Source organism: Polypterus senegalus, chromosome 2 (assembly GCF_016835505.1).
Source record: "Polypterus senegalus isolate Bchr_013 chromosome 2, ASM1683550v1, whole genome shotgun sequence".
NCBI classification, from domain to species: Eukaryota; Metazoa; Chordata; class Cladistia; order Polypteriformes; family Polypteridae; genus Polypterus; species Polypterus senegalus.
The window spans coordinates 43,134,868-43,256,763 of record NC_053155.1 but is presented as its reverse complement, the minus strand read 5'-3'; the positions used below and the strand labels follow the sequence as shown (position 1 = coordinate 43,256,763).

General features: G+C 40.3%; 2 protein-coding genes across 6 annotated transcripts; one reads left to right on the top strand and one right to left on the bottom strand.

The window, feature by feature from the left end:
- Window positions 1–4,523: 4,523 nt before the first annotated feature.
- LOC120522863 (ankyrin repeat and SOCS box protein 9-like) lies at window positions 4,524–53,053 on the bottom strand. 3 transcript variants are annotated; one of them, XM_039743587.1, is made up of 7 exons: window positions 52,764–53,053; window positions 46,200–46,279; window positions 43,902–44,009; window positions 38,280–38,430; window positions 32,588–32,722; window positions 21,059–21,250; window positions 4,524–9,065 (listed from the first exon to the last, which is right to left on the bottom strand). In XM_039743587.1, the coding sequence occupies exons 1-7, from the start codon at window positions 52,810–52,812 to the stop codon at window positions 8,941–8,943; spliced, it is 840 nt and encodes a 279-aa protein (XP_039599521.1). In that variant the 5' UTR covers window positions 52,813–53,053; the 3' UTR covers window positions 4,524–8,940. The 3 variants fall into 3 exon arrangements, with proteins under 3 accessions (XP_039599521.1, XP_039599524.1, XP_039599523.1); XM_039743589.1 differs by having other exon boundaries at window positions 8,977–9,065; window positions 20,999–21,250; XM_039743590.1 differs by lacking the exon at window positions 43,902–44,009.
- Window positions 53,054–67,794: 14,741 nt separating this feature from the next.
- Window positions 67,795–105,797, top strand: gpr143 (G protein-coupled receptor 143). 3 transcript variants are annotated; one of them, XM_039743585.1, is made up of 9 exons: window positions 67,795–69,106; window positions 82,538–82,647; window positions 84,383–84,477; window positions 85,899–85,991; window positions 86,226–86,335; window positions 86,638–86,746; window positions 88,652–88,769; window positions 90,049–90,304; window positions 92,874–93,990. In XM_039743585.1, exons 1-9 carry the CDS (start codon window positions 68,851–68,853, stop codon window positions 92,945–92,947), a joined length of 1,221 nt encoding a protein of 406 aa, XP_039599519.1. In that variant the 5' UTR covers window positions 67,795–68,850; the 3' UTR covers window positions 92,948–93,990. The 3 variants fall into 3 exon arrangements, with proteins under 3 accessions (XP_039599519.1, XP_039599518.1, XP_039599520.1); XM_039743584.1 differs by lacking the exon at window positions 92,874–93,990 and adding an exon at window positions 104,412–105,797 and having other exon boundaries at window positions 67,796–69,106; XM_039743586.1 differs by lacking the exon at window positions 92,874–93,990 and adding an exon at window positions 98,227–98,443 and having other exon boundaries at window positions 67,799–69,106.
- The last annotated feature ends 16,099 nt before the right edge of the window (window positions 105,798–121,896 follow it).

Below are 121,896 nucleotides of genomic sequence, written 5' to 3'. Positions count from 1 at the left end.
AATCATCACCTCATTTCTTAACCTAGCTTCCACTACTCTTTCCCATAACATCATGCTGTGGCTCATCAATTTTATTCCCATGAAGTTACTGCAGTCCTGCACATCCCCCTTATTCTTATTCTCCCTTCATGTCACTGCTACATGCTTAATGTTACATAGTTCAGAGGGTCAGAGGCAGAGCTCTAGCCAAATCATAGCAGTGCGACTCTCTGCTGAATTCTAATATTCAAGGCTGAAGCCCCACTTCTTCACCATTCTTTATAATTGGCTTGAGTGTGCGACGGCTTCTTTAGATTCTAAATGACTCCACTGTCCCCATCGTACAATGGCTTCAATTCTTGATATCAAGTGCTTTTCAATGGTGTCTGTCAATAGGACAGTGTTATTGTTGATTTCCACAGCTGCTTTAATTCTTATTCTTCTATACTGTAATGTTATTTGCTCTTTATACAACCTTGAGGTTATGCATGATGTTTATAGTTCAATATAAAATAAATATTGCTTGACTGAGCAAATTATTAGGAATACCTGTTGTAAATGAGTGGACGCTAGGGATCGCTGTTGCCCCGTTAACCCCAACAGACAGGCGCACTGGACACAGGGTAAAAGCACCAAGAACTTATTGTACCTTTTTCTTTGAGTAGTGCCCTTCAAGCACCACAGCCACCAATAAACAGGCAAGAGAACACTAATAACAATAGTCACTCCTCCACACCTCTCAGCAAGCTCTGTCACACTCCTCCCTACTCCAGCTCACTTGCTGGGTCTCCAGCAGTCCTTTATAGAGTCCTTGACCCGAATCAGATGGAGAATTCCAGTTCTTTAATCAGCCCAGACGTACTTCAGGGCTTTCGTCCTGATGACTTCCTTGTACTTCCAGGCTGCAAGGAAAGCATGACTGCCCAGGTCCTTTCACAACTCCCCCTGGCGGCACTCATGGTACCTAACAGGGCTGAGCAACCGAACTCCAAGCCCCAGGATGCCCTGTGGGAATCTGGGGTACCACTGCACTGCCATCTAGCATTTTGGGGGAGGCAGTGTCCACATGAAGCTTCGTTCCCCCATCCTTCCATTTCAGGGGCGTCCTGGCCATCTCTCACACTGTACACCTGCTTACACATACAATGATCTAATCAGCCAGTCATGTGGCAGAAATATAATGCATACAATCATGCAGATACAGGTCAGGAGTTTCTGTTAATGTTCAATCAAACATCAGAATGGGGAAAGAAATGTGATTTCACCTGTGGCATGATTGGTGGTGCCAGGCAGTCTGGTTTCAGTATTTCTGTAACTGTTTGTCTCCTGGGATTTTCACACTCAGCATTCTCTAGAGTTTACTAAGAATGGATTGAAAAAAAAAACATCCAGTGAGCGTTATTTCTATGAGCAGAAATGCCTTGTTGATAAGAGAGTTCAGAAAAGAATGATCCAACTGGTTTAAACTGCCAGAAAAGTTATGATAACTCAGCTAACCACTCTGTACAACTGTGGTTAGCAGAAAATAATCTCAGAATACACAGCATGTGCAAAACTCGAACCAGATGGGCTGCAACAGCAGGAGACCACGTCAGATTCCACTTCTATCAATCAAGAAGAGCAAGCTGAGGTTGCAGTGGAAACAGTCTCACCACAACTGGACAGCTGAAGATTGGAACAATGGGGCCTGGTCAGATGAATCTGATTTTCTGCTGAGAAACACAGATGATAGGGTCAAAATTTGGTGCCAACAAGTACCAAATTCAAGTACCCAACCTGCCTTGTGTCAACTGTTGGCACACTTTGGTCTCGTTAATACCAATCGATCATCATCTAAATGACACCGCCTATTTGTGTATTGTCGGTGACCATGTGCATCCCTTCATGGCCACAACTTACCCATCTTCTAATGGCTACTTCCAGCATGATGATGCACCATATCACAAAGCAAAAGTCATCTCAAACTGGTTTCATGAACATGACAATGAGTTCAGTGCTCTTCAGTGGCTTACGCAGTTACTTGAACTGAATCCAATAGAAGACGTTTGGGATGTGGTAGACAAATCTGCAGATACTGCATGATGCAGTCTTGTCAACATGGAGCAGAATCTCAAAGGAATGTTTACAACATCTTGTGGAAAAACCTGCAACAAAGAACTGAGGCTGTTTTGAGAGGAGGCCCTACCCAGCATCAGTATGGTGGTCCTAAGAACTTTCCCAGTAAGTGTACAGTATATTGATGTTGTAATCCTCACGTTACTGCCTGGTCAAAGTCCCAGGAATCACCTTGGAGCTCAGCGAAATGTGACAGAGGTAAGGCGTGTGGTAAGAGGTGCCAAGCAAATAATCATTTAATCATGATGATCTGTGCGTTCAGTTGTTTTATAGACTTTCTCTATATGCTCTTTTGCTGTATTTATGATGTGGTCCTAGGGCTAAGACATTTACAAGCAAGAAAGTGGAACAAGGCACAGATCGGGGAGAGAAGGAGAAATGTGTACTGGTCTAAAACTGCAAGTTTGTTAAAACACCCGAATACCCCAAAGGGCCACAAAAAGTGAGGCATTCATCAGGACACTCGGGAGCAGCTTGCGCGGCAGGCACTAAAGGTAAACGTTATTAAGACAGGCCATGGGAGACCTTTAATTAGGCAACACAAGGCTCAAAGGCAGAGGATGACTTTTTAACAATACCATACATATAGATTTAGCAATGAGTGAAAGTATTCAACCATAAATTGAATTAGCACTGAATCTCAGTGTTTTGCTTTGGGAAAAAAATGTGTTTCACTTCCAGTGAAATTCATGCCATTGACACAAGAGAAAGGTATTTAGTCCAGTCTGGGAGATTTTACGTGCATTACCTCTAATATACTAGATCTCCTCTAAGAAAAAATCACCAGACTCATTTCCTTTTACATTCAGATATTTGGTTGAACTGTTGAGCAAGCAGTGTGGTGCAGTGGTGAAGGCTCTGCACTTCAAACCCTGAGGCTGTGGGTTCAGATCTCACTACTGACACTGTGTAACCTGAGTGAGTTACTTGAGCTGCCTGTGTTCCAACTGGAAAATTTATGGAAAATAAATATTGTAGATTGCCTTGGATAAAGGAGTAAGCTCAGTTAGTAAATGTAAGCTGCCAGTTGTGTTCTGGCAGTACGATACCCGCTTTGCCAGTTATGATGACAGTCTTGGCAATCGCAATTCTAAAGATGTATCAGGGACAGAAAAGAGGCCTGCGGCTCCATGGCTTAGTGTATGCAATGTCTGCAGTAGGCATCCTGAAATAGGAAAGAGCAGTTGATAAATGATGGTGAGCTGAGGGGCATCTTCCAGTGTAGTAGGATTTTCTGTGGAGAAAACACAGTAGAGTGCACAATGACATGTCTTCATGTGGGAATTATGATGCAAGTCACATTAAAAATGCTCTGTGCTCGAGTGTGGTGATGTAATTGAGAGACATACTGTATATAGAACTGATTATGTTTCAGATTACCTTCAGCTGCAGGAAATAACACAGATGTCTGACCAAGGCTGTAGGAAGCAGTATTCCTTGTTTTACACCCCAAAAAAACCATTAGAACTGCCAAAAACTTTTTAAGTAGGTTTTGTGTTCTACTAATGAAAATTTAGTGTCATTTTCACAAAACTATATGCAAGTCAAACCTTAATGTGTTTTGCGTGTCACTATATAGATTATTTTTTAGTAGGCACCATACCTCATCCAGAGCAGACTGCTTGCTACACTGTCACATGTAGTTGTGCGTTGCCCTTTTCATAATGCATACTCCATATGTGACTAGTAATTGTTACTGCTTTTCTTGTTGTTTTACTGAGAATTAAAAAGGAGAGCGGAGTCTTTAAAAATTATCCTTCAAAGACATTTCTTTATAAGTCTGTTTTTTTTTTTTTTGCTGTTGTAGCTATAACTGGTTTCTGTTAATTAGGTCCGAGTATCCTGGAGCTCTGCGGTGGGTTGGCACCCTGCCCAGGATTGGTTCCTGCCTTGTGCCCTGTGTTGGCTGGGATTGGCTCCAGCAGACCCCCGTGACCCTGTATTCGGATTCAGCGGGTTAGAAAATGGATGGATGGATGGATGGATATCCTGGAGCTATAAGTGTGTTACCAAATATGAACTTATCATTCTGTCATTACAGACTTTAGCAAGTAAAGGATTGGTTTTGGCTTACAGCTTTGTGATGTTTCACACACATATTCAGTGTATACTATGGCTATGAAGACTGACAGCACTCCACCCACACGAGAACTGCAGTTTTTGTTTGCTCTATTTCATTTTGTTAATTAAACCTCTTTGTGTCTCCTGCTAATCAGAGGGTGATGCACATTTCTTCACAGCTCATCATGTGTCTGAAGAGCTGGAAAGAAGGTGAATTTGAGTGCACACAAGAGAAATGCAACTGAGAAGTCTGTCAGCATTCTGATGAAGCGCTCAGACACTTTAGGACTCCAGTAGCTCCAGTAGAACTCCAGTAGCTCAAAGTTTACTGCTCTACAATACAAACCTCCAATAATTACAAAATCGAATAGAAAAATAGTTAAGGCTTTTATTAATTTATGTGCTTAGACAGGCTTATAGACTCCAACACTGTTCATTATTCAAACATATTAAACTTGCAGAAATAACAAACACTAGGAATTTATCACGTTGTGCGTTATTTTTAGAGAAAAGAAAGCTTTAAGAAATAGCAGCGTAACAGTGATGTTCTCTTCTTTATATAACTGGTAGACGTCTAGACGGTTACCATAGCTACAAGCTGAGATACATATGCTTTGTTACTAAATCCTCACATCGAGATGATAACCCCTTTGCTTTTCATTATGTTTATTCATTCCGATTGTTTGGCTGGGCAGCCCAATGTGGCAGCCGAAAAAAATGTGTTGAAAATGTACATTTTCCAAGTATATTCTTCAATGTTATCCTTTAACTCTTTAAATAGCTTTATATTCAGGAAGAGAAAGTACAAAAGCAGCTTCTCACATTTCTTAAAAACACATTTTGCACTTAAAATATTTTTAACCTGTTTCGGAAATAACACCATTTCAACAAAGAGCAGCGCTTGTTGCAATGAAACCCCTGAGCTGTTTAAAATTCTCCCTCCCAAGACCCAGCAGATGTAACGCCACATGTGGCTGTTGAATCACAAAGTGAAAAATAAAAAGATTTGGGTCACAAGAAGATTCAACAAAACTAATGATTGTGTCAAAGCTTATTTATATGGACATAGCTCCGCCAACCTTGGAAGGCACAGGGGTTGATTGAAATTGAAAGTTGGTCTACTTTATCTTTGAATTTCAGTCGTTTTTATTACTGTGATTACTGTGAAACAGGTGGAAGCATTCTGAATTTCTATTTATTGATTAAACTTTCTATTTGTCTTTCATTCGGGAAACATTTAAGGAGATAACAAAAATAAATCTGTTATATTTGGCTGATCAAGCAGTTGTGCTAATGTCCAGTGTGCAGCCACACTTGAGTAAAAGTGAAGATATTTACCCCTGAGAAAATTGGTAGATTAGAATGATATTCTATTAACTTTGGACATGGGCTCTTCTGCAATCTTAGTTTCATTGGATCTTAGTGCGGCGTTTGACATGGTGGACCTTGGGGTTCTGTTTAAATGGCTTGAGTATGAACTGAACGTTTAAGGCTGTACATTGAAATGGTTTGAGTCCTCCCTAAAAGGTAGATCTATGTCTGTTATCGTAGATGGGAACTCCTCTCACACAAGGCGACCCACAAGGATCTCTTCTGGCTCTTCTTCTACTTTCCCTTTATCTGCTCCCTCTGAGGACCATCATCATTTTCACAAACACAATGTTGTGTATCATTGTTATGCTGATGATATGCAGTTACATCTCAAAGTCAGTCCTGACATCACGTCATCTGTAAAAAAGCTGTTGAAACTTTTTGAGGATATTAAATATCGGATGACACAAACTTTCTTACAATTAGATGAAAATAAAACAGAGGTCATTATTTTTGGTCCTACCACATCAGCAGATGAAATCAGCACTCAGTTAGGCTCCTTGGCAGCAATGATTCATAATAGTGTCAGAAACCTAGGTATCATCTTCAAGTCGTCGAAAAACAAATCTCAACATAGTAAAGTCTACTTTTTACCAACTGAGGCAGATTTCTAAACTTAAATCCTTGGACTTGGAAACAGTTATTCATGCCTTTATTACACCTCGGCTAGATTATTGTAATTCGCATTGTAATATGTCTGCTCTGCTCCGTCTCGCCTTCAGCTGGTTCAAAATGCAGGAGATAGCAGTTGGATTTTTTACTGGGTCTACAAAAAAGGATCATATCTCCCCCACTCTCTCCACTGGCTACCAGTGAGGTGTCGCATTGATTTTACAATCTTGTTGTTTGTGTGTAAAGTCTTGCATGGTCTCACTCCAAAGTACATCTGTGACCTCCTTCACCCTATGCGGCACCTGGATAGCTGTTCCTCGTAGCTGCAAGATCTCTGCTGAAGTTGAGTCGAGGGGAGACCGAGCTTTCTCAGTTGTTGCTCCTAGGCTTTGGAATGACTTGTCTTTCTGCATCAGGTCTTCATCCTCTTTCGAGGTTTTTAAAAGTCGCCTTAAGACCAACTTGTTTTCTTCTGCCTTTTACTGTGTATAATGGGATTGTGGGGGATGTTATAGTTGGTTGTGTTTTTAATCCACTCCAGCATGATTGTTTGTATTGTGTTTACCTTAATGCTTCTTTGTACCACACTTTAACGCAACTTCCGTTGTTTTAAATGTGCTTTTGTAAATAAATAATCTAATCTAATCTAAAGTGTCTGAAATCAAGTGTACTTAAGTATCAAAAGTGCAAGTAAATGTAGGGTCCCTCCCTGATTTTTATATATGCTGTATAAGCAAAAAAAGCTCTTACAAACTTCAAACAATTCAGACTAAGTTCTTGTTTGCATGTGAGTCATGTTACAATCAGTAAAGTAGAAGCGTGTAAATGTCTTCATTTAGTAGTGTAGGCCCCAGCAGGACAGGTGTGCAGGCTTCCCCTACTGTAAGCCATTACTGAAGACCCTTTCATAAATGGAATTTTAGCAATGCAAACATCTAACTACAATTAAATTACATGGAAAAAATTTCTAAGAGTTTGCTGGCCCCAAAATGGCCCATTTTTTGGTCACTGAATTACAAGAAAACTGAGAAAATAAGTTTATGATAAAATTACACATAAAAAAACATAATAGAGCATTTCCCTTTATTAAATAAAGTCTATTATACTACGTTACCTAGACTTTATCACTTCTTGTTTCACATTCAAGGGAATGGTCTTTTGATTTTTCTTGAATATTTCCAACTAGTGCACACTCTGTTTTGGAGTCGTTGTGCCCAGGATGATGTGAGAAGTCATGTGAGCATCACACATGACATGGTGAGTGAACTACAACACATGAACACCTCGTTGCAGCCTGCAAATCAGCTACGCAACTTATCATGAGGGCAGCGTCTGAATGCAATGCATAACCAAGACTGGGCCTGCGCATCACCAACATCCAGCCCCGCCCCAATCACTCAGCCCCACCCCGTTCTGCAGGCAGCAGCAAATTTTACTTGTAATGACTATGTAGATGACTCGATGTCAATGTTAAGTGGTGAGCATTTGAAAGTTTGAAAATCTGAAAATTTTAACATGTTGTGCTCATTTGCATACCTCTTTAATTTTATGGTTTAATATTGCTGTGATGAATATGTCCAGTAAAAAAATATTGGAGTAAAAGTAGCTATTTGTTTTGAAAAATGTAGTGAAATAACAGTGAAAGTAAACCAAACATTTTATACACAAGTAAAGGAAGAATATTCTCAAAATATACTAGTATTTCTACTTCATTACTAAACAACATTGTCACAATGTTACAAAACAAATTATGGAAAAGCTTGGAGAACATACATCAGCAATGTGAAAGAAATATTTGAGTTGTTGAATGTGACGGGCCTGGACACAGGCAGAACTGTGCAGAGAACGGTTAGCTAGTTAGTGCCATGGAGCTAACCTGAGGATACTTCACTGACCAACTTCATAATTAACAAAATACATTCTTCCTGGACACAGCTGGAGGAGATGGATGTTTACATCTGTAGGAGAAAACTGTTTTAGGAATCGCTCTAGTGGAATGTAATGGGTCAGCATTTTTATTGATTTATTTTCTAGAAACAGCAATTATTGTTCTAAGTGCTGACTGCATCTCCTGGTGTCATTTGGACATCAAGTGAATAAAGAGCCAGCTATAAAAACAAATTCACTGTTTCATATTTAATAAGAATGTCGCGGTAAGAAGCTACAGTGTATGAACAATTAGGCATGGTTGAGCTCCTATGAAGATATGGAAAATATTTAAATTTCACATGAACGTCAGAGCTGTTACAGCTCTAAGACCTACAGTATTTATAAATACAGTATTCGTACAGTATGAGAAGCACCATCAGAGAAGTGGATTTAAATTCCATGTTGTGTTTTTGTTTCACCACATCTTCAGATTCTGTGCTGACCTTCTCGTCAAGGACCTTCATTCATCGGGGGCCCCCTGCCTTACCCAGAACCAGCCATGTCTGCAATTGGGCCGATCTAAGTACCCAGAACCGCAAAGTTCATTTTCTGGTTGGAAGAGATGAGGAGCCTTCTCAATAAGAGGTGAAATATGTCATTCATATTAAGAGTTACTAAAATAAAAGACAATACCCTCGTGAATGGAGATGATAACAATTCATTTGTGAGCTGATATAGCTGTGCCAGCAGCTCTTAATCGTTGCAGCTCTGTCATTTTAGAGGGACCACCTTTGTCAGGATCTTTCTTCAGACAGGAAAATAAAACATTGTTTCTTTTTTCTCTTTTTTAATTGTTCATTTTACAATAACATGATGGCTCCCAGCTGTTGCTCTTTGGTTCTTAACTGCCCAGTCTAGAAATCCTTTTGAATGTCATCTGTACATGAGGAAGCACTTAAGCTCAGATGGGATGTCAAGTTGGAATATTTCCTTCAATCTGCTTCGCCCCAAATATTTTCTAATTGATAGGCGGCACAACTTCATCAAAGTCGGAGGTCCTAAAGAAAGATGCCATAAATTTTAAGTAGGTATCCAGTGTTTATTTTTAACATTATCATTAATAGTAAATATTATTATTCTGTGCAACATACATAAAAAGACGCACGAGAATATGTTCAGAGTGATCACACATTCACTACATGCAGTAGGATTGTGCTGTATTGGCACAGGAGAGCCATTTAGTGTTCATCTTGCCAAACCAGTTAATCTCCTTTTTGTTGATTCATTCTCCCGTAGTTTAATGAAGTTCACTGCACTTAAACAAAGCTTTGCAGTGTTGTATTCCATATTACCTGGTTATGAAATATTAATCTATTTAATGTAATACATTAGAATAATTTACTGATTTATTATATTAAATAGATTGGTATAATATAATATAATATAATATTTTTATATATAATTTACTGATTTAACCCAGCCACAGGGAATGCACAAACCAGTGTGTTTCTTCGTGCCAGTCCCAAGCCCGGATAAATGGGGAGGGTTACGTCAGGGAGGTCATCCAGTGTAAAATTTTTCCAAATCAATATGCGGACAACAATATAAATTTCCATACTGGATCGGTCGAGCCCCGGGTTAACAATGACCGCCACCAGTACTGTTAGCCAACAGGGTGCTGACGGAAATTGGCCTACTGTTGGCTGAAGAAGAAGCAAGAGAAGAAGAGAGAGGAGACGTGTCCTGAGGCAGGAGGAGAGGAGGAAAGAAAAGAGGGTGGAACTGAGGGTAGGAACTTTGAATGTTGGCAGTATGACTGGTAAGGGGAGAGAGTTAGCAGATATGATGGAGAGAAGAAAAGTTGATATATTGTGCGTGCAAAAGACTAAATGGAAGGGGAGTAAGGCCAGGTGGATCGGAGGTGGATTCAAATTGTTCTACTGTATCATGGTGTGAATGGGAGGAGAAATGGAGTAAGAGTTATTCTGAAGGAACAGCATGTCAAGAGTGTTTTGAAGGTGAAAAGAGTGCCAGACAGAGTAATAAATATGAAGCTGAAAATTGGAGATGTGATGATGAATGTTGTTAGTGCATATGCCCTGCAAGTTGGGTGTGCAATGGGTGAGAAAGAAGATTTTTGGAGTGAGTTGGATGAAGTGATGAACAGTGCAGCCAAAGGACAGAAAGTGGTGATTTGAGCTGATTTTAATGGGCATGTTGGTGAAGGGAACAGTGGAGACGAGGAGGGGATGGGTAGGTATGGTGTCAAGAGAGGAATGAAGAAGGTCAGAGGATAATGGATTTTGCCAAACGGATGGACATGGCTGTGGTGAATATGTATTTTAAGAAGAGAGAGGAACATAGGGTTATGTACAAGAGTGGAGGAAGATGCACACAGGTAGATTACATCCTATGCAGAAGAGTTGATCTGAAGCAGATTGAAGACTGCAAAGTGGTGGCAGGGGAAAGTGTAGTTAAGCAGCATAGAACAGTGGTCTGTAGGATGATGCTGGAGATCAAGAAGAGGAAGAGAGTGAGGACAGAGCCAAGGATCAAATGGTGGAAGTTGAAAAGGAAGACTGCAAGGTTGAGTTTAGGGAGGAGGTGAGACAGGCACTGGGTGACAGTGAAGAGTTACCAGACAGCTGGGAAACTACAGCAGATGTGGCAAGGGTAACAGCAAGAAGGGTGCTTGGCGTGACATCTGGAAAGAGGAAGGAGAAAAAGGAAACCTGGTGGTGGAATGGGAAATACAGGAGAGTATACAGAGGAAGAGGATGGCAAAGAAGAAGTGGGATAGTCAGAGAGATGCAGAAAGTAGACAAGAGTACAAGGAGATAAGGCAAGGTGAAGAGAGAGGTGGCAAAGGCTAAAGGAAAGGCATATGATGAGTTGTATGAGAGGTTGGACGCTAAGGAGGGAGAAAAGGACCTGTACCGATTGGATAGACAGAGGGACCGAGCTGGGAAAGATGTGCAGCAGGTTAGGGTAATAAAGGATAAAGATGGAAATGTACTCACAAGCGAGGAGAGTGTGTTGAGTAGATGGAAAGAGTACTTTGGGAGGCTGATGAATGAAGAGAACGAGAGAGAGAAGAGGTTGGATGATGTGGAGATAGTGAATCAGGAAGTGCAACGGATTAGCAAGGAGGAAGTAAGGACAGCTATGAAGAGGATGAAAAATGGAAAGGCCATTGGTCCAGATGACATACCTATGGAAGCATGGAGGTGTTTAGGAGAGATGGCAGTGGAGGTTTTAACCAGATTGTTTAATCGAATCTTGGAAAGTGAGAGGATGCCTGAGGAGTGGAGAAGAAGTGTACTGGTGCCGATATTTAAGAATAAGGAGGATGTGCAGGACTGCAGTAACAACAGGGAATAAAATTGGTGAGCCACAACATGAAGTTATGGGAAAGAGTAGTGGAAGCTAGGTTAAGAAGTGAGGTGATGATTAGTGAGCAGCAGTATGGATTCTTGCCAAGAAAGAGCACCATCCAGCTCTGAGGATGTTGATGGAGAAGTTTAAAGAAGGCCAGGAGGAGTTGCATTGCATCTTTGTGGTCATGGAGAAAGCATATGACAGGGTGCCTCGAGAGGAGCTGTGGTATTGTATGAGGAAGTCGGGAGTGGCAGAGAAGTATGTAACAGTTGTACAGGATATGTATGAGGGAAGTGTGACAGTGGTGAGGTCTGCGGTAGGAGCGATGGATGCATTCAACATGGAGGTGGGATTACATCAGGGATCGGCTCTGAGCCCTTTCTTATTTGCAATGGTGATGGACAGGTTGACAGATAAGATTAGACAGGAGTCCCTGTGGACTATGATGTTTGCTGATGACATTGTGATCTGTAGCGATAGTAGAGAGCAGGTTGAGGAGACCCTGGAGAGGTGGAGATATGCTCTAGAGGGGAGAGGAATGAAGGTCAGTAGGAACAAGACATAATACATGTGTGTAAATGAGAGGGAGGTCAGTGGAATGGTAAGGATGCAGGGTGTAGAGTTGGCGAAGGTGGATGAGTTTAAATACTTGGTATCAACAGTACAGAGTAATCGGGATTGTGGAAGAGAGGTGAAAAAGAGAGTGCAGGCAGGGTGGAATGGGTGGAGAAAAGTGTCAGGAGTGATTTGTGACAGACGGGTATCAGCAAGAGTGAAAGGGAAGGTCTACAGCTATGTTATATGGGTTGGAGACGGTGGCACTGACCAGCAAGCAGGAGACAGAGCATGAGGTGGCAGAGTTAAAGATGCTAAGATTTGCATTGGGTGTGACGAGGATGGATAAGATTAGAAATGAGTACATTAGACGGTCAGCTCAAGTTCAACGGTTGGGAGACAAAGTCAGAGAGGTGAGATTGTGTTGGTTTAGACATGTGCAGAGGATAGATAGATAGATAGATAGATAGATAGATAGATAGATAGATAGATAGATAGATAGATAGATAGATAGATAGATAGATAGATAGATAGATAGATAGATATGAAAGGCATTATATGATAGATAGATAGATAGATAGATAGATAGATAGATAGATAGATAGATAGATAGATAGATAGATACTTTATTAATCCCAGGGGAAATTCACATAATCCAGCAGCAGTATACTGATACAAACGAAGCAATATTAAATTAAAGAGTAATAAAAATCCATCTAAAAACAGACAATAACTTTGAATAATGTTAGCGTTTACCCCCCTGGGTAAATACCCGGGTAGATGCTGAGTATAGTTCGTTGGGAGAAGGATGCTAAGGATAGAGCTGCCAGGGAAGAGGAAAACAGGAAGGCCTAAGCGAAGGTTTATGGATGTGGTGAGAGAGGACATGCAGGTGATGGGTGTAACAGAACAAGATGCAGAGGACAGAAAGATATGGAAGAAGATGAGCAGCTGTGGCGACCCCTAACGGGAGTAGCTGAAAAAAGAAGAAGAATTTACTGATTTGGCTGACACCTTTAGCCAAGGTCACTTACAACATTTTTGATACAATTGGTTACGTTCCTTTTGGTTTTCCAATTGGAGCACAGGCAGGTCCACATGACTTGCTCAGGGTCACACAGTGTCATTAACGGGATCTGAACCTACCACCTCAGGGTCTGAAGTCCAAAGCCATAACCACTGTACCACACCGCCTGGTAACGTAAGCCACTTTCTGTGTACCCGGCAGCTGCACCACAATTAAAGGGAGTTTACTGCCCGGTGAAAGCAGTTTTGCTGAAATTCAAGCATATTTAAGCTATCAATGATATCGAATATAACTAAGGATGCGTAATAAATCGCTAAAGGAAGAGATAGGGAGCTTGAGAAACTGGATCATCTGAAGAAGGAAAGGCAAGACTAGGAAGAGAAACTTCAGTAAAGTGTACAAGAAGAACAAATGGAAGCGATGAATAAGTGTGTAGAAGACGTGAAAATGAACCGCAGCACAAAAATCACAACATGCAAATGATGATTACATCTAGATACCCAGGACTGACTGGTCACAAACTCCTACAGACTCACCTTTCAGATTAAGCTTTTGACAGCGTTCAATTAAACCTGCTTTTTCAATGACTATTAACAAGTCAAAGGCAAAGGCAGACTATAGATAAGATGGGTGTTTTATTATAAGCCCTCGTGTCTGTGGCATGGGAAACCAAATGTAGCTTTCTCACGAGTCAAAAGAACATCTGACATGAAAATCAAAATTATGGCTAATTCTCAGCTAGGAAGATTACTTCTGAACCACGAGAAGGTGTTTATTCAAAACTTATTTGAAATCTGACTGTAACAAATTTCAAATATTTAATGCAGGCTGTTCATTTTTTTAAACGAAATAACAATGGGTTTCAAAAATGCCCTTCCAGTGCTTTCCAAAGAGAGCCTGTTAGGCACCATGCAGAAGAGGGTCCACGTCCCCTGCTGTGAGTAACTTACTTGAACTAGCTAATGTTTCTGAACTTAGATTTAAACACTATATCTGATATCAATAATGTATCATGGACATGCCATTTCTGTGGATTCAGAAGGTACACAGGCTCCTTCATTGTTTCACATTTTGTTATTATGCAGCCTTGAGCTAAACTTGTTTAAATTCCATTTTTTACCACTTCAAGCAACACTGAATAATTTCTAAGTTCACTTCTTCTTCTTCTTCTTCTTCTTCTTCTTCTTCTTTTTGTTTCGACTTCTCCCGTTAGGGGATGCCACAGTGGATCATCTTCTTCCATATCTTTCTGTCCTCTGCATCTTGTTCTGTTACACCCATCACCTGCATGTCCTCTCTCACCACATCCATAAACCTTCTCTTAGGCTGCCCTCTTTTTCTCTTGCCTGGCAGCTCTATCCTTAGTATCCTTCTCCCAATATACTCAGCATCTCTACCTTAAATCGTGTATTTAAGTTGCTCACAGCAGGGACAGAGCCTTGCTCATTTCTGTTTTTAGGATCATAGAAAACGCAGCCAAAAAACAAAGTGACGGTAGATGCTTACAGCCCAGTCGCTCTCATCTAACTCCCTTCTTTGTACTGTCTGTGTCCTGAACAGATGTGCTCTGTCACTATGCTACGTAGATAGATAGATAGATAGATAGATAGATAGATAGATAGATAGATAGATAGATAGGGCACTATATAACAGAGATAGATAGATAGATAGATAGATAGATAGATAGATAGATAGATAGATAGATAGATAGATAGATAGATAGATAAGGCACTATGTAACAGAGAGAGATAGATAGATAGATAGATAGATAGATAGATAGATAGATAGATAGATAGATAGATAGATAGATAGATAGATAGATAGATAGATAGATAGAGTCCTACATAACAATAAACTGAATTGAACTGAATTAAAGTAATGGCCCCATGGTGTTTTCAAGAGTATAACAAGATGATTAAACTCAATAAACAATGTGTCTGCTCCCAAATCATTAGCCGTTCAAATCATTCGGCTAAGCACATCAATGGACTTTAAACCACAAGGTTTTCAGCTCAGTCCTCACCTCTGAATCACTCTGAGACGCTGAGCAAGTCTGTTAGCCACCCGGGCTCCAACTGAAGCAATAAATGTATACACCAGTATTATGGTCTGTGCTTTCCACCTATAAATAAAATGCCTGATTACTACTTCATCTGACTAGTTTTATTAAATAATATAACAAGCTGTGCTGAAGGGTTTTAGACACTACAGATTTAAAATTAACAGCTGGGTCGGTTGGCAAATAAATGGCTGAAACAGACGTTAGTTATCCCGTAGACAAAGTGTAGCATATGATTTTTTGGTGACTTCTGTAATTTTTACCATTTATGAAGATTTAACTGTTGAAATTTCACAGTAGCATATTGCCTGTAAAGTTAGAATTTCCCTGTATGATTTACATTTTTTGTACATCCAGTTTTCATTATATTACCCACATAGCATACCGTGAACACTTACTGTAGTTACATGTGTAAAGAAATGCATGACACACTCCTCAGATAAACTCCTTTTACTACACTAAGAACTCCGTGGTCTGTGTTTTCTTCCTAGTTTTTCTTATACGGTGCATTCTAAAAGTACACACACTCCTTCACTTTCTACACACTTCACTGAGCTGTAGATTTAATTTTCAATGGATATATTAGCCATTTTGTCTCATCATTCTACACTCAATCACTCTTAATGACAAACTGAAAGCAAGTTTTCAGAAAGGTTTGCAAATTTATTAGAATTAAAAAACATAAAAGTTCCTATTTATGTATGTTTTCTGACCATTAATTCAGTACTTTTCAGAAGCTCCTTTGGCAGAAGTTACAACTTGGTAGCACGTCTCTACAAGATTTGTACACCTGGACTGGGCAGACCCTCTCAAGCTCCATTGGACTGGATGGGAAGGGTCTGTAAACTGCCATCTTCAGGTCTCTCCACAGACGTTCTGTTTAGCTCTGGGCTTTGGCTGAGCCACTCAGGCCATTCTGGTGTTGTCTTGGCTGTATGCTTAGGTCATTGTCATACTGACAGGTGAACCATCACTTCACTTTGAAGTCATGTGCTCTCTTTCTTCAGGCACCTCTCTGCATTTGTCTGCATTCATCCTTCCTTCAATTTGACCAGTCTCTCCTTGTCCCTGTCACTAAGAAGCACCACCCCCATAGCGTGATGCTGCCACCATTATTCTTCACCATAGGGATGCTATTAGGCAGGCCTGATCTTCATCAAACACAGTGCTTGGAGTTCTGCCCAAAGAGTTCAATTTGTGCCTCAGCAGAACATTGAATTTCTTTATTCTGATGCTCTCAGAGTCTGCTTGGCAAACTCCAAGATGGAGTTAGCTCCTCTACCATAAACACCTGATTGGTTGTGTGCTGCTGAGATGGCAGTCCTACCAACAGCTTTTCCCATCTCAACAGAGGACTACTGAAGCTCTGTTAGAGTGGGCACTGGGTTCTTGGTCTCCTCCTAATGACGAAGCTTGGCCAGAATCCAGGTGTTTCCAAACTTCTTCCATTTCACAATTTTTGAGACCACTTTGCTCCTGGGACCTTATACAGTATATACAGGTGGGGCCTTTCTAAATGATGACCACTCAATTCATTTTCCCACAGCTGGGCTCCACATCTTACCTAAAGCAAGCAGAATGAATGCACTTGACCACAGTTTGGAGGGGCTCAGCAAAAGATCTGAATGCTTATATAAATTAGAGATTTAATTCTTTAGGTTTTTAATACATTTGCCAACCTTTCTGAAAGCATGTGTTCATTTTGTTCCTATGGGTTATTAAGTGTAAACTGATGGAGAAAAATAGGAAATTCTTCCCTGATTTAAAATTAAGTCTACAACACTGTAGGCAAAGATTTTTAGTGTACCACTGTGATCTGTAACGGTTATTAATGCACATAATTTTATTTACAATGAGAATCTAAATGACAGCGAGACGGAATGAGTCAAGTGTTACCTAGCGCTTAATTGCTGATGTGCCCTGTTTGGTCATGAACGATACTATGGCTGGGGTCGTCAGGGTTGACAGCTACAGTATTTCAAGGTTCCCCAAGCAAGCAACCTCTGCAGTAATCATGCTTGTCAGCAATCCAACTGTACCTGTGTATGGAGGTTGCATGTTCAAAGAGAAGGTATAAAAATCAAACAACTGCATGGAACTCCAGAGCTTACCTACGGGTGGTAGGAAGACATCGCTCCTGCCCGTGCCTGGGACAACGCTTCCCACACTCTGTCAAAGACTGAACAAGCCGATCGCAGGAAACCCCGACTGCATCAGACATTACTGAAGTACAGCTCTCCTTTGACTGTTATATCATTGTGAGTGAAGCAAGTAAAATCTTCCATTAGTGTTACTGATTCTTTCGATCTCCACCCTACCACTAGGGAATAATAGGTACAGTTATGCTTGAAAGTTTGTGAACCCTTTAGAATTTTCTATATTTCTGCATAAATATGACCTAAAACATTATCAGATTTTCACTCAAGTCCTAAAAGTAGATAAAGAGAAACCAGTTAAACAAATGAGACAAAATATTATACTTGGTCATTTATTTATTGAGGAAAATGATCGAATATTACATATTTGTGAGTGGTAAAAGTATGTGAACCTCTAGGATTAGCAGTTTGTTTGAAGGTGAAATTCGAGTCAGGTGTTTTCAATCAATGGGATGACAATCAGGTGTGAGTGTGCACCCTGTGTTATTTAAAGAACAGGGATCTATCAAAGTCTGCTCTTCACAACACGTTTGTGGAAGTGTATCATGGCACGAACAAAGGAGATTTCTGAGGACCTCAGAAAAAGAGCTGTTGATGTTTATCAGGCTGGAAAAGGTTACAAAACCATCTCTAGAGTTTGGACTCCACCAATCCACAGTCAGACAGATTGTATACAATTGGAGGAAATTCAAGACCATTGTTACCCTCCCCAGGAGTGGTCGACCAACAAAGATCACTCCAAGAGCAAGGCGTGTAATAGTCGACGAGGTCACAAAGGACCCCAGGGTAACTTCTAAGCAACTAAAGGCCTCTCTCACATTGGCTAATGTTCATGTTCATGAGTCCACCATCAGGAGAACACTGAACAACAATGGTGTGCATGGCAGGGTTGCAAGGAGAAAGTCACTGCTCTCCAAAAAAAACATTGCTGCTCGTCTGCAGTTTGTTAAAGATCACGTGGACAAACCAGGAGGCTATTGAAAGAATGGTTTGTGGACGGATGAGACCAAAATAGAACTTTTTGGTTTAAATGAAAAGCGTTATGTTTGGAGAAAGGAAAACACTGCATTCCAGCATAAGAACCTTATCCCATCTGTGAAACATGGTGGTGGTAGTATCATGGTTTGGGCCTGTTTTGCTGCATCTGGGCCAGGACGGCTTGTCTTCATTGATGGAACAATGAATTCTGAATTATTTCAGAGAATTCTAAAGGAAAATGTCAGGTCATCTGTCCATGAACTGAATCTCAATAGAAGGTGGGTCATGCCACAAGACAATGACCCTAAGCACACAAGTCGTTCTACCAAAAAATGGTTAAAGAAGAATAAAGTTAATGTTTTGGAATGGCCAAGTCAAAGTCCTGACCTTAATCCAATCAAAATGTTGTGGAAGGACCTGAAGCGAGCAGTTAATGTGAGGAAACCCACCAACATCCCAGAGTTGAAGCTGTTCTGTATGGAGGAATGGGCTAAAATTCCTGCAAGCCGGTGTGCAGGAAAGATCAAAAGTTACCGGAAACATTTAGTTGCAGTTATTGCTGCAAAGGGGGGTCACACCAGATACTGAAAGCAAAGGTTCACATACTTTTGCCACTCACAAATATGTAATATTCGATCATTTTCCTTAATAAATAAATGACCAAGTATAATATTTTTGTCTCATTTGTTTAATTGGTTTCTCTTTATCTACTTTTAGGACTTGAGTGAAAATTTGATGATTTTTTAGGTCATGTTTATGCAGAAATATAGAAAATTCTAAAGGGTTCACAAACTTTCAAGCACCACTGTATATGTACGTATCTACTCTCTCTATATAAAATCCTAAGCCTAAAAGTGCAACGATTTTGTGCAACGATTTTATGTGACGTTTTTATGTCACTTTTTTGTCACGCTTTCAATCGGGCTTATTTTAAAACCTACATATATATGTTTGGTATCATTCTTTTCAGAATTTTTTGGTTTAATGTGATGTTGTTAGATTGTCAGATTCTTATTCTGTTCTTATATTATAAACTAAAAAATATCAAGAACTCACCACATCCTGCGAGATGAGACTGTGCCAAAAGATTTAACCATGCCCGGGGTCAGAAATAAAAGACAAAGAGTAAGACAACTGCTGTACAGGCTTTTAAACGTTTGAAGTGCTAAACGAGATGCAGATCACGTGACACGGCAGCAGCAGCAAGCTGTCTGAGCAAACAGGAGGTTAAAAAAAACTGTATTTGTTTCCCATTGTATCATCGTTTAAGAGGTGGTTTTCGGAGGAGACTCTATATATACTGTATATAGATTTAGTAAAGGCTGCAATCTCTAATGAACCACTTCTCATGGAGTATGTGCCACCTGCTGGATGCAAATATCATAAAATGTGTGGAAAGTGGACTGAATACTTTTCAAATTTACTTTTTGATTTTTAATAAATATGTAAAGTTTTCTGAAAACAGGTTGACACTTTGTCCTTATGGCAAATGTATCCATTCCATTTAAAATGACATCTCCAGCTCTAGAAAGTAAGCTGAAAGTGAAGGGATCTGAAAACTTTCTGAATCCACTGATATTTTAATTACATATCCATTCATTTTCGGTCCTGCTTTATCCACTTCGGGGTCACATGGTCAGAAAAAGAGCACCAAGCACAAGGCAGGGGCCAACCGTCACAAGGCACCTGCTTAGTTTAGGGATGGCAGTTGACCTGACTTGCATATCTTTGTGTTGTAAGACGGGAGGGCATTAAATTCTACACAGCGAGCAACAGTGCTAGAATTTGAAACCAGGACTCTGATGCTGTGGGACAAGAGTGCTAACCACTGCCCCACCATGGATTTAGACCAGTGGTGCCCAATGCGTCAATCGCGATCGACCGGTAGATCGCAAAGGTAGCGCAGGTAGATCGTGTTGCGTTAAAAAAAAAAAAATGTTTTAAACGTTAGTCTATCATATATCCTCCTTATGCCATTTGCCACTTGATTGACATACAGGGCGGCCAGTCTGAGATCTCTCTTCTTCTCACACACTGGTCATCCCGCACGCACGATCAAACGCGCAAGCTACTGCAATACTCCGGATGTGATCTAGTTAGCCTTCCAATTTATATCGACTAAAGAAGGGATTTAAAAAAAAATGTTTAGTAAGGGTATGGGATGGATGTGAAATTGGAAGAGGATTTTTTTTTTCTCACAATGTCCCAATTGAAGTGTGTTTGTCTGACATCCGAGGTTCTATCGCCAATGAGGGGTGCGGTGGAGAGTGTATGCCTGATGAGCCCAAAATAGGGCGAAACACGTGAAGCGTACTCTTTGCTTTATTTGACAGTTAACTATGTAACATTCGGTGATCTGCTTCTCGCAACTTAGAGGGCACCCGTGGCGGATGTCTGCCGACTTGCAGACCAACCACACGTGTTACCTGGTAGGTAACCACCCATATAATCAGATTGTGATTATGTAATATATAATTATATAATATATATAATTCTTTTATGTAGGTAGACCATTTCGACCTGGTCATTTTAAAAGTAGGTCGCAAGCCGAAAAAGTGTGGGCACCCCTGATTTAGACAAATGTCTTTTAGTGATGGAATTGATACAGCTTTAAACCAAGTGAATTAAACAATAAACAGCAGGCTACCATTAAGCATATACATTTCTGTATTTTCCAAATCTGTAACTTACAGCAAGTCAAATGGGGCTTCTGGTCACACTCCACCAGCTAAGTAAATTGTACTGGGAAAAAAATGCTTTGAATGTATTTGAGCCACATATATTGTTATAAATTTATTATGTATTATTATTTTAAATTATTATAAATAGATACATTACGCAGTAGGCATTTTTTTTTCCATTTGTCATGTCCGTGTCATTTCGGGATGCTGAATCTACCTTCTCGCTGCAGTAGAAGTCTCCTCACATCACTGCCTGGTGCTGCCAGCTCCAAAGGGCACTTGCCCTCTGCATTCCTTGCTCTGACATTGGCACCATGATCAAGAAGAAGCTGGACCAAGTCAGAGTTGAAGCTTCTAGCAGCAGCATGGAGAGGGGTATCCTGTTCTTTACCAGTGTTCACATTTGCACCTTCAAAATAAAGAAATATTAAAATTTTAGCTCAACTGATTAATCATGCAATAATTCCCAATTTTATAGCAGTGGAGCAGTGATGTTAATAAATCAGCTCATATATTTGTCTATTTTTTCCAAGTCAGTATTACTGGGGAGTCATTTAAATCCCGGCTCAGTCGCTGTGTGAATTGTGTCCCTTGTCCATAACATTTTTCCAAGTACTGCCATTTTCCTTTCATATCCCAAAACAGAACATGTGCGAGAAACTTGGTGAATGAGCCTGGTCTGTGCCTTACACCTAATGCAGAGTGACAGATGAAAGAAGGAGCACATTACATTCAAAACATGACCAATTACCAGGCTCTACACAAGTGGGAATGAACTGCTAATACATCGGAGTAGACTGACGGTCTAAGCTGATTGCACAGAAGAATTGGGATCAGCACAGATAGCAAGAAGAATGACCAATTTGTGAGTAAAATGCAGAAGAATAATATAAAATTTTAAGTTTGATTTGAAAGGCTGTCATGAACAGACCTGAGGACAAGGTTTGAGAAAATGAGACCCAGAAAACTACTTGAGCTTTCACTGAGAATGGCATAACCTGTCAATGGAGTAACAAAAAGGCTGGCATCAGAGCCACTAGGGAGTTCTGTAGGTTGATGTTTTTCCTTTTTAACATTGTCAACTGGGCATATTTTCATAACATAACATTCTCAAAGCTGCTTAAAGAAAGTTTCATATTTTTTAGGTCAAAGTTATAACTTCACAATCATGGTGTATGTTCATTTGCCACATGAAACTGCATTCTAAAGCAAAGCATTTGACATATACACTCACCTAAAGGATTATTAGGAACACCATACTAATACGGTGTTTGACCCCCTTTCGCCTTCAGAACTGCCTTAATTCTACGTGGCATTGATTCAACAACGTGATGAAAGCATTCTTTAGAAATGTTGGCCCATATTTACAGGACAGCATCTTGCAGTTGATGGAGATTTGTGGGATGCACATCCAGGGCACGAAGCTCCCGTTCCACCACATCCCAAAGATGCTCTATTGGGTTGAGATCTGGTGACTGTGGGGGCCATTTTAGTACAGTGAACTCATTGTCATGTTCAAGAAACCAATTTGAAATGAATCGAGCTTGGTGACATGGTGCATTATCCTGCTGGAAGTAGCCATCAGAGGATGGGTACATGGTGGTCATGAAGGGATGGACATGGTCCGAAACAATGCTCAGGTAGCCCGTGGCATTCAAATGATGCCCAATTGGCACTAAGGGACATAAAGTGTGCCAAGAAAACATCCCCCACACCATTACACCACCACCACCAGCCTGCACAGTGGTAACAAGGCATGATGGATCCATGTTCTCATTCTGTTTACGCCAAATTCTGACTCTACCATTTGAATGTCTCAACAGAAATCGAGACTCATCAGACCAGGCAACATTTTTTCAGTCTTCAACTGTCCAATTTTGGTGAGCTCGTGCAAATTGTAGCTTCTTTTACCTATTTGTCGTGGAGATGAGTGGTACCCGGTGGGGTCTTCTGCTGTTGTAGCCCATCCGCCTCAAGGTTGTGCGTGTTGTGGCTTCATAAATGCTTTGCTGCATACCTCGGTTGTAACGAGTGGTTATTTCAGTCAAAGTTGCTCTTCTATCAGCTTGAATCAGTCGGCCCATTCTCCTCTGACCTCTAGCATCAACAAGGCATTTTCGCCCACAGGACTGCCGCATACTGAATGTTTTTTCCTTTTCACACCATTCTTTGTAAACCTTAGAAATGGTTGTGTGTGAAAATCCCAGTAACTGAGCAGATTGTGAAATACTCAGACAGGCCCGTCTGCCACCAACAACCATGCCACGCTCAAAATTGCTTAAATCACCTTTCTTTCCCATTCTGACATTCAGTTTGGAGTTCAGGAGATTGTCTTGACCAGGACCACACCCCTAAATGCATTGAAGCAACTGCCATGTGATTGGTTGATTAGATAATTGCATTAATGAGAAATTGAACAGGTGTTCCTAATAATCCTTGAGGTGAGTGTATAAGCGAAAGATCTGTGTGTGTATGGAGCAGTCCTCTCTGCTCACACTCAACCACAGCCACTAGGTGGCGCATGCATACATTTTTACATTTTTTCTGCTTCAGTAGGCACCACACTTCTCACTACGAAAGGCCTGTGTGCAGCAAACGTTGCCACACTACAATGACGTCTTGCTAATGACACAGATGAAGAGACAGTACATTGAAACAAAATAAATGCCGCGACTCAACAATGTGCAAGTGAAACATCTCATCAATGGAACTTGAACTTTTCTCGAGACAAAGATTAATAGGATTCATTTGCCAGCAATATGGCTAAGATATGATATCACCAGTGTCTTCTTATGAAAGCCAGTGGGGCAGCAAGCACAGGTTGGGTCCATGTCCTCTGCACTGGGTCATTCTTAAGAGTTAGCTGAACTCTCTCTAAGTTCATGAATAGTGTAAAACTGCTAGGGAGTCTTTAGGTTGTTTTATGTCCTGAAGATCACACGCAGCTAGTATTTTATAAACTTGAAAAAATAATTACCCTGCTCTTGCATTTTATAATTAAGCTATTAGGTACTAAAATCCCAGGCTGAAACAAACATCTTAAAATTTACCAGATACAGTATGTCAGCTATGAAGTAGCAAAGGTTTTGATCTAAGAAACCATACGTTCACGTTTCTGAGGCATGCATGTGACAAAAAAAGCAAACTGGAAATAATACAGATTATCACAGATTCTTGGTACTGTTTCCTTGCAGTAGGGCTTGCTCGCTTGTTTGCTCATAGTGGGTGATGTGGATGATGTTGTGACAACCCCTCACTTCACCAAGATCTGATCTGTTTATTATCCTACTTTTGCTTCTGCAGTTTCTGTTCCACTGTGGCTTGTAATAACAGACAGATGCACGCTCAAATCATACGATTATTATTATTTTTTTAAACAGCACCTTTTCGCCTGTTACATTCTGTGTTCTTATTTTACATAGCCCACAGTGTAAGATTCGCACTGAGTGGGTGGCAGTGTTGTTGTGAGCAGCTCACATAACAGCTCTATTATACTTTACACACATAGCAAAAAATCTGAAATGAACTGGATTTTTTAATGAAAGCCTTAGATTTTTGAAAGAGCCAAATCACCTACCCATCACACTTTCTTTGGCATGTTTTGCACACATGCAATTAAAAAACTACACAAAAAAAGAAAAAGGCAGAGTGTGTGATAGAGCCCAACCACAATGAAACAGAATTAGGCACTACAAACCAATTATTATTAATGCCTGCTGAGTCAGTCTTGCTGACTACATGGTAATAAAAGAACTGAGGATATTTTGAGGGAGTAAATCCACTTACAGTCACTGACAGCAATCAGTCCATAAAAACACACAGAGAACATGCAGACTCCTTGTAGACCCTGGTGCTTTGAGGCAGGAATGACAGCTCTGAGCTACCACTTTATCACTACTATATGTACTAAGTTTTAACCTGAGTACGCTAAATGTATACCTACTACCTCATTTCGCTCGACAACCCCCCTCCCAAGCATTAAACGCTAGCCACTACGCATCTCTGCCGCACGCGTCAAGGAGATGCTGTCACTCCTCTGAAACCCCCTCTTAAATTTTGATACAATGGGAAACAAATACATTTTTTTTTTACCTCCTCTTTGCTCAATCAGCTGTTGGCTTGCTGCTGCTGCCGTGCCGCATGATCTGCATCTTGCATGGCGCACTTTTGTCATATCACCTATGTCCATATATTCAATCTCTTTTCGCTTTTACCTTTTCATCAATATCGCATTGAATTTTGATTCCGTGTTTGGAATTATATCGTGACAACGCAATGTATAAATGCCCGTGAGTAAATATTGTTTCTTTCAAACAAATGAGAAATTATTTCTCTTGCGGGATTTCACTTTCACCAAACAACAAATCTTTCAATTCTCGCGGATACGCCTCTTCATTGGGAAGAAGCACTACTTTTTTTTTTCCCTGATGGCAACACGAATTATACAATCTACAAGTCTCCAACTTAAAGTTTAAATTTGAACAATATATTCGATCTCTTTTCGCTGTTCCGTTATGTCACCAAGTAATATTTTCCATTTGTTTGCGCTAATGCAATTTTTACTATCCTTTTTTTGACACTTTCAAATTTTCGTACTTCCATTATCTCTAACCTGCTCTGCATTTGTACCGCGCCAATGTTTTTTAAATTTTTTACGACGTTCTACATTGTCATATACTCTTTGTTTTATTTCCGGCCCCGGTGTGGTTAAATCTCTTCTCTCTGAGAAAATCACGTCTTGTCTCCTTCCAACCTTCCAAGATTTTTTTATATAATAGGGGGATAATGTCTATTCAGGTCTTGTCACTTGATTGCAATCTTTCTCTCGCTAGATTACCAAAGCATAAGTGCATTATCACTTTAGAAGCATCAGGCAATATTATTGTGAAATCAGCTTCTGCACAGTGAAAGAATGCAACTTTTTTGGTTATCATTGTTTAGATGTCTACAGAACCTAGATAACAATTCACATCTGGGCATCAACATTCAATAATAACAGTAATGGCACTTGGCAAAGACTTTCTGAAGTGAATTCACACCCCCTGTTCCTAAAAGATTAGCAGCAAAGAAAAGTGCATAACCAGTCTCCTTTTAAATTGTCTGATTGTCACAAGCATGTTTTACTTTTTTTAGATGGATACATTGTTTCACAATATGAGTGCAGTCTCAAAATGCATCATATTAATACTCAGTAACATTTTTGGCTTGAAAAATGTATGTTTTATGTTAGATGGAGAGTGCAAAGAAACACATGGGCTTCTAAGGCTGCACTCTGCATGGTGCCATGATTCAAGGACTTTCATTCAAGGGGAGACTTTTAGTCAAGTTGCTGGTTTCTTTAAATTTTGATAGAGTTATTGTTGATAAAAAAATTGTTGCTTTTTAATACATTTCTTTACATTTTTTATGACTTTTAATAGAGTGCATTATTTATCATATATGCATAGACCTACACGCCCTGCCTGGGGTTTGTTTCCTGCCTTGCAACCTGTGTTGGCTGGGATTGGCTCAGCAGACCCCCGTGACCCTATAGTTAGGATATAGGGGGTTGGATAATGGATGAATGGATACACCTATACTTCAGCATCCTGGAAGTAAATGGCCCAGCAGCCAATGTATTAACTGGGAACTGCAAAGTGACCTGCTGTGAGCGACTAGGAATGAACTGGCACCCCAACCAGGCTGCTAACTGCTTTGTGCCTCATGCTTCCTTATAATATATTAGGACTTGAACGACTTAAAAAACTGCAACCTATAAAATATACAGATGCTTTTATGAATTTGTTGTTTATGTTTATATAGATTTGTCGGTTTTGCATGGATTAAAATGTGTGTTTTTGTGTTAGTATTTATATTTGTACATCTATGAAGGTGTCTTGAGCCTGTTTTCTGTGAAATGCTTTATTGATTTTGGACTTTTTGAAATGTAATACTACAAAGCTAAGGACAAATTACATGATGTGGCTATGTTTAAAACGTTTTGGTAACACTTTAGTTTAGGTACTGCAAAAATGTGTCTATTACTCATTTACTATCATGCAACAAGACCTTAACAAACACTTCTTTGGGTGTTCCTGACACTTATCAAAGCATCAATAAAGTGTTTATTCATCTCCGCAATGTGACTTACTAACAAAACTTCCCTTTGGAGAGATGGTGGCTTAACTGAGACACATTTCTTTTGATATTACTAAGGGGCTCTGCCCCCTGCTCGCTTTGCTTGCCCACCCCTGGGTTTGGTTTACCGGATATACAATTTAAAGAGACTGTTATTTTCATGGGAATTGTTACATATGCATTATTTTCAGTTTTACTTTAAAACTTTAGAAAAACAATACTGTACTTGTCCTTTATTTCCGTCCCCGGACGTGGTTAAATCTCTTTCTCGAAGGACGTATAACCGTTGTGCGGGAGACTGAATGCACGCTAAGGAGATGCCGTCAGATCATCTGCTGTCTTTCTGCTCCTGCTGCTGGCGAGCTGCGTGTTGTGCTTCTCGCTTGTTGATTTTTTAAGAGCTGGGAACACATGAAGTGTGTCAGCCAAAAGCATTCCAACAACTGCTAGGTTAGATGTCTGTGAACTTGTTTTAAATGTTGCCTCACTGCCTTGTCTCACGTGATGTTAAAGTGTCTCTCATGGAACAACAATTGTCTTCTGAGAAGATCATGTCTTGTCTCCCTAGTCTCCCTCCCAATATTTTTTTTTTTATAATAGACATATTTAGCGTAAGACCTGTGTATCGTTCATTTTAATAATTGTTATTACCATTATGTCAATATGCCCCCCAGCACACTTTACTGATGCATTATAAGGGTAATAAAGACCAAAAGAAGCCTTTGTTAAGGTCTTGTTACATAAGAGTAAATGAGTAATAGATACGTTTTTGCAGTACCAAAACTGAAGTGTTACCAGAACTTGTTAGTATGTGGGAGTCTTGTTCTCAAGTGTAATATATTTTGTTAAAAAAGAGGAGGTTGGGTAATTCTGAACTTGTAACTTCTAATATATAAACAAAGATTTTTTGAAAAGTGACCCAAATTAATTTATAATTGTAGCTAGTGTGGTATAATTGTGATGGTTGTTTCTTAATCAATAAATAGCATCCATGAGTAGACATTGTGTGCCTCTCAAGTTCTGAAACAATAATGTGGCATCAGCTACTGATTTGATCATTTGATGAGCTTACTCAAAGGAAGCCCTGAATAGTGAAATTAAATTACCAGCCTTCCCAAGTCATTCATAGCCACAAAATGAAGGGCCGCTGAGTGCTGTCATGTTACTTTGATTTTCTTGGCAGTGGCGCTAATGTTTAAGAATGCAGGAGTCAGCTGATGTCCAATGCAGAGTGCAAAAGACCCGAGGCAGCTGCTTTGTGGGTTTTTACTGTGTTGAAACCCCCTTGGTTCTCAGTGTTTGGAGCTTCAAAGTATTTATGGAATTTATGTAGTGAGATGTGAGAGGCATTTCTCTTGAAGTTCTACCATTCACCAAAATGGTTGCCCTGAAACTATATCCCTAGATTGTTCTTGTATTCTCATTTTCTCTGTGTTTCATTCCTGGATTACATATCTGGCATCTGAGTAATATGCAGCAGTATATTTTTAAAATGAAAATGGCATTATGACTTAGATCTATACTAATAAAAGGCAAAGCCCTCACTCACTGACTCATCACTAATTCTCCAACTTCCCGTGTGGGTGGAAGGCTGAAATTTGGCAGGTTCATTCCTTACAGCTTCCTTACAAAAGTTGGGCAGGTTTTATATCGAAATTCTACGCGTAATGGTCATAACTGGAAGCAGTTTTTCTCCATTTACTGTAATGGAGATGAGCTTCAACGCCGTGGGGGCGGAGTTTTGTGTGACATCATCACGCCTCCCACGTAATCACGCAGTACATAGAAAACCAGGAAGACCTCAAAAAAGCGCTGAAGAAAACATGCATTATATAATTGAGAAGGCAGCGAAACAATAAGAAGCGAGCGAGTGACATATACAACCATATTCATGAGTTCTGCTACTTCGGAAAAAAAGCACGATGTAAACCTACACTTTAAATTAAGTTCATAGACAGGCTGCGCTGGCGTTTGTAATTTAGTGCCTGCCCATATAAGGCCGTCCGTCAGCGGCAATCCAATAGCAAACTGCCACGGGTAAATATTCACGGGTGAAGGACTGTGCTTATGGAGAGGAAGATGAGATGGTCAGGGTGGTGTTTGACACAAACTCAGCAAAACTGCGAGACAAAGTTTTAAGTGCCAGGACTAAGGTAACATTAAATAAAGCTATGGACATAGCACGAGATGGCACCAGCACAGCTGGGAACCTTCAATGCATGTACACCGAGCGGCTCACGTGAACTGGCGCAGTGCACAGATAAAAGCAACAGTTCCAAAGAGCGCTGAACAAAACCGAATTACACAATTGAAAAGGCAGCAAAAAATATGAAGCGTCTGATACATACAAGCATATTCATAAATCCAGCTACTGCGGAAGCAAAGCACACGTTGGAAAAAGTCAATGTCGCTAAAGGAAGACAGTGTAAAAAACCCGTGCATGCAGTGTGTCAGGTCTCAGATAAAGAAGAAGACGAGCTGTTTATTGATGCAGTAAGAAATGAATCGATGAATGAAACCTGTCATCTTTACAACGATTGACAAACACGGAATGTAACTTGAACACAACACATCCTACAAATACGAACCTGATTGAAAGAAATAATGATAATCAAATCCTTGATGACAGCAACACTCAGTAACACTCACAAAACAAATACTGTATATTGACAGTCATGTTACGTTATTTTTAAAATGTTCCCTTTTCTTTTTCTACCTTTTTTAACACACTACTTCTCCGCTGCGATACGCGGGTATATATATATATATATATATCCCGATCTACATACTCGAATAATGGATACTTTATTCGCCATCGATGATTGTTTTGGTAAAGCCATACTCAGTGTATTCATTAGATGAACGGTAAAAAAAGAAAGAGCGAGGGAGGATGACTCATTGAGGCATGCAGGCTGTAGTCGCGTCAACTCTATCTGAATTGCGATCACATTTGAAAAAATATATCTTTTCAAGTTCTATTTAGTCCATATGTGTCAAACTCAAGGGCATGGGCCACATCCGGCCCGGTGTGTAATTATATCCGGCCCGCGAGATCATTTTATATACTGTATTATTGTTATTAAAACCCGAGTATATGAAGCGCTGGTAACACAATAAACTACAGATCCCATAATGCAGCGCTTCAGCTGCCTTGCCGTAACACTTACCACGTTAATCAAGTCTACCTTTGATGCTGCAAGTTATTGCGAAGCTAGAGTTATTGCGCACTGAGTTTGCACGGCGCTTTGGTGACTTTGAAGAACAAAAAAAGTCCGTCTACATGCGGCTCGAACCTTGTGCATGTTTGGTAGCACATATCTGTGTGAGAAGCTCTTCTCAGTGATAAAGACTAACAAAACAGCACACAGGAGTCGCCTCACTGATGAGCACCTGCAATCCATCCTGAGAATCTCCACAACACAGAACCTCACACCAAACAGAAACGAACTTGTGGCCAAAAAGATGCCAGGCGTCCAGCTCTAAAATGACATATGAGCAAAGACAACTGAATGATTTGATTTGTTATTGCACGTAAGAGCGGAGTCAACCGTTTTAACAAACAGCGTATTGCACTGATCTGAAATAGCTGTGTGTGTATATATGTAGATATGTATGTATATGTATATATATGTTTATATATGTGTGTGTATGTATGTATATATATATATATGTATTTGTGTGTATATATGTGTGTGTGTATGTATGTATATATATATATATATGTATTTGTGTGTATATATGTGTGTGTATATATGTAGATATATATATGTATGTATATATGTGTATATGTATAGATATGTATATATATATATATGTTTATGTGTGTGTGTGTAAATATATATATATATATATATATATATATATATATATATATATATATATGACAACAACACTCAACACTCACAACAGTGACAAAACAATTACATTGACAATCAGGTTACGTTATTTTCAAAATGTTTCCTTTTCTTTTCATTGCTTCTTTAACACACTACTTCTCACTGCTGAATTTTACTATACTATATAAAAGAAAAGGCAACTTTCCTTTCTTTACACCTTTTTTCCTTTTATCCCAAACCAAAGCCTTTCTCTCTTAACACTGCAGAGGACACAAAACTAATTTTCTTTAATTGCCGGTAAGGCACATTACCAGAGGCACAAATTTGAATGTTCACATAGAAAATGTAATTTCAATGTACCTGTACTTCTTAAAACGTTAATGTTTTACTGTTTAATAACTTATAGACTATAATTTATTATTTTTCCCTTGCACTCAGTGACCAAACCTATACACACACATATAGACACATACAAACATACACACAAGTATATGTATGTGTATATATATACACACACACACACACACACACACATACATACATACATACATACATACACACATGTATATAATTTGTGTGTGTGTATGTATGTATGTGTGTGTATATATGATGTAGATAGGTATGTATGTGCGAGTGTGTGTATATGTAGATATGTATATAGATATGTAGATATGAAGATATACATATATATATGTATGTATGTATGTATGTATGTGTGTGTGTGTGTGTGTGTGAGTGTGTGTGTGTGTGTGTGTATATATATGACAGCAGCAATCCAAGCTGTGAGAAAACAGTAAAAAGGAGGCGTGTCAGACGTCGTAGTACATTTTCTGATGCAGCTAGACGAAAACAACTTCGTGACGCTGCCAAATACACAAAACAATTACTTTGACAATCATGTTACATTATTTTTAAAATGTTTCCTTTTCTTTCTCTTTCCTTCTTTAACACACTACTTCTCCGCTGCCAAGCGCGGGTATATATATATATAGATAGATAGAGAAATATATATATAGATAGATATGAGAACAACACTCATATCAATGACAAAACAATTACATTAACAACCATGTTACGTTAGTTTTAAAATTTTTCCTTTTCTTTTTCGTACCTTCTTTAACACACTACTTCTCCTCAAGGCTTGGTATTCTGCTATATATATATAGATAGATAGAGATATATATATAGATAGATAGATAGATAGATAGATAGAGATATATATACATAGATAGATAGAGGTATATATATATAGATAGATATATATATATATAGATAGATATGAGAACAACACTCATATCAATGACAAAACAATTACATTAACAATCATGTTACGTTATTTTTGAAATTTTTCCTTTTCTTTTTCGTACCTTCTTTAAAACACTACTTCTCCGCTGCGAAGCGCGGGTATTCTGCTAGTTTTTGATATAACAGATATAGCAGTTATACACCTACGGTACCTCATTGAACTGCCATGGCAGGAGTACTTGGCTTGAGCAGCTTATTTGCAAAAGCAGAGTTTTTTATGTCTTGTTGGGACCTGATCTTTTACCATCTTTATTCAGACCTGTTAATTCACAAGTACACATTGGGTATGCTAGTGGTGGTACACTTCAGTTCTTCTCCTTAGAACCACGAAACCTTCTCATTTGGAGAACAAATTTCTACAAATCTGGCTTTGATCGCTGTTGGAGTTGTGTGTAAGTTTCACTCAATCAGTATGAGAAATGACATAGAAATGAACAACATGAGTGGCTGATGACATGTACAGGAATAACAAGTCATAAACAATTTACCCAATTCTAGCAGTTTTCGAGTCGTCTCCAAATGTTGCTTTGCGGAAGCAGCATAGAGGGGTGTCCCCAAATGTTTAATATTGTAGTCAATGTCTGCGCCGTGCTGTGTTAATGGCTCAATGCATGCTGTGTGACCTTGAAGGAAATAAAAGACATTAAAATCATCATTTAATGATATATACTTACATACTGTACATGCATTTTCTACACTTGCTTATTATTAATATATGTTTAGAACCGGCTGAAGCCATTGCAGCATCATCAATAGCAATGTAATTCCGAGTCCTACTTAGCAACGGACACACAGACGTACATATTTACACACACTGGGCCATTTTGAATTTATCAGTCCACCTAACCTGCATGTTTTTTGGGGTAGCTGGAAAAAAAATCCATGCAAATATCAAGAAAACATACAGAGTCTACCAAAATAAACTCCAATAGTCACAGATAACTGGATACATTATAGTTAACAATGAACCTGACACACAGGTCTTTTAAATGAAGGAAGAGGAACAGCTGGAGGAAACTCACATGGACACATAAGGAACGCAGTAGCTACACAGGCAGCCCTTGGAGCACAGCACACATAAATAGTAAAGTACTGTGCCAAGTATCAGGTCCAGGCTTAAACACAGGCTTACCAATCACAAATGTAAGAACACACTTACCAGTTGTGGTTATGCCACTGTCTTACCAGCTTCACAATACTCTACATACACAATTCTGGCTTGATATACTGTACGTGTAGCTGATGTGACCATTTCTAGATAGACTCGTAGATAGTCAGGTAGGTACAGTATTGAAGAGAAAGTGCTACTGACAAGTGCTAGGTATTTCCGGCGCCACATCCGAGTGCCAGCCTTTCCAGCAGCTCCGTATATGACTTTATCTTTTTACCTTTTTATCTCTATTTTTCTCTATTTCACTGATCACTTCTACCACTTTCTTTTTATGTGGAATTGCTCCCTGGACACTTTTACACATTTTTACTATTTTACTATTTGACATGGATTGTTACACTCCGAGAATCGCCTATTCAAGTAGTCAGCTTAAAGCACTGAGAAGAAATGCTTATGCCGGTGTGGTTCCTTATTTACCTGACGAGGTAAGAAGACGATATCGGGCAGCCGAGCGCGCAAAGATAAAAATAAGATTAAATTGAGACAACTTGAGAGAAAATGGCGTTATAAACCGTCGGTGCCTTCTGTGATCCTGGGAAATGTAAACTCACTACCAAATAAGATCGACGAACTGGCTGTGCTGGTGAAAAATGTCAGAACCTACAGAGAATGCAGCTTGCTGTGTTTTAGTGAAACGTGGCTAACGTCTATCATCCCAGATGCTAACGTGGAGCTACCCGGGTTTAGCACAGTTAGAGCGGACAGAGACGCAAGTACCTGTGGAAAGAAGAAAGGAGGAGGACTCGCTCTCTATGTCAATACAAAGTGGTGCAACTCAGGACATGTAAACGTTAAAATCTCCACTTGCTGCAGGGACATCGAACTGTTGGCCGTAAGTCTGCGCCCCTATTACTTGCCCAGAGAGTTTGGACACGTGATTGCTGTTATTGTTTACATCCCCCCTCAAGCGAACGCGAGATGGCGTGACATCATCCATTCGCAGTTGCTAAGTTACAAACGCAGCACCCTGAGGCACTTGTGCTAATCGCTGGAGACTTTAACCATGTAACGCTGGACAAAACATTACCTGCCTTCTCCCAGTATGTGGATTGTAACACTCGGGGAAACAGGACTATCGACCTACTGTATGCAAACGTTAAAGACGCATACAGCGCCACCCCACTGCCTGCGCTTGGGAAAGCAGATCATAACCTGGTTCTGCTTCAGCCTCAATACAAACCAAGAGTGAGGTCGCTACCTACAACCACACGCTCATTCAGGAAGTGGTCCCCTGAGGCAGAGCAGGCTCTGAGAGACTGCTTTGGAACTACAGACTGGGATATATTGCTGGGTCACATAGTGAGAACATTGAAGAGGCTGTTGAATGCACAACTGATTACATCAACTTCTGTATGGACATTGTAGTTCCAGTAAGAACAGTATGCTGCTATGCTAACAACAAGCCATGGATTACAAGTGACATCAAGGGCCTTTTGAACCAGAAGAAAAGGGCTTTTAAAGGTGGTGATCAGCATGAGCTGAAGTGCGTGCAGAAGGAACTCGAGTCCAGCTCAGGGCGTGAAAGAGCAGTACAGGAGAAAGCTGGAGCAGAAGTTGCAGAACAACAGCATGAAGGAAGTGTGGGATGGGATGAAGATTATCACTGGCTGCAGCTCGAAGCGGGTGCCACCATCGAGACAGACGTGGAGAGAGCAAACCAAATGAACAACTTCTTTAATAGGTTTGATCACAGTAACCCACTCTCACCTCGGAGTACTGCATCCTCCAACCATCCTTCTGCTGATACCAGCATAGGTGAGACATCCCCACCCACAATTACAGCAGCCCAGGTGAGCAGAGAGCTGAAAAGACTTTGTGCCAGCAAAGCAGCGGGTCCAGATGGTGTATCGCCACGATTGCTGAAGGCCTGTGCGTTGGAACTGGGGAGTCCTCTACAGCGCATCTTCAACCTGAGCCTGGAACAGGGAGAGTCCCAAGGCTTTGGAAAACATCTTGTATCACTCCTGTCCCAAAGGTATCACGTCCTAGTGAGCTGAATGACTTCCGGCCTGTTGCTCTGACGTCACATCTGATGAAGACCATGGAGCGGCTGCTGCTTCACCACCTGAGGCCACAGGTCCGTCACGCCCTCGACCCTCTGCAGTTCGCATACCAGGAGAAGGTGGGAGCGGAGGATGCCATCATCTATATGCTTCATCGATCCCTCTCCCACCTGGACAGAGGCAGTGGTGCTGTAAGAATTATGTTTTGGACTTCTCTAGCGCCTTCAACACCATCCAACCTCTGCTCCTTAGGGATAAGCTGACTGAGATGGGAGTAGATTCACACCTGTGGCATGGATTGTGGACTATCTTACAGACAGACCTCAATATGTGCGTCTTGGGAACTGCAGGTCTGACATTGTGTGCAGCAATACAGGGGCACCGCAGGGGACTGTACTTTCTCTGTCCTGTTCAATCTATATACATCAGACTTCCAATATGACTCGAGTCCTGCCACGTGCAAAAGTTCGCTGATGACACTGCTATTGTGGGCTGCATCAGGAGTGGGCAGGAGGAGTACAGAAAGTTAATCAAAGACTTTGTTAAATGGTGCGACTCAAACCACTTACACCTTAACACCAGCAAGACCAAGGAGCTGGTGGTGGATTTTAGGAGGCCCAGGCCCCTCATGGACCCTGTGATCATCAGAGGTGACTGTGTGCAGAGGGTGCAGACCTATAAATATCTGGGAGTGCAGCTGGATGACAAATTGGACTGGACTGCCAATACTGATGCTCTATGTAAGAAAGGTCAGAGCAGACTATACTTTCTGAGAAGGTTGGCATCCTTCAACATCTGCAGTAAGATGCTGCAGATGTTCTACCAGACGGTTGTGGCGAGTGCCCTCTTCTACGCGGTGGTGTGCTGGGGTGGCAGCATAAAGATGAAAGACGCCTCACGCCTGGACAAACTTGTTAAGAAGGCAGGCTCCATTGTAGGATTAAAGTTGGACAGTTTAACATCTGTGGCAGAGCGACGGGCACTAAGCAAACTCCTGTCAATCATGAAGAATCCACTGCATCCACTTAACAGTGTCATCTCCAGACAGAGGAGTAGCTTCAGTGACAGACTTTTGTCACTGTCCTGCTCCACTGACAGACTGAGGAGATCGTTCCTCCCCCACACTATGCGACTCTTCAATTCCACCCGGGGGAGTAAATGCAAACATTAATTTTATTTTAATTCTTTTCATTTTTATTACTATTTAATTTAATATTGTTTCTTTGTATCAGTACACTGCTGCTGGATTATGTGAATTTCCCCTTGGGATTAATAAAGTATCTATCTATCTATCTATCTATCTATCTATCTATCTATCTATCTATCTATCTATCTATCTATCTATCTACACCGCAAGAGGTGCCATGAGGTGAATGCAGCTGTGCACCCAGAGTCACAAATGTGGCAAAGTCTGATGGTGTTTAGATTTCTGCTTCTGCTACATATTTTAATAATTAGGGTTCAATGTAAAATGCCAGGACTGGCTATTTATTTCTTTAAATCTATGGAAAATTTTGTGTACCAAATGCATACATACTGGGTTTATGAAGAAAAATGTAGGAAAGACGGAGCACGGAGAAAAAAAAAGAAAGAGACAAATATATGGGACATTGGGTATAAATTTATGGTACCTGTAAAAGTTAGGTTTTTTCAGTTTTATTCTTTCAATGACAATCATGCTCTAACACCAAAACCCGCCCCCCCCCACCACCACTCCTGAACTGACTCTATGTAACAGCGCCACTGTAAATGCACACCTGATCTGATGCTGTTCATTTTCAAATAATATTACATTAGTGCGATGATGTTTTCTGATTGGTACTATTCATGTCATAAAATGATTTCTTCAAAATATCATATATACCTACGTCTGTGTTTTTTTTTGACATCATGCACCATAAGGTGCATACTAATTCTACGTGAGCAGGAACACTCAATAAAACTGAATAAAGAAAAATAAAGTGACGGTGAGATACGAAGAAGGCAGATTCACCAGTGTTTGTGTGTCAGCTTTTATCCCAACAGATCAGAGAATGTCCAGTTCCATTGCCTCAAAACACTACTCACATCTACAGTTATTCCTAGTTTCAAATAAAAACTAATAGCGTCAGATCCCTAGGGCAGTAGTATGTATCATGATCGTGATTGAGAGATTAAAAATGAAAAAAAAAAGGTAACTTTTACAAGTACAGTACTATAAATGTACACGGTCTGTTACAGATGCAAACCAAATGTATGTGTGTACTGTATAATATTAACAATAAGAGCAGCTAACTACTAAAAACGGCAAATATAGGAGGCAGTGGGGATTGAACCAGTGGCCTCTTGATTACAAGTCAGCAAATCTTACCACTATGCCATAGAAGCTGTTGTATCATTTTTGAACCTTTTGTGAAGGTGTTTATTTGATCTTTGGACTTCAGGCTTCACACATTCTATAGTTTATGCCTACATTTTGTAACATTTATTGCTAAAATATGAAAAAGTTTCTGTTTTAACAATGTGTTTACACAGATTACTGTAGAAATGGAACACACATGAATGTGTTCCAAATAACGATCTATTATTTCCACTCTAAAACTCCAGCAGTTCACTCCCAGATAATCAAACAAGGCATGAGCTGGGAGAATGTGCACATTCTGTGGCGGTGGGGGGATGGAATAGCAGGCTGCTTGCTGCTGTCTTAATCGGTACATTTACAGGACAAAAGACGCTGACGGAGAGGTGCGAACGGATTTAAGGTGGGCCAGATTTACGAGTTTTCTCGTAGGCTCAGGTAATTCTAGTGTTAAGTGGCTGCTCAAATATGCCTAGAAATGACTTATGGATGACATCTTTCAATTTAATGGGTAAATCTCATCAGGTTGGGTGGTTTAACTAGACTTCATAGTGTTGAGGTCTTGAAGCACATCAGACTCTACTGTTTTATTCTACATCTTAAAACTTGTCTCTAAATGAATGGCTAGGCTGTGCACACACAAGTTAAAGAGGAAACAGACATTGTACCTTTCTGCGCCACTGCATGGAGAGGAGACGCTAATTCGCTTTCTGCCTGAGCAGTGGCACCATTTTCTAAGAGCACATCGATGCAAGTAGTGCTGCCGCTGACACAAGCATTGTACAGAGGAGTGTTCCAGTCAATGGACGTTGTGTTCACCTGGACATAAAAAAGCAGACATTTCATTAGAAACAGTGATAAAAAGTAAAATGCAAAACACAAATGATGACTTTATTGTTTAGTTATTGATTATATTTTTTTCATATGCACAAGATTTCTGATGTTTTTTTCCACAGATACTGTATTTAGTTTAGCTTGTTAAATGGCAAAGTAAAATGTACCCGATTAGGTTAAAGGGTTTTACTATTTTTTCTTATACCATAGCCATTATTATATTTCTGTTTTTCGTTAGCACTAACATTTACAAGTAAACGGTGTCTCCAATGTATTTATTATAAAGAATGCATGAAGAGGAAAAATTACTGCTGGATTTAAAGCAAAACCAGAATGCTTAAAGAAGAGCATATTGTCATAAGAAACAATGCTCAGAAAATTGTGCTTAATTTTCCTTTTCTAATGCTTGATACAAAACATAACATTTTCAAAACTGTTTAATCCAATTTAGGTTTGCAGGGCATCATAGCCTACCCTGGCAGCACTGGGCACAAAAGTAAGCCACTGTTAAAAACACACATGTCATGTCAACTTGAGTTTGCCAGAAGACCCATGGAAGACGCAGAATTCAGCTGGAAGTAAGTTCTACCATTGAATGAGACCAAAATGGAACTTTTTGGCAATCAGACTAAACACCATGTTTGAACACTGATGCCATCCCCACCTTAAAGCTTGACAGTGGCAGCATTATGCTGTGGGGATTCTTCACTACCACATGAATGCAGCAAAATACCAATAAATCCTGCAGGAAAATCTGAAGAAGTTTGCAAGCAACCTGTGCTTTGGGGGAAGACTTGTTTTCCAGCAAGACATAAAGCAAAAGCTGCAGAAGAATAGTTTATTAACAACAATGTTAATGTCCTGGAGTGGCCGAGTTCGAGTCCAGATCTCAGTCCAACAGAATTTGTGGCTGGATGTGGAGAAGGCTCTTCACTTATGATCTCTATGATACCTGAAACAGCTTGAGAAGTTTTACAAAGAAGAATGGGGGAAAAAATCACGATGCAAAGTTGATAGGGAGAGAGACCTGTGCACAGGGACTCGAGACTGTCATGGCCGCCAAAGGTACATTTACTAAATACTGACTTGCAGGGGGTAAATACTTATACATTCAATTATTTGGTGTTTTATATTTGTAACTATATTTGCAACTATTTGCAGGGATCTGTTTTCACTTTGACATTAAAGAGACTCTTTCTCCTGACCAATGTCAAAAAATCCAAATGAAATCCTCTGTGATTCAGTCAGTCAGTCAGTCATTTTCCAACCCGCTATATCCTAACACAGGGTCACGGGGTTCAATGTTTTATAATAATAAAATGTGAAAACTTAGTTGCTCTTCTCTGCACCACTTCAAGTGCTGCTATGTCTTTCTTGCGGTGTGCTAATCAGAATTGCACATAATGCTCCAGATGCGGTCGCAATAGTGTGTTATGAAGTCTGAACATAATATCCCTCAAATTAAATTCAACAGTTTTTACAATATGACCTAACATTTTACCCTTTTAATAGCTTCTGAACATTGCCTGGATAATGAGAATTATGTGTCAGCATAAACTGTTAAATCCTTTTCAGAGGTCACTTCCTATAGGACAGTGTTTTCATCATGCATTAAAAACTGATGGTCCATTTGCCCACGTGTAGCACTTCATTACATTAAAGTGCATTTTCTAAGTGTTTGCCCAGTTCTGAAGCTTGTTCAGGTCTTTCTAAAATGGTTTTAAACTTTCCTCAATGTCTACTATTACTCCAGTTATGAAGCCATCTGCAAATTTCACAATTTTGCTAACTAGACCAGAATCAATGTCATTAATATAAATCAGAAAAATGGACCAAGCACAGACCCCTGAGAGACTCCACTGATGACCTCACTCCAAGTGGAGCATCCATCCATCCATCCATCCATCCATCATTCAACCCGCTACATCCTAACTACAGGGTCACGGGGGTCTGCTGGAGCCAATCCCAGCCAACACAGGGCACAAGGCAGGAAACAAACCCCGGGCAGGGCGCCAACCCACTGCAGCAAGTGGAGCATTCTCCTCTTATCTGATCTAATCTGATCTTATCTGGTCAATGTCAAAAAAGCAAAAATGAATCCACGGTGATTCAATGTTTTATAATAATAAAATTTGAAAACTTCCAAGGTGGTGCATACTTTTTATTGGTACTCTATGAATGTCAGGTCATGGACATTTTACACAATAAGAGAGGCCATTTTTCAAGGCTAACAGTTGTATGTAACTTGTGTTCACAAGTTAAGTGATCATCAAATTGAGCAGAGAATCAGTACAGTGGTGGAAAGCTTGCAAATGTTTTAACACCATGGTGGTGAAATGGATAAAGATTTTGATTTACCACTCAGATTACGTTTCCATTGCAATCTGTGGTCACAAGATTTGGGTAGCAACTGAAAGGATGAGATTGAGAGTGCAGTGTGGTGTGGTTGATAAGGAAATCAGTGGTAAATCAGAGCTAGATGAGGTCTCACCTATGATCTACACCAGTGTTTCCCAGCCTCGGCCCTGGGAGCACACTGGGGCTGCAGGTTTTCACTCCAACCAGCTTCTGGTTTTCATTGGACTCCTAGGCTAATTAAGTGATGTGTTATTTCCCAAGTTCTGTGTTTTGGGAACAATATAGAAGTTAAAAAAGTAAGTTTGGTAAAAAATATATATATATTCCCACACTTGCATTACAAACTAAATGACTGAACTGCAGGTGTTACCAGGATCTGCCTGGACTTCATCTGACAACCAAGGTGAAAATCAGAAGTTGAGGTCTCCCTGCAGACTTTTTCAGCCAAAGGACGCAAAATGGACTCAAGCAAGAACAAAGAACTGTAAATCAATGAATGACAACTTTGATGTACAGAGTAACTCTCTTGTGAGGAGACAATGATTTTGACATTGAAAGTGACTTTAATCCAATCAGGAGAAGTTATACATTCCCTAAAACTCCATGCAGAAGATATGAGGGACATGCTCTGGTTTTCATATGTGGCTCTATCAAGGGTACTACGAGGGAACTCGAGCTCTGCTCTCATTCTCCAAAATGACTGAAAACTAAAACCTGTTCTTTGAAAGTACAAATCTAAGAAACACTCTTTCTTGGGCAGTCGACCACAGCAAACTCTTATCTTTGTCAGCCTGAGAGATGAGATCCAGTTTGCCAAGCTAAACAGTGAGCTAGACTGAAGGCTGCGAAGTAGCCATCACTTCAAAAAGGGAACTTCAGCATCTAAGATCTTGTACCAGAAAGAGGAGTGCTTTCCACCATAAAGTTGCAGACAACACAGCTAAGGTCCTAACTGAGGAATGCACTGCACACCACAGGCAAAGGATCAGGTAGCAAAGAGAAAGAGTGTGCTCCAATACAAGATGAATCCTCCAGTTGAACACAAAGCAACAACTCCACACAACATCACATATTGCCTTTGAAGAACTGGTATCGAATAACTGTTTATCTGTCCCAAGATAAATTAGAATTATAAACAGCGATACTATAACCAGCCAGCCTCTGCTATGTTATATTTTGTCTGTCTAGTCTGTCTGTCTCCCGTCTTGTATGTCAATATATACAGTGCATATATACAGTATATGTACTATGTGTCTATATTTATATACAGTATATATATACAATTATCATATTTCTATAATCCTTGTGTTATTCTATTTCTTAAAACAAGTTTGCTTCAGTTACCTTGATATTAAGTCTAAAGGCTAGAGGCAGAGAAAGGTAAAGTAAATAAAGCAGGAGCCTTATTGAATTATTTGACTAATTACCGGTATTGCCAAAGGCCAAACTGATAATTAATTAACCAAGTTAAAAATTCATTCTTCCATTCCTACATTTATTGTCATCCCTCTGAGTGGGCATAATAAATCACACACGCTCATATAGCGCTATATAAACTGCCAGAATCAGGCTCTTTAATAGGGTGCATGATGGGCTGAGGAATTTAGCAATATCAGGAGTCAGTTGTGGTTATCTTCTGGGTTCCTTCATATATTGTCTGCTTTGTTATGTTTTTTCACTTTTGACTTTTTGTTATACTTACAATATCATTTTTTGTATTTGGTATATTTGAAGTGTCAGTATTTCTACATTTGATGCATTGTTTTATTCATCATTTTCTTAACTCAGGTGTACATCTTTGATGATTGTTTATGGAAATACTTGATGCAGTACCTATGGCTCAGAGAATGTGTGGTTATATTGCATCTATTTTCTTTTAGCTTTCATTTATTTGTTAATTTGGTTTAATACAAGGTCATGAGGTGCCTGAGCCCAGGCCGGTCATATCAGGAATAAGGCAGGGGTCAGCACCCCATGGACTTCAGTCCACTGCGACGCACTCTCACTTACACATATTTTTACATATACAATCTCATGTTGCCAGACTAATTAACTATCTGTACACTTTGGACGGGTGCAAGGAAATTGCAGTCCCTGAGGAAAACTCATATGGACACAGGAGAAATTGAAAACTCCATTCAGACAGTACCTGAGCCCGAATTTCAACTTAGCAAACTGCAGTAAAGTGTGCAGTCACTAATCACACACACCACAATTCATTCAACAAGGATTTAGAAATGGATTAAGTTGGAAAGAACTGAATAACAGCACAATGGGGAGCAGAGGGTCTTACACCAAATAATTTTAACAATGCAGTTATCCCCTGATGTATTTAGACTGGAGTACTTTCATTCTTTTATTCAGCTTTGCTCACTTTTCAAATATAAAACCACAATGGCTTTGGAATTAAATAACAGGACCACATTTGGAGTACTTTGTAAAACATATAAAAAGATTAGAAATGATGGCATTTCAGAACTTGCTGAAGTACATTCATTAGCTATTAACTGTACTTTCCTATTGCAGCAGAAATAATGTGTTTGTGAAGCACAAGGGGAAATTTGGCGGGATGGTCAGTTTTCAAAGAGTGAGACAGATCTTCAAAAGTGTGTGCCAGTTGCTGCAGGCCTAGTCTGGTGAACATGCCATGATTTCTTTTTTTTTTCTTTTTTCTAAGCATCTGTATCATGTTATATAATAATGTGTTGGCAATCACTGAAGCTATCAGATTATCAAACGCTGCCCTGTGCCTTAAATTAAATAAATCTTCTTAGTCCTCCCAAAGTGAGGCAGTCCAAAAAGTCTTAGGCCAAAATAACATTTCAAAAGACAAAGGACAGTGTGTTTTACAATTAAATTCGTTCCCTATAACTGAACCCTTTCTGCTCCAAATAGGAATTCTGCCTACATTTAACTTAATCTGGAAATGTTTAGAAATTTTAAATTGAAAGCCTCCCTTCTTATATTCATGCAAAACTCTGCTTGACTACTTCTAAAATGAGCATCGAGAGACACTCAGTGTGTATTTGTTAAGTATCACAAATCGTTAGTAGCAAAGTGTTTTTAATTGTAATGAAATGATCAAATATTTGACTTACTTTTGCGCCATTTTCAATTAATAGCTTTGCACATGCTGCATGACCACCTTGGCAGGCAGCATGGAGAGGAGATATTTTGTCTAGCGTTAGCAGATTTACACTGCATCCCTGGTGGAAAAAGAAGAGGGATGTCTTAATGTACAGAACTTAAAAATAAAATAAGAACTAAACAAAACTCAAATTTAATTGAGGGAATGCAAGAAATATTGAGTGTTTAATACTACTACTGACACATTAGAGAAACAACACAGGACTGAAATGCTTATAGAGTACACTAATCCATTGTTTCATTGTGAAATCATAACACCATTCATCTCAGGTCACACTTTGTACATTCTGGAAACGTCTGGTGATCAACCATGACTTCTGGATTACAAAGACTGCCAGATGCAGCTCCCATTTCTACACTTTGAACAATAGAAGAATTTCTATGTGTGTGCACACAGGGAGTGCCTGTAAGCACAGCAAGTGGAGCGCCTCCTAGTGATAGTAGATGACTTCTCTCTCTTATTCAGTTCAGCACTGACACTACCCTCCACATATGCACAGTGCAAATCTTGCCGACTACGTCAAGTATTTTGCCATGAATTGCACCATAATTCCTCCTGCATATTTTGCACATTGATCAATCATAAATCTGCATCACCTGAATGACAAAGGCTCTTCCCTCTTCTATGCTATGAGTTTCTAGACCGGAGGGCTGTGACCAAACGGGGGTTCAGTAATCTTACAGGGGGAACAAAAGATAAATGAAAATAATTGTAAAATAGCTGCAAAATACAAAATCATTAAAAAATCAAGCAACAGCAGGCATGTCCAACTTATCTTTTTAAAGGGGGCATACAGCATACATCTCCCTATTATAATCAAAACATCTTGGGAAGAGAGACGAGATGTGACTTTCTCACAGAGACACTTTCACATCCTGCAAGACGAGACTTTGTGCCAAAAGATTCACCCACGTCCGGGTTAGAGTAGATGACAAAGTAAAATGTCGTAAAGAATTCAAAAACTTTGTTGCGATACACATGCAGAGCAGGTTAGAGATAATGGAAGTACAAAAATTCGAAAGACTCAAAAAAATGATAGCAAAGATTGCATTGACGCAAACAAACGGAAATTATTACTTAGTGAAATAATGGAACAGTGAAAAGAGATTGAATATATTGATTGGATGTAAACTTTAATGCAGGGACTTGTAGATCGTCTAATTCGTGTTGCCATCAGGGAAAAAAAGTAGTGTTTCTCCCCAATGAAGAGGCGTATCCGCGAGAATTAAAAGATTTGTTGTTTGGTGAAAGTGAAATCCTGTGAGAGAAAATGTCAAGCCCCGCGAGACAAGACTTTATGCAAAGAGATTTTGAAAAGTCCTGCCCACATAACCACACACACGCCTCAATCATTTCTTATTTGTGTGAATGCTATTGTCAGACACAGTTCGCGTAGAGAGAAAGAAACGATATTCACTCACGGGCAGTTATACGTTGCGTTGTCACGATGTAATTCCAAACGCAGAATCAAAATCCAATGCGATGTTGATGAAAAGGTAAAAGTGAAAAGAGATTGAATATATGGACATAGGTGAGATGACAGAAGTATGTCAATAATGTTTGGCCTAAATTGTTGTTGTTGCCTAAATTTATTTACAATTATATAAAAAAAGAAAAGTGTGTTTTTGCTGTTAAGCAAATGCTAAATTAAGGGGAGATTGTTAATTTGAATATAGCACACAAGCGAACAAACCTGGCATGTATTTTTATCTTAGCACAACTTTCCTCAAATTTGAACAATTTCTCGAAATTAGCTGCCAAAATCCACGTCCACGGCCACACCAACACTTCGCTTCCATCAGGTGGATGTAGTTTCCACTGTGACTACTAGATGGCGTAACCAGTGCTTCCAATATGATCCTTGGTACATATAGAATACGTATCGACTGGCATTGACAGGATACATACGCCACCTCGGCTGCATTCAGGCTGGAAGCGGTTTGTAGTAATTTTGCGACAATCGGCAACAAGGGGTTAAACTAAATTGTCTAATTTGTGTTGCCATCAGGGACAAGTAGTGTTTCTTCCCAATGAAGAGGTCTATCCGCGAGAATTAAAAGATTTATTGCTTTGGTGAAAGTGAAATCCACTTACGTGAGCGGCTGAGATGCGAAGTTGCTGGCGCGCAACGCAGGCAAGGGGGTTTGGTGAGCAAAGCGAGTATGGGGAGAAGCCCCCTAGCTTACCATATATTCAAAATGAGTTTCTTGCTTTTATAATAATCATAAAAGAAAAAGTAGCAACATACCTGGGCAATCAATTTGCGCAATGCAAGGAGCCGTCCATGGCTGGCAGCATCATGAACTGGTGACCAGTCAGAGGATTCATCTTTACATGAGGAAAAAAAAAATACATTAAAATGAACTTTTACTTGGAAATCAATGACAAGGCCTCCAGTTTACAAAATTAAGAAACTGGTAATTTGATTTAAAAAATAATTAAAGTGATTTCTACAAGTCTATTACAATGAAAATAATGGATAATAATATTTAGCAGAGGGAGTTTTAGCTTTCTAGGGTAGTACATAAAGATTTAAAATGTTCAGAAATCAAACTGCGGCCTCCTTTAGTGTTTTTTATTGCAGAAATTATTAAGAAGGAATGACCATGAAAGGTAGCCTCTCATGTCCTAGACGCTGAACAAGATGGGGTCAGCTCAACTTCCTGGTGGTGTTTGAATGGCCTATTGTTTTTGTACGTTTTCTGTTTGTTTCTACTTTATCACACTATTTGTCTTTCTATTTCAGGATTTAGCTGATAAAATATGCCAATGTGTACTGAAGGTCCCTGTAAAATACAGCATAAACATTTTCTCTCATGTTCTCATGTGACGTTACTTGGTTCTGCTGACCTTTCTTTAGGCACCTTACCACACTTAATTAATAATCCAGTTCTATGATTTGTGCCTGAGTAATAACTCTCATTAAGAGAAGAATTTGATTAGCCAGTCATAATAAATTTAACAAAATGGGCAGTCTGGGCTACAAGCATATAACCTGTAGGTGCTGATATGTTTTACAAAGACGAAAGGGAAAGAACCTTGAAATAATCACTGTAGCAAATAAACAATACATGACTGAGGATTAATTCATTAAACAGCAATACACAAGGTCAAAAACAGTCGGAATAATAAAAAAACCTATTTCTGAGTAAAAAGGTTGAACTATTTTTTTCCTTGTGACCCTAACATCCATCCATCCATTATCCAATCTACTATATCCTAATTACAGGGTCACGGGGGTCTGCTGGAGCCAATCCCAGCCAGCACAGGGCGCAAGGGAGGAAACAAACGGCAGGCAGGGCGCCAGCCCACCGCAGGACCCTAACATGAATTCATTTTTTGAATGTACTTTAAGACATTATTAATATTGTGTCCATGTTAATGAAATCATTCTAACTTTCTGAAGATGAACAGTTAGCTGCTACATCTAGGAAAAGGACAGTTTCTTACTCTAAAATATGGCAATCAGTTGAAACTACTGCTGCCACCGTGTTTTAAAAAGAGAATGAAAAGTGCCCTGAATGTGTCCATCTAATGCAAGCCGGGTTCTGCTGATTTGTATTTAAAATAAAGTGATATATTTGAATGTTTTAATGCATTCCTGTTTATTATGATGCGGGAGGTGTTATGTGCTGCATGTTTGTTGGACTTGCCATAAGAACTTAGCTGTACTCTGTATTCAGGACAGTAGTAATTATTACTTTCACTACTGATATATCCTGTAAACGTTTGTGTATTTTGAATGACTTGTTTATGCTTTAGCACTGTTTTATTGTTATGATGCATTTTTTTCACATTAAATTTGTAATTATGGTATAGGTGCTGGGCTCATAAGTGCAAGTGTGCTTAATAAGAATAAACTGAATTTAATTTGAGAACTTTACAGTCCTTCTCACATAACTGGCTCCTTTTTCAGAGCCAGTGAGCTGACAGACTGGTTAGATGGAATCAGAATGTATAACTCCTCATATCTCGTTACAGATGGGATATGGCAGCAGCCACCCCTAAGTTGTTTTCTTCCTGCCAATGAAAAACAAGAAGGTATGACTTCAAAAGATTAAGGAATACAACAGCTTGAGGAATAAAAAATGTTCTGGTCTGAGCAACCAGAATAAAAGAGCAACCTCAAAAGTCCAGTTTGGTGTTTCATCCTGGCATAAAGGACATGGTACCCCGGTCAGGTGTGCCCTGTTATGAAGTGCAGCAGGGAAGCTGTCTGCCAATGTGCTTCATAAGCAGGTTAAGTCTTAATGCCTCAAGGACAGGAGTATCCATTAATGGTTCAAGGAACACAACAGAGACTTCATCATAATGTCCTAAATAACAAGGTCTCAGCTGGCAAAGACAGTTTCAACAATATGGATTTGAATACTAGCCAAACATGCAAACATATATTCAGGTTTCTGTATTATTGTTAGATTAACATTTACGCAAGTATTGAGAGAGCTGAGCGAAACCCTTTGTGTATTGAGCTCACATCCACACAGAGAGTAAGATGACACAGAAACCCAGAATTTAAAAGTAGGTCAGTATCAATCCAGGTGTAGGGGGCGCCCATAATGAAGACATTCATGTAGGGTCTTGGGTGGTCTTTTGGCCTTGGAACCCCTGAAGGTTTGTTTTCTCCAGTATCTTGTCAGCTGGAGTTTCCTTTTTTCTCTCCTCCTTGGCCGTGTGACCATACTGTAGCATCAGACTTAACTGTTACAACCATTAAATAGGTTTAGTTAACAGTAATATATAATACTGCGGTGGGCTGGCGCTTTGTCCGTGGATTTGTTCCTGTGTTGGGTGGGATTGGCTCCAGTAGACCCCCATGACCCTGTGTTCAAATATAGCAGGTTGGATAATGACTGACTGACTGACTAATATATAATACATGCACAAGAACTCTGTCATTTTGTTTGCTTATCTACCTTCCATTTATTATATTTTTTATTTATTATGTATTTAATTCATTTTTTCTTTATAATTGTAAAACTCTTTGATCTGCACATTTTGTCAGAAAATGATTATAAAAATAAAAGTTGTTGTTTTCTAATGTCCATTACATTCTTTGACACCTGCTGACTGGGTGTCACTGTCTGATTGAATCCCATCCAGGATTGATTCCTCCTTAATGCCAGATGGTGTCCGGATAGACTCTGGAATAAGCTGGTTCTGAACACGGACAGATGGACAGATGGATGTAGTGGCAGTGCTGCACCGATGGGAAGGACAGGGTGGGAGATACAGAAACCAGTTGACGTCACTCCATTTGCAGTGCTTACAGGCAGTTCCTGTGCAAACACACATTTCAGTTCTTTCTGTCACTCACAGCAGTGGTTCTTAACCTTTATTACTCCAAGGCCCACTGATGGACCACATGAATACGTGAGCGGTCCCCTAAATGATATTTCCCGTCCTGTACTTATGTGGCTGTCTTGACAAAGGTGCTTGTCAAAAAACATTGCTGAATGGTTTAAACTTCTGGACACGTCAGCCTGTAATTATGCTTCTCTACAGTCATAGTGTCTAATGCTACTATTGGAGGAATACGAGGACCACACCTAGCTCAGATACACAGTCTCACCAAGGGATGACCAGACTTTCATCATTCACAATGAACATCCATCGGTTATGCTGTAACGGTGATGTTCTGTATTTCAAAAAATTTTTATTTATCACGGAGCTGGAGAGTAGCAATGTGTTTCATGGTGGTCAGACATGCCAGTTAGACTCTGACTGTGCTCTTTCCCTTGACAGCACTAATGCTACTACCACTTCATGACGCAAAGAGAAGTATTTTAAAACAATGCTATTATTCATCTCACAATTACAAGAAGCCTACTGTATGAATCTGTCGTTACAGCTCATGGTTTTCAAACTATAAACGGTGCTTTGTTTCCACCCTTTTAAGATGTCCAAAGTCTCATGAACACTGGGGTCTTGAGTTAAATTAGTGACCACCTTGTTAATATTTAAGGTGTCTTGACGCACAATAGAAAATCCACGTAATTCTACTGGGAGAGCTTAGCTATTAGCTAAACAAACGGGCTTAATGGACTGAATGGTCTCCTCTTGTTTGTCAGATGTCTTATGTTCTAATTTGTGCTAGCTGGATTTGAATATACGACCATGATATGTATGCATATTATTCTTTTTGTGGTTACTATAATAACTTTTTAAGCAATTGTGTTCTATTATGTGTGGGCATTTTTAATAGATGACAGTACAGTATATAAAACATGGCAGCTTTTAACAGGTTTGTGTATATTCATTATTTTGCGTTGCCATGTTGCTCTACACAATATTAAGTAATAGTACTGCTGATACAATGCCTGATCACTGTAAAAGATGAAGCAGATTTTGCACAATTTATAATTTGAATCAGTGTGGGTGAACACACCCAGAACTATTCACCACAAATTTGAAACAACAATGGAATAATTCAAATAGAGAGATGCTAAATAATGAATGAGTATACAGGGAAATCATGTGCTTCTCTTTAAACCAGCTTAAGTGCCTTTAAAGGTTGCAAGCCTGACAGTCATGTGCAAAAGCAGATCAGCAGCTCTCTGCCTTTCCTAGTTTCCTGCTTTAAGATGTCTGACTTCTAAAACAGATCTTAACACTGCTCTTGATTTTGAAGCAGTGCGATGATTGCAATGGCAACCTCAGACCAGTAGAGTCCTGGGTTCAAATCCTGGCTTGTGTTTGCACATCCTTCCACCATTTCTAAGGAAAGAAAATGCACGGTAGCTTCACGAGCAGCTCTAAATTCTCACATGGACATATTTGTGTAAGAGAACACAGCAATAGATTGGCATTTGGTCCAGAACTGGGTCCGGCCTTGTGCCCAAAGCTGCTAGCATAGGCTCAGTCCCCCTGTGACCCTGAGATGGATTAAGCAGGCTCACTAATGAGAGAATGAATCAATGGATGGATCGTGACGTAGTAGGAAATGTGATCCGCCAGTGGAAGTGTCTTCTGAAAATATACCTCACATAATTTATCTTTATAATTCATTGAAGTTATTTCTTTTCATATATCTGGTGACATTTCAATAAAATGTGAGTTAATAAAATGGATAGAGAGATGAATGGCTATAACTTCATTGCAAAGTATTTTTGTTTTCTGTTCTAGATGATTGAACTCTGTATATTTTATACTGCCATTCACTTTCATATCCTCTCATCAGTCATGGGTCATAGAAAGCAAAGAATAAACTGTAAAAATGTATACATTCACATATTTAATGATAGATAGATAGATAGTGTGGCAAGCAGCTGGGGGTGGCACCCAGCCGGGATGTCATGGAAGGACCGGAGGAGGGCGTACGCCTCCTCCAGATCACGAGGGGACAACCGCCCTGGTGGCTTTGGGGACCACGGGAACAGAACTTAGAAGCTCAACCCTATAGGGGCCCGTGGTCACCGCCAGGGGGTGCCCAGATGCCCGAGTGCCAGGTGTGGCGGAAGTGCTGGGGGAAAGAAGACCAGGGACACCCGAAGTGCTTCTGCCACACCTAGGAGGCCAGCGGAGGGTAATCGGGAGGCACCTGGAGTTCATCCGGATGAGCATAAAACGGGCCGCCTCCCTCGGCTGGAGTCGGGAGGAAGAGAGACAGAGCTCGGGAGGAGAGGAGTGGAGGTGGACCTGAGAAGGAGAGGCATTTTAAGGGCCTGGACGTTGGGGAAGCACTGGGATTGTGTATGTGCTTTGGAACTATAAATAATGTATAATAAATGTGTGTTGGGTGAACTACCGGTGTCCGCCTGTCTGTGTCCGGGCTGCTGCCCACAAAAGATACAGAGAGAGATAGATAGATAAATAGATAGATAGATAGATAGATAGATAGATAGATAGATAGACAGCATGGCAATATGGTTTGCAAAATTATTTTAAAAAGTATTAAATATTATTATTTCTTATTATTATTTGGCTGACACCGTTATCCGAGGCAAATCACAACATCGGAGAGATACAATTCAATAATTTTCTTTTTCTAACTGGAATTCAAGTAGTTAAAGGGACTTGCTCATGGTCCTCAGGGTCAGAAGCAGGATTTGAACTCACAACTTCAACTACTACAGCACACTTTAAAGCATTTAGATAGATAGATTCATGAACTGTATTTAATATAAACATGCCATAATATTAGCTTAACCAAAGTCATGGAGGGCCAGAGCCTCTCCTGATAGCTCTGAGCACAAGGCAGGATGCCAGTCTATTGCAGTGCCCACTCACACAAGAGCTAATCTGGAATCACTGATCAACCAAACTGGCACGCCTTCAGGGATGCGGGAAGAGAACTACCATTCTTGAAGGAAAAGCACACATAAACATTGGAAAAACTTGCAAACTCCACACTGACAATGTCTGAACGTGGACATTGCCGTCTATACATATGGTGCCAACTATTTAATATGAACACATCAAGCATATTTGTAAAGCAGGTTCTGTATTTCTATCTGAACAAAGAATACATGAGCTTTATTTTCAAAATACCTTTAATTCCTTTTATAATAAAACTATCAAAAACGTAAAGCATGTACAGTATTACACTGTGATACTGTGTGCTTCAATTGTAAAACAAAAGAAATGTAACCAATTGTATCTCTCAAGTGCTATAAGTCACCTTTGATAAAAGTGCCAGCCAAATAATAAGTAATGATAATAATAGCACCAGTAGTGTTACAGCATAAATATTATTTATTCACTTCATATACAATGCAATTGATGTTCTTAGCTGCTACGCAAAATGCCACTAACTTTTGCTTTTTCTTCCGGCACAGTCACGCTCCAGAATATTGAGTAAATTGACACTTACCACCAAAGAATGAGTTGGAAAAGTAGCTACCCACTTCCGGGGCTTCCATGCCCTGGGGCTGCCTGACGTCTCCTTACTTTGCTCTTTGCAGCTTCTCTGAAGCTTGGAGGTACTGTGGCAGGTAGGTGACTTCTAATTATGCATTATGTGATCTCACAGAGTTAAAAATTTATTGAATGGCTGAGCCAGTACGTTCAAAATGCAGACGGAATGCCGCCATCCAAATAGATGGCAAACCTCTATGTCAACAGCAGAGGCTGCTGCCCCCGCCCAGTCCCAGTTCTGTTTTCTCTTGCGACTCTGAGCACTCAGGGTGATGTCATTTCCTTTCTCTTTGAAGTTGTCCACATTTTGCAGGAAGTTGAGGTTTGTTGTGTGTGGTTTGCAAAGATCCTGTAAAACATCTTTCTTATGCCTAGGGGGAATAGCATTGAACAAAAAAACCTTTTGTTGGCTTGAGCACATAATACTTGGAGCTTGCTACAGTAATCTGACACCGCTAGTGGAATTTGCCAATAAGGCCTGACTGAGCATACAGGCCCAAAACAAGTCAATTAAAACAACATTTTAACAACATTTTTTCTCGTCGTTTATTATAGCTATAAGCGAACTCTCCTCATATAATGTGCCTGTGTGCAATGCATTAAATCAAGCCAGAAAAAGCAGAGCAGAACAGAATATCCACGCAAAACTTGGTGTTCCTAATGGCAACATTTCAGTTAAGACTGTAAATCAATTTCTAGCAATCAAAGAAGTAACCTCAAAAGATGCAACAAAGTGAATCAAGGCTACATAAAGTTCAACCAAGGCCAGAATGGCTACTACCCTGCCTTATCTCTTTTCCATGCACCATGAAAACACACACAAAATTATTTATTTATTTTTTTTGTTTTTTTTAACGATAAAGATCTGCCATTAGCACTTTAAATTTTAAATATTAAGGTTTAGGTTGTTGGCTCACCCTTGATGACCCTAAGCTTCTACAATAGGCCTCAGCCTTCATGAACCAGAACTGCACTAAGTGGAATAAATGAAGACATGAACAAAAACGAGGGACGTTCAAAAAGTTTCCGCACTTTTATATTTTCAGTGGGAACGGTGAAGGTGGGAGGTCTAGGAATTGGTCATGTCAGAGAGTGTCATGTGACTTGTTCTGTCAGGCAAGCCGGCTGCCCTTGTAGTTTAGAGTTGTCACCCTGTGGTGAAGATGGCTGCGAAACTTATAAATTGCACCACAGAGGAACAGCATTCTGCCATACTCTTTTTGTGGGCAGAAGGTGTGCCGGGAGCACAAATTCATCTCCACATGTGTGCTCAGTATGGGGATAAAGTTCTCTCTTGTACAGTCATCTATGACTGGATTGAAATGTTCAAAAATGGCTGTACTAGTGTGACGGATGCCGAGCTCTCTGGACATCCAGCTACAGCCATGACCAGATTTTCATGTGATGATGATGTGAAAGCAGCAGTGCATCAGTAGCTAAACATTTAACCAAAAACATTTTCTGCTGATGGCATTAAAGAGTTGGTACGATGCAAGGAAAATTGCATCGCAAAGGAAGCTGACTATGTAGAAAAGTGATGTCATTTGTTTTTGAAATTCTTAAGAAATAGAATTTAGAAAAGTAAAGAAACATTTTGAACATCCCTTGTACGATGGCTGGAAAGTTTAGATTAAAATGCACTGATTGAGTCATGTAACACTAACCACTAGGGTGTGTGCAACCAACCAAGAATGGAATTTGTTAAAATCAGACCTGCTGGTTGTTTTTATCCCATCTCTCATCATATCTCCTTAACCAGGTGAGGGTAACGGTGGCAGCAGGCCCAGCAGGTCAACCCAGACATCTCAGTCCCCACCTGTAGATTCCAGACATTCCCAAGCCATGCAAGGGATATAATCCCTTCAGGATGTCCAGGGTGTGCCACAGGGTCTCTACCCAGTGGGACGTGCCCAGAGAAGCTCTAAGGGGGAGCCACCCTAACCTCAACTGGCTCTCAATCGGGAGGAGTGGTGACTTTAACTCATTCTTTCAGTCATAGCCCACATGTCACGACCGTAGGTGAGGACTGAGATGTAGATGGACAAGTAAACCAAGAGTTCTGCTTTTAAACTCAGCTCCCACTTCAATCAATCAATCAATCAACATTTATTTATATAGCACATATTCATACAAAAAAAAATGTAGCTCAAAGTGCTTTACAAAATGAATAGAGTAATAGAAGACACAATAAAAGATAAACATAAGTCAACATTAATTAACATAGAATAAGAGTAGGGTCCGATGGCCAGGGTGGACAGAAAAACAAAAAAAACTCCAAAAGCTGGAGAAAAAAATAAAATCTGTAGGGGTTCCGGACCAAGAGACCGCCCAGTCCCCTCTGGGCATTCTACCTAACATAAATCATCATATTTTCATGGAAGGACCTGATGATGATGGTCACGTAGACTTCTGGCTTTCAGTCCATCATTGTTGGAGCATCATGATGCTTTGAGTAGGTGGTGGTGGCGCAGGCCGCCACCACAAAGAAACCGGAAAAAGAAACAGAAGAGAGAGTAGGGGTCAGTACGGATTTTAGAGCCACCATGAATAGTTATTATGAAGAATTGAACATACAGAGTATCAGGATTATGTTAAAGTGAAGTTATAAAAAGGCCATGTTAAAGTAATGCGTTTTCAGCAGTGTTTTAAATTGCTCTACTGTATTTGCCTGGCGAATTCCTATCGGCAGGCTATTCCAGATTTTAGGTGCATAGCAGCAGAAGGCCGCCTCACCACTTCTTTTAAGTTTAGCACTTCACCACTATGGACAGGTAGAGTACCCACAAAATGGCTGCCACCTCTCCTTTCTGCTTATTAATCTCACATTCCCTTTTTCCATCACTCAAGAAACTTGATATCCCCTGCTAAGGGTACCTGGAGAGTACAACCCACTCTTTTGTGAGTGAGAACCATGACCTTAGACTTGGAGGGGCTGATCCTCATCCCAGCAACTTCAAACTTGGCAGCAAATTACTCGAGTGCATGCCGAAGGTCACAGTCAGGTAAGGCAAAGAAGATGACATCAACTGCGTTAAGCAACGATGCTCCACCTAGTCTCCTAAACTGGACTCCCTCACACCCTCAGCTGCGCCTTGATATCCTGTTCATGAAAATCTCAAACATGAGTGGTAACAAAACACAGCCTTGACGGGGTCCATCACCCACAGTAAACTAATTCATCTTAACACCAAGTACAGTATAAGTACAGTATAAGTCTACCCAAAAGTAAAATATTTCAATGCACTTCTTCATCCCTCCATTTCCAGATGGACATCTTTTAAAGAATTGGGTACCTTAACAGGCAGGTCAAATGGAATGAGGGGACTCCAATTTAATATGAAAACCGAACCATTTTATGGCATATGACCGAGAGGCAGCTGACTATTTCTCTCTTTTTCCCCTCTTGGGTCATTCCTGGAAACATTGCAGCCCCTCCTGGACTCGTGCTGTACAGCACACATTTCTGGACTCCTCATGAAAAGAGAGAAGAACAGGGACCACAAAACCATGAGCTTTTGCTGACCTCCAGGTCTGTTGATAATTATACTAAATGATTTTAGAATGTAAGATACAGTTCTCACATTAAAAGTGGGCAATGTTAAAGTTCTGACGAGCAAATCAAATTATTGCACACTTATTACCCACCACAGAAAACAATGATCTGTACACTCTTACCATAACCATATATTTTAGTTTGCCCTGTGCAAAAGTGAAACTGCTAAAGCCGACATTCCACTGTATTGTTAGAGTAATGTGCCAGCCAGAATTAGGAGGACAACACTGGTGCCTTCTGTGTGCCCACCGATGACATGAGCAGGTACAGTATGTCTGGAATGGAGAAGAGCCAACTGGAGAGTAAGCGCTACAGAGCAAGTGTTAAAAAGAAAAGAAAAGCTAGAGCAATAAATCTGAAAGAAAGAAAGAAAGAAAGAAAGAAAGAAAGAAAGAAAGAAAGAAAGAAAGAAAGAAAGAAATGGGATGAGCTCAAATCTTGTGGCTTTACCAGAAGTGTGAAGACTGCACCAGTGCTGCATAGGAAAATAAAAAAATCACCAGCTACAAACAGCATGTCATGTCCTTTTTTCGAGAGCTTGTTACCATCTTTTCTTCAAAAATAAACCAGGAGATGGCAAACCGTACACCAGAACCAAAGTCAATGAAAAGGCAGAGGTCATAACTGTAAAGGCAAGATACACGAGTAACCAAAAATGAAGGGCATAGTAAGAATCGAAGTCAAAGAACACACTATGACCTGCCTGAATTGAACGATAACTGATGCTAATACTTTGAGAGACTAGTCGAGAAAATCTATCAATGGTTAAGGAAGGATACCAAAACTGCCATACTCATAGCGTTAGTTGATATTAAAAATGCAACTGAATTGGTCATGTGATGCTACTTGAGCATCGCATAAACCACAAATAAAGATGTTAATAAAAATTAACTTTTTCAGTTCAGGTCAAAATAAAATTTAAACCACAGAAAAAAAGATCCTTAACATACAGTAGAAAAACTATTAATTGAATAAAATGATATATATTAAATTGTCCTAAATACTATGAGGATGTCTTCGACCTAAGCAGGCACATAGAAGTTGAATTATATATTTACTATAATATTATATGAAGGTGATTATGTTAAAATTATAGCATGACAAAGTGTCTGCTTACACAGTAACCACTGTATAAATTTCTAAGACACCTAACATAGGGATCAGCATTAAGTGGACAAAGTTACAATATTAAGATCAGTCAGTCAGTCATTGTCCAACCCGCTATATCCTAACACAGGGTCACAGGGGTCAGCTGGAGCCAATCCCAGCCTGCACAGGGCACAAGGCAGGACCAAATCCCGGGCAGGGTGCCAGCCCACCACAGGGCACACACACACACTAGGGGCAATTTAGGACTGCCAATGCACCTAACCTGTATGTCTTTCGACTGTGGGAGGAAACCCACGCAGACACGGGGAAAACTTGCAAACCCAGGTCTCCTGACTGTGAGGCAGCATCGCTACCACTGCGCCACCATCCTGCTAAAATTAAGGTAATTTTCAGAAATAAATAGGGTATATATTTTAAAGCTATTACCTACTGTAGTAATGGGATTGATTAATTCATCCATTCATTTGTGAATCTATTTTACTCCTTACAGTAAGATTCGCTTCAAGTAACCCTGGATGTAACACCAGGACACTGAAGAGAATGCAAATTCAGTAGAAGAAGGAAAAACAAAGCTATTGGTGAAATCTCAATATGGACACATCAAGAATGTGCAAAGGCTATGCAGATAGTAACCTCAGGGACACTTTGAAGATGACTGCGCCATTATGATAGTTCAGTTAGTCCTTCCCCACTGCCTTCTATGCATTTCTCCGAGTTTAGCGGACGATTTCTCTGAACTCAAGGTGAAGCGAACACCGTGGAGTTTGCTCGTCACTGCTGATGATAATTAGTGGAGCATGGAGCAAAGTGTACAAAGAAGTTTTAGAACAGGATTTCTTTTCCATTGCACACATTTTATTGAATTAATATTCGCAGGCCAGTAGTAAATCTAAACTTTATGTAGCGTCATCCTTCTGCATTAGATCTCTGAGAGGTCTACTTTTTGATGCATTTTTGAATTTCACGCAAAAGATGTTACAACTGAATCCAACTTTAAAAAAAAAATCGGTTAATGTGTATTGAGATGCTCTAAAATAGATAGTGCAGCTTTGACAGGATCTTCATTTAAATAGTGTTAATTCTCCAAACTAACAGAAGAAGGAGGGTAGACCACTTCCTAACATCTTGGTTGTTTTTCTCCCCATTGTTCACCTGGCCTGCACTGGCAGTTCTTTGTAGAGCAGACTCAAGCACACGCTCACGATAACTCACATCTGGCCCATGAAGAGTCAGCAGTCCATCTAAGAACAAGTCCTGGGACTGCAGCAGTGAACTGTAATCCCTGAATGAGACCCATTAAAACACTGGGAGTACATGCAGTTGTAAATCATCAGTAAAGTACACCGTCACTACTCAAAACTCTCAAACACATGGGAACACTGTAAATTGATATCTGACCAAAAATACAAAAGAAATTAAACAAATAATTAATAAATGACTAAATATTACAAGCACAAACACCTCTTGGTTAAATAAACAGTTTTTCCAAAGTACTCACCAGAAGATAAAAAAAATACTAAGTAGTTCTTTCAAGTAGAAAAAAAAAGCTTTCCAATTAAATTAGGATTTCAAATAAATGCAGGAATTTGCCTCCAATTAGGAACTGCCTGGACTTCACTGACTTGAATCCTGACTCTTTGATCTACTGCCCTGGTGATTTGGATTAATTCTTCTGCAAAAATCTATTTGATCCAAGGGCACTTTGAAGAGGACCGTATCTGGGGGAGCACTCCACTGACCGTCAAATGGAAAAACCATCAACCAATAAAAAAATGTGAAAAAGTATTATATTAGCCCAAAGAGAATACTGTGCATATAATCAGCTGAAGGAAAATTCTCATGTCAATATCATTAGTGACGGAGGTTTATAAAAACATCAAGTGTTTTAGGTTGGAATGGAATCATTTAACTTTAAAAGAGGTAGAAACCAGCAGTCTCTCATGTAGACGTATTGCCCATTTTTACTCCTCATTCATATATTTCTGCATTTATAACAACTATCCATCCATCCATTTTCTAACCCACTGAATCTGAATATAGGGTCACAGGAGCCAATCCCAGGGCACAAGGCAGGAACCAATCCTGGGCAGGGTGCCAACGCACCACAGGACACACACAAACACACCCGGGCCAATTTAGAATCGCCAGTCCACCTAACCTGCATGTCTTTGGATTATGGGAGGAAACCCACGCAGACACGGGGAGAACATGCAAACTCCACGCAGGGAGGACCCGGGAAGCGAACCCGGGTCTCCTAACTGCGAGGCAGCAGCGCTACCACTGCGCCACCGTGCCGCCACTTATAACAACTAATGTTAGTGTAAATTTAAATAGTGAGCATGGTAATATAATTATTCAATTGCCAATTGTGCATCTGCTAAAGAACCGTCCGCTTCTGATGAACAGAACCCGGTGTCATTAAGAGGTACAAATGAATACGTTACTAATCACACCAGGGTCTTCTCTTCAGGCACTCACATGCAATGCTTTATATGAATTTTATAGAAAGGGTCAAAATTAAGCTGAACAGAATAAAATATATGACTATGTACTTCCAACAACAATTCTGAGTAAGTCTGAAGCTAAAATAAACTAAAGGTGCAATATACATAAAATGTTTATTATTGATGTATCATTGAAATTACACCAAACATGGAATTCAATTAACCAGGCGGTTCAACCACAACCAGTATCTGCCTTTTGATTGAGAAACTCTGGTGCCACTGTGGCATAACAGAACTGAGTTGGGCATCTCTGACCCAGAGAATAAAGCCATACCCACTTGGAATTTATTTTAATGGAGGGTAAAGTACAACACACACCCCAGAAATACAGATGTGATGCATCTAGTTACAACGTACTCACCAGTACACGTGTGATTTGTGTTTGCAGTAAATTATCAAAATTTTTCTTTGTAACATGGGGACCAGGGTTCGAGTCCTGGGTGCTCCTTGAATGGAGTTTGCATGTTCTCTTTTTGTGTCCTCCAGATGCTCCAGTTTCCTCCCACTTTCCAAAGACATATAGGATATGTGGATTGGTGCTGCTGAATTGGCCTGTGCTTGTTTACTCTTTGCAAAGGACAAGCAGCCTGTCTAAGTCTTGCTCCTGATACTTGCTGGGATAGGCTCTGCCTTCCCTGCAGCCTTGCTCCGGATATGTGGGTTTGGTAATGAATGAATGAGAAACAATTTAGAAATTCCATACCATGTCATACCATACCCTTGTCTAAGCCTGCTTCAACCTGAGCAAGGTTGCAGGCAGGAATGAGGTTGAGGCGAGAGCCAACCCAGCAAGTATAGGACACAAGGTAGGAACAAACCCTGGGCAGGGTGAACACACACACTCTCACTATGTGCATATTTTGTATAGCAAATCCACCTAACCTCCACGACTTTCAACTGTGGGAGGAAACCCGAGCATAGACATGGGGAGAACATGCTAACTCCACACAGGCGAGGAAAGACCCAGGACTCAATCCTAGTCCCCTTACAGCAACCTCTGTGGCACAATGCCACTCTAATTTCAAAATCAGACAGATAACTGTATAATATTTAACTATATTATATAAACATACTGTGCTGTATTCTACTATACTATTTTCATGACTTCAGACTCAATAACATTGAAAAAGACTTGTAATCAGACTTGGACTTGAACAGCAATGGCTGTCGAGATCCATCATGTGACTTGAGAAGATTCAAGATCCAGACCAAACTTCTTTGTGTGCCAATATTTATAACAAGGCAGAAAGGACGTGCCAGAAACACTGGTAATAAGATTTAACTACAAAGATTTAACCAAAATTGTTACCAGAAAAAGAACAGGTTACATTAAACAACATGAGACTTGCTCTTGTAACACCTGAGCCAAGAATATCTAAGTTGATGGTGAAAAGCAAGAACAAGAGTCTCACTGACTGATGTCTTCTCATCAGCTCAGTGTGTTTCTTCCTGGTATACTGGCCTGTGGTCATCATTAGTTGTTTAAAAGGAAATAACATATTATGTGCTTGTATTATTGTTATTATTATTTGAATTTAAAATAGATAGATTAAAACCAGTATCGTTTTATTATTTTAGAAGTACTATAAACTCAAATTATTAAAACAGGGTGGGGAGAAATTTACTTTAGAAAAATTCCTGCAGGTTAACTGGGGCAAAAAGGTTGGCAGTCCCTGCATTAATCATTCCTGAATGTTGCAATTTTCACATTGCATAAAATTAAGTAAAAAACAGAATTCTGACTTGTTTGGGATTTGAAGTTTATGATGGACAAGCACCTTATGCAGGTGTTGTTCCTGTCTTGTGCCCAATACCTGCTGGGATATGCTCTGGCTTTCCTGCCACCCTGCTCAGGATAAGATGTTTTGGAAGATGAATAGATGAACAAGGAATAATTTCAAAATCTGGTTGATAACTATACAGGGTGGTCCAGATCTAATTATGCAATTCTCATTACGCTATCATTTATTAAGTTTATTACATAGAGAATTCACAAAAAATTATTTCTGTTGCCGATAGATGGCAATGAAATCAGTGAATTAATTGAATGTAAATCCATTTTCATTTATTACAAGATATTTAGAACAATTCTTTTGTCTTGTATTGTTTTCCTGCACTGCATTAAAAGTTGCATAATTAGATCTGGACCACCCTATATAATAATTTGTTATACTATATATATATACTACTGTATATACTATATATATCTGTATAGTAGCTGTCCCTCATGGCTTCGCCCGCATAGAAGTGAAACGGGACAGCGAGGAAGGCCCTGCCTGGCTCTCCACTCCTGACATCACGCTTCCCCCTCTTCTCGGCCTGCAGCCTTTGTCTTGGATCAATGCAGATATTTTGCTCCTGCAAGTGAACTATGATTCTTAGTACGATGAGAGAAGTCACAAAATCAACTGGAATGTTTAAGCAAATTATATAAAAAAGCCCTATCTAAATCCATTCAGTAGTTCTCTCATTCGCTAGCTAAGTGGAGGTAAGATATGCCCAGAGGCTGGTGCTGCTCCACAAGCCCCATTCTCACTTTGACAAAGGTGGCAGCACTGTGAGGATTATGTTTTTTGATTTCTCCAGTGCCTTCAGTACCATCCAGCCATTCCTAATAAAGGGTAAACTCAGAAATATGCAGGTGGATGAGCCTGTGGATAATGGACTATCTGTCAGGAAGACCACAAGCTGTGAGCAACATTAGAGCACCTCAAGGAACAGTCATGTCTCCATTTCTCTTAACTCTGTACACCTCTGACTACAAATATAACACCAGGTCATGTCACTTGCAGAAATTCTATAAGGTGGATGAGACAGAGTATAGGAATCAGGTGGGGAACTTTGTTTCTACACCTTACCATTAGCAACATCAAGGAGCTGGGGGTCCGCATCAATGACAGTTTGGATTGGTCTTGTAACACAAAAAAAACTACATAAGAAAGGGGAGAACTGTGTTCCTTTAATGTGAGTAGTGACATCCTTCATACCTTCTACAACTCTGTAATGGCTGCAGTGTGCTTGGCTGGAAACATCACTTCAGGAGACACACCGAAAAACAACCTGATTAAAAGAGTAGGCTCAGTTATGGGACACAGTCTTGACCCCCTGGAAGTCGTAGCAAAGGAGGGAATTAAAACAAAACCGAATGTCATTATGAACAATGCTGCACATCCTTTCCCTGACACACTAACACCAATGACTTTCAGCCAACAAATTATTCAGCAAACGTGTCAAGAAACACTTCATAATGTCTTACTGTGAATGTAGCTGCCAAATCAGATGTTTTCTTTGTTTTTAATCTTCTTCCTTTTAAGTCATTCTGGTGTGTGTTTACACCATACTGTGTGTGAATAATCTATCTATCTATCTATCTGAGGAATGTACTACACATTTTTGATGACACATTGTGGTGGGAAATACATGGAAAATTGTCCATGCAAAAGGATGGCTGCAGCCAGACTCATGCCCTACGACCACATGCTGTGCATTGCACAGTATACAGTGGTCCATCATAATTGCTCTTCAGGACTGTGGAGTTGATAGTGTGCTGGCAAAATGTAGAAAGTTAGTTGGACAATTCCAGTGTAGTCCAGCTAATATAGTCAAACTAAGAGGAGCCCTCATTCAGGATGTGTCCATGTGATGGAATTTTACATTGTCAATGATTACACAATAAGAAATAAGAATGCAATGCGAGCAACCATCACCCACCAAAGAAACCGTTCAGTAAAGCTGACCGATGGAATATGTGACAAAATTGAGATGTTTGAAAAACCTCTAGAGTCTTACAAGTGATAACTTCTAATTTTCATAACCTACCAAATTAATGATGTCAGATTCCAGAGAAATCTAGTGAGAATTATTATCAATTTACATTTTAGGAACTTAGTTCAATTTTATAAAATGAATGCTACTACATTTCAGTTGCATAATGATAAGGTAATTATTTTTCTGTTTTTATTAATATAGTATATACTATTGTTCAAAAGTTTGGAATCACAAAATTTTGTTTTTGAAAGAATTTATAGTTTTGTATCTATCTACCTCTGAATAGATTTAAAAATAGAACTAAGACATTACCGATTTTGCTGACTGTTACTTCTTGAGATGGATAATTTTTAATTTTTTATGCACATATGCAAAGCCCCATTTTCAGCCTCTGTTCCTCTAGTGTCCTATATATGGATGAAGAGCAAATAAAAGGATGCTAGAGGAGTGATTGATGCCTTCTGCCAAGTAGGACAAAGGACATGTTATGGTGTGAGGTTGCTTTGATGATGGCAAAATGCAAATCTTACAAAGAGTGTAATGAATAACGAACCAGAAAGGTTCCCTCTGCATTTTAAAATATCCTGCCATTTGCTGTGAATAGAAACATTTTAAGACATAAAAAGAATATTACAACTGTCAATGTATTGATTGTCATTTCAGATCGATTTAATACCACCTTGGTATCAATTCTTTTAAAAACTAAGAAATTTCTCAGCAGTTCCAAACTTTTAAATCCTAGTGAATGTGTGCATATCGAATGCATTGTATGCTTTCATTACAAACAAGTCAGATTTGCTTGGGGAAGAAAAGGATGTGTCCTTCTCAATGATTTTGCCTGCCCTGTATCATCTTCTGCGTGTGATGAAGGTGTCAGATGATGATCCAGGTTCTATGATCAGATTTAAGGAAAGCTTCACTACTGACCTGTCAAACAGAAAAGACACCCTGAACTTGTCCTGGCTGAAAATAGTAACAGCACATTAACCATAGTTCAAAGATCTGAAATGCCTCCCGAAATCGGAGAGTGAGGAGATTTGGCTGAGCTTAAAGGAAACACTGCAAAATACAACTACCCAGACAGCAGATGTCACACCACCTAAAACTAAAGGGCCCATCTTGGTCTTTGCAACTGACAGAGATGATGACAAAAACAAAACTGCTAACACATCTTTGGATCACTACGAAGCAGAGCCCATTATTCATATGGAGGACTGTCCATTGCAGTGGTGGGCTAAGCATTCAGGTGAGGGTTGAACACATTGCATTCAAAAATACTTGGCATCTCCTGCCTCGACTGTCCCATGTGAGAGGCTTTTCTTACTGTCCAGTCACATTTGTAGAGAAAAAAAGGACTGCACTCTCTGCTGAAAGTGTGGACGGCCTGTTTGTCTAAGCAACTGGCTCAGTAACAAGAAATTACTTAGGTTTATATATTTTTATTTTATTTATATTTTTTTCTGATTTGTTAAAGTGTAATTGTTACAGCTGAATTGTTACTTGATTTATTGCAGCTAATTTGTTATATCTGTTTTTAAGGGAAGTAGAAAGTTTCAGTAAATTATTATACTTTTGGAAATTTTTGTTTGAAAATGACTAGGAAGTTTTTAATTTTATTATTAATTCAAGATATATTTAAATTGTAAATTTGTTTTACTTCATTGAAGTCTACTATATTAAAATAAGGATTTTACCAGTTATTAACTGCACTTTCATTTTTCTATTTGTAATACATTTCTACACTGAACATGTAGTAAAATATACTATGATATAGATTATACTATATGATAAACTGTATTTTTTTCAATGGCATTACAGCATGATTGCATTTGTGACTGATCACACAATTAATCACCAATGTCTATGATTAATCACAATTAAAAAAAAAAATTATCGTTTTCCAGCCCTACAAAAAAGACTTTCAACTCAGATTGGACATGAGCAGCAATGACTTCCACTTGGACTTCAAAAGGACTTGAGAAAACTCAAGATCCAGTCCAGTCTTGTTTGTGGGTTAGTTTACTTAGTGTTCACTTCATGGTTTTCTTGGTCAGACAATGTATTCACTGCTGCTCTAAGGACTCTGCATTGTTCTTCCAGACTGCCCTACTGAATGTTGACCGATTTGTTCTTTTGTAAGTGCAATGCATCATAGGCATGCGGGATGTGAATAAGGAGCTACATAAGCGAGCGACCCGGCACAGATTCACACTGAGACACGTGAAAATGGAACAGAAATATTTTTATTTTCTCTTCAGCCTTGGGGCACGTCTTCCCCCGTGTCCCACAGGCCCAACACAGTCCCAAACACTTAAACACCGTCCAAACACTCTTCCCCTGTGGGGCATGTCTTCCCCGTGAACCCCACAGGTATAACACAATCCCAAAGCACCTTACTTTTAACACAGTAATCCTTTCGCTACCACCACCACCACCACCACCACCACCACTCCACCACCATCACCACCACCACCACCACCACCACCACCACCACTCCTCCTCCTCCTCCTCCTCCTCCTCTCAGGCAACCTCGTCCTCTTCCTCCCGATTCTGGCTCTGAGTGGTGGTTGCTGGCTCCTTTTATGGCCCTCCCGGGAGTGCTCCTGGTGCTTGCTCACCTGTTCCCAATCGTACTCCCGGGTGGGGTAGATGATTAAACCAGCTGGGCTTAACAATCTCTGCCTCGCCCCCTGGCGGCCATCCCAGGTCCCCACAGGGTTGGGGAGAACTCCATCTCCCATGAAACCCTGTGGGAAACTGAGGCATCATCAACCAGGGAGGCTGCCACCAAGCGTCCTGGGGGAGGTACTGAGGAGTCCATGGCTGCTCCCCTGGACCCTTTACTGCAGGGTTGTCCTGACCGGGCATGGGACCCAGCTGTCCATTACAGAGATAACATTTCCTAATAATTTTTTTGTGCTACTTTATTTTTATTATGTTTAGCGCCACTTTGAAATTTGTTTCATGATACATTTGTATTTTTATAACATTTTATTTCTTTTGTTTATTCATGTATGTATATGGAATTGATAGTTTGGAAACTGTAATAATAAGTGTAAAGCATATGTAACAACCATTCATGATCTAAGAAATGACATCATATTCAGTGAAAAATTAATTCTGACTTGTTTGGGAAGTTCATGACTCAAGACTTGCTTGTGCTGTGGTTACTTGAGACTTACCCATCATGACTTGAGATCTGAACGGGAACTTGGGGGTAGAAGCGTATCATTTGCTTGCTACCCTCGGCTGTATAGTTTATATATATATATATATATATATATATATATATATATATATATATATATATATACATATATACAAATGTGTATAATCACATCTGAATCGCAATCTGATTATTTGGATGGTTACCTACCAGGTAATGCATGTGGCTAGCTGGCGAGTTGGCAAACGTCCTCTCAGTTGTGAGAAGCACATCATAGATATGTGACACAGTACCTGCCAAAAAAATGCAAAAAGTACACAATATGTGTTTCACCCTAAGTGGGGCTCATCAGGTGTACGCACCTTTACTTTCCCTTATGGGGATCAAACCTTGGATGACAGCGCAACAGTGGCTGGTTCACTTACTTGACAGGGTGAAGATCAGAGTGTTACATTCATAAGTCTGAAATTGCAATTTGATTATTTGGACAGTTACCTACCAAGACAACGCTTGTGGCTGGGTGGCCATTCAGCAGACATTCGCTATGTTCTCTCAGTTGCAAGAAGCAGATCATAGATATGTGAAATAACACAAAGAGTGCACAACACATTTTTGCCCTAATTGTATACACATATATATATAATATAGAAATATATTTAAATGCATATATAAATAAATAAAATCAAGACAGATAAAGAGCACACAAAAGTTATTTAAGCTGTAGTGTAATCAGCACTGCTGTCACACAGCACAAAAAACCCAAGTTCAAATGCTGTTCTGAACAGTATTGGTTCAGAGGTTGCACGCTCTCCCAATATCCATGAACATTTCTTTTTTGGTACTTGGGTTCTCCTTGATCAATTATTTAATAGCTTAACTGGAGATCCTAATTTGGCCTGATAGGAATGAATGTATTTTGTGCCCTTACTTTGGCCTGGCGCTCTGTTCTATGACTGATTTCTACCTTGCGCCCAATACTGAAGTAGGCATTTAATGTCTGTGACCCTGAGAACTAGATTTAGCGAGCATAAAAACAGACGACTAAACTAGAATCTACAGTAGGATTGGTTACTGCTATTGCAGAACACAACATCTAAACAGCCTTGGTTTCCATACACCCCTACAAGTGAAAAAGTAGGCTGAGAAACTGGACGGCTGGCTCATTGAAGCAGCTTAGTTACTGAGTTTGTTCCTGGACTGCACTTGGTGTTACCACGATTGGCTTCTGCTATCTATGAACTTGAGAACAGGACTAAGCTGGTTTGAACTGGATTAATGGGTGGATGTCACACAATAGACTGACACTCAGTCCAGGTTTGCCTCATTCTCAGTAATGCCAAGAAAGGCGTAGCACTCCCAAAAACTTGTAATTGAAAAAGTGTAATGAAATGCTTGCCTCTGGGTGATTTGCTTTTCAGAAATTAAAGGACTGGCCATCGTGTGTTTGTTCCACAACCCTAAGAATGAAAGTCAAGTTCACAAACGGGATGGTCGGTTAATTAAGCCGGCTTTGTGGTGGATGGCGATTCAGTCCTTCAGGTGTTTATAAAAAATTTTCCTTAAAACATAAGGCAAATGGGGAAGAACGGCCGGTTAATTAAATCGGCGGCTCAGTCTGTGAGGAATATTAACTGCTGCTCATTAAGCAGACGGTTGGTCCTATTTAGGCTTCCTCACCTGAACTCTTTAATTCCTTTAAGAAGGCGCGTTTGAGAGTTCTGATTTGTCAATTTCTATTGGCCTATGCCGTTCATTTTCGCTCTGTTTCTATTTTGTCTCTCACGCCGCGCGGCCCGCACACGAGTCCCCGCGGCGATGCAGGGAAGTCTCCGCGGATTAAAACAAAGCACATGATAGGGCGTCCCGTGATTTAGGCTGCTTGTGCCGCCAGCCAGGACTCCGACTAAATGTTTCTTTTCTCTTCGGGCAGCGTGCTCGCAGGATGGCGTCGCCAAGGCTCGAGACCTTCTGCTGCCCCAACAGAGACGACGCGACCGCCTTCGTCGTGGGCTTCCAGCCGCGCTTCTTCAATGCCATCTGCATCGGCAGCGCCGCCGTGAGCCTGCTGCTCACCATCCTGCAAATCGCGCCCAAGCGGCGCAGTTACCGGCGGCTCGGCCAGTACCCGCTGCAGAAGCCCGCCTCCTCCTCCAGGATCCTGTTCATCGTCAGCTTGTGCGACATCCTGGGATGCCTAGGTGAGTGCCCACCTCGGAAGGTGCGGCCGAGGTGCATTGTTCGTTAACGCCGGGCATCCACTTCTGACCGCTCCCGGGACAATTCAGCAACTCGTGGGTTGTTGTCTCTGTCGTGTTCTCAGAATTACATGTACTGAATATGACAATACGTATTATTGCTCCAAAAAGTGTAAGTAGTAAAGTGAGGCAGTTGGTAGCTATGCCGCCGCACGGCTCTTAGTTTCGTTACCCGCACTTGTTCGCGTGGTGTTTGCAGGTTTTCTTTGTTCAGTGCATTGGAGTACCAGCAGCTTGTTCGGTTTTCCTACCGCCTTGTGACAGACTGACCGCTTGCTGTATTGTCCTGAAGGAGGAGCATGGAGAATGTGGCAGTCGGTGGCTACGACCTATAGTGCCGCATGGATAGGCGCGGACCCGCCGCGATGTTGTGGAAAAATAGTAGACCCGTTAATCGCAGTGTGTCTTTAAAGGTGAAACATTTTGACGGAGTGGAATGAATAATAATAATTATTATTATATAATATGTTTTATTATGTTGTACTGTATGATATGAAGTTAATGTGTTTCAAAGTCATCAGGTGAAAAGCTCTGAACATAACAGACAAGTGGCAATGGCCATTTAATAAACAGTAAACCTATGTTTCCTTTAAGTATATTTCTTATATGAATATTAAAGTAAGCATTATTAGTAAAATATTTCTTACAAAGAAGTAAATCGTTTCCTGAGCTATGTCCGTGTAAGTGCTTAGTTTAGACTTTAGTAAAGCTGAGAGACCCCAAATTTTGGGGTGTGGATTTTTTGTTTCTTAAATAAGGCTAGTATGAATGATCACTTCACTAGATTCATGATTTGGGATGAGTTGTCAAAAACCCATTCATCAATGCCGTGTCTTTACCTTGCTTTGCTTTTTTTCTTTTAAGTGAGGTACACATTTTTCCAAAAGAGTTTGCAAAGAGTTCAACATATGTAAGTTTTCATTTAACAATTCAATAAACCGAGTTAAAAATAAAAGTGGCTGTTACACCACACTATTTAATTTGTTCTGTGATCCAATCAATTAATTTAGTGAACAGACCTTTTTGAATTGTCAGTAGCATTAAACAGGGGGCTGAATGTCTACAGCTTGGCTGAGCCTTTTGTGTGTATATCTATCTCTATCTAAAATTTTTTTATTTTTTTTTGGGTATTCTTACAGTTGTCAATGGTCTTGCAAACTTGTCCTTTACACTACAAAATAGACTGAATTGTATCAACCTACTTTAAGACAGCAGTACAAGAAGAAATTCTTCCTCCTGCAAGTATTTAAATGTAATGCAAAACCTTCTTTGCTCCTCTGCTGCAGATTTAGACTCCATGTGTGCATTAACAGGTATATTGGGAGAAGGATGCTAAGGATAGAGCTGCCAGGTAAGAGGAAGGACTAAGAGGAGGTTTATGGATGTGGAGAGAAATGACATGCAGGTGATGGATGTGACCAAGCAAGGTGCAGAGGACAGAAAGATATGGAAGAAGATGATCTGCTGTGGCAACTGCTAACTGGAGCAGCCAAAAGAAGATACAATGTAGAACTCAAGTTGTTGATGGCCACTGAGAATGATTTTACATACCAACATAAAATTGTTCCCCAACTCTGTTCTCTCGCTCTTCACAACACTGTGAAAGTCTTCTTTCTTGTGTCACACTTGTAATTTTTATTTTGACATTTGTGGCCTCTTCATGTGTGTCACTCCCTCCTCTTTGCTTCTGGCTCCTCTGCGTTTTGAGTCTCCCTTAGTGTGACCGTAAAGGTGATGTCGTGGTGAATTTTTATTTTCATGCCACAGAAACAGTCTCCCTGTGATGTCAAGTGTGCCATTTCCTGTATTACAATAAATGGTGCACTAAATCGAGGGAAGTGCATCGCTCTGCACAGAATTCACACTTTGATGGACTTGGCTAATTTAACTGCATAGTCATGTGGTGACTCAGTTTTAAGATGCACTAAACTAAAGGATCTGTCGTGTTTTTCGGCTCAAGTGCTAGTGAAAGGGCATCTTTTTATATTCACTCCACACATTTAAGAATTCTAGCCACAGTGACAAGCCCTATTCTATCAGGGCCACTGTTGCCAACTGTAAAGTCCTTTAGTGGGGTTCAAACAGTGCCTGACCCATTATGTTTTTAAATAAAAAGGAAATGGCTTAAGAAGTTGATCGAAAGGAGTGTTCCTTTTTGCTTGAGTGATTGCTATTGCTGCTGACTTCCTTGCAGAGGAGAAGGAGAATGCTTGTGTGACCCCTCCAATTCGACATCCCTCTCCATGGTGTCAAGTCATCCCTGGACCACTGTATCCAAATACAATATCCTTCAATGGGATTTGATGAGCAGCTAATTCCACGTCTTAAGTGGAGGGAAAGCAATTGACTTAACTACCCAAGGGAAAGGTTTTTGTGGTTGCTAATTCCATTGCCACTCTCTCAAAGATTGTACACCGTGCCCATTGCAACAAGCTTTGCCCTAACTGTAGCCCGCTGTAAACTTTTCTGGGAGACTTGGAAAGAAACAAAGCAGCTTTGAGTTGAGAGAGGTCCATTACATCAAGTGGTTGACTTTGACGTGATGGAGAGAGCCCACCCTTCGCCAAGCCCTAAAATGGGTGTTCCCTAGAGTAAGTGCTAGTAGACAGTGGACATCGCAAGTTAAGTAGAGCCATGACCAGATTGCCTTAATTATATCTGCTGTTAACACGACTAATCTAAATACTCTATTACAGTGCCTATCTAACATACATATGGTATAGACGCATCTAATTTAAAAGTACTCCGTCGTGTGCTGATTGTTTGTCATGGACCCGATGAATCGCCTTGAACATGGGGAAAGATGCTATATAAATGAAATTTTATTATGGCTCTGATAAACTATGCATTAAATGTTGCATCTTTGTGCACATGTGAATCAGAAGTACAAGTATAGTAATTACACAATTAAAACGATTTATTAATCTTGTCTGATATCTTGACACAATTGGGGAAAAAATATGTGAATCCTCTTCTAAAGCTGTGAATAGAGCCATGCTAATGATGCATTGAACCCAAAAAAAAGTACAGTTTTAATGAGCTGTTTAAAAATAAGTCCGATGTAAGCCAATTGTACTCTAACACAACCAGCCACCCCAACAATCGTTTTGTATAACTATGAATAGATTAAGTGCTGACACCACATTCATCTCTGTGGTGTAAAGGAGCCCTAATTTGACAGGAGCCTCTGGAGAATCGCAGGTCAGAATATTCTTGTAATGGTATTGTCCTTAGTAACTTGCAAGTCACATGTGCATAGTACATTAGTTTCCGTATTTTGAAAACCAGAGCAGAGGGGGACAAGTTCCTTTTATTGGCTAACAGTCAGTAGTGAGGGACAAACCGGCACCCTTAGTTCACAGTACTACTCTTTAGCTACTTTCTACAGCCTGCCAAGTTTCAAACGTGTTTAATGCATTTTGTGAAGTATATGGGTGGAATTTATCTTTAAAATGTGGGTGTTGGGAGGAATAAATGACAATTTTATTACTTTAAAACGTAAATGTTTCTAAAGGATTTATTTAACCTTTTATTTGCCTGTGGGTGCTTCTGTTTCAGTGTTTTGTTTTGGCAGGTTTAGTTCTTTAAATGGCAGTGGTACACCCCTTTCCATAATACAGCCTTAACATGTGGTATCGTGGCCAAGAGACTGAATAGTAAACCCTTATTAAATCACTTTACATGCTAGTTCTGACGATCGGTTTGTACATGTAAATATCACTTAGCTTACTGGTGATGGTTTCATATTTATATAGAACAGGAACTGGGGTACTTGCTGTATCTGGACAGAGGCCAAAATGATAGGAACAACACATGAAAATCTAATGAGAAGACTAATTTTAATAAAAGGGCTGGCTACATACAGTATGCACATTCATTTTCTAAACCTGCCGAGTCCTGAGCAGGGTTTTGGGGAAACTTAATATACTCATAGAACATTTTATTATTTCACAGCTAGAATTTAACAGTAAGCAAAAGATTCTTATTGGAAAGTCAATTAGGTTTTTAAAAACGATCATTGTATGTTTCATATACTCCATTATATAAAGGTTGAATTTGGACACTCACGAAAGCAGATGTGAAGAAGAAGCTTTAGAAATGTGGATGAACAGAATGTTGATCAAGATACCTTGGACAGCATAATGAATAATGAATCCCTGCTATAAATCTGGTGAATGCAAAGTATACTGTATGCAGTATCCACAACAAAGACTGCATTTTCATGAAAGAATCTTGGATGTTAGCATTATTGAATTTTGAGATTTAGACACCAGAGGAAGATGCTTAAATACAATACAATTTTTTTTGTATAGCCCAAAATCACACAAGTGCCACAATGGGCTTTAACAGGCCCTGCCTCTTGACGGATCCCCAGCCTTGACTCTCTAAGAAGACAAGAAAAAAAACTCCCAAAAAACCCTTGTAGGAGAAAAATGGAAGAAACTTTAGGAAAGGCAGTTCAAAAAGAGACCCCTTTCCAGGTAGGTTGGGCGTGCAGTGGGTGTCAAAAAGAAGGGGGTCAATACAATACAATACAATGCACAGAACAGAACAAATCCTCAATATAGTGTAAAAAATAATTTGAGGTACAGAGTAGAATTTAACAGTAAATGATCTCACATTTGGATTTGTTTCGAGCCTGGAGACCTCATCAATCAAGCTGCCTCCCCCATTTGGCTATTCCACTTCTGAAACAGTGCTGGCCAGCCAATCCGATGAAAGGACCCATCTTTCCCAGAATTCCTGCTATCCTCCATCAGGGATAACTTTACCTTAGGCAAGCAAAACAACTTGACAGGTGGGCCGTGGCACCAAGTGCCACATTTGAGTACCGAGAACAGAAACAGAATAGGTGAGGGTTAGTAACAAATTATAACCGTCATGTTACTTATGTTATAGTGCTAATGACTAACAACAGAGATGCAGTTTGTACAGTTAATCAGCAGCTCTAGTCAGGATATGCTAAACTGAAGTAGTGAGTCTTCAGCTGGGATTTAAAAGCTGAGACCAAAGGGGCATCTCTTATAGAAGCAGGCAGACCATTCCATAGTTTAGGGGCCCTGTAACTAAAAGCTCGACCTCCCACTGTTATTTTATTAATTCTTGGAATCCTAAGCAGACCGGCATCTTGAGATCTTAATGTGTGGTCTGGTTTGTAAGTCATGATAAGTTCAGACAAGTAAGCTTGACCATGGCCATTTAATGCTTTATATGTTAAAAGGAGGATTTTGAAATCTGCCCTAAACTTAACTGGGAGCCAGTGTAAGGATTTAAGAACTGGAGTTATGTGTTCGTATCTTCTTGTTCTTGTAATAATTCTTGCAGGAGCATTTTGGATTAACTGGAGGCTGTATAAAGGACAGTTTCAACATCCAGTGAACACCGCATTGCAGTAGTCAATCCTACTAGAAATAAATGCATGAATTAATTTCTCAGAAATCAATTTTATATCCTGAAGTGTTTCTAAATTCACATCCTTTAGTGAATGTACTGTGTACTTGCGTGATTGTATTTGTTCATGTCACTGCATAAACTGAGTCAATACAGTGGCAGTATGAGTGTCCTGTGAAGGATGAGCAGCAATTCAAATGAAAAAGCTGGATAAGTTTGGCATGTGACCTAACTCGCAGTGCTGTTTCAAAGGTTTCTGCAGCTCTTGGTGGTAGTGTTTTATTAAAAGAATAAATAAATTAAAAATAAAATGTGGGGAGAGCTTGATTTAAAGTGATCTTATCAGGGCTTGCAATTAAATGCGGGATTGCAGGTATCCTACAGAATTTAATTTCTGCACAATCTTCTCTAATGTGTGCATTTTCCAGACATATTTACAACCTCACTTTAAAAGGTCTCGAACTCTTTCATATTATTGGCTGATAGCGCACTTTCAGTTAATGTGGGCTTGTACTGTATGAAAAACATACAAATAAACATATGGCCAGTCCTAGTGGTTTTTGGTTTGTTTTTTTTTCCCTCTCTCTAAGAACTCGGGAAATTATAGATGGAAAAGCTGAAACAATTTTTCAAGATGTGCAACCAATTACTAATTGAAAAAAATTAGACTGGTGAAAACTTGCAGTGATGTGTATGGATGGAGCTGCTGTTATGACAGGATGCCATCGAGTTTTGCAAAAGCTAAGAGGAGTTCAATTTAGAATTGGTTGAGTCCACTGTTCAGCATATCAACTTACCCTATACATTAGTGACGCCGCACAATCTGTGTAACAGGTGAAAATGTTTCAGCAAGACCAGCGTCTTTTGTTTGTTTCCCCAAGTCAGAGTTCATAACACTAAAGTAAATCGTGGTGTCCTGTGACATTGTAACCTTGTTGAAGATGCCTCTTATTCAGTTTGAGAATAATAGTTTACCTTCCATAAGAAAGCAGAAAAAATGATTTATTAGTTAATTGTACAAGGTCACTATTTTATATACAAGGAATGGCACAGAATTTTTTTTTTTTTATTTCAGAATTTGCTGGGTTCTTTGTTCATCTAGCTGTCTGAATTTTGATGGGAGATATGTGATGATATTTATTTGATATTAAAATGTGTGGGGAAATAGTACTGATAGTATCCTTAATTGTCGTGTAAATACTTTTAAAGGGAGTTTTAAAATTAATTTTAAAAATATGATGGATAATCTGGACAGTAAAGTCCAAATTTAAACCCAGCACTATTAATTAGTAAACGTTTGTGTTTTATGCCGTATACGTAAATGTGAACCCCATCATTGCATAATGGTTAACTGGGTTGCCACACAGTTCCAGAAATCCTAATAATTTGTTAATCACGTGCATCTGGTGCAGACTTTAATTGATTTAGGAGGATGATTATGCTAGAGATGTACCAATGACATCCTTTCCAGGATGTAGTATTTCTGGTTATTTTCACTTTACTGAATGATTGTACACTGTAATTCTCTAGGTTTTTATGTTCAGTTGATTTAATCATAAAGTATTGAATGCTGTTGATTAAGGGCCAGATTTTTTTTCTGGTGCTATACTTTTCAAGGTATGTACTTGCTCTCATTCATTCACAAGTATGTGAACATTTATTTAGAAGATATCAAGAGACAATCCCTTTTTTTGCATTTGGCCCGGTTATTTATTTTTTTTAACTGATTGTTTTAATGATAATTTGTAGAAAAGAGGGTCATGTTTCAGTAATCATTTAAATCAGTGGTCTCCAACCACCAGGCCATGAACTGGTACCGAGCAGCACAGAAAGAATAAAAAACATAATTTCCGTTTTATTGACTATTGAAATTTGCAGAGTGTTACATTTAAGGGAAAGACCAGATCATCTCCCCATGACTTCCGTCAGTGCTTCTCTCCCTCACCTGTCTCTCTGTCGCAGTTTTGAAGTCCGATAAATTAAGCCCACAAGCTAACTGTTGTAGGTAAAGAAACATGTAGCTAGGAAAACTAATCCAAAGTAACTTATTTCGCAGCTTAGTTGATGCTGCTAACAATATTTGTTAACATTTAGCAGTGACTTATATATATATATATATGGTAGCAGTTCCTATTTCAGCTAGCACAATCACTAGACTAATTGAAGAAATAGCAGAGGACATCAAGGCACAATTGTTAGAGGAATGAGTCACTTTGGTACGCAATCCAGGTTGATAAGTCTGCTGATGTTGCCAATAAGGCAATCATGTTTATGTACAATATGTCTTTCAGGAGAATCTGCATGAGGTATGTTATGTGCATTATCGTTGCCAACCTACCCCATAGCTTCAGTACGATTCAAGTCTTTGAATGATTACAAATCAGAAAAACTGAAATGGTGTTTTTGTTTCGGTGTGTGCACAGACAGAGCTGCTGCCATGTCTGGATGGCTTTCTGGTTTCACTACTGTGGGTCAAGGAGGTCATGCCTGAATGAGAGTCTACTCACTGTGTCATTCACAGAAAAATGCTGGCTAGCTGAAAAATGGCACCTGACCTTAACAGTGTTTTGAATTATGTCACTAAAGTTACTAACTGCATCAAAGTACATGCCCTTAACTTGTATCTGTTCAAGCAGCTTTGATAGGAGGTGGGCGCAGAGCACAAACGTCTTCACCTCTACACAGATAAATGGCCTTCTAAAGGTAGATCGATGGCTGGAGTGCTACAGTTACAGAGCTCCAGAGATTTTTTTAGAAAAACCATCACCACTGGCTGCACAACAATGCAGAATTTATTGAAAACTCCTCTACTTGTGTAACTTTTTCATCCTGCTCGATTAACTCAATCTGCCACTTCAGAGGAGAGTGAAAACTCTCTTCAAATTGGCAGATAAAGTGGCTGCATTCAAAGCCAAACTGGAACTGTAGGGACATTTGACACGTTTCAAACATTGGCAGGGATTTTAGAAGGGGCTTAGCCTGGGCCTTCATTCTCCCAACTGGTATATGATAACCTATCTTTGCTTTTAAAAGAGTTCGAGCCTTGCTTCCCAACCACAAAACACCCAAGAACTGGATCAGAGACCCATTTGTGAAGTTGCCACATGAATTGAACTTGTCAGTGCTGGAAGAAGATCAACTACTTGAGACTGCAAATGATGATGGCTTTAAAAGCATGTCTGAGACAACCTCAACTCTGCTGATGTTCTGGATTTAAAATCAAGACCGAATATTCTGAGATGGCCACAAAAGTACTGAAAATCATGCTTATATTGCCAATACCATATCTTTGTGAAGCAGGGTTTTCTGTGGTGATGGCATCCACCTTTCCATCCATTATCCAACCCAGTATATCCTAACTGCAGGGCCATGGGGGTCTGCTGGAGCCAATCCCAGCCAACCCAGGGTGCAAGCCAGGAAATAAACCCCGGGTAGGGCGCCAACCCACCGCAGGTAGTGATGGCAACCAAAATGAAATTACGGATAAGACTGGATGTAGGGAGTACACGTGGGGTGTCATTGTCTTCCATCACCCCTAAATGGAGCCATGTTGTTGCAGGGAAACGAGCTCAGAGCTCCTACTGACTCTGTGTTATGGCGAGTTATATTTATTATGCATGCGTGATGGCCAGTCCGTGGAAAATTCTTACATGAAACCAGTCCGTGGGGCAAAACCTGTTGGAGACTGCTGATATAAAGTATCCAAGAAATTTTTAGTTTATTTGTTTCATAAACTAATAGTGATGCCATTGAAAATGGAAGTGAAATGGGTATTTTTTAGTAATGGTGTTTGTAATCATTTTATTATGGTATAAAAATTTCTTATTGAAGACATCTGACAAAATATCTTTTGACACAGTTTGTAATGTTTTCTTTCAGTGCTTAGTGCTTGGTTTGATTCCTTGCATGTGGATTTTTTTTTTTTTTTTTTGATTAAGGAAATGATCAGATCCCCTCATGGTGGTTTCAGTCTTCACTTAAAGGGGTTTTATCAGCTCATTAGTGACTGAAATGTTGTTGTTGTTGGTGTGAGTGGTTTTTCTTTTTGGGGCGAGTTCTTTGCAATAATCTGGTATGTTATCTACGCATGGTTTCTGCCTTATTATACTATTATAATAATAGTATGCTAACTATACTAATATAATAGTATAGTATACTACTATAGGCTCTAATTTCCCACAACCTTTGTAGTGGGGAATAAGTGGATGTGGCAAAAAAAAAATCGGACGTTTACCAGAACCAGAAAAAATGATTCATTAAACACTGATGATAAATGTGATTTATGCATATGGTTTATTTTCTTATTGTATTATACAATTGCCCTGTGGTGGGCTGGCGCCCTGCCCGGGGTTTGTTTCCTGCCTTGTGCTCTGTGTTGGCCGGGATTGGCTCCAGCAGACTCCCATGACCCTGTAGTTAGGATATAGCGGGTTGGATGATGGATGGATGTATTGTACAATTACAACAAATTATAGTTCTTTTTTGAAAGGCTGACAGCTAGTGAATCATTCAGTCAAAAATCAAGCTGGCAGATGGGGCTGCAATCCTCCTCCTTTTTGAAACAAATTGGGAGTACCTGCAGTTTGCTGCTTTTGTGACGAATTTCACTCTAAATAGCTGAGGTTATTTTTAACTCTTGTTCTTCGTATATATCCTGCATCTCCTTGTCTTTCTGCTTCCTCATCTGTCTCTCGGCAAAGGTCACATTTCATTTCTTGCATCTTCTCCACTGTCTGGAAGTTGCCCTGTTCCACATTTGCTGCCCTTTTTAAGGCCAAAAAGCTTTGACTTCAAAAGAATTTCTTTCTTTCTCTCTTTCTTTCTCTCTTTGTAGAGTTTTTTGTTTCTAATCACTGCTAGTCTAGCTATTGTGAGACGCTTCACATCTTATTTGGATATGGCATTGCCGTCAAAAGCACACAAGGCACATGTTGCTATGGCTTATCCTTGTTTGGGTTAGAGGATCCATTTTCTATCAAATGACCTTGAATAAGCACCGCTAATTCTGGTGGGTGTGTGTCCACGTAAATCTGCGGTCTGCTCTCACTTGGACTGGTCGAGCAGCACAGATTCCATTTGAAAGGTATGAATTTAGATGCTTTATCCCACTTTCACTCTTTTCTTGTGGTCTTGCCTGAAGTTACGTTTCTGTCTCTCAAAACTGGTTCCTAACTCACTTGGGTTAAAGACAACTCGCTAGGAGAGAAAACATTTCTCATGGTTTTTTTTGTGTTTTTTTCCTCTGCTGGTTTTCATTTTTACCTGCACTGTATGTTCTGTCTTTTGAGTTAGCTCATTTGTTTTCTCCCTTTTCACTCTTCAAGTTTCTTTTTAGGTCCAATAGCAGAGCAAACCACTAGTCCTGGTCACTGTCAAATTATTGTGTCTTGCTCCTTTTGAATTCTACTGCAAAAAAAAAAAAAAGTTTTTCCTGTGTGCTTTGCTCCAGTTACATGCTTCACATGATTAGACAGATAACCTGCAAAGACTTCCTCCTTTGTTACACTTCAGTTGATGATGCTATTCAATTTTATTAGATCTGTTGCTTTCCAGAGCCAACTATGAAAGACATTTTTATTTATTTATTTATTTATTTTTTAATTGTTATTGTAAAGGCCATTTAATATATTTTATAAGATGCTGTTGTTGTTGTTCCTGTTTAACAGACAGAACAAACTTTATTTTAAGCCCATATTGGATGATATGGTACTGTACACTAGTCTGTCTGGCATCTTTTTCCCGCTGTCTGATCCAGCTCACAACCAGGAAGTGATCAGCTGACAGCTCGCCCCCTCTCTCCTTCAGATTTTCTAAGACATACAGTTATAGATCTTATGAAACAATGAAGGAACTGATCATCGGCCTAAGGTGCTCCGGTGCCAAGTGCTCTTGTGAACACCATTCTGCTCGCACATGATGTTCTTTACAGATAAGCTGACTAGCGCAGAAGTCTAATAACCTCAATGCTTAGGTTCAGATTGGGTAGGCCATTCCTTCCAATCGTACCCTTCAAGGTTTCACTGTCATTAGCCAAGTGTGTAAAGTCCCCCAGTAGAACAATATAATCCAGTGGGAGCACCTTCCACCTTCTGGGGGATCCCAGAGTCTCCAGGAAGGCAGAATACTCTGGCCCAGTTTTTGGAGACCTCCCCAGACCATACCCCTGGACTCAAAGTCTCAGGATAGTTAAAGGTAAACTCCCATGCACATGTCCGAAGCCCACACCCACTGATGCCTCAAACACTGCGTGAGTCCAGTCCCTCTCCACATGTTGAGATAAGCCTGACTATATCTAGATAGCTTGGGTTCCTTCCCCACCAGTGAGGTCACATTCCATTTTCCTTGACTCATTTGCAGTGTGTGTGGAACTCTGCCAGTCGCTGCTCTTTGTCACTGATTCTGTTTGTAATTTTTTTTTTTTCTTTTTTAGTGAACATAATTTCTAGATCCAGCCATTGGGTAGAGGGTGTCTAATTTGGCGTCCTCCTCCAGATCTCCCCTCTGTGTTTTGTGAATGATGTGGTCCTGCTGACTTCATTGGGCTGTGACCGTGGGCATACATTGGGCAGTTTTCAGATGAGTGTAAAGCAGCCAAGATGAGAAGCCATGCACCGCCAAGTCTGAGGTCATGGTTCGAAGTCTGAAAAGGGTGGAGTGCCCTCTCTTGGTGTTGGATAGAGTGCTGCCTAAAGCGGAGGAGTTTTAAGTATCCCAGGGTCTTGTTTACAAGTGAGGGATGAAGGTAATAGGAAGTTATCGGGCAGACTGAAGCAGTGTATGCAGTAATACAGGTGTTGTACCGGTCCGTTCTAGTGAACAGCAGGGCTGGGTATTCGCACTGATGTGTCGATTCGATCCTGATTCACAATGCCTCGATTCAATATCGATGTTTGTTTATCTTCACTGAATTAGCATGCACTGATATTTGAAGTGGTGGCATTTTTAGAAAATACTTAACCATGCATAGCGAACATTATTATTGTTGTCCGCATGTTGATCTGGCAAAATTTTACACCGGAAGCCCTTCCTGATGGTAACCCTCCCCATTTATCTGGGCTTGGGACTGGCACGAACAAACACACCGGTTTGTGCATCCCCTGTGGCTGGGTTTAGAGACCATTAATATAATGCGACAAATTTCAGTAACACTTTATTTGAAGGGTATCTACAAAGAGATATCATAAAATGCATAAGCATGGAATGACATTTTAAGGAGAAATACTCGATTAGTAATGAACAGGTAACATCAGTATTTAGAAGATGTAGAACAATTTTTTTATTTTTTATTAATAATACTGCACTTAAATTCACTAAAATTCACCATAATTTAACTAACATATGTATTGCCGTATCAGAGTCCACGTGTATTATGGGGCAGAGAGAAACTGGATGCATGGTACTTGCAGATATACTTTAACAGAACATATGGTATGCTGCTTCTGTGGAGTGTGTGGTGTTTTTATTAAACCTGTGTTTAATTTATTGAAATATATTCAGTATCTGTTTTTTGACCTCTAAATGTATCAACACTTTAGATCTGTAATATTTATAGCTTTTATTTATGTATTTGTACAAAGTGACACACACAATGAATAGATAAGACCAGTGTCTTGGAAGGGGTTTTGATTTGGTACAGATTTTTTTTTCCCCAGATTGGATTGTGAGTTAGTGTGGGGTCACTTGTATGGAAAAATTAACAAAAAATTTAAACTATATATGGTGCGGTTTTGGTTTAAGCGCATGACTTAATTGCTGTCATACTTTGTAGTGTTTTTTGCTTGCGGCATCCAGAGTAGCGTCACTTCATGGTCTTTTCAAAATGTCAGGAGGACACAGTTCATGCTACACTGATATGATTAACATCTGTTTGAAGTATGAGCCTTTTGAATACATCCTTTAATAGTAGTATTCATGTTAAAATGCTATATATATGTACATATATATAACATTCTTTTTTTCTAATACACTGTTTGTCTTCCAAAGGTATTCTCATCAGATCTACAGTGTGGCTTGGCTCTCCAAGCTTCATTTCTAAAATATCTGTTTTTAACACCACAGAAGTATGGCCTGCAGCTTTCTGTGTTGGAAGCTCGGTATGTATAATCCACTTTGGTTGCTCTTACATTTTCATAAGGAGTGTGTGTGTTTAAAGGTGTATCAGACGGTTTTATATATTCTGCAGCTACATGAAATCACCTCTGATATAACCACCCTTTTTTGTGTTTGTATACAATTACACATGCAATAAATTTACATAACAACTGAATTTAAAATACCGGTACAAGAAATGAAGTCTGATAAATGATTAAAACTGGAGTCCTTTTCAGTATGTGAGATGTATCTGCTCAAGAATGACTACGTGGATGAAGCAGAATAAGTATGGAGACGAGTTTATCTGAGATTCACAGTAACAACAACAATATTTATTTATATAGCAAATTTTCATATAAATGATGAAGCTCAAAGTGCTTTACTGGGTGCAAGTATGTATGAGCAGGCTACAAAATTGCAGCGAAGAAAGGAAACCACTGCAAGAGGGCATTGATTTGTATAATTGGAAGTAGTTCCTTTGTAGGCATGGCACTGCAAGAGAGAAGGAAAGGAAGGAGTTGTTACCTGGTCAATAGGTGGGAGTTAGGTGGTGCAATAAATGTATTCAGTCTGGTTCATGTTGCAGAGGACAGGCTAGCCAGTATGTTTAAAGTTAATTGTCTCTACCAGGGACCTAAATATTTTAGTCTGGAATCGGGAGATGAGAGGGCTTAGAAAGAGAGAGAAAGAAACCTCAAGGTGTTGTTGGGAGTGCACAAGACACTCTAACAGGTAATTAGGGACCCTTCTGTGTAAGTAAGAGGCATTAGTTGTTTTTGGATTCATTTTATTTTTTGTTTACTCTCTACGTTTGAGTCTATAAAGCTTGCCAATCCAATTGCTTGATTTGCTAAAGTTTAAGGTCTGCAAAGTACTAAGAGATACCACGGTACTTAGTAATTCATTTTTTTTTTTTTGCTGTTTTGTGGACACATTTTTAATATAATAGCTGGGATCCACCATGCTGTGACCAACTACACAAATTGTGTTGGTATAACTAAACTTGCGCATCCTCTGGCAGTCCTGCCAAATATACCTGTCCAAAGGCAAAAATACAAACTCTTTAACACAGATAGAACAAACGGGCAAGGTGGTTTAACTTTGTCAAAGCCGGGCGCTAGTCAATCACCATTAAAACTCATTTGTTCAACATGAGACGCATTTAAATATTGAAATGGAATATTTGACAGAGGTGGTCCAATTTTTATGACATTCTAAGTATAGTTTGTAAAGTGTAAGCTATTTACAACATTATCTTTCAAGATAATTCCTCCACCATTCTAAATATTACTTGAAGCTTCTTAATCTTTTAATTCTTACTGGCTTGGAGAAAGCATTTATTTTTCTGATGCTGTATTGTGACACAGTAGGCCTCTGTTGGCTTTCTCATCTTGTTCTGTCTTTTAAAGCAAATCTCATCTATTCAGTTTGAACTACTAACTCCTCACATAAAGTCTGTTGTGTGTGATCTTTCAGTTTATAAGGCTTTCTCAATACTCTGAAATGGAGATGTTACTTTTCTAAAAACATGCTTCACCCACTTTCTTTTTGATACCCAAGGAAACAATGTTTATGGATGAAGTGGACTTTTTTCTGCTTGCGATGTTACCCTGAGTTTTCCTGTCTTTGTAATAGTTGTCATTTTATGTCTCGTCCACAACTTTTTTTTTTTTTTCCCACAGATTAATTCACTATAATATACTTAATAATAAGGTGTTTTCTTTTTCCCCCCTAAAGATGTGGATCCAGCTGTTTTATAGTGCTTCATTTTGGTGGGCCTTTTGCTATGCAATTGATGTGTACCTGGTGGTTAAAAGATCAGCTGGACTAAGGTATTGGAACCTTCTCTCTGTCTCTGTCTCTATCTCTGTCTCTCTCTCTCTCTCTCTCCTTCATATATATATTTAAAACATTGTTTGTTGTACATTTTCTTCTGGGTATTGAACTGATTACTGATCATTGCCAGTTTCCAGTGTTAGGGCTTGAATAAAAAAAATCTGAAAAGAGCCCACTGGTAGCATAGGATAATAGAAGTGATGATGAAGCTGGTAATCACAGAGCCATGGGGTAAGGCTTTCAAGTATTCTCTGTCAATGACATTTTATACATAAAATAGAGAATGTGTCACCTTTGAAAAGACCATTTTATACTGTATATGTAACTGACCTGCAGCTCCATGTTAAGTGTAGCAGTCTGACACCAGTATTAACGTTGCTTCATTCTTTACATAAGTGCAGTGTTTCCCAACTTTGGGTTTGTAACAACAAGTGGGGTCACCTGATATGTTAATGGTATGTTAATATTTTAAAATAGAAAAAATAACATTAAACAGTGTATTGAATAGGAAATGAATGTCAATATTTCAAACCGCCGGGGTTGTGAAAAAGCTCCGATATCAAAATGGGGTCACAAACCAAAAAAGCTTGGGAACCTCTACATAAATGTATATAATATATAATATACTCCCCTATTTCATGTTACATGATAGCTTCCAAAAGAGTAACTGTATATGGTGATTAAAGTGGCGTAGCATCGGGCATCGTAGCTTCAGAAGGCTTTGGAGTTAATCAACTTCTGATCTTCTTGCAGTCATGAGCGTGGTACCTACTTTCACTCGGTTCTGCCAATACTGTAGAAAAGTACCATTTGTATTTTTGGAATTTTGGTACTGACTTGGTACAGAAGTGTTGGTCCTTGTGACATCCCTAGTGATATGTGAGGAAACCAGTTGTAACATGTAGGATACACCGCTTGTTTCAGAATACGATTTGAACCTAGACCTCTGGAGCTGTGAGACAACAGTGCCAAGCCATTCATAGAAGCATAGTGAGAATTGTAGTGTCCCCTTCCAGCGTCATGTCCTCTGAGATGTTTTGTACACACATACAGTCTGTGGAATGGAATATTGGCAAACAGTATGGAAGGGATTGAATAGACAGGTTAAAATGTCCTATATTCACCTTTTAAAAACTGGTCAAGTTATATTTTGAATTGTACTTCTCTTATTTGTTATGCCCTTGTTTGTGCAGACTTTGCACTGCCAGATTTGAAGCTCTAAATTGCCACAATGTACAGTAGCTGAGTGTCTTTTGTCATAAAACTACTTGACACATCATGCATGGAGGATGTTGTACATTTTTTGCAGCCATAATAAAAGTCTCCAACCCTGAATTTAAGGATGTTCAATCAATTGATGAGTGGAAGTATTCTGTGCATGTATAAAATCTTACAATTGACTATTTTATAATTTTAGTACAATTGTATTATACCACATGATAACATGGGGGCTGGCAGTTCTGCTGTGTGTGGAAGGAGTGGCTATGCTCTACTACCCAACGATTTCAAGGTATGTAGAAATCTCATTTGACTCCAAGTTTAGAATATTTAAATGCATATTATTTCCAAAGTTTAGAATTCAGATGGTCAGACATGGTTGTTGGGCAGTTGTCCATAACTTCAGTAACTTGGTTTTTCCTATATCTTAATTTTTTTGTTTGCACTTAGGTTTTATTGAAACTTAATAGTCAAGTGTGCTTGATTTACACCTTATCTTTAAGTGAAATATATTTTTGTTTTTTAGCTGTGAAAATGGACTGGAACATGCTGTACCTCACTACATCACCACCTACGTTCCACTTCTACTTGTTTTGCTAATTAATCCAGTTTTGTTTGGAAGGACAGTAGCCACTGGTAATTATAACCCTGCCATCTTCTCATGTTTAATCCACTTATGGCAATTTTGGAGAAATGCAAATCTATGGTTATTAATGCATTCATCAGAGCGGGGGTTTTCAGTCTCCATCTCGGTCCAGAAGGTCCTGTAATTCTTTGCACATAAATAGACACGGTCAGCTTAAGCACTTGTTCTGTAGATCCAGAATTCGCTGCAATTCTTCTATTAATTGATTGTTGTGAAATGTCTGTATTCACTTTTTGGCATTTTATGACTAATGATGATGTGGCACTGATTTTTGTTTTTTCTTCAAATGGAGTTACGTCATTATTGAAAGGAAGGCAAGGAATCTACACAGAAAATGAGAGGCGACTGGGAATGGAAATTAAAATAAAGTTTTTCAAGATAATGCTTGTTTTCTTTATTTGGTAAGATAATCTTGAATATATTCTTATATTATAGAATCAGAATTTATACCTAGAAGAATTATAACATCTTTGAGTAACAGTTGAATGTTTGGTTCCTGCATGAGTGTTGGTGAGTACTGTTCACCCTCTTGTGTCATTATCCTTGCATGGATAGCTTAGAGGAGGTGGGAGTTTGTCAATGCTTGCTAGACGTATACCACCATTTGGGGACGGCTGGCTGCTGCCGAGTACCACAAGGTTGCTGTATTTGTGGAGTAGTGATGGTCTTCATTCTTTAACAATAGTGCAAAGTGACAGGAAGTCTCTCCAAGGGTGGGACTGCGCTCTACTTCTGTTCATTTTTCCTCATTTGGTTAGCTTAACAGCTTTAAACTTTGTGCTCGGGGTATTCCTGACAGTGCAAGTAAGAGATTAACTAGGCTGCAAAAGCAGAGGTAGATGAGATGATGTCATGAATACATGATCGCCTTACAAGCAGGGCCGGATTACCCATATGGACAATCTGGATAGTACTCGTGTGCCGCAGGATGAGGGGGTCCTAAGCACCAAAAAATTTGATTGCTGTGTCTATAAACAAGTATCTGAATTTGCCTGTGGAATCAGGAAGAAAATAGTTCATTATTCAAAAGCCCACTGCAAAAACATTAAAAATAGCACACCCATGTGGAACTCTGTTACCTTTGAGGGACCAATGAACAAAACTAATGGGCAAGCATTGGTTTAGGGACAGGCGTACACTAGACTGATTTACTAAAGTATGACGTTGGACGTTCGTCGACCCTTTTTACACTTAATGATTCAATTTTATTAATACCTGATTGAAAGAAGGCACATGCTATGCGATTCCTACTGGTGTCCCTTGAACAGTCTCGAGTGATTACATGGCAAGATAACTGGATGAGACTTTAATATTTTCAGTACAACTTGACACTGTAAAGAATGATTTTATATTTCACTGCATCTGTTTACACTGCGGCAAAATATAACAAGTTTGTTATCAGTATTCGCAAAATTAGCTTTTACTTTAACAGACCGTGATACTTAGGGTTGTTTGTTGAAAGCACAAACATGCATTGCTGTCAGGAATTTGAAATTATTGCAAAATGTTCCTCAGTGTTTCTTCTTTCTTGCCACAGTTAAACCAGTTTATTTTTCTTCCTGTTCGTCCATAAACGTTTTGCTCCCATGCTTACAAAAGCATACCCATTTCTTTCTATTTGGACAATAACCGCTGAAGGGTAGAATCTGTTCCTAGGACCTCCAGCAGGCTGTGTCTGCATTTAATTGACATGCCAAATCACTGAGTGCCTGTACATCACGTGCACATTCCTTATACTTGGTAGCAAATTTTGACCTTCAGGAATTTTTTTTTTGGTCACCAACCACGTGAAAAGACCACAGACACACCTAAACGTTTCTTTCTGATGAAATGAAAAGGATGTCTGTTAATTGGATGCCCTTATAAAACTGATGGCATTTTATTTCATATTAGAAAACTTTACTGTGATATGGAAGGTCTATCATTTGTCCAGTATATGTATTTTTTTTTTTTTTTTTCTTCCTAAAAACAAATCCATTTTGAAAATATTTAATGAGATTAAACCCGCTGGAACAAGCCCAATAAATTGTGAACATCTAGCCTGCCTTTCATACTTCACAGCACATATGAAATCTTCATTAATGCAAAGTCCTAAGTCTTCATAGACATAAATAACTGGCTATAGGCAGAAGTGACGTCCTTCAGAATGAAGAAACTAACTTGGTGTTTTAGGGACATCAAGTTTATAAAGGTTTTATCAAAGTAATCCATAAAATACTGTTAAGTTGCTACTATAATGCACTGTTCTTGACTCAACAAAAATGACAAGTAAATACTAATCAACGGGTTTTTACTTCTGCTTTTAGTTGGCTTCCAAATCTTATCAACGAGAGTATTTTATTCTACCTAGAGATGCAGGAAGACTTTAAAGGGAGCCATCTTAAAAACGCCAGGAACGCAGCTTTGATCACATGGTTCATAATGGTATGTGTTAATTCATACATTTTCTGTAAATGTTTGGGAAGCAAACCAGTGTTGAAACATAAATCATCATCTTCCTGCATACAGTATATGAGGATGAACAGGATTGCAAATTACAGGGCTTGCTTTAAAAAAAAAAAAAACCTTAAAGGTTTTGTTCAGGAAGGCATATAACTTACCCTGACAAATTCTCTCAGTCCAGATGGCCAGAATGATTTTCAGTTTTTATGATAAATTATCTGTTCAGGGTGCTCTTGCAGAATTTCATACTTTTGTATTTTTATTTTGATTTATTGCCTCATTGCAATTCAGATCTTTGCTTTCTGTATTTATCATTGTTTAGTTTTATGCTGATATTTGTATACAATGCTGTATATTCCCTGGAGTATCTGAAGTCTTTTTAACATGGGAAAGGTGCTACATAAAGTGTTATGCAAATCTGTCCGATTTACCGTATATACTCGAATAAGTTGGGTCTTGAAACCCAAAAAAATGATCATAAAATCAGACCCCGACTTATACGCCCGTTCAAAAATAAACTTTTTTTTTTTTAAACATCTTCTTGCCTCCTCCAATCTCACACCAGTTTCTCAGACGCATTGAATTTTGTTGCAGCAGCACAGTTACCAATGTCTTTTTACTACTTCCATTGACGTTTAATTTAAAACCAGCTTCATATTTTGTTCTGATCGAACACTCCATCGTAGATAAGGGATGCTCTTACAATAAAGATGTATGAGGGTCTGAGATACACAAAACAGTGCAAACGTCGCTTCAGAATAGTTTGGGTATCACCGTGTGGTCACATAGGCACTAGAGAGAGAGAGAGAGAGAGGTTAGGAGCACACGCTGATACAGTGCATTGCTGCACCCACATAGAAAAAAAAAGGTGGTGTGCTCTGTGGGTACTCTCTGAGGTGGGCATTTAGTATATCATAATCTCTAATCACAGTGTAAGTTTCCCACATTCGACTTATACAACCGACATTATAAAATACTAGAAATTATATAGTAAAATCAAGTCCCGACTTATCCGCAAGTATATATGGTAAATGTCTGAATATATCATTCATGGACAACATTTATGTTCTAATAGTTCAAGGGAGAAAGGTGTTTTTGTTGTTTTTTGGTTTTTGTTTAACTTTGTAATGGCATAGGAAGTCCTGTCTTTTTGTGTGTGTGTGTTTTTTTTTGTGTGTGTAGGGGTGTAAAACAGCTTTCATTATATTGTAACTGAAATTAGTTTAAATGCACAAATCAAGTTGTTTTTTGTTATTAATAGGGAATTTTGAATCCAATGCAAGGCTTTCTGAATACACTTGCTTTCTATGGCTGGACGGGTTTTGATATTGATTTCAATATCCAAAGTTCAAGGGAGATCCCTTGGGAGTCGGCTTCAACGTCTGCGGTACCAGCAGATGGCTACAATCCTACTGTATCCTCCTCACTTAACTACCAGGGATACACGGCTGACAAAAAAAAAGGCCTAAGTGGAAACGGCTATCACCGAGCAGATACCATTAGTGTCCTCTCTGAAGGTAAAGTTCAAGGAATATCATTTGTGTCGTGTGTTCTGGCTGGTGGTGGTGGTGAAAGATTACTTTATGAATGCAGTGACCACATCAATTGATATGAAATAAATAGAAAGAAATGTGTTATACAATATTTTGGAAGAATACTTTTTTTTTTTTCTCCCCCATTTTAAAAATAGCAAGACTTGTAAGTATTAAGACCTTTTACAAGAAGGATGGCATTATATGACATGGTATTTATTTATTATAATTTGCTACTTTTTCCTGGGTTAATTTTTATTTTATTTTTTTGCCTTTTGTTTTGAATTTATATTTCTTTTAAACCACATTTTATGCTTTATTAGTATATGTATAATGGGCAGAGTATTGTTAATGCTTTTTGATAAGAAATGATAGCACAACGTAGACAAATGAAAAGAATACTGAAAAACTGACTTCTGTACAGCTGGAGAGTGGGTCCAGAAGGAGAAGCGGAGCGGTGTGCCCTTCACCCAGTCTAAACCAAAGTACAGTTTGACCTCTAGTGCCATTTATTTGTGTTGTCCCACACTGAATGGCTGCTGCCATAGACTGTCTAAAGCTGCTGTCTGTTTTGGGTGCGTTGCTGCTCGCTGCTGTACAGAATTGCGCATCTCAGTCACAGAACACAAAGATCAGCTGTCGCTATTAAATCTTTTCATAACATGCCTTAATTTCTATTTTTATCAAGCCTCCTATCTTTTCTTTTAGAAGTACTGGTGGATGTGCATTGTTACACTGTAAATGGACAAAAGTTGTGGATCTGCTTCATATGCACTGAGAGTAGCAATTTTTCCCCCCATTCATTTAAAATCTATTTAGTGGATATTTTTTGATTTCTACTTTTCACTTAAATATTGTATAAATTACAGTGAAGCCTATTGCTTGATGGATTAGATGTTTCTAGAGTCATTTTCCAATAATTGCTGTATTCTTGTAGTAGCCTAAACCAGTGCTTCCCAACTTCGGTCCTGGTGGCCCACTGTGGCTGCAGGTTTTTGTTCCAACCAGCTTCGGTTTTTAATTGGACTCCTGGGCTAATTAAGTGATGTGTTATTTCCCAAGTTCTGTGTTTTGGGAACAATATGGAAATTAGAAAACTAAGTTTGGTAAAAATATATATATTAATATATTAATTCTACTTTTCTAGGTGTTCTAATTGTTTGTTTTAATCCATTATTTACTAATTAGTGGGTCTGACGCTAAAGTAGTTCCAGTCTTTGATTATTCAGTGGTGTTTGCCAGCGTGTCTGCTCTGCTCATTTTTAAATGTCATTGAGAAGATACAACGAAGAGGAAAAACTGCACAGAGAAAGTATTATGAGGTACTGAGGAAAAAAATGTCTAACCTGGACTTGGGGCAAATTTCCTGGAAAATGCTTGGTGAACAAGGTCACCACTGAAGACGGCACATTCCCTGCAAAAAATGTTTTGCCAAATTTTGCAACTCGGCAGTAGTTATGAGACTGCTTTCCTTTTAACATGCTTTTAAAATTTGTTTCCATTATTCTATATGTAATAAGGAAAAAAAAAAAAAATCAGTTCAGAATTAAAATTTTGACAGTCTGCGGTGGGTTGGCACCCTGCCCGGGATTGGTTCCTGCCTTGTGCCCTGTGTTGGCTGGGATTGGCTCCAGCAGACCCCCGTGACCCTGTGTTCGGATTCAGCGGGTTGGAAAATGGATGGATGGAATTTTGACTGTTTTCGCCATAGCAATTATTTGTTGATTTAAAATGAAACTGGAATCTTTAGTCTGCTGTTGTAAAGGGACACGGGTTTTACAGGTGTTGCCCTAAACAAAGCGACAATCTTTCTGCACAACGTGAGCCTTGTACAGTAATTCAATGCAAGGTTCTACAAAATGATTCATTGTATTGACAGTCCAAGTAGTAGTTTGGCTAATCGTCTATGTTATGAAGTGAAATTCTTTCTAGTTGAAACCATTTTAAAAGTAGCGCACAATATTCTCAATATTCTGATATTACTGTACACAAGATTTCAGTAAGCACCCTCCCATATCTATCAGACATTAGAAGGTACAGTTCCAAGTTGGCAGTTCCTTGAAGCTGTTGTATAAGGGGATGACTGGCATTGTGAATAAACAGAAGCATTTGACTTTCGAGGGGTTATGTTACTAAGCAGTTTAGGCCTAAGAATGCTGGGTAAAGACTTCAGCATTGAAATGTCACTCTTTCTAAACCAATATGACAAATCTACAAAGAAAAGTATAGATTCCTCTTAACCACTAGACAATTTTGATAATTTGATAAATTATTGTCATTAAAATCTGGATAAAATGACTGCCTATAATTTTATTGGTCAACACGTGTATGTATGTGTGTGTGTGTGAGTGATTGTAATATACACACAGTGCCCATAAGTATTCTCTGCCTTGGTACATTCTCTCCAAGCACTGGCTGTGTCTGCTCAGCATTTTCTCTCCCTAAAACGCACTCGTTCTTTAACAGTCCAGCAAGCAGCAGCACACAGTATGGTATCTTTGTGAAGTCCTGTTTAGCTAAAGAATAGAAGTGATCGTGTGACCTTTTTTTTCAGGTATTGTCTACATAACTAATGCAGCAATTCACACCTGGGCTTCAACGTTCAATATCCATAGTGGTTCATCATGATGATTTTTGGAGGTGAATTCACTTCCGCGGAGTAAGATGAATAGGGAAGGGAAAGTGCACAGCCGGTCTCCTTTTGAAAATTGCCGAATCTTTCTTTGCAACATTGATATGCTGTTTTGCAACCCGAGTAATCTCAAGCCGCAGATCAATACTTGATCACATTTTTCCTGGGGGGTGGTAAATGATGATTATTTTAGGCTTTTTCTATCACTTATGGTCACCTGTGCACCTTTTTAAAGCCCATTGTAAGCTGCAAGAACAGACAATTTATAAAAACTGCTTCAATTTCGACCATATGTACATCATGATTGTGAAGAAATAAGTTTGTGAAGACAAAACAAAAAATCCAAGTGACTACATGAAAAGCACAAGTCAGAGGATGGAAATGGAAAAATACCCCTTGGAGTCGTCATTAAGAAATGGAAATAGTATGGTGGATCTAAAAATCTGCCCAGTGCAGGCTATCTACAAAAACTGTTTGATCATGTAAGAAGACAAGTGAGGGAGCCCACCAGGAGACCTAAGAGATCTCAGAAGTAGTTCTAAGCTACAGTGGCTGAGAAGTGAGCGGCTGTGCGGGTAACAACTGTTGCCAATGTGCTGTATGGGGTTTGATATGCTTTCTGGCAAAGTCTAGCTGAAAGACCCTGAGGCCCGGTGAAAGAAGGTTCTATGGTCTGACGAGACCAAAATGGAGGAGTTTAGTTTGAAATGGGGAGAAGAAAAGTCGTTTGAATGGTGCATATGCTTCACAGTTGGGATGATGATGATGGTGGTGGGAGCATCATACTGTGGGCTTCTTCTCTGCAGCAGACCTTGGAAGGCTTGTGGGGAATGCAAGAAAATACAGTAAAAAATTTTCATTGTTGTTTTAAAGACATCCCTGTGTAGCTTCACCCTTTATCCTAGGGGTTGTTGTCTTCCTGGCAATGTCCTGGAGTGGTTGAGGCAGAGTCCAGATCTCGGACCAAGTGAGATTGTGGCTGGACTTGAAAAAGAGTTGCTCACTTACTATCCCTATGCAACCTGACCGAGCTTGAGCAGTTTACCCAAAAATAATGGGGAAAGAGTGGAGGTGTGCAAAGCTGATAGAGACAGAGAGACCTGTCATGGCTGCCAAAGGTGAATCTACTAAATGCTGATTTCTGAAACATAGTCCTTGATCACAGATTTGTCATTGACTTAGACCATGTTGCAAAGATCTATTTTCACTTTGGCATTAAAGCAACACTGTGTCTATCAGTGTCAAGAAAGCCAAATTAAAAAAAAATCTATATAATATTGTGACACTAGATGGCGTTATACCAGCACTTAACCCAACACACAGACACTGACAACACATTTTAAAAGCTCCAAGAAGTTGTTTAACATCTTCACTTTAAATAAATAGTCCTAAAGCACCTCCACCACAGTAAACAAAAAAAACACAATAATATTTAATTCTCCAAATCTCTCCTCCACACCTCCGAGCAAGCTCTGTCCTCTGCTTCCCAACTCCAGCTCACTTGCTGGATCTCCACCAGTCCTTTTAAATTGTCATTGACCCAAGAAGTGCTTCTGCTCTTCCATCCATGTGACTTGTCAGCACTTCCAGGTCAGATGGAGGATTAAAGTTCTTTAATCAGCCCGGAAATACTTCAGGGCTCCCGTCTATGTGACTCGTGAGTACTTCCGGTCCTCTCACACCTCCTCCTGGTGGCACCCACAGTACCCAACAGGGCCGAGCAAACGAACTCCAAGTCCCAAGATGCCCTGCGGGAATCCGGGGGATCTTTACACTCCAGGGCAGCTGCCGTCTAGTGTTTTGGGAGAGGCAGTATCCTTCAAAATCTGCCTTCCCCCATCCTTCTATCACCGGGGCGTCCCAGCCGGGTTCACTTGCTGGCCGTCTCTTACACTAATATGTATATGTGTGTGTATATGTATATATAGTGGAACTGGACCCGGACACAGACAGACGGACATCGTTTGTTCACCCAACACACGTTTATTTACAGGTTTCAGTGCACGTCCCAGTGCCTCCAGCACCGATCCCCCAAAGTCCAGGCCTCACAGTCTCTAATGCCTTTCCTTTTGGCCGCCTCCACTCCTCTCTCTGAGCTCTGTCCTCTTCCTCCCGACTCTTGACCATGAATGAAGGGAAGCGGCCCCTTAAATACCTGCCCGGATGGGCTCCAGCTGCTTTCCTGGCAGTCCCCCGCGGACACACCCCCGTGTGGCGCAAGTGCCGGCTGCACACCCGGAAGCCCTCCGAGTGTCCCCAGTCCTCTTCTACTCCCCCCAGCACTTCCTGGTGTGGCGGAAGTGCTGAGGTCCAGGGTTCTTCAGGCACCGTGGCGCCTACATTGTTGGGATTCCAAGACCTCTACCCGTGGCCCCCAACACAACCAGGGCGATCGCCCCCTCGTGGTCTGGAGGATCCACAAGCCCTCCTCCTGGTGTCCTGGCTGGGCTCCACCCCCAGCCGCATGCGAGATATATACAGTCCCGATCAAAAGTTTAAGACCACTTGGAAAATGGCAAAAAATCATATTTTGCATGGTTGGATCTTAACAAGGTTCCAAGTAGAGCTTCAACATGCAACAAGAAGAAATGGGAGTGAGACAAAACATTTTTTGAGCATTCAATTAATTGAAAATAACGATTAAACTGAAACAGGCTGTTTTACAGCTGATCAAAATTTTAGGACCACATGCCTTTTAAAAGGCCAAATCTGTGCAAAGATGTGGATTCATTGTCATTTTCTGTCAGGTAGTCACACGTTCTGATGGCAAAGGCAAAAAACACTCCCTTTTTCAACATGGTCGGGTTGTTGAACTGCATAAGCAGGGTCTCTCACAGCGCGCCATCGCTGCTGAGGTGGGACGCAGTAAGACAGTCATTTGGAATTTCTTAAATGATCCTGAGGGTTATGGAACAAAAAAGTCAAGTTGAAGACCCAAAAAAATTTCACCAGCACTGAGCCGGAGGATCCAATTGGCTGTCCGTCATGACACTGGACGATCCTCGACCCAAATTAAGGCCGTTACTGGTGCTGACTGCAGTCCCATACCCACCAGACGGCATCTGAGACTGAAGGGCTTCAAAAACAAAGAACGTCTTCAAAGACCTCGTCTCCTTGAATGCCACAGAACTGCTTATTGGACTTTGCAAGAGAGCACCAAACATGGGACATTCAAAGGTGGAAGAAAGTTTTATTCTCTGATGAGAAAAAATTTAACCTTGATGGTCCTGATGGTTTCCAACTTTACTGGCATGACAAGCAGATCCCACCTGAGATGTTTTCTACGCGCCACAGTGGAGGGGGTGCCATAATGGTCTGGGGTGCTTTTTCCTTCAGTGGAACAATGGAGCTTCAAGAAGTGCAGGGGCGTCAAACAGCCCCTGGCTATGTCCAGATGTTGCAGAGAGCATTCCTCATGACTCTGGGCCCTCGTCTGGGTGGTAATGACTGGGTTTTTCAACAGGACAATGCTACAGTACACAATGCCCGCAGGACAAGGGACTTCTTCCAGGAGAATAACATCACTCTTTTGGCCCATCCTGCTTGTTTCCCTGATCTAAATCCAATTGAGAACCTTTGGGGATGGATGGCAAGGGAAGTTTACAAAAATGGACAACAGTTCCAGACAGTAGATGCCCTTCGTGTGGCCGTCTTCACCACTTGGAGAAATGTTGCCACTCACCTCATGGAAACGCTTGCATCAAGCATGCCGCAACAAATTTTTGAAGTGATCAACAATAACGGTGGAGCTACTCACTACTGAGTTCATGTTTGGAAGTTTGATTTCTGTTTTGGGGGGGTTTACGGGTTGTTTTTGGAGTTGTGGTCCTAAACTTTTGATCAGCTGTAAAACAGCCTGTTTCAGTTTAATTGTTGTTTTCATTAAATTGCATGCTCAAAAAATGTTTTGTCTCACTCCCATTGCTTCTTGTTGCATGTTGAAGCTCTACTTGGAACCTTGTTAAGATCCAACCATGCAAAATATGATTTTTTGCCATTTTTCAAGTGGTCTTAAACTGTGGTATGTATGTATGTGTATCTATCTATCTATCTAGATAGATAGATAGATAGATCTATATCTCTGTCTTGTCAAGCATGGGTCACAAAGTTGCACAGGAGAGCAGAGAAGGATTTCCAAGGAATAAAAACTGTATTGTTGTACTGGCAGGTACAAACACAAGGGGCTGCGCGCTCACAGGAAACCATTGTCAAACTTGACAGCTTAGCCCCCGACTCCAGGTCAAAAGAACACAAAGTCTTCCTCTTCAGGCGAGTTCAGCTGCTCGGGAGTAGTGACCGGAGCAGAAGAGGGTCTGGGGGAGAGAGGACAGGAGAGTGGTGGGGTGAGGTCTTTTAAATGTTCGAAGCCCCGCGTGAGTGTGTTTGTTTCCCAGCGGTCACAATATGTAAATATATGTTCATAGCATTCGTAGTCTGAGTCCTAATCTGATTGTATGAGTGATTACCTACCAGGTAATACATGTGGCTGGTCTGTCGGTTGGCAAACATTCGACACGGGTGCCCTCTCAGTTGAGAGAAGCAGATCATAGAATGTTACATAGCTATATGTGCGTATGTATAGAGAGGCTTTAGTGTCACGCAAAGGAAATATACCTTTGTAAATTTAGAATGTGATTGGTTAAAACTGAAAACCATTTTATTCACTTTTTGTAAGATGTGCACATTAAAAGTAACTCTTTTTTGTTGAAGTTTTATTTTTTCACTTAACTATTGTTGGTTTCAAGATCTTGTCAAAGGCAGTAAAGGGTCTGACATTTGTGTGATCTTTGAGTTCAGCCTTCGCATCAGCAAAAGCAGGAATCTGAAAGAGAGCGTGAGGAGGCTGCTGACATTTGTCTTGTCTTTTTATGGATTGGTTTTGTAAATTTTGGATGCATTGCAAATGAAGAAGCTGATTTCTGCTAGCACAGCATTCTGTGCTGCTGTTTCTTTTTCATCTGTGGTGCCAGTTTGACATTCACCTTGGTTTTTCTCCGACACAGCATGATGGGATAATTTGTAGGCTGATAGCTATTGAAGGTGGTGGACTTCTTCAATATTAATCTGGGCAATTGCTGTACAAAGTGTTGCATCCCCCATCACAACCTGACTTGGCGGGGATCTCTGGGCATATCGGTGAACTTGTATGTTGCTTTATTTATGAACAAACCCACCTTTGCACACAGGGCGGCTTTATTAATACTGAGAATGTATCGCCAAACATCTCTTGCTTCTCCTACTTTTTTTCCCCTTTGTCGTCTTCTTGTTCTTCTAGATGCTGCTTCTGGTTTTCCATGACACTGAGAGAGCATTTGAACATGCAGATGGACATCAGTTTTTCAGCTTTTTGCAGCACACGTCACGCTGACTTATTTCTTTCCAACGTATTCCCCCGGCTAAGTGAAAGTGCATTCTGAGAGTGTGTTCCCCCTCTTGTCTTGTTCACTTGATAAATGTAACACCACCTGATCTGAATAAAATGCATTTCACAAAGAACAGACCTGGGCTTTCATTAAAAAGTTTCCACTCATTATTTTATTTATTTATTTTTTTAACTTGCTAAACAATTCTGGAAAAATTAAACTGCTCATCTACTTTGTGTTTGTAATCTGACAAAGACCGCTTTCTCTCTCAAATTGTGTTCGCCCCTCTTTGTCCGGGTACACAGGTGCAGTGTCTTTCCGGCCTTCTTGGTCAGCTTGATGCTTCACGTGCTGTGCTCCTCCTGGACACACTTCTGACTGTCTGACGTGTGCAGTTCCTCGTAGCCTTTCTCCTCTGCAGGTTCTGGTTTGTTTACGGTCTACTTGTTACTTCCGGGATTCTTGATCTGCTGGTGTGAAATCATGTCCAGCATGTGCCCAGCACTACATAAAGTCACACTTGTAGACACTGAACTGCAATCTCCTGCTCAGCTTGCAGAGGCTGCAGGGTTTCTATTTAGTGAGGAGCCGTCGGACTATCCCATGCTCACCGGCCTTACACTCAAAACCAAGATGGTGCTCTTAGATTTCAACATTATATCAAACCTGTATTCCATGCGCATTTCCTTCAACGGCAAAAAAATACATCAGTTTGACTGACCCTTTTTTCTTATGTACGGGGTGAAATAAAGCAATCCCATAATCCACTTCATGAAAGTAATTGCAGGAGGGTTAAAATATTGCTGCTGGAGCTGTGACTGGGCCCAAATGTAATGAACATGATACTCGGCAACTGGTTTGGCTGTTTGGTTGGCTCTAAAACTCGGTTAATGCCATTTTCTTCTCCCTATAGACCCTTCTAAAGCCTGCTGCCATGTTGTCTTTCAAAGTCCTGTTGTTTTAACTCTTTAGAGGGGAAAAAAAAGTATATTTGCCAAGAATTGGCCATTTTAATGTATTTTATAGCAATCTCATTTTCATTGATCTGCTCTAAACCGTACATTTCCACTAGAGACCTCAAGTGTAATCTGCCTTTAAACCACTTCTGTCTGCGCCTTGGTGTGAAGTAACTGCTACTCTCCACCCTTCAGTTTCCCTTCTTAAGTGGAATTTCTTGTCACGTTTTAACTTTTTAATCCCTGATTTCTTAAGTGCATTCACCTTCACCTTCCTCAAGTCTGTCCACGCAAGTCTGTATGCTGTCCAGACCCACCAGGAAGGATTTGAACAGACTATAAGGTATCCGCCATGTCGTCCACTTTTTCCTGTAATGCCTTAGCCAGCTTTTGTGGGTGTATTTTTATCAGAGGTCCGTACCAAAAACTGGAATCGCTGAACCTTTAATGTTCTCTAATTTGCTGAAAGGCTCCTCGCATCATCATCTGTTGTCTTCTGTGTTTTGTGAACATTTTTGTACTGTGCCTTTTAACTCCATCTACTTGTAGCTTGAGCACTAGCCTTTTGGGTGCTTCCTTTTATAAAGTGTTTTAAGATAAGCACTTGAATCACGTTTTATGTTGTCATCTTAAATTCTAACATGTTAGTCAAATGTAATCTCTGAACTCAATCCTTTCTTTACAAATTGATTCCATTGAGCTTAACACCTTAAGCTACCTGCTGTGTAGTTCCTAGGACTTTTTTTGTTTAATAATGTGACAAAGTTTGATTTGTTCAATGTCTGCAGCAATTTTTCTAGTATTAGTCTGTGCATTCACATGTGCTTTAATAACCTGCCATGCTTATTCCAGTTGGACAAACCATATTAATGCAGGTTTGCGGCCATGTAAACTCTTCACTGTTAAGGACATGTAACTCATGTCAAGCATGCAGGTTGCGTTCAGTCAGAATGTAGCCTACCGGGCCGTGTACTCCACCATTGTCCAGCAAGATCTGAGTTCCATGTTAAACTCTTTGAGGTCGCTCAGTGTCCTCAGATTCTGTGCCTTTGGGGATGTGTTCGAACCAGCTTCATTTTTTAAGTTGGACTCTTAGCCTAACTTGGCAAACTGTTCTGATGTTTTGAGCTTAGTTCTTCGTTTGGTAATTTGTACATTTATTTGTCCCTGGGGGATATTTGGCTTTTTACAGAAGCTCTTGGAGGGCCGTGGCAGTCCCAGTCCCAGTGATGTGTTATGAAGTCCTGCTGTTGGTATAATGGAGCCCCCATAGCGTTTCTTGACACACGTGTGTTGAATAATTTGTTGGCATTAAACCTGTGGGGGCAAGGTGACACCCTGTCCAGGGATTGCTCCTGCCTTGTGCTCTATGCTTGCTGGGACTGACGTGACGTGTATAATGAAGATTTTTCAAAGTTTTGAAGAATTGGTGTTCTAAGCTTGGAGTCGGCTTAACATTTATTTCAAACGCTTATTGTGTGGCTGTTTGGTTGTGTGAAGAAAGAAAGCGGAAGGACAGGAATTGGTGGTTGGTTTGTTTTGACAGACAGTACTGCTTTAATAAATTGTACCATGCAGGGCTACGCTGCACCACTGTGCCCCTCATATACACGCATTAATGTATTTCATCATGAAAAAGATATCAAGTATTCATCTTAACATTGTAAAATGTTGAGAGAGCTATAATATCATGAATGTAATGTATTCTGCGTGGCGATCACTGCCTGCACACTCCTGTCGGAGTAAGAGAAAGCACGGGGAACACTTGGGATAAGAAGCATTTAACATGCTACTTTAGTTATGATGGGGTTTGAGAAACTCTAGTAAATTAAACATCGTTTTTAAAATGAAGTTTACGACATTCTACTTTAATGACAAAATAAACTGAGATTAAAGTGAAAATTTCAAGATTAAAGTTGGCATTTTGACTTTAATTTCGACAGGGCCACAGTGAAGGAAAAAAAAAAAAGTCTAATACACTTTGTATGACACTCGGATACTCTCCTTTTCATGTCAACTTTGACATCTGACGACTACTTGTTTAATTTCTGGTAATGTGCAACTTTCTGTACTTGAACCTTCGAGTGTCACTCCATCAGTTTCCTCCTGTTGCTTCTACCAATGCCTGAACCACCAAATTGTGTTTCTTTTTTCCTTGCCTCCACTTGGCATTCAGTTACATTTTACATTTGCTTTTAAAATTGTCTTTTTAAAAAAAAAATAAAATAAATAAAAACACTGAACGGAAGGGGCTATATACTGTATTTTATATTGATTTGCATATTCAAATAGGCAAAATTCTGGGAGGAGTTGTGGTGGGGCTATAGTTGCGTGCAGGTGCATTAAAATTGACGTTGATAGGGATTGACGTGGGACTTTGCTTACGCACAGTTTTATGCATCTGAATTCTTTTGTGCGCACACATGTTTTAGTGTGAATTCTACGCACAGCATTATACGTGAGGACCCCAGTCTTTTTGCTGTGTGTTTGCTCTGCTTACTGTTAACGGTCTTTATTAAGATGAAATTAAGGGGGCAAACTATACAGGCAAACCAACAAAAGAGAAGTAAGCATTTAAAGAAATAACAAACATGCAATATCTTTGTCAATGTCTTCTAAATATAAAAATGGCAGTGCTGTGCTTTTCTGAATCCAGAATATGAGGAAAACAAGTGACATTAATTAAAAGTAAATTGACTGGTTGACTGAACTGCTGGGAGCAAAAACCTGCCGGAGTGCATTTGAGCACCAGGGCCTCCCATCTCACCTGTGGCACAAGTAGGACGTAAGAGAAGACCCTAAACCTCCGAGTTGGGAATGATGCTAGCTGACCAAAGAAGGCTCGCCTGTGTGAGAGATCTCATTTTTACATTCTGTGTATGAAAATGTTTATGGGAATAAATGTTGTTGCTGCCATTTGTTTGTGTAAACCCGACACTACGAGTAGTTAAAGCTCAAGTCAAGTCCTGTTACAAGGTGCGAAGTGCTAAAAGTGTCCACTGCCTTTGACCTTCTGCTAGTTTACCTGGTTAGTGTTCCTTTACCAATGGCGTCGGACATGTACTCCTTATTCATTCATTCATTGCCCTCTTCCATCGCCTTATCACATTTATGGGTTGATGTGCTGGCTACTTTTAGTAGATTATTATTTTTTTAAACAGGTTGACGCTTCCTTCCACCTTAAGTGCTTTTAAAGCTCCACCACAGCTTGCCACCTGGAGTGATGTGTTTATCTCCACTCTCTTGCAGAAGAACTCTCCAAACTCTGGTGACATTTAGTCTTATGTGGGGACCTCAATTCCCAGGCCCTTCAAAAACTACTTCCTAGATTTGTGCTTGAAGAGGAGTCCTGTTAGAAAAATGAACTTAAAAGAGAATTAACGGTTTGACCGTTTCTCGCGCCATCCTCTTATCTTTGCTCCTTAGCAGCCGACCAGTGGATAGGTGTATGTCACGTATACTCGTTACTCCTTTGTAGATCATCATGGCTTACTGCAGAAACCCTTCACGAGGGTTGGGCCAGAACAGTGGGTTACCTGTGAAGCCCTCCGTTCTGTTTTATATTGACATGGAACCTTTGCTTTCTATCTGCATCAGACGTACCTTTGGTACTGTGCTCTCCATCACTGTATTATCAGCTCACACTCTTCTTCGCCTGAACAGTTCTAAGTTCTTCCTGTTTTTTTTAATTAATTGAGACTTGTAGTGAAAAGTGGTATAAAAAATGAATTCAACAGTAGAGTTTAACTTTTGGGGCTGACAAAGTAAAGCTACCCCAGCTTTCCAGGATCAGATTATTTAATTCTAATTGTGTGCAAAACCGTTCAAAGCAGGTAAATCATGAAGTGGGGGGAAAAAGACATTAGCCCATGTGAACAAGTTTTTATCATTTTAATTTCTGGAGTAGTGCACACTAACAAAGGCCAGCTTCAATGTTTCTGCCAAGACGAAGTGCCCAGTGGGTACTAAACGGAGTAAGCTCATCCATCGTCCACACCGCCACAGTTGTTCAGTTGGTAAAGGGAGAGATGAAGTTTGATTTCCACTTCTGCTTAATCTCTTCTACCTTGTCCTCTGGGTTTCTCTATTATGTCCTTAGTATAAGAGATACTTGTATTTTAACTGAGAATTGTGCACAGCACACTGTGCCCGCATTTCGCGAAGAGCGTTGTATTAAGGTGGATGAATTGGCATTGCTGTGGCATGCATGTTTTTTTTTTGTTTTTTTTTGTGCTGCCCCATTGATGCCAAATGTTGAAGCCTTCTCTATCATAATAGCAAAAGATCAGACCCACCGTATGATTGTGAATGGGAGATCTGCGATGGAAATTGTCCTTCAGATCATTACAGGAGCTCCTGTCCTGAGCAGATACCATCACTGTTAAGTTCTCTTTATGTAAAGGACTCTTTAATCGACGTAAGCTGCTACTCCTATGAATAAAATACAACGTCAACTTGTCATGGCATTAGGAAGTGACGTGCGGAATCTGTATTGACACTGCACAGCTCTGTTCATCATCACTAAACGTGTCCTGCGCAACTTGCCTGCTGGTTTCGTCTCATGTATTTCAAGGTCATTTTTCGCTCCCCCTTTCCTGCAGTTTCTCCTTCGTGACGCGAGTGACACGTTATCTTGTCATTTGCAGCCTGCGGGTATTCATTGTGTCCATTGGTCACGTATCAATGCTTGTTTATTCCCTTTTAATGCTGAGTTTTCAGGTGGGCTGTTTGCTTGGTCGCGTATACGGTTTAGAAAAACATGTGGGATGGCGTGTGGGGGTCAGTACTGCTGCTTTGCTGCTCCAGAATTTGAACTTTCATGTCCTGCCTACTCCCAGAGTCCTTGTGGGCTTTTGTTTCCTCTCACATCCTGAAAGTGAGCAGGTTCTAGTGGTATGGAGAGACTCGATTCTGCTTGATGTGCAAGTGTATTCAGTGATTGACCTTGGCTCCATGGTTTACATTGGTTCTGTCTTTACTCCCATGATTCCTGAAATCGGCTCCACCTCCCATTAGCCTTAAACAAGTTGACGGGTTTATGCAGTAGATGGACGTCATGAGTTTTGTATCTTTTCACCTTTAATTGACCAGTTTCTAAAGCACTGAACTGAGATAGCACTGTTGTGTTTGTGTTTCATCAGGTTCAGATTCAAGTGCAGTTGAAATCCACATCTCAAGTGACCTTCGAGGCTCTGAAGGGACAGACGCTGATAATGAGTCCGTGGAAACTTCTGAAAAAGAACGTCTGGTGAGATAAGAAGAAATGCTGTGTATGCAGATATAAGCCACCTGCTAAATATTACCACGTGCTTATGCTGTGTACCAAATGGTAACGTTTCAAGGATTCTCCCCCAACATTAACCAATGAAGTTGGCCCCCGTCGTCAACTTTTACTGAAACCACTGTGGACAAAGTATGTGAATGAGGTGTACGAATTACTGCTAACGTGTATATTTAAATGTTAACATGGCAGAGTCGTGTCGCCCTTGCTGTGCTCTACTCTTCATGGCATGCGCCGCTCACAGTGGCCATGCTGTGTTACGCAAGACACACATGCAATCTAAGTTTGTAAGTCGTCTATTAAACAGCAGCTGCAGTGATGCTGCCATCCAGAAGTAACTGCCACCTCTGCCATCTTATGTGCTCCTCTCACCCGTCTGCACTCTTTCAACAGGAGACGGTTTTTCCTTTCTTTCCAAAGTGCAGATGCCATCACCAATATATGGGCATAAACTGATGATGATAAAAATTGAAATAATCCTGATTTAAACTGCAAGTCGGTGAAAGTGGTAGATATTATTTACACATTACAAAAACTAAAATAAATCTCCCAGGTTATGTGACACCAGTTATACCGTCTATAATCCAAAGAGCAACAAGCCCGTCGTAAATACTTGGGTATAAGGATGCAATGGCATGCAACTAAAATCCGTTCTTTTTACCCTCAAAGACTTTGACAACGCAGAAGAAGGTTTATTTCATCAAAGCAGATGTATGGCTTTGTTCACCTTAAATTCTGAACAAAAGAACCCACATGTTTTGAATAACATTACTCCAATACCCTAGAGGGTGCAGGGTGGGCTGCCAAGAATTGTAAAGTCCAGACGGCCCCCCGAGTTAGAGGTGTGCTCCAAGGTTAGACTCTGCTCTTACCATTTCAGTACATTTTTAAATGAGAGAGACTGGGGCCTTTCTGTCCTCCTCCTCCTCCTCATTGTCCCATTATTTAAGGTATAACAGAGACGGGACGGGGCCTGACACAGAACTTAAATTTACAAGCTGTGCTCTAGGAGTGCGGCTGGATGTGATGCTGCAAGATTTTGTTTTATGAATTTTAAGGAAAGCAATTTGCCAGTCATCATGAGAGGGACTTTACAACAAGGAGCATTTCAGGAGTGTAAATGTGCCATCTATTTTCATAAAATGTATATAAATATTTGTATGGCTGGGGCATTTTAAAATTTGGTACACTGTATCAAGGGCTGAAAATGACACGAACCAAGTAATAAACGTGTGCTATTCCTTTCCGACTGTATTGGCCTCCTTTGCGGCTCGTCTACGTACAGAACTTGCTGTCACAGTATTAACGTTTGGATGTGCCACTGAAAACACTTTCATCGAGCGCTCCATTCTGCATGCGAGAAGAGTTTTTCCTTTTTTTATACAGTATTTTTACTGATGTGTTTGTGGGGGAAAAAACATTATAAGGCAGTACTACCAAGAGATTTAGGAAGAGCGCCCTACTTGCCCTTTAGAACAAGCTGTGTAGGCAAAACAGTTAGTGGAACTGTGTGTGTGTGTGTCTGGCCCGGAACTGCAAGGGTACAGCATGAAGTTTAAAGAAAGCGACTGTCACCAAAGTGGAACTGCCAAGAAAGGAGCCGCTGATAGACAACGGAGGTGAGCACCTCGGTAAAAACGAAACCTCAGAGGAGAGAGGAACTCGCTTAGCCCCTGATAGAAACCATGGATTCAATCAATCAATCAATCAATCACATAGGTTGTCTTAAGAGCCCAGGCTTTTTACAGCACAGGCCTACCCAGCTAGTCATTGTATAATATTATATGAAATTTAGATTTCTGACAATACATCACATGCAAACTGGATCAGAGAACTAACAAAATGAAAACACTCAACCCTACATATGCTCCTCTGGTATCCGTGCTAGGATCATCCTAATTTTTTAAAATAATATGCAATCCAATCTGGTGAAAATGGGTGGAATTATGTAAAGTGGGTCATATAAAGCTGTCCCCATAAGTAACAGGCCATGCTGTTGGGTCCTCCATTTCATTTCGGACCATGGAGTTAATGGGCTGGACCTGCAGTACAATGGTGGTCCGTTATGTCTCATTGATCTTGCAAGTTACCTGCCAATCGCCATCTGCTCCGAGGAGCTAGTTGTGCTGGTGCCAGGGGAGGTCACTGCGATTGGTTTCCAAACGGCTTTTAGGCATTGAGTGATAAGCCTGTGGATGTGCCACGTTGCACTTTACTACTACAAAGACATACCTGATCAGTACTGAAGCTCTTATGTCCTCTGAGACCATGCGCACCATTGTTTGAGTAAAGCAGCATGTCCAACAAGTAGTCAACATCATCATGCAGTCATCTTCAGCAGCCCATTATGAACGTTACCCAGAACTGACTCATGGGCCTGTGAAGTTCTAACTCCATCCTCATCATCTGGAGGCAAAAACTGTGCTGGTTTTCTAGGCCGCGTGTTCTTAACCCACCACAATCGCAGCTCGAGCATGGTGAGGGCCCACTGCCTGCCCTACTCCATTTGAGACCAGTAGTTGTGCGGCTCGGGGCTCCACTCCTTGGCACAGCTGCTTGTCCATGGACTCGAGCCTGTATGGTCCTCTGTGAAAGTCCTGCCTTTCGATGGCTGGATGCCTTTAGGAGTGGTGGGCCATTCTCTCTACATAGTGTATGTGATTTATAAATTGATTAAAAAATGAATCACATCCAACATTAAAACTTGTCATTATAAAATTAATACATAAATCATGAAGAAAATACACACTGAATCACAAAATGAATGTAGAATCAACACAAAGGAATTAAAAATAAAAAAAATAATAATGGCATAATTTAAACTTAAACAATGACTTGAAATGTGAACATTTAATAAAATACTACTTGAGCAAGTGCAACGTGAATCTGAATGCCTTCCTGAAGTCAAGTTGAAAAGGTGGCAATAAGAAAACAAAGCCAATGCATTAATTGTCAGATTGGCAAAGCGTATGAGACACAGACGTGTGGAACTAAAACAAATGTTCCAAGTGACTGTTGACTCTGAAAGCACTGCTGATGACTGACTTAAAGAAGTTTAAAACTGCGTAAATACCTTCCATCAACAACTTGATGACGATACTCTGCACAAGTGCTGTCTGGGTCTGCGAGTGCTAATCTCTGAGCTGTTTTTGTTGCGGACCTTTCGGATAATTTAGCACGTCCAAGAGATTCAATGCTTTTTTGTTTGGTAGAATTGTGGTGCATTTTGGGATTTTTTGGGTTACATAAATGTGCCACCATAGAGAAACGGTTGGAAAAACTCTGCTCTACCACCATCTTTGCTCCTGGCACACTACACAAGATCTCTGTAGCTGCTCTCTCACGTAAACACTGACACCGTGCATTACTTGGATGGTTACGTTGTGTTCTTCACATGAAGTAGCTGAATCATGGGTAGGGATAATCATTACACTTCTACTTCATAGAATTCAGGGATTCTAGCAGGGCGCTGTAAGCTGGTTAGCAGACTGGCGAGTTAAATACAGAGCTACTGGGACTTGCTTTGGTTTTAGTGCCACTCAAAGAGAACTTATTTAGCCCGTATGTCATGTGACGTTGACTCGATCTTCTTATAGAAACATGAAATGAAAAATAAATTCTTTGCAAGTGTTCTCAAGCATTGCGCCAGGACCGTCATAAACCCCCCCTGCCCTGTGCCCATGTCAGTATGTATAAATCAAGAAAATGAACATGTGGCGTATCGTTGTGAACCGTGGAATATGAAATGTTAAACCTTTCAATGAATTTTTAAAGGTAGTATGTAAACATGGTCCTGGATGTGTATGCAGTTGTTTAGGTGCACACTTCTATTTTCCATAATATAAAAAAAAAAAAACATGAAAATGCCACCCTGACCAACGCTCTGCCTGAGCTGTTTGCCAAGTTGGCAGCTCTGGATGTGCTCATATTTATTAATGTGTTAACACTTTCCCAGGTTGTATAAATCCAAGATGGGACGCATTAAGCTCCTAGGGTCACATTTTGAACAGGTTGCTGGGTTTTTGATAGCACAATATCTTTTTAAGGCAACCTGGCACTAGCAATTAAAAGATTTTAAGAAAATAGTCCAAAGTCAAAACTGTTGAATATAAATAAAGCATGGGCGGCACGGTGGCACAGTGGTAGCGCTGCTGCCTCGCAGTTAGGAGACCCGGGTTCGCTTCCCGGGTCCTCCCTGCATGGAGCTTGCATGTTGGGTTTCCTCCCACAGTCCAAAGACATGCCAGTTAGGTGGATTGGCGATTCTAAATTGGCCCTAGTGTGTGTCCTGCGGTGGGTTGGCACCCTGCCTGGGATTGGCTCCGGCAGACCCCCGTGACCCTGTGTTCGGATTCAACAGGTTGGAAAATGGATGGATGGATGGATGGATGGATAAATAAAGCAAGGGAGGTTCTTTTGAATGTGGTAGTGGGAGTGCATTTTAACACGGATCGCCTGTAATCATTATCTGTGCCATAAGCCGCACAAAGAGCTGGCCAGAGAGTGAAGGGCTTGTCCTTCCTGCCAGGCCACTGGAACTTGAGCCTGGCACTCCTGCTCGGATTTTTGAAAACCTTTGAAGAAACTGAACGGCTGTCAGATGTTAGTGGAAAAGTCGCGTACATGGAAGAAGTGAAAACAGAATCTGTGCTATAGAGTGAAAGTGGAGTAGTGCAGGTAAAGCATACATATGATACCCCGGGGGGATTTCTGAGACACAGTACCAGCTAAGCTAATCCAGCTGCCCTGAACAGTGCTATGCGTGGTGGGATTGTCTTGGTAAGGCAGACGGGCATTCAGGATCATCTGCATACACTGGAGCAGCAGGTACATCAGGCTCATGGGCTTGGCGCTGCCTTGTTTGTAGGGGGTGTTCAAACTGAGGGGGCATACGGCGGCCACATATCACAGTTTTCACATTTTATTGTTAGACAACCCAGTGGACTACATTTGGCTTTTTTGGCACCAATCAGCACAGCAAGTCTCAAACGGAGCTCTGCTAACTGGTCTAAATGAATTGCAAATATAAAACACAAACTAATTGATTTCAGGTAACAATCGTCACTGGTGTGCAGCCGCCAGTTGGTTTTTGAAGTCACAGAATGAGATCAGCTGTCTGGGGTTTAAGTGGACTGCTTGCTTATCTGGAAGGGCCAGCTTAGGGGGAGTCAATATGGTGTCCAGACCTACACAGTGAAGCAAAGGAGTTGGAAAAGCACCAGTCTGGCGATGAAGACGAGGATCTATCCGAGTCTGAATACCCCTTTGTGTACGGACAAATCAGTCATTAAGAAGTTAAGAGAGCGTGACGCAGAGCAGAGCAGCTGGGCAAGAACATGAGGAGTGAGGGAGGCCATAGGGAGGCCATCAGGAGACCTGTGAGAAGCTGGCGCTCCTAGTGACTGTGCAGGTAGCAGCTGGTGTTTCGCCAGCCACCCACAGCTTTACGTGCAAAGAGAAAGCCACTGGCAAAGAAAACGCACGCGTCATGACCTTTCACCGTAGTCAACTGAATCAAATAAAAAAATATAACCTGGTCAGCCAGAAATGCCATTTTTCGATTGAAATCGATTTGGAGTAAAGTGATACACGTTCAGTCTGCTCTTTATTCTCTTGAAGACGCGTTTAGATTTACCAGCTTTTGCTTTTGTAGATTAAGTAACAAATCAGCAGTGACGTCGCATTTCTCTGAGGCGGAAGGTGAACTGTCATTACCAGTAGCTCTGAATCGTGTCAATAGAGCACGTGAACGCAGCAATCGTGTGGGCGTCTGGTTGTTTGACCTTCATTTTGTACTTTTTTATGGATCCTAGTCAAGGTGTTTTGGTGGTCAGGGATGGATTTCTGTCTTCTGTATTTTTATCATTGTGTGTATTTGCATTTATTACAGGATTTGGGTTCAAATCAAATTGTACTTATCTGCAAAAAATACACACAGTACCATACGTAGTGACATGCTTAGTTTCTGACTGTTACCTTTAAGAATATAAAAGGAAACTAACAATGACACATGACTTTATAAATATTAAAAATGATTATTAGAATTCTAAATAAGTTCATGTAAGGGAGCTACCAATCATGTAGCTTTAGGCACCATCCTCATTCAAGATGCAGATGGACTGTGGACAGAAACGCCCGCTCTGTCTCTCTTCAGGGGTCGTCAGACAGCATTCATGCTTACCTGACCATCCAAGTTGGTAAAGACACGGTGGTGCCTTCTTCACCTGACCAGGTCAGGTCCTCGTTGATGTGGACACCGCTTGAGTGCCGTTAATACTGATGGTGTGCTCCTCCCAAAGTCCACAGTCAGCTCCTCTGTTAAGCTGACGTGATATTCAGGTGTAGGCCACCATCCTGACCACTTCGTCCAAGGAAGCCTGCTTGTTGTCATTGGAGATCAGGCCCAGCACAACTGTGTCATCACCAAACCAGACAATAACGTTCAGGTCATGTGGAGTCAGGGAGTACAGCAGAGGACTCGGAACACAGCCTTGTGGAGTCCCTGTGTTGAACGTGAGGGGATGATGAAGTGCAGCCACCCACTCGGCCCATCTGGGGTCTGCCTGTCAGGAAGTTAAAAATGCAGCTGCACGATGAAGTGTTGAGACACAGGTCCCCGAGATTGGTGAGGAGCTTAGGGGAGTTTATTGGGTTAAATACAGTCTATAAAGAGCATTCGCACAGAATTCCCTCTCTTGTTGTCCAGGTGGGCCACTACTGTATGAAGGATCAAGGTGACGGCATCCTCTGTGGATCTACTAGAGTGATATGCAAACTGTAACAGATCCGGCTCCTTTGGCAGAGAAGAGCACAAGTCATACTTGAGTAGTTTAGTCCTTCATTGCCATAGGCGTGAGTGCTACTGGACAATAGTCGTTCAGACTTTCTTAGGTTCAGGGACAATGGTGGATCTGTGCGTAACACATCATTTTATTTTAGCATATGCACTGTATGCTTACAAAACCTTTGTTTTGACTTGTTCAAGTGTCTTTTTTGCTTTGGGTGACTGGGGAGTTTGTGTGGCGAGATCTTCCTAAGATAAGTACGATTTGACATGGTTGAGTGTGGACTTGACTCTGCCTGCTGTCCTCAGAGTGTGACTACAGGAGTTACAAATTGACAAGGCGGTGATCTCTTTGATCCAAGTCTTTTCTACAAAATGGTGACAGCACTGACACACTGTTTGACGAAACAGATTCTGTTTTTGTCTTACAAAAGGTTCTCTTCAGATTGCAGATCCTGCTGCTGCTGAGGGTTCATGGAGTTTGATTCAAAAAAGAGGAGTTCGCTTCTCTGTTGTGGTGCTAACCGCCTGCTTGATCTTTCCTGCAGTTGAACATCTGCTCCCTTATATCTACTGTAGTATGGCTGACATTAGATGTACACAATGACAGCAATAAGAAGCAGAAGAGCACCCCCTGTGACCCCCTTCCTTTAGTCAGCATGCTGCTATTCTTCCTCCAATATTGCCTTTTTAAAATGGCCGCTTGACTACTCTGGGACATTGGCCACATAGATTTTGTTTTTAATCCTACATACCTAACCCAGACTGTCTGGATGTTCTTTGCCTGCCATGTTGTTTTTCTGAGGTAGCCCAGGAATCCTTCACCTGCCCGGAGGGTCCCGTAATTCTCTTACCAGTCATGGAGTAAGCCAGCCAGACACCTCCGCTGATGTCAGCCTTTGCTCCATTTCAGTGAACGGTACCACGCAGCGTTTCATCCATATTGGTGAAAGCATGATGCAGTTGGAAAGTGTCTGCTGCAGAAATCCCCATCTTTGAGAGTGCAGAAGGTTCCAAGTCACGGACAGCAGTGATTTCTTCCAACTGTCCATAGGTAAGCCCAAAAGTTCAGGGGACCTGCCCCAGCTTTTTATGTAGTTTCTACAATTCAAACCTTGAAACGATATCTTCTGTTGAGCGTGACTAGAACTAGCGCCCAGTTGCTGTTACCCTTAATATGACAGTTCAGACTGCTCGACCCCCCTGCCCTAGTAATGCCCACTCGACCCACTTGCTTTTACCGCAGTGTCAGTTTCTCTCTGTCAGCTGCTATCCAGTGCACAGTTTTTAGTTTGAGTAAAATGGGGTCTTATGAGAGAGCACAGCGACAGATTTCAAAGCTTTGGCTACACACCTCAACCAAACCTCCTTGATTTTGTCCGGGCGAGTCACTGGGGACGTCACACTTCATGATGGAGGGTCACAGGTGCACACTGTGACTGCCCCGAACTTGCTAAGATTATGGAAAAGATGTCTACTGCTGAACATCACTACAGACGTTGTGTAATGTAGCAAGGCCTAAAGGAGAGCAGAGGATCAGTTGTTACTGGGTTGCTAGTGCTTGGGAAACGCACAAAAACTCAGAGCATCACCTCCACACCAAACTGTCGAGTGTGCAGGTCAACCTCCAGACCTTAAGTAACCACTTAGCCGACTGCAATCTGCGATATTTAGGGGTGACACACAAAAGAAAGTTGCTGTAAAAACGAAAGCAGCTCTCGTAAAAGCAGTGCCATTGCATGTGCTGCAGCAAAAATTGTTCTTGGGATAATCCAGTACTGCATTTCACCAAGTCCGGAGAAAGACAGCTTGCCAGTCATGGTGGGGCTTATCAGACAGCTTCACGTATCTCTATGGACCCCATTAGTTGGGTACCCTGGAGATACTCAGCCTCAGCCTCCTGTCCTTTGCTGTGCTCTTCAGGTACTCGAGTTCAAAACGCTACAAAGACCCCAGTGGGAAGTCTGACGGAGCTACAGGCCTTAACTGCCATGAAATGCTTGGTGAGCTCGTTTGAGCGAAACTTCATTGTGGGAAAAGGTAAAGTGAGTAGAGTCAAGTGGAAGGGCAAGAAATATTAAAAGAAAAGGACACAGAGAAACCCACTTGTACTGCCCTGATTGCAACGTCAGGCTGGGTGTTGGCGACATATCAGTATGAAGTGGGCACCAAACTACTTTTACTATGTTGCCTCTTTCTGTTACACAAAATGAACATTTCTTCTTGTTTAAAAAACATTGAACGTTTTTCCAGTGGTAAACATAACGGAAACTGCAGATGTACTTCCTTCTTACTGTATTAAAATGGAGTTTGTACTTTGGGGCCTGCACTTTCTGTGTAGTCTGTCTAACTAATGCAGTATATTTTAAAGTCACATACAGTATACTACACTTTGACACAGCAGTTCCCAATCTTTTCGATGCCCCAGACCATTAGAAAATGTTTATGTCCCCTACAAAGGTAATTGTCACGTTTGAAGATGAAGAAGACTAACTTTTGAAAACCAAGTTGAACCACATACAGTGCTGCGGGTGAACAAACCGAACGAAAAAAACAAAAAGCTTCCAACTCAGTGCATAAAAGTGAAATATAAAGTCCAAGTAAAACGTATGTGAAGCCCTAGGACGACTCCCTATTTATGTCTAATTCCCATATAAAACCTGGTCGTATCTTCATGTCAGTCACAATAATGAACACACACAGTCTCCTATAACTAAAGATACACAGATTTTCAGAGAATGTTTGACCATATTGCATAAATCATTTAAACTGTGAAACTGATGGTTGGAAAAAGTAAGTGAACCCTCAGCTACTGACTTTTTAAAAACTCATTGCAATCCGAATTTAGCACAACTGGAGTCCATTTAATGAAATGAGCTCAGAAGTGTGGCCCAGAGTGACTCTGATTGATCACAAACATTATAAAGTTTTGAGTCTGAGCTTTTGAGAAGAAGCATACCCAGATGGCAATCACGCCTCGAATTGTTCATCTGCATAAGGCTGGAAAGGGTTACAAAGTCATCTCAAAGATCTGAGGTGTCCATCAGTCTACTGTTAGGCAAGTTGTCTACGAATGGAGACAATCTGGTATTGTGGCTACTGCCTAGAAGTGGACAGAGCACAACGCAAAGTCAGCAATGAGGTAAAGAAGAACCCTCGAGTTAAGAGTCTGGGTGTCATCCTTGACGGTACTTTATCCTTTCAGTCCCATATCAATAACATCTCCCAGTCTGCATATTTCCACCTGAGTAACATTAATCGCATTCGCCCCTTCCTCACTCCCCACACCACTGCTGTCCTCGTTCATAGTCTTGTCACTTCTCATCTGGATTATTGCAATTCCCTTTTCTTTGGTCTTTCTCGCAAATCTCTTTATAAGCTTCAACTGGTCCAGAATTCAGCTGCCCACATCATTACTAGACCCCCTGTATTCACCATATCACTCCCGTCTTGCAGCAGCTTCATTGGTTTCCAGTTCAGTTCAGAATTCAATTCAAAATTCTCCTACTAACTTTTAAGGCTCTCCACAACCAACCCCTCCATATCTGTCTGATCTCCTCCATGTTGCCATTCCCTCCCGTGCTCTTAGATCCTCTTCATCCGTCTTACCACCATGAGGAGCAGAGCATTCAGTTGCTTTGGAACCCACTACCATCTGAGCTTAGAAATATTGAATCATTTTCACTTTTCAAATCTAAACTTAAAACTCATTTGTTTAAGACTACTTTATCTCTGTGATTACAATTGCTCTGTCTGATTTTAATTTTGCATTTTACTTTTGTTTATAATCTGTGTTTTGTCTATTGTTCGGTGTCCTTGAGTGTTTAGAAAGGCGCCTACAAATAAATAAAATGTATGATTTAGAGTGACAGCAAAGGACGTGAAGAAGTCACTAGAACAGGCGAACATCTCTGTTCAGGAGTCAGCTATACACAAAACATTGAACAAGAAAGAAGGAAGCCACTGCTACCAAAAAAGAACATGGCTGAAAGAGCACTTGGACACTCCACAGCAGTACTGGGAAAATGTTTTGTGGAGTGATGAAACCAAAACTGAACTATTTGGGAGGAACAAGCAGAACTTCACATGGCGTAAAAGGGGCACCGCATAGCAACATCAAAACATCATCCCTACAGTAAAGTATGGTGGAGGGAACATCAGGATTTGGGCCAGCTTGCCTTCACTGAGGGGAAAATGAATTCACAAGTTTATCAACAAATTCTCCAGGATGATGTGAGGGTGTCTGTCCGTCAACTTAAGCACAGAAGGGGCTGGGTGATGCAACAGGACAATGACCCCAAACATCGCAGCAAATCCACAGCACAATGGCTTCAGAAGAACAAACTCGGCCTTTTGGAGTGGCCCAGCCAGAGCCCAGATCTCAGTCCTACTGAGATGCTGTGGAATGACTTGAAGAAAGAGAGAGAGCCATACACAGAAGACCACCAAAGAATATGGAAGAGTTAAGGCAGTTCTGCAGGGGAGAATGGGCTCAAATTCCCCCCACGCGATGAGCAGGTCTGATCTGCAGTTACAGGAAGCGCCTGGTTGAGGTCATTGCTGCCAAAGGAGGGTCACCAGTTATTAAACCCCAAGGTTCACTTACTTTCTCCACTACCACTGTGAACACTGTGTTTGTAAAATAAAGACATGAAAGAGTAAAACTTTTTGTGTGTCATTGGCTTAAGCTCATTGTGTACATCAGGACCTGTGACTTCGATGAAGAGCAGATCACTTTTTATGACCAATTCATGCAGGAAACCGGATAATTCCAAAGGGTTCACATGCTTTTTACTTTGACTGTATTTTGCAAAGTTTGCCTTTATAAATCTCAGCAATTTTGTAAATGTGTCCTTCGTGAAGCTTAGACACTTGATTGATGATCCAGGGATTGGGGCATTCTGCAAAGCATCAAGTGCCACGAGAAAATGACACATGGTCAGCGATTGAGGGGATTACAGACCCTCGTGAAGTAATGGGTGTCAGAATGTCTCTAAGCAGTGAAACACAGCGGATGACCCCTGTCCCCCAATAACACCTGTGCTGCAGTTCCATAACAGATGCTCTGCCAGGGCCGCCAGTAGGAGAGTTGGGGTGTTGCCTCCAATTCAGTCCCCCTTTTCCATCCTGACAAAAATGTCAAAATCAATGATCAGGGCTCACACCCCCTGAAATGGCATCTCACACAACCCCTGGAGTTGCTGGCACCACAGGTTGGGAACTAGTCCATAAACTTAAAAATAATACAATTACTGAAAGATCATACAATTTAGTATTGCTTAGCACTTTATTGACATTGACCTCTGTCAACACTTGTGCACTCAGTTTTGTTATAAACTGTGACTCTGCTACTTTAGGGAGATCTGTAGAAGCATCTCTGAGATAACAGCAGCACAGTGAGATACAGCGGGACAGTGAGAACTGCAAGCCACCGTGGCAAGAGGTTCAAGAGATAATGCAAAAATAAGAGGAAACAATGGGCAACCTGTCTAGAACCTCTTTGAATCAGGAAAGTAGGAGAACTGATCAAACTGGAAAGGATTACTTCGGTAGAGGGTAAGCATATATTGTTTTGATTGTCCCAATGAATTCAGGACCAAAGCCCACATGTTTTAGTACCTGGAAAAGGTCGGACCAGTTGAGGTGGTACAGAGAGATGGCCCATGTTGGGAGGAACAGCAGAGACCACATCAATGGAGTAAATTCCTGATCTTATCAGAAGCTAAATGTTTTCAAATAAAATCAGTTTGGCCAGGGTTCATTACTTTATGTATTATTGTTTGCAGTCCTCAAGCCAGAATTTTAGCAAACAATTTGACATCTGAGTTGCTTAACAAGAATCTGTAGTTTGAACAAATTGGGGAGGTGGGGGTCTTTGTTTTGTTTAAACAAAAGTGTAATCATAGCATTGTTTCTAAAAATTTAGTTTTTGGTAAAGCTGGAGAAAGATCTGATTGTAAGAGTTTAAAACAAATTCAGGTGGAATGCCAGCAATTCCTGACGCTTTCCCGGATTCCATGTCCCCAAGGGCTTTCTCATCTTTAACTGTGAAATAAGGGCCACCATCATTCTCCTGTGAAAGTTAAGTTTGACTAAGACCACTCAAAGAATGAGTTCCTGATCTAGGAATGGCAGAGGACTGTGCAGAAAATAAGTGCAAAGAAAAAATTCTAAATTTGCTGGCAGCCTCTTTAAGTGTTACATTTTTTCCCCCAAAAAGAACATGTAAAAAGCATTGCATTTTTTGACTTGAAAAGTGACATTTTCATTAAATCTCATCTTTCTGCTGTAAAACATGAAAACACTAAAAGTACAAAGTCAGACGTGTAAAAAGTATCATAATGTTACAAATAATAATAATAATAATAATATGAAGAGCATTGCACATGTGCGAGTGACATGAGTGTCATTTTCAGTTTCACTGCCTGAAGACAAATTCACTTCGTCGTCATTGTGGCTGAGAGGCGTTTCTTACGGGACGCCATCATGAGGCTAGGAGAAAACACGTCTACACCATTGTACAGGTAACACTCGGGACTAACATGTCCACACCGTTGCCTGAGCGACACTCGGGACTAACGCTTTTATCACTGTTTTTAACAAATGAAATAGCCCAAGGATGTAAACAAACCAAGAAACTGAAAAACTATAAGCTGCTACAAGTATGTGATGAGATACTCCATCTTCAGCAGGTGAGTGGATGTTGGCGCATTCCTTTTGTTGCCGCTCCTTCCTGTTAACAACACTTTTCGCAAAATTCGCCTTAATTCTACATTTTCTCACGCTTGTTTTATTTACTTTATTGTACATATAGTTGACTCAAACAGATGACTCGAATTGTATGGATTTGGCTTAATATTTACAGATTTTATGGACTCTACTTTGACTGGGAACAGCTGAGTCTGTGGATCACAGGATGAGACCTACGAATATTTCTTTGTACCTGGCGATCTAGGACCTCAGGATGATCAGCCTCTGTGATTATGTTTGCTATGCTGGTCTGCTCCCGATTCATTTTACTGTACTGTATGACAAAGAACTAATCTGATGTTCATACCCACCTGGCTTATGGGTCCTGGGTGATCATGCCTGTAATACCCAGCAATGCTGTTTATAGCTGTATGTTTAAACCTCCAAATCCTGCTACCTCCTCCTGCTATGCTTTCTGCTGCTTTGCTATCGCCGCTCATCTACGCTACCGCCCGCCTGTCCTACCGGCTCCACTGTGCTGTGCTGCTTCTCCACTGCTATTCAGATAAGTATTGCCAGTATCATGCTAAAATACTCTCATGACAAACTCCTTCTTATTAAACAGTTTGTCCAGAGCAAATGGTCTGACTGGAACATCCTAAAAGACACCGGTATTTTGCGGTGCCTGAAATATGTACATCGCGGGTCAGGTCACTGCCACTGCCGTGCTGCGAATGAAAAGACAACCGGCAGCATTTGCTCAGGAATGTGCCATCCTACTAATGGCCCTGGAAATAGAAGTGTCAAGTGTGCCAAACTTACATTTTGTGGAAATAAACCCTGATCACGCTCTGTGCAAAAGAAGCCTCATTAACTAATATTGCACTGTTTAACTCGAGATCTCTTAATGGCAAAGCATTGGTGCTGTCAGAACTCATCACTGACACCAAACTTGATATACTGTGTTTAACGGAGACTTGGCAAAAACCAAACGAATTGACGTCTCTCACGGAGGCGACTCCACCTGGTTTCACTTTCCATACAGAACCTCGCAGCTCTAGACAAGGAGGTGGGCTAGCGTAATTATCAGAGCAGACTTAAATATCAAACGAATCCCAATTGACTGTCCACTGTCTTTTGAGTGCCTGGCTCTTAAACTAATAACGGAAACAGGTCCTGTCTCACTCATTGTTCTTTATCCCCCAAAATACAATGCATCCTTCTTATCTGATCTGATTGAACTTTTAACCCACCTAAGCTCTTACTCTCAGAGAATTATCCTTCTTGGTGATTTCAACATCCATATTGACATTACTACATCTAAACTGAGAAATGAATTCCTATCCTTACTGGACTGTTTTGACTTGACACAACATGTTGATTTTCCCACCCACTCTGGTGGTCATATATTGGATCTGATCTGCACTTCTGGACTATCTGTTGCCAACATTTACAGCACTGATTTGGGACTCTCTGACCATAAAGCAGTATTTTCACTGTCTCACTGCCTTTACCTCCTCTTACCTGTAAACGACAAATTTCTTACAGAAACCTTAAAAATATCTGTCCCTCTATCCTTTCTGGATCCATTTCTGATCTTTTACTGTCTGCACCTATTCCATCAACACTAGATAGTCTTGTTGACCACTATAACTCAGCCCTTCATTCAGCATTAGATAAAACAGCTCCTTTAAAACATAAGGAGGTTTCCTTTAAGTGTTCGGCTCCTTGGTATAATTCAGAATTGCGATCTATGAAAGCAGCTGGCTGACGCCTTGAGAGAATGTCACGTAAGACTGGCCTCACCGTGGACATCCAGGCTTTCTTTGACCACCAAAGAGCTTACAGAGAAGCACTAACTGCTGCTAAGAACACCCACTATGGCAGAATAATAGAAAGTGGCCATGATAACCCAAGGGTTTTGTTTTCTGTAGTTAATAAACTACTGAACCCATCTGGCCCAACTACCTCTTCTACTGAAGTCTGTGAGGATTTCCTCCACTTTTCCGTAACAAAATTAAAGATCTAAATAATTCAACTAACATAAATACATCATCTGTTTATATCTCTCCCTGTTTTCCCACTCCATCCAGCTCCTTCTCTAAGTTCTCACCAGTCACATCTGCATTTGTTAATGACCTGCTTTGTAAGATGAGGCCGACTACTTGTGTACTGGACCCCATCCCCAGCACACTACTTAAATCCTGCCTTCATGCCATAATCCCGACTGTTACAACAATAATAAACTCATCCCTTGACACTGGCTCTGTGCGCTCACTTTTAAAATCGCTTCTGTAACCCCAATGTTAAAAAGTCTGGTCTTGATGCTGACAATCTTAACAATTTCCGGCCTATTTCCCACTTACCTTTCCTGTCAAAAGCTCTTGAGCGTGTTGTAGCCTCCCAGCTCACCAATTACTTAACGTCTAATAATTTGATGGAACCCTTTCAGTCTGGTTTCAGGGTGCAGCACAGCTGTGAAACTGCTCTGCTACGGTAACCAATGATTGCTTATGGCAGCAGACTCTGGACAAACCAGCATATTAATTCTATTAGACCTCCGTGCAGCATTTGACACTGTCAGACATGACATTCTACTGTCAGAATGGAGAACATGCTGGGTATCTCTGGCACTGCCCTCCAGTGGTTCAAGTCCTATCTGACTGATAGGCAAGAGTTTGTTAGTCTTGGCAACAGCAGATCCAGCTCAGCGCCAGTCACACAAGGAGTTCCTCAGGGCTCTGTCCTCGGCCCTCTTCTCTTCTGTATTTATATGCTTCCCCTTGGCCATATTATTGTAGCTATGGACTGGGCTATCATTTTATGCAGATGATACTCAACTCTACTTCAATGTTAAAAGTGGAACTTCATCAGAGCTTTCTCAGCTCACAACCTGCCTTAGTGAAATTAAAACCTGGATGGAGCAGAACTCTTTAAAATTAAATTGCAACAAAACTGAACTCCTGCAAATTGGGACTAAAATGCAACTTAATAAAATGAGCTCCTTCCCAGTCCATCTTGGTGGTGATCTCATCAGACCTGCCTCTACTGCAAAGAATCTTGGTGTCATTTTTGATTCCTCCCTTCTTATTCTCCCACATAAATCACATTAAGAAACTTTCTTACTTTCACCTCCGTAACATATCCGTGTTCCTCCTTCCTCTCCTTTTCTAATGCTGAGAAACTTGTCCATGCTTTTATCACATCCTGCATAGATTATTGTAACTCGCTGCTGGCAGGTGCCCCTTCTAATCTTATATCACAGCTCCAGCTTATTCAAAACTCAGCTGTAAGAGTCCTCACTCAAACCAGCAGCAGTGAGCACATCACACCCATCCTGCTCCGTCTTCACTGGCTCCCTGTGTCTTACAGAATCGAATATAAAATCCTACTAATAACCTACAAAGCCTTAAATAACCTCACGCCAAACTACATCAGTGACCTTCTCCATCACTATGTGCCTGCCCGCTCACTAAGGTCCTCTGATTCTGGCAATCTTGTTGTGTCCCACACTAATCTACACTCCATGGGTGACAGGGCCTTCAGCTGTATAGCCCAGATTCTGGAATGACCTTCCAAATTAATCCGGTCAGCTGACTCCATGAATTCTTTTAAAAAACAACTTAAAACTCATCTGTTCAGGAAGGCTTTTAGCTCTACTTGACTTCATTCCCTTTCTCTCAGTTTACCTCTCTGTCAAGATGCTCATGTAACCTGTGTGTGTGTGTGTGTGCTAGATCATCAATTCTGTTGTCTGTTAGGCTTTCTCTGAATTTACTGTCTTAATCTTCTTTATTTATTTATATGGTTTATACAATGCTATATACTGTATACCCTGCCGTTGTTTCTTATATTCTGCAAGTGCCTTGAG

Excerpts from the sequence above, each read along its gene's own strand:
- LOC120522863 (XM_039743587.1), bottom strand. The coding sequence starts at position 52,812 with ATGGAAGCCCCGGAAGTGGGTAGCTACTTTTCCAACTCATTCTTTGGT. Across the intron at positions 38,431-43,901 it reads TAATTGAAAATGGCGCAAAA|GTGAACACAACGTCCATTGA; the intron begins GTAAGTCAAATA and ends TTTTATGTCCAG. Across the intron at positions 9,066-21,058 it reads ACTTCTACTGCAGCGAGAAG|GACCTCCGACTTTGATGAAG; the intron begins GTAGATTCAGCA and ends ATCTTTCTTTAG.
- gpr143 (XM_039743584.1), top strand. The coding sequence starts at position 68,851 with ATGGCGTCGCCAAGGCTCGAGACCTTCTGCTGCCCCAACAGAGACGAC. Across the intron at positions 86,336-86,637 it reads TGGAAGGACAGTAGCCACTG|TTACGTCATTATTGAAAGGA; the intron begins GTAATTATAACC and ends CTTCAAATGGAG. Across the intron at positions 90,305-104,411 it reads CATTAGTGTCCTCTCTGAAG|GTTCAGATTCAAGTGCAGTT; the intron begins GTAAAGTTCAAG and ends GTGTTTCATCAG.